Genomic DNA, 123,849 nt, shown 5'->3' on the forward strand with positions numbered 1-123,849 from the left:
CACACTGGTATTTTATACAAGTTATACAGCAAAGGTGACGACCTGGTTGGGCACCGTATACAAAACACACTGTCACATCCTGCTCTGTTCTGTGGAGATGTCTGGCCTTGGCTTCTGGTATCCAGTACTCTTTTTACTATCCTTGCTTAGTTTTTCTTGTTTTTTTCTGGTTTTCTATTCCATGTCTGGTTTTCCTTATGCTGGGTTTTCGGGGTTCATTCCATTATTCCATCCCTGGAATTCCCAGTCTCCTGGATTCATTTATATGTTTCTTTTATGTTGCCACACCCGTTTGTTTTTCATTTTCCTTTTGTTTCAGTTTGGACCTGCAGCAGTGTTTCAAGTCTCTGCCCTTTCTTGCAGGTAAATGCTATTGTGGTTTAGTATGGTTCTTTTAGCGAACATTAGGCAGTGTAGGACCTGCCGAATATGGGGTACATTGGGGTTGTGGCAGGCTTATGCAATGTATGATTATATAATGTAACTAAATCCCCATACTTTTCATATATAGTGCTTAGTTATGTCTCCTCTTGTTATGCCTATTATAGCTTGTCCTGTTTTATTTTGTAATCCCAGTCCATGTACAGTCCTATCCTGCCCCTGTTTAGTCAATGTTCCCTTATGTATTGTGTACATGTTTTGGGTTTAGCTTTCTGTCCTCTGGTTCTGGGTTCTACTAGCTCTGTCTTGTTTTCATGTTTGGTGCCTCTCCTAGTCTTGCCTTGCTTTCTGTACTGGATACATTCTTGCTGTAGGGCCTCCCTATTCAGCTCCTGGGAGGTCTGCATATTTCCTAGCTCTTGTGATCCGCAGTAGCTGTATCAGGGACCTGGTATGAGGCTGCACAAACGCTGGTGTTCAACACCAGAGGGCGTGTGGTTACCCTGCACCAGGCCCTGATAAATCCACTCTCACATTGAAGACTCCCACTTATCATCAGGCACTCATGGGACCTGGTCCTCGCACCGCCGCCCGGACAGTGTCTGGGTCCTGGGCATCGGACTGCCACCCGTGACACACACAAGCCAATAAAAACAGAGGTTTACATTCAGACACTCCGATACAGTGTACACAATCCCTCCCCTCTGCCTGTGATACAATTAATGAAGAAAATGGACTAACTCAATTAACTTTAAGCAGAAAAAAACATACAGTTTTACAAAGTCTGGAAAACACCCCAAAACATAACATATCCCTCACATCTCCTAATAGCCCTGATCTGGGTGAACAATATATCCAAAAATCAAGCAGATCGGTTCAAGGGATCAGGAATTTCCTGGAAGTCTTATTTTTGCCCCACTCTGCACATGGTCCTATGCCCAAAACAGTTCCATACACTCAACAACAAAACACTGCTGGACAATTTAAGATGGCCGCCGCCACATGTATGAATCTGTTCCAGTTAAAAGTCCAAGGGGCAGAAACAGTACTTTTGAACATGGGTTATCACAAGGCCCATAGTCCCAAGATAGGAGGCTGGCAAACAGGCCCCTTTCAAAAAACAGTGGCGAAGTTGCTTTCGTCACAACTACTAATCGAACGTAGGGCATTGGATGTATCCCCAGTAGGTGCAGCAGTTTCCGAACACAATTTCAAGATGGGTACGACCCGGATCACCACCCGCACCCAGAGCAGCCATCAACTGCTTTAAGGCTGCTTCCGCTTACACACCAACTGTGTGTTTTCTGGGGTTTTCTGCATAAGGCTGACCCTGTTCAAGCCGTGGCAGTTAATCGAAGTTACCACAGGCAGTCAGTGAAGTTGAACGGGCGCACTGTATAACATCTGCAAGACACAGGTGCCACACTGACCCTGGTCCTGCACCAGTTGATCACCGATGCAGAGAAAATCGGAGGAACTGTGGCAGTCCGGCTAGCAGGGGGAGCAGTGTACCGCCTACCAACTGCTAATGTTCACTTAGACTGGGGCACCGAAAATGGGATTTGGGGCAGCTAACCTCCATTAACATGCCCCAAGCTGCTACCGAGGACATATATCTGGTGATGACCAGACATCAGGCCGCACCGTCTAAGACCGCTTGCACTCTGAGGCTCAGGAAGGCACACGATACCTACCCCTTGCCCCGGTTCTCCTTCCCTGGGATACCCCTGCAGAGTTCGAAAAGGAGGTATCCTCTGATCCTTCCCTGCAGAAATATAGGGACAAAGTAGCCACTAGCCAGGCAGGCAGGAGTGTGAACAGTTTATGTGGGAAAAGGGTTTAGTTCGGATAGTGGAGCGGATCGGTTCAGGGATCACTCAGACCACTACCAAATAGCAAGTAGTACCCAGAAAATATAGACACGAGCTGTTAAAGATAGCTCATAATATTCCCCTAGCGGGACATTTGTGAGTAAGCCATACGAAACATCAGCTCACCCAAATTTTCTTCTGGCCAGGCATCTCTAAGGATGTGTGACATTATTGTCAGTCCTGTGATGTATGTCAGAAGGTAGGGAAACAAGGAGACAGATACAAAGCAAAGCTTCATCACCTACCCGTTATTGAAGATCCGTTTGGCCAGGTAGCGATCGACATCATAGGTCCCCTCGCTAAGCCTAGTCCCTCTAAAAATAAATCTATTCTGACCATTGTAGACTACGCTACCAGGTACCCAGAGGCAGTGGCTCTGATCAATATTCAAGCCCAGACCGTAGCTGAGGCGCTGATGCAAGTATTTTCCCGCATGGGTTTCCCACAGGAGATTGTCTCAGATCAGGGCCAGTTTACTGCTGAAATGACCCACCAACTGTGGAGGTTATCTGGCATTAAACCCATTCTGAGTTCCTGCTATCACCCGCAGACTAATGGCCTGTGCGAGCGCACATTAAAGAAGATGCTTCATACGTTTGCAGTGACTCGCAAGAACAGAGAAAGATTCCTTGCCTATTGGGAAGTGCCACAGGAATCTACAGGCTTCTCTCCATTCTAATTATTCGGGCGCAGGGTAAGATGACCTCTAGGCCTGGTGAGAGAACACTGGGAGGAAGAAGTAGACCAGGAAAGGACCCATCATGTTGGAGCTTCGGGACCGACTGGCGAAACTCACCCTATTAGTACGTGGGAACCTCCGGGCAGCCCAAGAGTGCCAGCGCACGTGGTATGATCGAGGAGCCATAGCTTTCAAGTCGGTCAGAAGGGTTGGTTTTGATACCCGTCCGACATGACAGGCTGCATGGCAGGGCCCATATCGGGTAGTGGAACAGAAATATTATCGGTCCATGCTCGGGGGAAGGAGTCTGACACATGTTACATGTGAACATGCTGAAGCCCTACCATGAGTGGACGGAGGGTGTAGCCGCTATCTGTGCTCCAGCCTCAGAAGATTTTGATAATCTTCTCCTGCCTGAACACCTAAAGGAGTTCAGGCAGGGTCGATAGCTGAGCTCCAATTATAGGGGCCGACTAACCAGTGATGAACGCAGACAAGCACAACAGATGCTGTCTGCCAAGAAGGAAATGTTCTCTAACTTGCCCAGATTCACCCCGCTAACCACCCATAGGGTAGAAACTCCCGACCAACAAGCTCTGCGGCAAACTCCGTATAGAATACCAGAGGCGATTTGGGAGAATATGAGGCAGGAGATCACGACTAGAGCTTCACTACAGGGGTGGATATGAAAGAAGCTTGTGCGTTGAGATGAGGGTAGAGACTTGTCGGGTGAGATGGAAAAATATGATTCCCCTCAACCCACCACTTTTTATAGTTTTTGTAATTTTGTGATAGACATAGAAGCCATATTCATTATTTATTATGTATAGCTGCACTATGTAATTTAAAATGGTTACTCTAACCCTTTTTTTGCTGTAGTGTTACCCTATCGGGGTATGATGATGATGCCGCATGATGATGGGGAAGCCAGGTATAGAATTGTGGAGAACTTGGCCCCCCTGCACAAAATGACAGATTTCTCTGTTTAGCTAGCATTTCAAATTGAAATGCTGCACATACAGATTGCTTGCACTATAACCACTTCTAAACCTGGTTAGAGTATCCCTTTAACGTAGATAAAATGTATAAGGAAGGTACTACAGTTTTTCTAGTCACTAGCTAGCACATAACACAAGGGTAAACCACAATTAATGACCTTCCTTGGTAAGCTTTCTATCTATGGATAATGTCACATGGCCCTTTAAAAATAAGGCGGAGACCGGGAAGGGGTTGGCTTCCCATAACAGTCCTTCAGGTTTTGATTAATGTGCTAATACTATAGTTCATATTTCATAGACATTCTAGAACGGTAGAGATGATGATCCGAAGTGTCCTTGTAACTGGATCGAACAGAGGCATTGGACTGGAGATAATAAAGACATTTCTAAACAGATCCCCGCCACCTGAGAAGCTCTTTGCTACATGCAGAGACCCGGATGGACCGCGTTCAGAGGTAAACTCGGAGACTCCATAAACTAGTTTGTATCATTCATTTGATTAGGTTTTGTCCTGACACGGTGGAAGGTGCATTATGCATTATAGTAAGTCATCTGCCCATAAAGACAGCAGGGAAATGTGTGCCTTACCACTTATGAACTTGACCCACGTTCTTTTAAGACGACGCACTTGCATTCTGCAGTGGGGGAGGGAAGAAGAAACTGCATGCTATTACTTCAAATTATCAAACTAAACTACATGTCGAAACTAAACCGATTAAAAAAAAAAAAAAAAAAAAGTTCAGGTTAGCCCTTAAGTGTTTTTTAGTGTTTTAAAAAAAAAAAGAAAAAAGTTTTTATAAATAAATTACATTGGTATAGCTTTAGATCTGACATTATTTAGATCTGACATTATTTATTCATATTCTTTTATACAGATACGGCACTTGGTAATATTTTGGGTCCGTGTTCTATTATCTCCTAACTGATCTATTGCTACACCACTGTCTATTGACGTCTTAATTATTTGATCACTTTACCCTATTTATGAATATTACTTTGATCACTTCTCCCTATACATACTAAACTTAGAGGAGCACTGTATGCTACATTAAAGTATCTAAGGCTGTGTGCACTGTCTCTAAAGCTGTGTTTGAAAAAAATAAAAAATGGGGCTCAACTTCGCTTTCTTTGCCAATAGTCTTTCCAGCCACCTTGATTATTTCACATTACCAGTGTTAAAGGAACATATGAAGCGCCATAGTCCCATCAACGGAATTGTGGTTTTGGTGCTTGGAGTCCAAGGGCGCTTTGCCCCATATCACTGGTAACTGATGTATTCATTGTTTACCAGAGATGATTATTTTTTGGAAAACTGATTAATAATTTCGGATTTCTTTATGGCAGAGGAGTGGTGTCAAGAGCCCTCATTCTGCCCCTGGTAAGGTGTAAATTGGAGAGTTTTGCACTTCTACCAATGAATCATTGGGTGGCAGGGCTGCAGGCTACTAGGGAACAAGCGCATCTCTGCTTAACAATTATTAAATTGTTTAAAATTGGTTTGGGATCTGACACACACAGGCTTCAAACACCATAACCACTTAAATCATAGCGTGTATCAGCCCTGCACTCTCAGCCTTGCTCTGCTGTCTAGGATTATCAAAGGGTCGTGCTGATCATCTTGGTGGGTAGTACATTAAAATGTGCCACAGTTAGTTGCACAGTCAATTAACTAATCAGTGCAGTAGCTTTTTAAAAAGAGACTTTTAAAAGGTACTGATGTAGTGTGCTGGCAGATTCATAAATATATAAAAATATGTATTTGAGAAAATGTAAAAGTAGGAGCAACAACCGTGCTGAAGTGTGGCATTATCCCATGCAGTTCAGACGGCAGTGTTAAAATTCTACATACTAGACTAGAGGGCAGTTTTATGTTCTGCCCATATGTAATATATGTCAAGGGAGACATAGGGGATCTGACTACCATTTTGTAATTGAGTTTTCATTATTCTCTTTTTAGAGTTTTTAATTCATTCAATATTCTCACATGTAATGAACTGCATAACATTTCTAGTTGGCTCAATCAATTTATCCCCTTTCTCAAAACTTTTCCTGAAAGAGAGGCTGGATTGACAGAGGTGATATTATTCTCTCTCTCCCCATCTTCTCCTTCAGCATACCACTAAAGGCAGAGGGGTATTCAATTAAAGGAACACTTTACATACAAATATGTATTCCTGACACTATAGGTCTAAGTGCGCCATTAGAAAGGTGATTTACCAAGCTTTTTTAGAGTTCCTCCTTGGCTAAGATCATCATTGTCGGGTCCCGTGCGCCGCTCGCGTAGTTTCTTCCTCCTCCTCCCAGCTCACGGCGGCGACTCCTTGCCGTCCAGCGCGAGTGGCGGTCTCTGACTTCTCCCGGCCGTCCGCGGCTGTTTACAATCCCACAGGCAGGGATTCTAACGCTGCACGCTGGCGTGCTGCGTATTTAAATAGGCACCTGAGTCAGCCTCCTGACTCGGCGCACAATAGTGATGTCACAGCCCATAATGGAAAGATTAAATACCTTACACGTGTTGTAATCAATTCTGATTGGAAATTAGCCAATCAGAATTGTCCTAAGCATATATAAACTTGCCTTTCCCATGTGCCTTAATGTGGTCTTTTGATAGCCCAATAGTGCGTATACTCTGTCTATTTGTCTGATTTTCTGGTTATCGAATCTTGGCTTGTCTTACCGTTTATCCTGCTTTCTCTAACCCCTGACCTTGGCTTGGCTTATCGATTACTTTGTCTCTCTGGTTCCCTCTGACTGACTCTCTGTTTGCACAGCCCAGCCACTCTAAGGACTGGTACTGCACTTCCTGTGTCTGTGTTCTGTCAGCGTGTTTGGTTCGAGAGTTCGTGACAATCATCAGATTTGATTTCAGCCAATCCAATGCTTCCCCATAGGAAAGCTTTGGAAGGCTATTGGCATGCGTGGCAATGAATCAATGCATCTCTATGAGGAGCGTTCTGTGCCTCCATGCAAAGCTTTTCTTTGAAAATGCAGTGATTGCATTAAAAAGTCTGCAGAGACAGGGTGTAGACACCAGAACAACTACAATAAGATGTAGTTGTTCTGGGTACTAAAGTGTCCCTTTAACCCCTTAGTGACCGTGGACGTACAGGGTACTTCAGACAAAAAGCGGTCCTTAACTACCGCTGACGTACCCTGTACGTCCACGCCCAATATGAGCGCTGGAAGAGATCATTATCGCTTCCAGCTGCTCTAAGGGTATTGCCTCGATGTCGAGGCATCCTGCAATACCCAGTGTATATACTGTCATACTTAGTGTATTTTTTTTTTATTAATATATGGAAATGCATATAGTGATATAAAAATACTTAGAGTAAAATTACACGTGTGTGTGTGTGTATATATATATATATATATATATATATATATATATAATGTTCTAACTGTATTTTGATTATATATATATGTGTGTGTGTGTGTGTGTGTGTGTGTGTGTGTGTGTGTATATATATCTATCAAAATACACTTAGTATGAAATTATATATATATATATATATATATATATATATATACACACAAATAAAAATAATATGAAATATACATATGTCCTTATACATAATTACATACCGTATTTTTCGCTCCATAAGACGCACTTTTTTTCCCCTCAAAAGTGAGGGGAAATGTCTGTGCGTCTTATGGAGCGAATATGAAGTTTTACTTACCTGTCTTGCAGCGTTGGCCGGCAGCACAGGGCGCACCGCGGTAGTGGAACTTGAATTTCATGTTCCGGTTTCCGGCGGGACTGAAAGGAAGTGTGCACAAGCTGAGTGCGCACTTCCTTTCAGTCCCGCCGGAAACCGGAACATGAAATTCAAGTTCCACTACCGCGGTGCGCCCTGTGCTGCCGGCCAACGCTACAAGACAGGTAAGTAATTATGGGACAAGGGGAGGGGGACAGTATGGGAGAGAAGAATATGGGGAGGGGGATGAAGTCTATGGGGAGGGGGGGGGGGAATGAAGTCTATGGGGAGGGGGGGGGATGAAGTCTATGGGGAGGGGGGGGGATGAAGTCTATGGGGAGGGGGGGGATGAAGTCTATGGGGAGGGGGGGGATGAAGTCTATGGGGAGGGGGGGGATGAAGTCTATGGGGAGGGGGGGGATGAAGTCTATGGGGAGGGGGGGGATGAAGTCTATGGGGAGGGGGGGGATGAAGTCTATGGGGAGGGGGGGGATGAAGTCTATGGGGAGGGGGGGGGATGAAGTCTATGGGGAGGGGGGGGGGATGAAGTCTATGGGGAGGGGGGGGATGAAGTCTATGGGGAGGGGGGGGATGAAGTCTATGGGGAGGGGGGGGATGAAGTCTATGGGGAGGGGGGGGATGAAGTCTATGGGGAGGGGGGGGATGAAGTCTATGGGGAGGGGGTGGGTGAAGTCTATGGGGAGGGGGTGGGTGAAGTCTATGGGGAGGGGGTGGATGAAGTCTATGGGGAGGGGGTGGGTGAAGTCTATGGGGAGGGGGTGGGTGAAGTCTATGGGGAGGGGGTGGGTGAAGTCTATGGGGAGGGGGTGGGTGAAGTCTATGGGGAGGGGGTGGGTGAAGTCTATGGGGAGGGGGTGGGTGAAGTCTATGGGGAGGGGGTGGGTGAAGACTATGGGGAGGGGGTGGGTGAAGACTATGGGGAGGGGGTGGGTGAAGACTATGGGGAGGGGGTGGGTGAAGACTATGGGGAGGGGGTGGGTGAAGACTATGGGGAGGGGGTGGGTGAAGACTATGGGGAGGGGGTGGGTGAAGACTATGGGGAGGGGGTGGGTGAAGACTATGGGGAGGGGGTGGGTGAAGACTATGGGGAGGGGGTGAGTGAAGACTATGGGAGAGAGGAGAAGACTATGGGAGGGGGAGACACTATGGGACAGGGGAGAAAAAAAATATTCTGTACAAACTGTCCCATAGTAAGAAACACTATGGGACAGTTTGTTCAGAATATTTTTTTTCTGGGTTTCTTCCTCTAAAAACTAGGTGCGTCTTATGGTGAGGTGCGTCTTATGGAGCGAAAAATACGGTAAATGACTTCAAATATATAAATATGTATATATATTTAAATTCTACGTGCATATTTATGTAATATGTTTACATAATTAAGTAATTTTATTGTTTGCAATTTGGGGGACCTGCCTGACAACCCAGGCCAAAAGTCCAGAGAATTTTTTATTTGCTATAACTATATTTAACCCTGTAACCTTCCAAGACGTCCTAAAACCTGTACATGGGGGTACTGTTTTATTCGGTAGATTTTGCTGAACACAAATATTAGTGTTTTAAAACCGTAAAACATATCACAGTGAAGTTTTTTACCCAAGGTATTGCATATGGAGTATGTTCAGTCTTTTTTAGTAGCCACTTAGTCACAAACACTGGCCAAAGTTAGCATTCATAATTGGCTTTTGCATTTTTAACACACAAACAAATATAAATGCTAACTTTGGCCAGTGTTTGTGACTAAGTGGCTACTAAAAAAGACTGGACATACCCCATATTGAATACCCTGGTTTGTCTACTTTAAAAATAAAAAAATAAAAATATATGGTTTGATGGGGGTAAATTACTTTGGCCAGCTTTAAAAATGTCCCAAATAGGACATGGGTGCCTGATGACCAGCTGGAATGTGCACCCTCCAAATAAGGTCTTTTAGCCCCCAGAGAACCCGACAAACCTATACATGGGTATCACTGTACTCAACAGATGTTGCTGAACACATATTGGGGTGTTCTTTGGAAGTAACATTTAAAGTTCTCAGTACATGTATTCTTAAATTGCAGTGTGTGTATAATCACCAATTATGTATTTATTTATATAAATTTGGCATAGATTGGTGGTAAAATGTGTTACATGAAAAGAGTCAAAATACCCCAAGTTTAATACCTTAGGTTGGCTTCTATTAAAAAATATATACATGTGAAGGGTTATTCAGGGATTCATACATATTTGTATATCACCGTTACAATGTTACATAGTTACCGTATTTATTCGAGTATAACGCGCAAAATTTTGTACCGATTTTTAATTTAAAATTAGGGGTGCGCGTTATACTCGAATAAATATTCGAGTGGGTGCTCCGATTATACCTCCCAGGACCGCCGGGCTCATTACAAGCCCGGCGGTCCGGGGGGGGGGCAGGCAGCAAGCGTTTACTCACCTCCGTGCAGCTCCTCCAGCTTCCCAGTGTAAATCTCGCGAGACCCGCGGCCGTCAGAGCTGGCCGCGGGTCTCGCGAGATTTACACTGGGAAGCTGGAGGAGCTGCACGGAGGTGAGTAAACGCTTGCTGCCCGCCCCCCCCCAGGACCGCCGGGCTTGTAATGAGCCCGGCGGTCGGTATTATCGGAGCATATTTATTCGAGTATAACAAGCACCCTAATTTTACATTAAAAATCGGTATAAAATTTTATACCGATTTTTTTATTTTTTTTTTTAATCGAAAATTAGGGGTGCGTGTTATACTCGAATAAATACGGGTACATAGCTGAAAAGAGACTTGCGTCCATCAAGTTCAGCCTTCCTCACATATGTTTTTTGCTGTTGATCCAAAAGTAGGCAAAAAAACCCAGTTTGAAGCACTTCCAATTTTGCAACAAGCTAGGAAAAAAAATCCTTCTTGACCCCAGAATGGCAGTCAGATTTATCCTTGGATGATTTTTGCTGATAACCATGTTCTTCTCAAGGAATTCTTGAATATTATCCCTTAAAGGACCACTCTAGGCACCCAGACCACTTCAGCTTAATGAGGCGGTCTGGGTGCCAGGTCCCTCTAGGATTAACCCTTTTTTTTTATAAACATAGCAGTTTCAGAGAAACTGCTATGTTTATACTTAGGGTTAATCCAGCCTCCAAAACCTCTAGTGGCTGTCTCATTGACAGCCGCTAGAGGCGCTTGCGTGCTTCTCACTGTGAAAATCACAGTGAGAGCACGCAAGCGTCCATAGGAAAGCATTGTAAATGCTTTCCTATGCGACCGGCTGAATGCGAGCGTGGCTCCTGCCGCGCATGCACATTCAGCCGATGACGTTGCAAGGAAGAAGGAGAGGAGGAGGAAAGCTCCCCGCCCGGCGCTGGAGAAAGAGGTAAGTTTGACCCCTTCCTCCCCCCAGAGCCCGGCGGGAGTGGGTCCCTGAGCACCATCAGGGCACTATAGTGCCAGGAAAACGAGTATGTTTGTTTTCCTGGCACTATAGTGGTCCTTTAATAACCTTTCAAATATTTTACCAGCCACAGAAGTTAAGCTCACAGGTCTATAATTTCCAGGCAAGGATTTTGAACCCTTTTTGAATATAGGAACCACATCTGCCTTCCTCCAATCCTCCGGAACACTTCCTGAAAGAAAAGCATCTTGAAAGATTAAAAACAGAGGTTCACTTATTTCTACACTTAGTTTCTTAAGTACACGTGGATGGATACCGTCAGGCCCTGGAGCTTTGTTTATATTAACTTTCTTTAGTTGCTGCAGCACCTTGTCTTGAGTTAACCAATTACAATTATTCTGCAAGTTTTTAGTAGCAATCATTTGCACATCTATTGCCATGGGTTCTTCCTTAATATATACAGAGGAGAAATAGTTATTTAAAATTCTTGCCTTTTCCTGGTCTTCATTGACTAACACCCACGTTTCAGTTTTTAGTGTACCTACACTTTCATTTTTGGGTTTTTTAGAATTTATGTACCGTATATACTCGAGTATAAGCCGACCCGAATATAAGCCGAGGCCCCTAATTTTTCCCCAAAAAACTGGGAAAACTTATTGACTCGAGTATAAGACTAGGGTGGGAAATGCAGCAGCTACTGGTAAATTTCTAAATAAAATTAGATCCTAAAAAAAATATATTAATTGAATATTTATTTACAGTGTGTGTATAATGAATGCAGTGTGTGTGTATGAGTGCAGCGTGTGTGTATGAGTGCAGCGTGTGTGTATGAGTGCAGCGTGTGTGTATGAGTGCAGCGTGTGTATGAGTGCAGCGTGTGTATGAGTGCAGCGTGTGTATGAGTGCAGCGTGTGTGTGTATGAGTGCAGCGTGTGTGTGTATGAGTGCAGCGTGTGTGTGTATGAGTGCAGCGTGTGTGTGTATGAGTGCAGCGTGTGTGTGTATGAGTGCAGTGTGTGTATGAATGCAGTGTATGAATGCAGTGTGTGCAGGGCCGGTGCAAGGATATTTGCCCCCCCCATATGTCCTGACCTCCCCTCCTCCTCCCTCAGTGGTCCTTACCTCCCCACCCCCGTGTTCCTTCACCCCCCTCCCCCAGTGGTCCTGACTCACCCCTCCCCTAGTGGTCCTTACCCTCCCCTCCCCTAGTGGTCCTTACTTCCCCCTCCCCTCCCCTAGTGGTCCTTACTTCCCCCTCCCCTCCCCTAGTGGTCCTTACTTCCCCCTCCCCTCCCCTAGTGGTCCTTATCCCCCCTCCCTCCCCTAGTGGTCCTTATCCCCCCCTCCCTCCCATAGTGGTCCTTATCCCCCCCTCCCTCCCATAGTGGTCCTTATCCCCCCCTCCCATAGTAGTCCTTATCCCCCTCCCTCCCATAGTGGTCCTTATCCCCCCCCTCCTCCCTCCCATAGTGGTCCTTATCCCCCCCTCCCTCCCATAGTGTTCCTTTTCTCCCCCCCTCCCTCCCATAGTGGTCCTTATCCCACCCCCCTCCCTCCGATAGTGGTCCTTATCCCCCCCCTCCCTCCCATAGTGGTTCTTATCCCCCTCCTCCCTCCCATAGTGGTCCTTATCCCCCCCCTCCCTCCCATAGCGGTCCTTATACCCCCCCTCCCTCCCATAGTGGTCCTTATCCCACCCCCTCCCTCCCATAGTGGTCCTTATACCCCCCCCCCTCCCACAGTGGTCCTTATACCCCCTTTTTTTTTATTATTATTTTTTTATTATTATTTCTTATTTTATTTATATTTATTTTTCGTCCCCCCTCCCTGCTTGATACATGGCAGGGAGGGGGGCTCTCCTTCCCTGGTGGTCCAGTGGCAGTTCAGTGGGGGGGAGAGGGGGGCTGGCAGAGCTGTAACTTACCTGTTCTGCAGCTCCTGTCAGCTCTCTCCTCCTCTGCACTGTCCGTGCAGCTCCTATCAGCTCACACTGTAAGGCTCTCGCAAGATTTACACTGGGAGCTGACCGAGGTGCTGAACGGACGGCGCGGAGGAGGAGAGAGCTGACAGGAGCTGCAGAACAGGTAAGTTACAGCTCTGCCAGCCCCCCTCTCCCCCAGTCTGTATTATGGCAATGTAAATTGCCATAATACAGACCTTGACTCGAGTATAAGCCGAGTTGGGGTTTTTCAGCCCAAAAAATGGGCTGAAAAACTCGGCTTATACTCGAGTATATACGGTAACTTGGGTTAAGAACTTGCTAACATTGGGTATTTCTAAACTCAAGACAAAATTTAGAAACTATTTAGCACAGTGTTTTTTGGCGGTTGTAGATGCGTAACAGAATTTGGGGGTCAAAGTTAGAAAAAGGTTTGTTTTTTTTTTGTTTTTTTTATCATCATATTTTGTAATTCTTTTTATAGTAAATTATGTGATATAATGAAAATAATGGTGTCTTTAGTAAGACCATTTAAAGGAACACTATAGTCACCTAAATTACTTTAGCTAAATAAAGCAGTTTTAGTGTATAGATCATTCCCCTACAATTTCACTGCTCAATTCACTGTCATTTAGGAGTTAAATCACTTTGTTCCTGTTTATGTAGCCCTAGCCACACCTCCCCTGGCTATGATTGACAGAGCCTGCATGAAAAATAAACTGGTTTCACTTTCAAACAGATGTAATTTACCTTAAATAATTGTATCTCAATCTCTCAATTGAACTTTAATCACATACAGGAGGCTCTTGCAGGGTCTAGCAAGCTATTAACATAGCAGGGGATAAGAAAATCTTAATTAAACAGAACTTGCAATAAAGAAAGCCTAAATGGGGCTCTCTTTACAGGAAGTGTTTATGGAAGGCTGTGCAAGTCACATGCAGGGAGGTGTGACTAGGGTTCATAAACAAAGGGATTTAACTCCTAAATGGCAGAGGATTGAGCAGTGAGGCTGCGGGGGCATGTTCTATACACCAAAACTGCTTCATTGAGCTAAAGTTGTTCAGGTGACTATAGTGTCCCTTTAATGGCAAGAAAAACGGTGTATAATATGTGTGGGTACAGTAAATGAGTAAGAGGAAAATTACAGCTAAACACAAACACCGTAGAAATGTAAAAACAGCCCTGGTCCCAAACAGTAAGAAATTTGAAAAGTGGTCTGCTCACTAAGGGGTTAAATACAACAGCTGCTACCCATTGTCATGATAAGCTTATGAGGTGTACTGTATCTGGGGAGTGATGAGTTAAATCTTGTTGATTTTATATATGGAAAAATTGCTGAAATGTACAGCAATTAAGAAATAACTTATTGTGTTGTGTGTAAACCAAATGATTTGGAGACATTTACAGCAGGTATCTAATTCTAAGGTTGGGTGCTTGTTACAGTGAGGGAAAAAATAATTTGATCCACTGCTGATTTTGAATGTTTGCCCATTGACAAAGAAATTATCAGCCTATAATTTTAATAGGTGTATTTTAACAGACAGAATAACAAAAAACAAAAAATCCAGAAAAACGAATGTCAAAAAAGATATACCGTATCTACTCGAGTATAAGCTGAGTTTTTTACACATTTTTTGTGCTAAAAAACCCCAACTCGGCTTATACTCGAGTCAATAGTCTGTATTATGGCAATTTGCATTGCCATAACACAGACTGGGGGAGAGGGGGGCTGGCAGAGCTGTAACTTACCTGTCCTGCAGCTCCTGTCAGCTCTCTCCTCCTCCGCGCCGTCCGTTCAGCACCTCGGTCAGCTCCCAGTGTAAATCTCGCGAGAGCCGCGGCTCTCGCGAGACTTACACTGGGAGCTGACAGAGGGAGCTGCACGGACGGCGCAGAGGAGGAGAGAGCTGACAGGAGCTGCATGACAGGTAAGTTACAGCTCTGCCAGCCCCCCTCTCCCCCCCACTGAACTACCAATGCTGGACCACCAGGGAAGGAGAGCCCCCCTCCCTGCCATGTATCAAGCAGGGAGGGGGGACGAAAAAAAAAAAATAGTAATAATAAAAAAATAATAATAATTAAATAATAAATAATAATACAAAAATAATAATAATTAAATTAAATAAATAACAATAATAATAAATAATAATACATTTTTTTTTTTAAATAATAAAAAAAAAAATTCCCACCCCCCACCAAGGCTCTGCAACACACACACACACACACACACACACACACACACCACTCATACACACACACTGCATTCATACACACACACTGCACTCATACACACACACACACACACACACTGCACTCATACACACACACACACACACTGCACTAATACACACACACACTGCACTCATACCCACACGCTGCACTCATACACACGCTACATTCATACACTCACACTGCATTCATACACTCACACTGCATTCATACACTCACACTGCATTCATACACACACACTGCACTCATACACACACACACACACACACACTGCACTCATACACACACACACACACTGCACTCATACACACGCTGCACTCATACACACACGCTGCACTCATACACACACGCTGCACTCATACACACACACGCTGCACTCATACACACACACGCTGCACTCATACACACACACGCTGCACTCATACACACACACACACTGCACTCATATACACACACACACTGCACTCATACACACACACTGCACTCATACACACACACTGCACTCATACCCACACGCTGCACTCATACACTCACGCTGCACTCATACACTCACACTGCATTCATACACTCACACTGCATTCATACACACACTGCATTCATACACTCACACTGCATTCATACACTCACACTGCATTCATACACTCACACTGCATTCATACACACACACTGCATTCATTATACACACACTGTAAATAAATATTCAATTAATATATTTTTTTTAGGATCTAATTTTATTTAGAAATTTACCAGTAGCTGCTGCATTTCTCACCCTAGTCTTATACTCGAGTCAATACGTTTTCCCAGTTTTTTTGGGTAAAATTAGGGGCCTCGGCTTATATTCGGGTCGGCTTATACTCGAGTATATACGGTAAATTGATTTGCATGTCAATGAGTGAAATAAGTATTTGACCCCTTCGACTTAGTACTTGGTGGCAAAACCCTTGTTGGCAATCACAGAGGTCAGACGTTTCTTGTGGTTGGCCACCAGGTTTGCACACATCTCAGGAGGGATTTTGTTCCACTCCTCTTTGCAGATCCTCACCAAGTCATTAAGATTTCGAGGCTGACATTTGGCAACTCGAACCTTCAGCTCCCTCCACAGATTTTCTATGGGAGTAAGGTCTGGAGACTGACTAGGCCACTCCAGACCTTAAAGCGGCACTGTCATGCCGAATCCCGTTTTTTTTTTGTTGTTTTTTTTAAACCCGCCTCCACTACATCCAATTGACCCCTTAGTCACCCCCCAAATGCCCCTAAGCCCCCAATATTACCTTTTTAATCTTTATTTTCTGCCCTGATCTTTATTCAAGGCGCTGCCATCTTTGTGTGGGTAGATGAAGTCCCTATGGGACACGTCATCTGCCCACACTAGATAGCACTGAGATTCCCGCACATGCCCAGTGAAACACTTGGACATGCGAACGGGAATTTTATCTATTCATTCATTCATCAGACAGACGAATGAATTAATAGAAAAATCAGACGAACAACCAAACACTGTGTATCAGTGTTCGTTTGTTCGTTCAGTTTATTACAAGGAGGGAGCTATCGGTGCACAGCTCCCTCCTTGTAATATGTAAAGATAGAAGCGGCAGGGAGCAGTGCTCCCCACCACTTCCTAAGCCCTCCATGTCCTCCCTCACTCTATGGGGGTCAATATGACCCCCATAATAGCATAAAGGATAATAAAATCTCCCGAATGCCCCTACTCGCTATACCGCTTGAAATCCATCCAATCACAGTGCTCTGTGTCATTTTACACAGCGTGGGAAAGTTCTTTGGAATTTTAAACCCACCAATCAAAGTGTTCTTGGCCTAATTGCAGGGCGGGGGAAGGCTTTATAAGCCTTCCCCCGCCCTGCGGAGCTCAGTCTGTGCGGAGCCCTCCATGGGTGAAGATGGATTATTTTTTTTGCGCTCAGGTTTTTTATTTTATTTTAAGTTCGACGGGTATGATTTTTTTTTATTTGGCCTTTTTTGGGGCTGAAAAATGAAGATTTTAGAAAAATGAAGACGTCGAATGGTAAGTTTAATTTTACTTTACAGGTTAGTTATTTTATTCCCCCCTCACTATTTTTTAGGGTAAGGGGGATAGGTAGGGGCCTTTTTATTTGGGTGGGGGGGTAGATTACTAGGGGCTTAAGGACCCCTAGTCACCTTTGATGGGGATGGGGGGGGGGGGGAGAATTTGACTTAGTGCCCCCACCCGCCGCCCATGGGTGGAGGCCGGAGAGGGGGAGGACAGTAGGTCCCCCCTCATTATCATTATGGCCGCCGCCCAGGGGTGGGGGGAGGACAGTAGGTCGCCCCCCCCCATTGTAATTTATGGCCCCCACCCACCGGGGTGGGGACCAATAGGTTTTTTTTTCACTGTTTACTAGACATGCCCCTATCGCAGTATAGCGAGTAGGGGCATAATTTACTAACACTAAGTAATCTTTACTTAGTATTAGTAAATGTGGCTGAAAAACCAATTTAGGTCTTTCAGCCTTTTAGTGGTTAGCTCCCTAATACCGTGGGAATTAGGGAGTTATCTACTAAGCGGCTGCAAGATGCAGCTGTGGCACAAATGGAATCGGAGTTTCATTCATTCGAATGAAATTCCGCCACGAACAAAGTGCCGAATTGCATTCTAAAACAAACGAACATACTGTTCTCATTCAGTTAGAACGCAATTCGGTAGTTTCGGCTAAAATGACAGGAAGCATCGCAAGATCACAGAGGAAAGGTAAGAATTATGGGAAAATTGCTCTGACCAGCGGAAATGAAGCACACTTTGCTCCTCCGCTGGTCAAAGCTGGGCAAGCGGAGGAAACCTCCATAAGACAAAGAGTCCCTACTTTGTCTTATGATTTTAAAGAAAACAAAAGAAGAACAGATCCTGAGAGAGGGGGAGAAGAGGAAGAGATTGAGGAAAGGAAAGTTCGGCATGACAGTGCAGCTTTAATGTCCTTCTTCTTGAGCCACTCCTTTGTTGCATTGCCTGTGTGTTTTGGGTAATTGTCCTGCTGGAATACCCATCCACAACCCATATTCAATGCCCTGGCTGAGGGAGATTTGATGGTACATGGCCCTGTCCATCGTCCCTTTAATGCGGTGCAGTTGTCCTGTCCCTTAACAGAAAAACACCCCCCAAAGCATAATGTTTCTACCTCCATATTTGACGGTGGGCATGCTGTTCTTGGGGTCATAGGCAGCATTCCTCCTCCCAAACACGGCAATTTGAGTTGATACCAAAGAATTTTTCTCATCTGACCACAACACTTTAACCCAGTTCTCCTCTGACTCATTCAGATGTTTATTGGAAAACTTCAGACGGGCCTGTACATGTGCTTTCTTGAGCAGGAGGCCCTCGCTGCAGGATTTCAGTCCTTCATGGCGTAGTGTGTTACCAATTGCTTTCTTGGTGACTATGGTCCCAGCTGCCATGAGATCATTAACAAGAACCTCACCGTTCTCATGATCATTGAAACTCCATGAGTTAAGATCTCGCATGGAGCACCAGACCGAGGGAGACTGACAGTTATTTTGTGTTTCTTCCATTTTCGAATAATCGCATCAACTGTTGTCACCTTCTCACCAAGCTGCTTGGCGGTGGTCTTGTAGCCCATTTCAGCTTTGTGTACAATCTTTTTCCTGACATCCTTGGACAGCTCTTTGGTCTTGGCCATGGTGGAGAGTTTGGAATCTGATTGCTTCTGTGGACAGGTGTCTTGTATAGGTAACGAGCTGAGATTAGGAGCACTCCCTTTAAGAGAGTGCTTCTAATCTCAACTTGTTACCTGTATAAAAGACACCTGTGAGCCAGAAATCTTGCTGATTGATAGGGTATCAAATACTTATTTCATTCATTGACATGCAAATCAATGTATAACTTTTTTGACATGGATTTTAGTTTTTTGTTATTCTGTCTCTCACTGTTAAAATACACCTACCATTTAAAATTATTGACTGATCATTTCTTTTTCAGTGGGCAAGCTTTCCAAATCAGCAGGGGATCAAATACTTGTTTCCCCCTCACTGTATTACTGAGTCATTATCAGATAAAACCCAAGCTGTCAGAGGGAGCTTGAGAAACAACACAATGCTTGCATTGTTTATTTTAAGTTCAATGAAGAGTCATACACTTAAAACGTTACTCCAACCACCATGACAACTTCAGTGATTTATCTTAAACACAATATAAAAGCTAACAATATAGAAATGAATGAAACTATAGAAATGTCTAAATCTCTTAAGTTAGTGATCATGGTGGTAGGAATCGGTATGTGCAGCATTTCTACTTGACACACATGGCTTAAGCAGCCCAGTACTCTGTCTTGGACTGTCTAATGTCAATTCTGTGCAATAAATGTGTCCAATATCCGCATGCACTGCATGCTTGCAACAAGCGTAATGAGTGTCTCCCCTGCATGCAGTGCCTGCAATAAAAAGCGAAGATATCTCCTACCTCCCCTCAATTTTTGGAGCCGTCCCCACCTCCCTATCAGCTCAATCTCGCAGTTATATCTTATTGTTTCCCTACCTCCTCTAACTGGCTCCATTTGTGTGCAAGTGGTTTGAGTAAGTTAACTGGCCCAATCACAGGTTCTCTAGGAGAAGCCTGTAAATGCAACGCACAAGGCACCTTGATGAAATCAGTTGGAACTGTGGAAGGCAGCGCCAGGATTTTTGTCTTGTGTCTTTTTTTTTTCACACATGGTTTCTTCATTTTGTCTTAAAGGGACACTATAGGCACCCAGACCACATCAGCTCTTTGAAGTAGTCTGGGTAGAGTGTACCTATTGCACTTGGTGTTGCAATGTTAAACAATGCAGCTCCAGAGAAACAGCCACTGGAGGTGCTTCCTGGATACCAACGGACGGGGAAATCCAGATTTAGATTTTTCTCCTTAGGAAAGCATTGACTATTCCTATGGGAAGGTCTAATGCGCGCTACATTTACTGTGCATGCACACTAGCGCCCGCTCATCACGAGACGTCGGGCAAGGCTGAGCCGTGAACCAGCCCAGAGGGACATCGGCACTGGGATCAGGTAAGTAAATACAGTGGTTTTAATGTTTTATTCACATTGGTAGTGGGTGTGAGCTATGCTGCACTTAGGGCACTAGGACCCCGCAAAAGAGCACTGACATAGTGCTCTCTGCAAGTCCTCCCCACAGTGGGCTGACCTGCTTGATTCGCAGAAAGCCTGGCGTGCATTCACTCCAGGCTCACTTGCTAGTGGACCCCCACAACTTGCCCCTTTCCAGGCCGTTCCATTTACACAATCGTGTCACATTCCCACCCTGCATTTACCCATCACCATTCCTCTTCTCTGGACTCCAGTGTGTGTGGTTTCTGATGTTTTTTTTTTTCATGATTTTGAGTCTAGTGCAGACAAATTATAATTCTGTTTTTTTTTTTTCTTTCTGAATGACACGTCTTGGCAATGATACGGTTGGCCCCTAGTTAAGTTATGGCAACGCAAAGATTACAGACATTCTTCTGGCTATGCCAATTCACACCAGTAATGGGTGCTACAATAGGCTATAAGCAATCAGCGGACACTCTCAGCCAGTTATTATTATTATTATTATTATTATTGTCGCCATTTATGTAGCGCTGTACAATATTATTAGAGGGGGGATATAATAATAAATAGGACAATTACAAGAAAACCTACAGGAACGATAGATTGAAGAGGGCCCTGTTTAAACGAGCTTACAGTCTATAGGAGGTGTGGTATAAAACACATTAGGACAGGAAATCGCAAACAAATAAGGAGAGAGTAGAGTGCTGCCCTTTAGGAGAGGGTAGAGGTTAGTCTGGGAGGTCATAAGCTTTCCTAAAGAGATGGGTTTTAAGGCACTTCTTAAACGATTGAAGACTAGGGGAGCATCTGATGGCAGTAGGCAGGCTATTCCACAGGAAGGGAGCCGTCCGCGAGTAGTCTTGCAAGCGTGAGTTGGCCGTACGTGTGCGAGCAGCGGACAGGAGAAGGTCATGGGCAGAGCGTTACAGCACCCATTATGGCTTATATAATACACTAATAGCTAATGCTTTCTAACTAGCCCAAGCAGCACAAATGGGAGGGACTCAGGTTCAGCTTTAAAATGTTAAAATAGTTCAACACCAAATTGATGGCCTTCCCCAAAGGACTCCAGTCACTATAAGCACTTCAATGAGATGGAGAAGTTACAGTACCTCCAGTGTCCCTATATACTTTTACATACTGAAGCAAGTTAAGTACACGACTAGAGTGGCACCCATTACTGTAATTTCTCTTTCCAGGAAGACCAGCACTTGTATGTCTTGGTGCTGCTAAAGAATTTACAAAATAATGCAATTTAAAATATACCCAACACATTGGGAAACAACAATGAGTTTGTGGATTTTCGAAAACGTGATCTTTGGTTTTAAACCCGTTCAATATAGCTTTGGATACAGATTACCTTAAAGCGACATACGCAGCTGCTTAGACAGTTGCGGCTTGATTTCTGGCTGTTATGGGGCCCTCCGGAATCCAGCGGGTGGATTAAAAGATCTCCCTGCTCAGCCCTGTCCCCCCCCCCCCCCCCCACTACCTCAAAAGGAGCTGAGTGTTCTACACCTCTATTGGGTGCAGTTCACTTTAAGAGCTTATTCGCGACTGAGGCGCTCTGACTTATTGAGATGTGCCAGGGGGACGTGTTCATCCAGAAGAAGAACTTGAACGTGGATCCGTAGATGAACCATTAAACTGAAACGAGATAAACAGAATCGAAAGATTCGGTTAACAAATTAAATGTACTGTGAAAAACATGAAGCCCCCATAATAATATAGACCAGGGCTTCCCAAACTTTTATGGGCCGAGACCCACTTTTCAAAACGGTAATTTTTCGAGACCCACTTGCTTTTAATGCATATTTTAAAAGTGAACACCATGGCAATCCGGTTAAGAGGCACACGATTGGCACACCATGACAAACAGCTTTAGAGGCATACGATTGTTACACACTAGCAATCCGCTATAGATGCACACGATTGGCACACCATGACAATTACTTTTGGAGGCATAAAATTGTCACACCATGGCAAACCGCTTTAGAGGCCTACAATTGGCACACCATAGCAATCTGCTTAAGATGCACACAATTGGCACACATTGACAATTACTTTTAGAGGCATACAATTAGCACACCATGGCAAACCACTTTAGATGCATACAATTGGCACATAATAGCAAGCCGCTTCAAATGCATACAATTGGCACACCATGGCAATCAGTTTTAGATGCATAAAATTGCACATCATGGAAACTTTAGATGCATAAAATTGGCACTCCATGGCAGTCAGTTTTAGAGGCTTACAATTGGCACACCATAGTAACCACTGTTAAAGGCATAACATTGGAACATCATGGAAATCAGTTTTAGAGGCATACAGTTGGAACATCATGGCAGCTTTAAATACATAAAATTGGCACACCATGGCAATCCGTTTTAAAAGCATAAAATTGGCACACCATGGCAATCCTCTTTTAGATGCATATAATTGGCACACCTTGGTAATCAACATGGCAGTTTTAGAGGCATAATTCTAGGATATCATGGCAGTTTTAGAGGCAGAAACATTGCACATCATGGTAATCAGTTTTAGAGACATACAACCGCTTACTCACAGACTCAGAATCAGAAGTGCTGTTGTCCTGCTCTTTCATCCAGGCACCTCAGGTTGATTATCCCAGTGGTGGAACTAATGTAGAGAGGGCCCTGGTGCAAGTATGTTTTCTGGGCCCCCCTCTAGTGCAAGTGTGGCCAAAAGGTAGATCTCCATCTGTTGGAGAACTTCAACAATGCTATGCCAGATGGGGATCTACCATTTGCCCATCATTGCAGGGTTATATTTGTGAGCAGTGTTTGAGCGTTTGAATGTAAGCATGTTTTTGTATTGTGTGCATGAATGTAGTGCTGTACTTGTTTGTAATGTTTGTGTCTGAATGCATGGGTGTTTGTATGTAGTGTAGGACTTTAAATGCAGGTGTGCTTTTTGTGTGTAGTGTTGGTGTTTGAATGGATGGGTGTTTGTAGATAATTTTAGTGTTTTAATGCAGGGGTGTGTTTGTATGTAATGTTTGATTGCAGTGTGTGTGTGTGTGTGTGTGTAGTGGATGCAGTGTGCGTATATTGTGTTTATAAATATACATATACACAATGTGTGTTTGAATGTAAGCATGTAATTTGTATGGAGTATGTGTGCAGTGTATGTGCACACACACACACACTGACACAGATACACACAGAAACACAATGACACCTAGTTTCCCAGACACAGACACTCATGTACACAGATACACTGACACAAATACACACACTGACACAACAGTGTGTTACAGTGGGGGGGCAGGGAGAGACGGGGTTACAGTGGGGGGGCAAGGAGAGACGGGGTTACAGTGGGGGGGCAAGGAGAGACGGGGTTACAGTGGGGGGGCAAGGAGAGAAGGGGTTACAGTTTGGGTTAGATAGAGAAGGGGTTACAGTGGGGTTACAGTGTGGGGTCAAGGAGTGAAGGGGTTACAGTGTGGGGTCAAGGAGTGAAGGGGTTACAGTGTGGGGTCAAGGAGTGAAGGGGTTACAGTGGGGGGGCAGAGAGAGAAGGGGTTACAGTGGAGGAGGGGGCAGGGAGAGAAGGGGTTACAGTGGAGGACAGGGCAGGGAGAGAAGGGGTTACAGTGGGGGAGGGGGCAGGGAGAGAAGGGGTTACAGTGGGGAGGGGGCAGGGAGAGAAGGGGTTACAGTGTGGGTGGGCAAGGAGTGAAGGGGTTACAGTGTGGGTGGGCAAGGAGTAGAGGGGTTACAGTGGGGGAGGGGGCAGGGAGAGAAGGGGTTACAGTGGGGGGGCAGAGAGTGAAGGGGTTACAGTGGGGGGGCAGAGAGTGAAGGGGTTACAGTGGGGGGGCAGAGAGTGAAGGGGTTACAGTGTGGGAGGCAAGGAGTGTGGGGGGTGGCAGGGTCTGGGGGCTGTGTCCTACCTTTAATACAATGGTGGTCCAGTGTCTCTCCCTGGTGGTCCGGTGGGTCTCCGGTCTGCAGCTCCGCCGGGTGCAGAGCTGCCGACCATGTAATCAAAGTCTTGCGAGCTCCCATAGTGTTGCCATGGTAACGCTCTGTGTGCTCGCGAGATTTCTATCATACGCTCTGCACACGGTCACGGACCTAGAGCCCGACTAATCAGTCTGCCTGCCTAAGTCCCCGGTAGTCCTGGATGTGTGGGTCAGCGCGACCCACTGGGAAATGCCCTGCGACCCACACTTTGGGAACTGCTGATATAGACCGTACAACATCAATAGAAATCTCACCCCAACCTTTCCAGCAAAAAGGAAAATAAACATGTGGCATACCTAATCGAAAGCCTGAAGCACAATCTATCAACCAGAGGCAGCCAAATTTAATGACCAAAAAAGAACAAGGGTAGGGTGAAACTGGAAGGGAAATATTCAACCTCTGTCATTAATAAAATTAAGATTATAGTTACACTAAAGCCAGTATAATCTACAATTTTATAACATGACAGGAGGCTTCATATTTGCTGTTTTAACGCTCAGACAACAAGGCAAAAGAAGCATGAGCCGCTGGCCTGAAATTAAATCGTCGGAAGGTGTCTTCCCGGGACCAGTCTGCCGAACATAGGATGTGCTGGAGGGAAGCGGTCCGAAGGTCGAATCCACCCCCGCCAAGGAGAACAACCATCTAATCCATCGTGCCAGGGCAGGAGAAGAGACCGGCTTGAGAGGTTTTACATAAGAGATCAATAATCCACCAGAACTGGAAGGTCGAAGTGGAGAAGAAAGCGTCCCGTAACGAGACAGAGCCGACACAATGCAGAGTTTAGGCGAGTCGCGGAAATACGGGTAGAAGGTAGCCGTCGAGTCCGACTTAGTTCGTCTAGACACAGAGAAGGTCACCCTGTCCGGAGAAAAGGAAAAATTATTGACATCAAAAGCCTGGATGTTGGAGACCCGTTGAAAAGAAATCTGGCATAGTAGGAGAGCGAATTTAGCCGAAAGCTGACGGAGGGAGAGGTCCTTATTATTAGGCCAGTCCTGGAGGTACGACAAGACCCTGCACACGTCTCAGAGGGAGGAGTACTTAGGCATCGGAGGCCTAGACAGTCTCATGCACGTAGAAGTCTGCAAACAAACCGGTCCTGACCAATGGGGAAACCTCGGAGAGGTACGTGAGCCGCCAAGATCTCCGACCTTGTCGCGTTAACTGAACAATATGATAGATCCGGGAACCAGCCCTGACTCTGCCCCGTCAGAGTAGGACCTGGGCCGTGGGGAGAGGTCAGGAGTAGACCGGGAACACCCTGTAAACAAATATAATCATATAAATATCAAATTAACAACAAGAAATAATAAATAAAAAAGTCCACAGCCACCCACTAGGAATAGGAGGCAGTGGTACTCTGACCTGTGCTTGATGTGGAGCAGCAAAGAAAGAGGAAGTAGTTGGTTGGGAGGGAACTTTTATTGTACTTTACTTTTTTCTGATTGGTTGTTTCCTTTTTTTAATGTGCTGCTGTGGAGTTCTAGTAAAGATAGACTTAAGCAAATATGAAGCCTCCTGTCATGTTATAAAATTATCCTTACAGCACACACAACACACTCGGACTCCTCTAGACTCACACACACACAAAACACTGATTCCACACACAGAATGTAGACAAAAGCTAATGAATACCGGACCTTAGAATGGCCGGACTAACGTTAGAAGAACAAAGAGTAGTCGGAGTCAAGCCGAGGTCAAAGAGTACAGAAATCAGGGTAAACGAGAATACTAAAGCCGGGTCAAAGGAGTATGGAATGGAGAGTAGTCAAAATGGAGCCAAAGTCAATAACCAGAATACAGATAAAGCACTGTTGGGAACAATAATGAACCACAACAGGGCAATGAAACTTGCCCTCTGAGTCATTTTTATACTGTGGCTCGTTAGGATGGTAGCCATGCCCCCAAAATGTCCGAATCCGAACATTTCGTGTCATAAAAGGGGTGGAACTATCACGGCCGGCGTGAAAACCGATGGAGAATGAAGAAGGATTATTCTCTTCCTGTAAGAGGTGAGTACCATGGGGGGACATCCCTGGTCATCACAGAAGGCACCCTGACAGTACCCCCCTTTCTAGAACCGCCTACCGGACGAGAAGGGAAATGGAAATGAAAAGAACAGAGAAGATAAGGAGCATGGATATCGGAACCATCAACGCAAGACCTGTCTTTAAGACCATAGCCTTTCCAATCCACCAGCTATTGCAATTTACCACGAGAAATGAGAATCAAGAAGAGATCGGATCTCATATTCCTCCCGAACCTCCACTTGCACTGATGAAAGGCGAACAATATGACTGGTAAACCTATTACAGGTCAAAGTTTTTAATAAAGAGACATGAAATACCTTAGGAATTCGCAAGGTCGGGGGTAAATCAAGACGATAAGCAACAGGGTTAACACGGGCTACTACCTTAAAAACATCAATAAACCTAGGTGCCAGTTTCATAGAAGGTACCTTCAGGCGGATATGTTTAGTGCTTAATCAGACCTCATCACCCGGTTGAAATACAGGGGCAGCACGTCTTTGCTTTTCAGCATGTTTTTTATCGAAGGTTGGATTTGCTAGAGAATAGATATTGAGTTTGCTCCCAGGCCTGCCTTAGGTTTTCAAGGTGTACATCAACCATCGGCATTCCCTGCGATAAAAACGGAAATGGAAGAACTGGATGAAAACCATAATTTAAGAAGAATGGGCTGTGTTGAGTAGCATCGGGAACTAAGCTGTTATGTGCAAACTCAGCCCAAGGAAGCAAGCCAACCCAGTCATCCTGATGAGCAGATACAGAACATTGAAGGTATTGCTCGATCTTCTGATTAGTACGTTCTGCTGCCCCGTTAGATTGGGGACGATAAGCTGAAGAAGAACTGCGGGTTCTACCCAATTGTTTACAGAAATCCCTCCATGGATCCGAAATATTTCCTTGGCAAAGATCTTTGCCTATTCTGGTGAAGTGGTTAACTTCGCCAGAAGTACGAAATGCGCCATTTTGGTGAACCTGTCAATGACAGTCGAGATAACCGTTTTCTGTTCAGAAGTAGGAAAGTCGACAATGAAGTCCATGGCTATAGTGACCCAGGGTTTGTTGTGAATATCTAAGGATTGAAGCAGGCCACATGGGAGAGCATGAGACAGTTTCGTTCTCGCGCAAACAGTACAAGTCTTAACATATTCCCTACTATCCTTTGAAGGCCAGAATAATTATTTCACAATTACGGAATTTGTCTTGCGAATACCTGGATGACCTGTGACTTTACTGTCATGAAAATGGACGAGTACTGCATTCTGGTGTTCAGGAGGAACATATAGACATCCTTCTGGGATAACCCCAGGTGCCTGTGACTGTTTATCAACAATATCCGTCACCAGGGGAGACTGTATCTTTATACTAGTATTAGCTATGATGTGTTGTTTGGGTACCACAGAAGATACCTCAAAAGTAGAATCGACGAGGTTCATATTGAGGTTCATATTCGAACTAGGTCTATACGTTAACACAAAGTTAAATCTTGCTAAAAAAAAGGGACCATTGGGTTTGCCTAGCAAAAAGATGTTTGGTTTCTTCAATATAGGAAAGGATTTTATCATCTGTTCAGATAGTCACTGGAAGTAATGTACCTTCTAACAGGTGTCGACATTCTTTTAATGCTAGGATTATAGCAAGGAGTTCTCTGTCTCCTATGTCGTAATGTTTTTCTGTATCCGATAATTCTCTAGAATAGAACCCGCAAGAGTGTAGTGGTAGGTCAGGACTTTGTCATTGGGACAACACAGCTCTTACACCAGTCTCTGAAGCATCTACCTCTAACAGAAGAGGTAGACTAGGATTAGGATGCACTAAAACAGTGCCGGATGCAAACGATGTTTTAAGCGCCGCAAAAGCCTTTAACGCATTGGAATCCCATCTCCTTGGATTCATCCTTTTTTTTTTTTGTCATGTTAGTTATTGGAGAAACTATAGACGAAAAACCCTTTATGAAGCATCTGTAATAGTTTGCGAATCCTATAAATCTTTGAATAGCCTTTAGCCCATTAGGTAGTGGCCATTGGAGTATGGAGTCCAATTTCTTGTGATCGATAGCAAACTCTTTTCCTGAAATCACATATCCAAGACAGCTGATTTGGTGTTGGTCAAAAAGGAATTATTCAAGTTTACAGTACAATCAGTTTTCTAACAATTTAGTCAATACCTTTTTAACTTGTCTGTGATGTGTCTCCCTATCTTTTGAATAAATCAGAATATCATCTAGGTATACTATTATTACACAATCTTGAATGAAGTTGATGAGGTCCTTCAAGACAGCCGGGGCATTGTATAGCCCATATGGCATAACAGTGTATTCATAATGCCCATAACGAGTGTTAAAAACTGTCTTCCACTCATTCCCCTCACAAATCCTGACAAGATTATACGCCTCTCTAAGATCCAGCTTACTAAACATTTTGGCTTCTTTGAGTCTATCAAACAATTCCGTAATTAGAGGTATAGGATAAGCATTACGTATAGTAATTTTATTCAATCCTCTATAATCTATACAGGGTCTAAGATCACCTTTCTTGGATACAACAAAAAACCCAGCCCCTGCTGGAGAAGAAGACCTTCTAATAAAACCCTTCCATTTCTTCAAAATGAGTATCGTATGGACCCCCCTTGAGAGCCTACACCTGCTGGATCCATCAAGGCCCTGTTGTAATGTCAGGAATGGAATGGGATCTGATACGCAGTATGTAGACAAAATGTAATGTATACCGGACCAGAGTCAAGCCAAGGTCAAGGAGTACAGAGATCAGGGTAAACAAGAATACTGAAGCCGGGTCAAAGGAGTATAGAATGAGAGTAGTCAAAACGGAGCCGAAGTGAATAACCAGAATACAGATAAAGCACTATTCGAAACATCCTGCGGTCAATTTCCTGTTACCGTGTATGCAAACACACGCACTACATTCCCTAAACACACACTCTCTACAGCCCCTACATGCACTACATCACTACCATCAATTTAAAAAAAAAAAAAAAGGCAAATTTAACATGGGTATATGGGATATTTTAGTAGAAACAGAAAGAGCTTAAGGTGCTGGACTAGCCAGCATCAAACTCTTGGATATGGTTACCGGAGGTATAAAGGGGCTTAACCCCAATAAGTGATATTTTAGTAACTTACATATTGAACTATTACATAAATGCATACTGTTTGCACCATGTGGGCACCATGAGGACTATCACATGTTATATTTTTAGCCTTCTTAAAGTGCAATTTTTTTCTTCTTCAAAGTTTGTAGTATTTATTTTTTATTGTTTACATATACATTGTATTTTTTTTTTTTTTTTAATCTTGTGTGTCCCATGGTAATAAAATTATCTTAACTATACTCGGCAACATCTCCTGAGTATAACTAAACCCCATTTGTATTCCTTTTCAAACTAACACTCTTAATCCAAGTCTAAATGCTTAATCCTTAACCAAACCCAAATTCTTATTCCAAATCGCTACCTCAATTTAGTAGCACACGGTTCGCATCCTATGATCCTTCCGGTGGTCTTTGGATAAGGAAATGCCTGCTTTGGATGACACCGGCATATTGCTGCCTTGAGGAAGATATTGGAGCAGGTTCAGCATCTCTTGACTACACATCTTGTTTGTGTCATGCTAACACACACTTGTTGTCAACTAAGAATATTCATCTTCGAGTCCCTTCTCCAAAACTGTCTACTCATTGCATCCATACCAGGTACTCTGTAGGGCTAATTTTTAACTGGCATTCCTAATGCTGTTCACGTGTCTTTGTTGAAACCCTTGACTTGCAACCTCCTCTCCTGTTCCTGTGCAGGTTCATAGTCAAGAGGAACATGAGCTGCAATCTATCTTGGATTCATGTTTGTCCAGGAGTAGATTGCAGTATATGGTTCATTGGAAGACGTACTGTCTGGAAGAGTGAGTCTTCTTAAATACATGCTCTTCGGCTGCTGCGTTCCTTTCACACCAAGCTCTTCAATTACTTTGTCCCTGCCCCAAGGATTGTGTGACGAAGTGCCCTTCGCCACTTGTGTCTGGAGAGGACTAATTACCAGCCTCCTGCCCTGTGACTATGGCCCCTAGATGTATTGCCCTTTTAACCCCTTAAGGACACATGACATGTGTGACATGTCATGATTCCCTTTTATTCCCGAAGTTTGGTCCTTAAGGGGTTAAAACACTATTTTGGCATATTTAATTTTATTTACACTTTTACTGCCCTTTAAATCCTATGGGAAAGGATCTGTGCATTTGAAATAGCACTTCGGATACAGCCAAAGTAGTCGAAGTGGTCGACATTCGAACACGTGGTGGTGGCGGCGGCCATTTTAATTCAGCTGAAGTTTTACCTTCCCTGGAACTAACTCATTCGACAATTGGTACGGTTGCCGTTCGCCTATTTGAACTATAGTTAACAGAGGAATAGACCAGTCGCACAGCCTAATTCTCTGGAACTGTTTTGGGCATGAAAATGTGCGGTCGGTCAAAATATGACTTTCAGCTATCTCCCGAACCACTGGACCAATTCTCACAAATTTTGGATATGTTGTTCCCATAGTTATGCTGGTTATAAAAATATAAGTTATTAATATTGGATGTATATTTTTAAAGTTATAAAAACTGTATTTTCCTGCCTGTGATTACATTAGCCCATTGTGTACAGTTCTATCACAGGCAGAGGGGAGGATTTTGCTGGAATGAATGGGAGTGTTTAACTGTATTGTACGTTGTTGATTGGCTGTTCCACAAGACCACGTGGGTGGTAACCTGGTGAAAAACCTGCATAAAAGCAAATCTTTTGGTATTCATTAAACAGATCTTCTTGACCCTCAATCTAGAGTCCTGTCTCTTATTGGGGGAATTGCTATATCACTACAATGGATTGCTATGCTCTGCATGCTCCCTTGGCTAATAACTACTAAGCTCTTGTAAGAGCTTGTTCCTGCTTCGCTTTCTTGGAAGAGAGGTTCACCCACTGGAACCTGGAGCATTGTCGTAGGTCCAGGGTGGGAAGGAGACAGCGAGACCCCAACCCAGCTGCGGCGGTTCGTGCGGTCTCCGGTGGTTGTGGTGTCTGCTGGAGTGCTTGGAGCCCTCAGGAAGTGCTAGGAGCATCCTTCAACGGAGCTACCCAGTCGGGGAGCCAGGTGATCCGTTACAGATAGTTCTCAAGAGTAGGTAATTTTAAGGATGCATACATACCCTTACCTTACACCACTCACATGGTGCCACACCAGTTTCACTATGTCAGACACCTTTCACAGCATTTCTGATGCCTAACACTGTAGTTCTGCCCCTTTTAATGCTGTCACGAAGCCACACCCACTTAAAGGAATACTATAGTGCCAGGAATACAAAGCACTATAGCTCCCCCTGCCTCTCCCCTCACTTGCACGCCCCCTCCCCGGTAAATAAAGGTTTGAAAAAAAGGTAAAAAAAAACTTTATTTACTTTCCTGAACCCAGCGCTGATGTCCCTCGGCACTGGGTCTAAGCTCCTCCTCCGTCCCGCCATGAGCAGAATCCAATGCGCATTGGAAAGCATTGAATCAATCTATCAATCTATGCAGAGTGTGAGGTCGCCCAGCGTCAGATACCAGGAAGACCTCTAGTGGCTGTCTGATAGCCACTAGAGGCTGACTTAGTGCTACAATGTAAACATGGCAATTTCTCTGGACACTAAGGGCAATAGAAAAATTGTACCCGGAGCTCTTCAATGAGCTGAAGGGGTCTGGGTGTCTACAGGATCCCTTTAACAGAGTCATCGCCGTAGAATCGCGTCATTGTTAATGCCCACTCACATTTTGGGGGAGAGACTTTTAAGGAAACACACCAGGCCATAAATACTTAAAGGACCACTATAGTGACAGGAAAACACAAATTTTCCTGGCACTATAGGGTCTTTGGGTCCCCCCCACCCTCAGGGTCCCCTCCCGCCGGGCTCTAGGGGGAGGAAGGGGTTCAATTATTTTCTCCAGCGCCGGGCTCCCTCTTCCGGCGTCATCCGACGAATGCGCGCATTCAATGCTTCTCAATGCTTTCCTATGGACGCTGGCGTCTTCTCACTGTGAAAATCACAGTGAGAAGCGCGGAAGCGCCTCTAGCGGCTGTCAATGAGACAGCCACTAGAGGCTGGATCAACCCCATTGTAAACATAGCAGTTTCTCTGAAACTGCTATGTTTACAGCTGCAGGGTTAACCTTAGATGGACCTGGCACCCAGACCACTTCATTGAGCTGAAGTGGTCTGGGTGCCTATAGTAGTCCTTTAAGCTTTACATCTGTTTAGTGCCCAGTTGTGGTTTCCTTTTTGGTTATCCAGGGGTGTGTTCCTTTATGACCTTTGGCTCGTACCTTGACATTTCTTATTCTCTGTACTTTGTAGGTTAAGCCCAACAACTTCTCTAAGGTTCTATAATGTGCATCTGTCTATTTTTCTTTGTTTTGTGTGACTATTCTGCTTGCTGGTTGATGACCTATCCTGAGAGGTAGCCATCCCCTAGCATCAGAGCTGGCCTCGGTTTCTGTTAAACATTTTCTAAGCTGTTTGGTATGAAAATAGAGAACAGCACCCAGAGGCTCTTTGCAACCTAACCACTACTTTTGAACCACTAGATTCCAAAGTACTGCAAACACTCTGTTATATGAAGAAGGCTGTGTGGGAAACATTACAGAACTTGCTGGAGAAAAGAGCCTGACAATTTTGCCGGTCAGGCAGCCCTTTTTCATAGCACTTGGAGTGATTGCAGTACTTTGGGATGAGGCTATCCTATATCTCTGCTTCTGCATTGCCGCTCCCTGTTGCATGAATGTACAGACTCATTCCACATAACTAATCCATTACTTAATGCTGAATAACCTTTGTACTGCAATATGTCTGTTATGTATCTTAAATAGAACACCACCTATTTTTTACCTAAATGAAAATTAGAAAGGTGCAACTATTGATTAATTTATTTAAATAAAAGTTAAAAAGGCTTGCTTAAAATCCACATGAGATGATACATAGCCTATTCTCACACTACTCTGGTTAAGAAGTTGGTGGAAAATTAGGAAAAATGGATTGAGCAAATGTTACATACAGCATTATCCTTTAAGTTAGCTAAAAGGCTATGAATACTTTTGTGTTTTTTGAAATACCGTATATACTCGAGTATAAGCCGACCCGAATATAAGCCGAGGCCCCTAATTTTATCCCAAAAAACTGGGAAAACTTATTGACTCGAGTATAAGACTAGGGTGGGAAATGCAGCAGCTACTGGTAAATTTCTAAATAAAATTAGATCCTAAAAAAAATATATTAATTGAATATTTATTTACAGTGTGTGTATAATGAATGCAGTGTGTGCGTATGTGTGTGTGTATGAGTGCAGCGTGTGTGTATGAGTGCAGCGTGTGTGTATGAGTGCAGTGTGTGTGTGCATGAATGCAGTGTGTGAATGCAGTGTGTGCAGGGCCGGTGCAAGGATATTTGCCGCCGTAGGCAAAAAAAATTTTGCCGCCCCCTCCCCCCCATATGTCCTGACTTCCCCTCCTCCTCCCTCAGTGGTCCTTCCCTCCCCACCCCCGTGTTCCTTCACCCCCCCCCCCCCCAGTGGTCCTGACTCACCCCTCCCCTAGTGGTCCTTACCCTTCCCTCCCCTAGTGGTCCTTACTTCCCCCTCCCCTCCCATAGTGGTCCTTATCCCACCCCCTCCCTCTCATAGTGGTCCTTATCCCCCTTCTCCCTCCCATAGTGTTCCTTATCCCCCCCATCCCTCCCATAGTGGTCCTTATACCCCCATCCCTCCCATAGTGGTCCTTATCCCACCCCCTCCCATAGTGGTCCTTATACCCCCCCTCCCTCCCATAGTGGTCCTTATCCCCCCCCTCCCTCCAATAGTGGTCCTTATCCCCCCCCTCCCTCCCATAGTGGTCCTTATCCCCCTCCCCTCCCTCCCATAGTGGTCCTTATCCCTCCCCTCCCTCCCATAGTGGTCCTTATACCCCCCTCCCTCCCATAGTGGTCCTTATCCCCCCCCTCCCTCCCATAGTGGTCCTTATACCCCCCTCCCTCCCATAGTGGTCCTTATACCCCCCCCCCCTCCCCTCCCATAGTGGTCCTTATACCCCCTTTTTTTGTTATTAATTTTTTTTTATTATTTATTATTTTTTTATTATTATTTATTATTTTATTTTATTTTTTCGTCCCCCCTCCCTGCTTGCTAGCTGGCCAGGGAGGGGGGCTCCTTCCCTGGTGGTCCAGTGGGGTTGGTAGTTCAGTGTGGGGGCTGCAGAGATGTTACTTACCTTTCCTGCAGCTCCTGTCAGCTCTCTCCTCCTCTGCGCCGTCCGGTCAGCTCTTCTGTCAGCTTACACTGTAAGCGGCTCTCGCGAGATTTACACTGGGAGCTGACCGAGGTGCTGACCGGACGGCGCAGAGGAGGAGAGAGCTGACAGGAGCTGCAGGAAAGGTAAGTTACAGCTCTGCCAGCCCCCCTCTCCCCCGGTCTGTATTATGGCAATGCAAATTGCCATAATACAGACCTTGACTCGAGTATAAGCCGAGTTGGGGTTTTTCAGCCCAAAAAATGGGCTGAAAAACTCGGTTTATACTCGAGTATATACGGTACTTACAAATAAACTGCAACATTTCTCTGTAGTAACTACTGCATTTTTCAATATAACGCCAAGTAGTGTAGTACATTTTTGGATAATATGAGAAACAACACGAAAGTAACAGTGTAAATTATATATTTTTTAAAGGGACACTATAGGCATCCAAATAATTGACATAGTAGAGAGGAGACTCAATGCCTATCGATCACAAATAAAGGGGAGGATACCACAGGGACCCGCCTTATGAATATAACCTATACAAAGCTCCCTAGCAGGGGTTAACCCTAAATTAGGGAATGAGAAAAAAAATATATATATTTTTAAATACTAATATAAATATAAAAAGACACAAAACAGCTCATCATAAAATGATTACCCAATTAAGTCTGATGGAGAAAGAAATAAAGGAAAATACAAAAAATGGACAATATCCAGCTATAGACAAATGTCTATATAAAAACTTAGAGGTTCAGGATAAATACAAAGGGTATCTTCATAAAAGTGTATCAATTAAACTGTTAATAGCTCCCGACTGATTCCTCTCTTGCTACTGTCATTAGTCTAATACTATCCTTCCCTTTTGTGTCACTTTACCCCACTCCCTCTAGCATGAAAGCTCATTGAGCAGGGTCCTCAACCCCTCTGTTCCTGTGTGTCCAACTTGTCTGGTTACCACTACATGTCTGTTCGTCCACCCACTGTAAAGCGCTACAGAATTTGTTGGCGCTATATAAATATTAACATAATAATGAGTACATCAAGCAAACATCTTATGTTACCCACTCAAGCAGTGCTTAATCAGATAAAGTAGCTGGAACACTAGTAGGTATATGCATGACCTGCAATGCCAAAATATAGAAAAAAAGCCAGAGTCCTGCATACTAAAGAGAAAAAAAAGGGGGATAAAAAGAATACCACACTTAGCACAGGTGCTGACCAGAGATAAATGAAAGGCTGCAAGAGAGAGAACCTATAGCAGTGTGTAACTCTTGAAGTAACAAGAGTACTAATTGTCAGGCATATAAGGATCCAAAAAGCCGACCCAAAAAATAATTTAAAAAATGCCTCTAATAACCCTGTTACCGCGGCACCACAGAGGGCAAAAAGAGATATCATAACAAAATTCAACATGGATACATCACATTAACATGTTCCGGAATGCTTGTCATACCTCTTGTGTAGGTTGAGGTATGTATCTAGTGTAAGGCAAAAACAATATATCAGAAAAACAGGGCGTCACAATCTTTAATAATTCAATTTGGAGATTCCCATAAAAAGGAAACAATCAGATATATAACTTCCAATTTATTAAAAATCAAATCAAAAACAGGCAATAGCACATCTAAATCTGTTTTTTATACACAAGATCAGGCGAAATTGCTCCGACATAGAGGATTTTAAGATAAGAGCCAATGAGTTACGTGCGATGTTTAGAGCTAAGGGATACCCCCACAAATGTTTAAAAAGGGCGTATCATAGAGCTCTATTAACTGATCGAGAGGGCCTTATCAAAGGAAATTTGTCCCCCAAAATCCAAACCAACTTTGACTTTAAACAACTGAGATGTATTGTTACATACGACGCAGGCTGGGAGCACGTTAAGACCATCCTGAGTAGATATTGGCCTCTGCTCAGACAGGATGAACATCTCAAAGAGGTGATCTCCCCAAATGCAGTTTTAGTGGCATGAAGGGGTAAAAATATTACAGATGTCTTAGTACATAGCCACTTTAACCCCTTAATTACACAACTTCGGGAATAAAAGGGAATCATGACGGAATATTTTTGTGTCCTTAAGGGGTTAAACGATAGCCAACAATTTCCACACACTGGCTATCAAATAAACTTTTGGGGACCTATAAATGTGGTCGCTGTAAAGCGTGTAATTATATTTGCTAGGACTCAAAAAGCTTTCAAAACAGCCTACAGAGCGATGTTTTTTACCCAAACTTGTTTTTCAACTGCAACACTAAGGGCTTGGTTTATTTAATAATATGCCAATGCAACAAACTGTATGTAGGCAAGACATTCAGGCCTTTTAAAAGACTGATTTTAGAACACATAAATTCCATTAAATCTACCAGACATATTGAAACCTGAGTATCCAGACATGTCAAAAATTTCCATCAAAATGACCCCTCGGTACTCAAATTTTTGGGTATTGAACTGGTCAAACTTGATCAAAGGAAAGGAAATCTGGACAAACTTCTGAGGAGAAGAGCGTTTTGGATATACCGCCTCAATACATTGTCACCGATAGGGCTGAATGAAGGGTTTACTTACTCTCCCTTCATTAGTGATCTCTAATATTATATTATAACACTAACCACAAGTTTAGAGGGATTCTCACTAATTACTGTGACCCAAGAAATAGTACTTTCACTTCACACTTGTATCTTTTTATTCCCTTTTTTAATCATTATATATTATATGAGATACCTGGAACATTTTATAATCCCTATTAAACCCACGTGATCTACTTTGCACGGAGTCCTCAATTGTCATATTCATACTAAATTATGACCATTATATGGACCGTCATAATATTTGGGATGGATTACCCTTTTATATATCAAGTTTATCTATACCCAGCTGACCATTAGGCTTTAATTCCTAGGCCCCTGGGTACTTACTTCAACTTGTTTTTGTATCCGTTCCATCAATATCCTATAGGTGACATACCCTTTAGATGCAGCTTTCCTTTCAATTCACTTTGTTACAGCCTGCAAGATTTACCTATGTAGAATCAGATATACGCAGAGGACCTCTATATTGTCAGCATTTGGCCACCCAGGAACTATGAATTATTATTATATGTTCCATTAACATCCCTTTGGTGATGTACCTTTTAGATGCTGCATTTTGGGAAAATGCTATGTTACAGCCTGCAAGATTTATCTATGCAATATTAGAAACACGCAGAGTACCTGTATATGGTCAGCATCTGGCCACCTAAAAGTTACGATTCATTACTATATGTCTATATTACATCGCTTGAGCTGGGAGGAGCTGTTACCATACTGTAGGACAGCCCCTCCCGCCCAGACTCCGCCCTCACCCCTTAGGGCAGTAAGGCAATGGACTAGTTCCCATCCCTAATGGGAGGGTTATTCCTCAGGATGGGACGTCCCTGCCCGCCTTTGACCCGCCCTCTACCGTCAACCTACTTGATGTGTGAGTGACGATGGGAAAAGGGGAGGGGCCACCACCCTATGATGGAAGTGTCAGCACGAGTGACGTTGTGAAAAGGGGAGGAGCCATCCCCCCACGGTAGATGTGCCGGCTCTCTTCCTTCTGTCACTGCTACCCACATACCTGTAAATGGTCATCTAGGTGAGTCAAAGACAATGCTGATTGGGCAAGGGTGGCTTTATATTCACCGCAGAAACCGAGGTATTCTTATTCCCTGATGAAGGTGCAATTACATGCACCGAAACGCGCATCGGGTTCGTTTTGTTTTCTTGTTTTTTTGTTCACTATGGGAGCACTAGGTGTTTAACACCCACATTTATTTTTAACTTGTAGCTCAGTCTTCTTTTTGATTTTAAGGCTTTAAGGGGTTAACTGGGATTTCTCAGCCTTAATATTTAGGGACAGCATAGAACACCCTAGAAGGTGTTTATGTAGGAGCCATAGGGTCTAACAGTGTAGCATTCCTCTCTGGTCTATTGATAGCATAGATAAAGCATAGAACACCCTCGAAGGTGTCAGTCCTTAGGAGCTACAGGTTCTAACAGCGCAGCATCCCTTCCTTGTCCATTGATCTCTAGCTTACCTGCTATATCCAACGTGATTGTTGATTGCTGAGGACTTTAGTAATTTTTAACTAGGGGCTCTTTAAGGACCTCTGTGCATATTAGCCATTGTTAGATTCTAAATATAGACCCTTGGTTTATAAGGATTGCTGTCCCTACTTTTGCCAATAGTTGGCTTCTGTGCACGACTTTCAGACCTCCTAATCGGTTCGCTGATTAGTTTAATTTTGGCATGAGCCCAGGTAGCATTAATTAACCACGTATTATTCTTTGAATTTTTTCCTTATTTGGTTTTCCCTACAGTGAGTTTAGTTCTCACAAACCTGGACATATGTAGTAGTTGAAAGGTCTGCGCTGCATTACTGAGACCTCCCAGATGACTTATATACCCCTTGCCACAAAGTAATTGTCCCTCACGTATAGTGCCTTTTATTTATTTTTTTATATATATATATATTAATAAAGCATTTATTTTATTTTTTGGGCAATTTGTAACAATTTGTAACAATTTGGGCTATTCCATTATTTATATTCCGAGCTTATTTCCTGATGAGTCACCATTTGTATTTTGTAATGTTGCTCACTTTCCCTGATCTTGTGTATAAAAAACAGATTTAGAGTCCCATATCTATTGGAGACTCTATTATTTGTTTATTGTTTTCTTTTTACATGTAAAAAAAAAAGACTGCTGATACCAAAATGCAGGTTTCTTGATTGTGCTCTACGCGTTTCCGACTTCCTCAGGCGCTTCTTTCTTCTTCCCGGTCTTCTCTCTTATAAATCCGACGGTCCATATATCCACTTCCGTGATCATGCATGCGCAAAGCATGTTGCGCGCATCGTCATGTGTAATGACGTGCGTGCGACCGATATGCGCATGCGCGACCACGCTGGCTGCTTTCTGATATTATATTCAGTTTTTCCCTTTGTTTTAGTTGAGGTTGGAAGTGACCTCTAGACAGTGGCTTGCCTGCACTTGGTTTCCTTATCACTTTCTCCACCCACCTATCTATTGTTTGTTTATGTATCTAGTGTAGGCAGTGGATTTCTAACTATCTAAGGTTTTGATGTGTACGGGAATATTTATTTTGTAAGCCGTGGTGGCGCCCCGATACGGAATGAATGACCTGAGTAATTAGCCGGGTTAACACCCAACCGTACCAGTAACATTCTAACAAACAGCATGAACCTGCTAGTGGTGAGTGTTTTCCCATGCAAAGCCAGACGTGGTAATTAGGGGTATTTTGAATGTAGGAAAGGTAATGTGTGGCGAAACCGACCTCGCCATGTGTCCCTGGAGGGGGCTGCTTGCCCGCCTCTTACCTGCTGACTATGGCCCCTGGTAAATTCCTACTGTGGATGCAATATTTGGGCATGTGATATTCTATATTGCTACTGCTGGCCCTTTTAAAATCATCCGTGGACATATTGGGACTTTTGGGAATAATGTCCCTTTAAGACTTTGTAGCATATTGCAGTATTACTGTCTTAAATATTATGTATGTATTTATGTGTTCGGTTAAACTGGGTTATATGTATGCAGCACTCTCTGATTGTTCGGTAGAATCACTCCATTCATTATATTGAGTGAAACTACAGAACAGCCAGACCACCCAGGAATAAGTGTGCCTCCAATTACCGTTTGCAACAATGTTGCAAACGGGTAATTGGCAATCAGTGCAATGTGTTCTTTGTCCTCTGGGTGGCCGCCATTCGGGAAACGAATACGTGGCGGCGGCCATCTTAAACTCCCGAACAGTGGTCTTTTGCCGTCGAGTGTCTGGAACTAAAATCGGATACTCGACTAGGCAAACACCGCTGAGACCTCCAGACTTCCAGTAATTCGTGTAGAAACTACCGAACGACCCGCCGTTCGGTAGAAAGAACCCCACGAACAAGGGGATTCATTCGAACCCTCCCCAGGCTCCATAACCTAGGCAATTCGTGTGTTTTATTCCCTTTTCTGTGACCGACCGCAGGGCCAAAATACATGGAACTATTTTCGGATACTTTACCCATGCGGTCGGTCAAATCTTTGCCTGCCCATAACTCCCGAACCCCTGGTCCGATCTGGGTGATTTTTGAGTATGTTTCTCCCCCAGATCATTTTTAGAGGTGTATCATATATATTTGTGGTACATCCAAGAATTGGGGAAAAGTGTGTACTGTATAATTATGTTAAGTGTTAATCTAAGGGGAGGAGATGTGTGGGAGGTAACCTATATGGGATTGGCTATTGTAATAATTATTGTAAATCCCTCCCTTGCATGGGAGAATGTCTTAAAAAAGAGGTTGTGTGAATAAATCTTGAGTTCCTGTTTTAACCCTCAAAGTGAAGTGTCGTCTCATTCTTGGGGGAGGATTTATTGCATGCTGTGGCATGCCTATTGCAGCGGTGGCATGCCAATCCAGCGCGATGAGGGAGGAATCCGACCGGAAATGGAAGAAAAGAAGAAAAGACAAAAGTAATCTTGATATGAATGCACGCCACTGTGGTATGATCTTCATTGCAAATTTGAGGGAACCCAACAATGATTGGAGTTTCTATTGCAAGAACCTGCTTCGTACTGGTCAATACACCGCCAGCTTGCGGTCAATCTTTTCCGAGGGGAGGATGGCTTGCATAAGAACAGAGTCCCCCCCCAGAAAATGAATGATAGTGTCAGTTTTAGTTGGTGAAACAGGGACACCCAAGCATTCAAACAATTGTATAGTAGCTTGGAGGCTACTGGGTGGAAATAAGTTGCTTTCTACAGTCAAAAAGTCATCAAGATAGCGAATTACTGTAGGGCATCTACAGATGTTAAGCAGCATCCAACACAACGTCTCAGCGAACATATCAAAGATCCTTGGACTGCTTTTGAACTGAACGTGAGACGTGTGAAGAAATAGTATGATCCCCGCCACTTGACACCATGTAGATGCCACAGGGAAGGGTGAATAGGGAGGAGTTTGAAAACTTTGACTATGTCTGTCTTACTAAGCCAGGCTCCCACTCCTGCTGACAGGATGGCCTCTATAACATTGTCGACAGTAGTGTATTGTAGCGAAAATTCCTCAGATGGAATGAGCGAGTTAAGACTAGGTGTTGTTGTAGCGTGAGAAGCAGAGAGGTCAAAGATGAGCCTTTGTTTGAGGTCTTACCAGTAACTATACCTATGAGATTGTTTTGAATATTTTTATTGGTTTCACAACATTTATGCAGTCAGCGATCTTGTTCGTGATAAAACAGTTATCTGCCCACGCAGGGGCGGTAGCTATCATATATAAGCAGGTTTGCATTATGTCGCCTACGCAGAGGCATTGTTATAGCACAGTTTACCTTGTTTATTTGTTTGCTTTTGTGTAGAGTATGTTCATTGGGTTTACTATATATAGTGTGGACGTATTAGTGGTTGTGCGGGTAGGTGTCTGCGCAGAGGCTTATTTATCTACACATGTGCAGATATACATGTCATTGCCTGCGCAGAGGCGTTTTAGTCCAGTTGTTTGAGTTATATCATTCAATATCACAATTGGATGCCCATGCTATGTAACTTTTGCCATGGTGATGGTCTGACTCTGTGTTTATACCATCTTTTGTGGTTTTAAGCGACTGTACCTGTGTATATGTTGGGAGAGGCCTACTGCGTGGTAGTTTTGGGTGATGCATTATGTTTGTCGGTTTGGTGGCTGGTGCATCTAGGTTTTGGTGGTTGTTTGGTAGTTTTGTCTGAGCTATGTTATGTGTTACGTGTCCGTGTGTATATGTGTGTTGTGTGTGTATGTGGAGTATCGGGTGGCTGCGGCAGCGCCTCCGGAGGGGTTTTTCCACTCTTGCCCTAATCTTTGCGTCGCTCTCCTGGGCTTCGCGCTGTGTCGTGTTCATGTAGTTTGTCTGGCTTGTGGGCTCTGTTATATACTGTACTGTCTCGGCCATCTTGTGTCGAGACGTCTGTGTTCCGTCGTTGTATGTCCCTGCTTTGTGGTTTGTGTGGTCTGTTGCTATGTGTAGTGTGTCCTTGTGTGTGTCTGCGGGAGGATTGCAGAATCCGTGTCGTGGTGTGTTACTCGGCGTGGCTCGACAGTGGCGTCATCTGCGGTTCGGTGTCTTGTTTGGGCCTTTCTTGTCTCGGTGCGTTTAGTCGTTTTCATGTGCGCGCCTAAAGGTCGGTTGGGTCGGGGTTTCGGTCCGGGGTGTAGTTGTATGTAGTTTTAGGTAGTCGTCATGTCTCGGGGTGGGGGCTGCCTCTGAGTGTGGTCTTAGTGGGTGTGTGGCATGTGTGTTTCGTCGTGCCTAGTGGTGTCGCGGCTATCTCCAGTGTCTGCTTGGCGTGATATTGTGGACGGGTTAGGGATGGGGTGAGAAGGGTTAGGTGGTAAGCATCCTTGACCCCCGTCGTCGGCCCGGCTCGCCATGCCTCGTCCGCCAGGGTTCTTTGTCCTCCTTTTCACCTGTCTCCGACTATTGCGTGGCCAGATGGCGTCTGAAGGAATCGGATGTGGTTAGTCTTATCCAGTGGAACTAGCGTTTAATGTAGCGTTCCCTGTGGCTCGGTGCGTTTGCCTTCAGATCCTCGAACGTCCTTGTGGCTTCCACTTATTCCACGCAGCGTGTTATCGAGGGTATGTTGGTCTGCTTCCAGTAGATGGGGATGGTCGCCTTGGCTGCGTTTAGGAGTCGAGGGATGACTGATCTCGAGTATGATTGTGTCGTCATGGTGGTGTGATGGAGAAGGAAGGTGGCTGGGGACCTTGATAGAAGCTCGTCTGTGACCTCGTGTGTTATTTTCCGGATCTTTTCCCAAAACGGTCGGATTCGGGTACATGTCCACCAAACATGTAGAAATGTGCCGGTTTCTGCCCCGCACCTCCAGCATGTGTCTTGGATTTCTGGGTTCCTGGCGTGGAGCGCCGTCGGTGCCAGATACCACCTGGTAAATATCTTGTACAAATTTTCTTTCAGGCGAGCCGAGCTCGGTGTTTTTTGTATCAGGGTGATGCTTTTGTCCCAGTCTGCGTCCGTCATGGTTTCATCCAGGTCTTCTTCCCAGTTTCTGATGCATGGGGGTGCTAACAGGTATCTGCTCGTGGCTAGGGTGTTGTATATCTGCGAGATGGCTCGGGGTGGGTCTGCGTCTTGCGTGTAGAGGTGTTCAAACTGTGTTAGGTCTCTCAATAGGGAGGGTGCTTGTGGGATGGATCTGGCATATTTGGAGATCTGCGCTCTTGCGAGAGCGTGTGCGAATGTGTGTGGTCTGCCCGGGAAGAGTTCGTCCATTTGTCGGATGGAAAAGGGGCGTTGAAGGGCATCCTTCATGCGGGGTATCGTTTTGTGTCCCTCAGGGCCCGGCGAGGGGCTGTAGTCCCCTGCTGGGTAGTCTGGGTTGTGCCTGAGGGGCAGGAGTGGGCTTGGGTCTGTTGTCAAATATTGTTTCGTGCCCTGTCTATGCCAGACCTGCATGGTCGCCGCCATGAACGGGTTGGTAACTTGTTTACCTATTCGATTGGTTCTCCATACCGAGATGGGTGGAGAGCTGAAAGGACCTAGTGTGTATATGTGTATATACACACACACAACCACAGACACGTATTGTGTGTGTATATGTATGTATGTATGTATGTATGTATGTATGTATATGTGTGTGTATATATGTATATATATATATATATATATATATACATATACATATACATATACATATACATACATACATACACAATACCAAAAGATTCTGCACTCCTGCTTCTACCTTCTGTACTGCAAGTCATTGACAATGTTAGCATTAGCAAGAACAGTCTGTAAGTTCTTGCCTTCGACTATCCCTGATGGCATATAAATGATACCCGTGTGAAATCCTTCTGTAAACCCAGCCACCAGAAATTCTACCAGAAGTGGTGAGGGTGGTTGTACAACAATTCCTGTAGCAGTGAGATATAGACAGTCGATAGGTAAGGCTTTGAGTATAATTTAATAGGGCACATAGTCTTGGCATGGGCCCGGAAACACTGTGAGGTGCCTGCATTAAAATTGTTACAAATTTGAGACCTGCCTAAAAACACGATATTCCGTCCTCACTTGTCTTTTTGAACCTTGTCTTGTCTAAATGTTGTAGTCAGGATGCGGTTGGTTTAGAAGGCACTTGCTTCCGGAGTGTTTGGGAATAAGTTTGCTGTGTGGGGAGCAGATGAGCAGAACAAGCTGGTGTATTGAGGCCCGCAAGGTGTCTGCAAACCAGTTCTGCATCCAGGATGCTCCAGTCTGCTTGGTAGTTGAACTGTGCAAGTGATGCAGACGCCCTTGCAGAGAAAGAACGGTGGTAGTCATGGAATGGCGTGCCACCGTACTTGTGCCCCACGTCCACCAGCTTGTGGAGGTAAAGGTCAAATTATTCCATTCTGTCAGGGTAGACTGAACACACCACATCCCTATAAATCCCAAATGCTAGCACAAACTCAGGGATAGACTATTTATGATTCAGTCTGGGATCCCTAGATTTTAAAACTACCGATACGTCGACATGTGTGTATATCTTGTTTTCCAGGACATATTGTGAGGCAATAAGGAGCGAGACCAGGTTCACGTCCTTTCCCTTCAAGATGTCCTTTTTAATATTGGCCAGCACCATGTGTGCTGGATTAATAATGTGTGTTTTTTCCAGGCCAATTGGGGTGTTACCAGATGGGGTGCTGGGAGAATCGCCGATTCAGGGGTAACTGGAGCTGATGGAGAACTTGTTTGGTGTCCTAAGTCCATCCTATCCAGTTTGTCATTAATCCGACCTAAAGAGGAAAGAACTGATGACAAAACAGCCTGTAGGTCGGAAGACTGGCCACTACTAGATCCCTCTCCAACCCACTCATTGTCAGGCTTTAAAGGACCACTATAGTAGGTATCGACCGATTATCGGTTTACCGATATCGGCCGATATTCAGTATCTTCGGCAATATCAGTATCGGCCAATATAGATACAGATATTGCCGATAATACATACCAGGCTCATTACAAGCCCGGTGGTCCGGGAGGGGCCCACAGCAAGTGCTTACTTACCTTCCCAGCAGCTCCTTCAGCTCCCTGTGTAAATCTCGTGAGTCCCTCGGCCGTCAGAACGTTGCCACGGGTTACCATGGCAACGCTCCGCGTGGCACGCAGGCCGCGATATTTACACGGGGGCTGAAGGGAGCTGGTGGGAAGGTAAGCACTTGCTGCGGGCCCCCCCACTGCTCAGTACATGCCACTGGACCACCAGGGAATGCCATAGCCCCCCTCCTTGGCCAGGTAAGAAGCAGGGAGAGGGGAAAGGTAGGGATCTGAGCTTTGTCGTTTGCATGCCTTTTACTGTGTGTTCTGCATTGTCGGTTGGTTTCCATGCCAGCTCATTTTGACTTTTTTCTGACCGGATTAATTGGTTTTCAATGCATCCCTATGGGACACCGCGTTTCGGTTTACAAATTTTTCGCAATAAGAAATGTCCCGGAGAACGCATTAAATGCGTAAACCGAGGTCCCACTGTATATTCTAAAATGATTTAATTATACATATATAGGAAATAAAAAGTGTGCGTGTGTGTGTGTATATATATATATATATAAATATATATATAAAACATGGGGGATGGTTGCACTCACCTGAACATGCTTAAATGGGGTGCTGCTGGGGGCCATATTATACAATAAACAATACACAAGATCCAGCGCACTCTCCTATCTACTAAACAGCAACTTCAATGTTGACAGATTTTATTCGTTTTTAAAAGTTTTTTTAAAAAACACCTAATCTAGGCAAAAAAATTATAATAATGGGGATTTAGTTACATTATATGATCATACATTGCATAAGCCTGCCACAACGTCAATGTACCCCATCTTTGGCAGGTCCTACTCTCACAGTCTAATGTCTGCTCTTATGAGATTAACCCACTTACTTGGGAAAAAATTCCATCTGAGACTCTCTGCAGTACAAGGCTAAATAGGGACCTGAGATGAGGCACCTGTAACAGGGAGGGGTGCAAAACCAAGGAGTTGGCTAGACTCCCAAATATATATATATATGAAACATGGGGGATGGTTGCACTCACCTGAACATGCTTAAATGGGGTTCTGCTGGGGGCCATATTATACAATAAACAATACACAAGATCCAGCGCACTCTCCTATCTACTAAACAGCAACTTCAATGTTGACAGATTTTATTAGTTTTTAAAAGTTTTTTTTAAAAAACACCTAATCTAGGCAAAAAAAATAATAATAATGGGGATTTAGTTACATTATATGATCATACATTGCATAAGCCTGCCACAACGTCAATGTACCCCATCTTTGGACCTGCCAAAGATGGGGTACATTGACGTTGTGGCAGGCTTATGCTTATTGACCCTGTAACTTTCCAAAACACCATAAAACCTGTACATGGAGGGTATTGTTATCATTTGTGCCTAAGTGGCTACTACAAAAGATTGGACATACCCCATTTTGAATACCCTGGGTTGTCTACTTTTACAAATGGTATGCTTTGATGGGGTTAATTTTAATTCCTGGGTTGCTATATATCTCAAAGGCAACTTAGGCCCAGCAAACCAATCTGGCAAATTTTAATGTGCAAACATGGAAAAGCCCTACATTTGAACCCTGTAAGTTTGCAAAAGCCCATAAAACCTGTACATTTGGGGGCACTGTTGTACTCGGGAGATGTTGCTGAACACATATTTGGAGGTTTCTTTGTCAGTAACACATAAACAGAACTAAAAACCCATGCCTAAAGTACAATGTGAGAGAAAAATAACGACTATCCAAAAGTTTGACAAAGGCTGGTGGTAGAATTAGTGCATGGAAAGTATTAAAATACCACCATTTGAAATACCTTAGGGTGTCTACTTTTCAAAAATATATGGTTTGATGGGGTAAATTATATTGTCCGGCTTAAAAAATGTCCCAAATGGGCCATGGGTGCTTGATGACTAACTGTGAAAATTCTAAGTTGGAAAACCGGAATACGCAACCTCCAAATATGGTCTTTTAGCCCCCAGAGAACCCAACACACCTATACATGAGTGGTATCGCTATACTCAGGAGATGTTGCTGAACACATATTGGGGTGTTCTTTGGCAGTAACCCCTAATAGGAGCTGATAATATATGCCTAAAGTAGAATGTGTGTGAAAAATAACACAAAAAAAATTAATACCTAAATGTTAGACAGAGACTGGTGGTAGAATTAGTGCATGGAAAGTGTTAAAATACCACCATTTGAAATACCCTAGGGTGTCTACTTTTCAAAAATATATGGTTTGATGGGGGTAAATTACCGTATATACTCGAGTATAAGACGAGTTTTTCAGCACATTTTTTGTGCTGAAAAACACTCACTCGTCTTATACTCGAGTCAGTTGTCTGTATTATGGCAATTTTCATTGCCATAATACAGACAAGGACCGGAGGCTGTCAGGAAGCTGTAACTTACCTTCACCGCAGCTCCTGTCAGCTCCCTTCTCTCTCCTCCGTCCGTGCAGCTCCCAGGTCAGCTTCCTCTGCAACTCTCGCGAGAGCCGCGGGGTCAGAGCGTTGCCACGGGTTACCGTGGCAACGCTCCGCGCGGCCTGCGAGAGTTGCAGAGGGAGCTGACCTGGGAGCTGCACGGACGGAGGAGAGAGAAGGGAGCTGACAGGAGCTGCGGTGAAGGTAAGTTACAGCTTCCTGACAGCCCCCCTCCTACAGCCCATCCACTGGACCACCAGGGAGTGAGAGCCCCCCTCCCTGGCCAGCTAACAAGCAGGGAGGGGGGACGAAAAAATAAATTAAAAAAAAATAATAATAAAATAAAAAAATAATATAAAAAATATATATATATTACAATAATAATTAAATAATAATAATTAATAAAATGCCCACCCCCACCAATGCTCTGCACTCACACACACACACTGCACACACACACACACACTGCACACACACACACACACTGCACTCACACACACTGCATTCATACACACACTCATACACACACTGCACTGCATTCATTATATACACACTGCATTCATACACACACTGCATACACACTGCATTAATTCATACATACACACTGCACTCATACATACACACTGCACTCATACATACACACTGCATTCACATTGCACTCATACACACACATTCATTATATATACACTCACACACTGCACTCATATACACGCACTGCATTCATTATATACACACTGCACTCATACACACACACTGCACTCATACACACACACACACTGCACTCATATACACACACTGCACTCATATACACACACTGCACTCCATTCATTATACACACACTGCATTCATACACACACTGCACTCATACATACACACTGCACTCATACATACACACTGCATTCACACTGCACTGAATTCATTATATACACACTGCACTCACACACTGCATTCATTATATACACACTGCATACACACTGCACTCATACACACTGCACTGCATTCATTATACACACACTGCACTCATACACACACACTGCACTCCATTCATTATATACACACTGCATTCATACACACACTGCATATACACACACTGCACTCATATACACACTGCATTCATACACACACACACACACACACACACACACACTGCATTCATTATATACACACACTGTAAATAAATATTCAGTTAATATAACTTTTTTAGGATCTAATTTTATTTAGAAATTTACCAGTAGCTGCTGCATTTTCCACCCTAGTCTTATACTCGAGTCAATAAGTTTTCCCAGTTTTTTGGGGTAAAATTAGGGGCCTCGGCTTATATTCGGGTCGACTTATACTCGAGTATATACGGTATATTGTCCGGCTTCAAAAATGTCCCAAATGGGACATGGGTGCATGATGACCAGCTGTGAAAATTCCAAGTTGGAAAACTCAAATGCGCACCCTCCAAATAAGGTCTTTTAGCCCCCAGAAAACCCAACACACCTATACATGGGTGGTACCCCTGTACTCGGGAGATGATGCTGAACACATATTGGGGTGTTCTTTGGCAGTAACCCTTAAAGTTCTCAGTACATATATTCTTAAATTGCTATGTGTCCAAAAAAAAATCACCAATTATTTTTTTATTTGGCATAGATTGGTGGTAAAATGGCTGCATGAAAAGATTCAAAATACCCCATGTTTATTACCTTAGGTTGTCTTCTTTTAAAACATATATACATGTGAAGGGTTATTCGGGGATTCCTGACAGATATCAGTGTTTTGAAAAAAAAATGGTTTGGAAATAGCAAAGTGCTACTTGTGCTTATAGCCCTATAACTTTCCAAAAAAAGCTAAGAACATGCTAACATTGGGCATTTCTAAACTCAGGACAAAATTTAGAAACTATTTAGCACGGGTGTTTTTTGGCAGTTATAGATGTGTAACAGAAAATAAATGAAATTAATGGCATCTTCAGAAAGACCATTTAATGGCGAGAAAAACAGTATATAATATGTGTGGGTACAGTAAATGAGTAAGAGGAAAATTACAGCTAAACACAAACACCACAGAAATGTAAAAAGAGCCTTGGTCCCAGCGGCAAGAATTTTGAAAAACTGCTTGGTCACTAAGGGGTTAACCAATTTAACATGGTGACAAAACTTAACTCTATCTGTGCATTATCAAAATTAACCACCAGAGGTTGATATTGCCTAAACACTATAGAGAAACAACCATTCGTATGAAAATTGTGTGTATTAATGCTAACATTGGCCATTCGGTTGAAATACCTTAGAATCTGGAGGAGTAATACCGTGTCCATTGAAATATGGGAATCTGCCAGACACATGAGACCTACGAGGGCTAAGGAAATAGCTGTAAACTTGTAAGTGACAACCAATATATACCTTGTGACCACTTGAAGAGTAACACGAGTGACTTAGCCTAAACCAGGTGGCCTAAATGTGAAAACACCAGCCTGTGATGTCAGACTTAAACTGACTAGTATTAAGGCTTATGGCCAATTATACTAATGCAGAAACTCTGGAAAGTAAGTGAATCGTGAACCTGTCACATGTATAAGCCCCTGTGGCTGAAAATAATGGAATAGCCAGGAGACAGATGAACATAGTGATGTAGATGAACGTAGATAAGTGCTTAATATAGCGAGGGCCAAGTTGACCACCCAACGTATATAGGGGAATTAATGGAGTAGAAAGGGTTGAGAAGCGGCCAAAGATCACTACTGTAGAAAACCTCCTTAGCTTAAGCCCCTATTGTCGGTATCAATAAGGATATACAAATAAAATATCTACAAGGACCATGACAAGTCAAGCTAACACGTGTATGAGGAGCCAATCAACCCATAATACATGTAACTAAACCATAGTAAAACTAAGCCCTTTAGGTATATAGTGAACCCTGTGTGTGGGTCCCAGTTGGGCTTGACATGACTGATCCAGTCAATAGCGACACTTAACCGTGTAGGGGGCCATTTCCTAAAATGTGAGTCGATATGATTCCATAAGGGGCATTATACCAGAAGCTGAAGTAGGCCTCACCATGAAGATACATATTACTGACTATGATAGTTGTTAACCCTGAGAGAACAAATATACCGTTAGTAGCCATGATTAATTCAGCTATGACAGGCCATGGTGACTTCTATGAGTATGAGGTAAGGCCGGCTCAACTTAAAGATGATATTTTTCGTATAATGATGAGGTCACAATGGGTCTGATAGGTGTGGCGTCACATCTTATCTATACCGGCCTGTGGAAAGCCACCGGACAAAATATCTGCAGACAGGAACTGTCTTTAACCATGCAATCAGGGAAATCACTAAATATGATTAGACATTACACATAAATATGTTTGTTAGTAAACCGTAGACTGTGCAGAAATGCATGTGTAAATATAGACATAGTGGCCCAAGGCCTATGTTCTATCGTAACTCCTCTAATATGACGTATTGAAGGTCATACCTGTCTGTAGTATTGTGATAATCAATGGAAATATGCCATTTCATAACTATAAGTGTACTACCCAGACCCTAAAACAAGACCTATTATTAATCCAAAATCTATAACTAGCTTAATGACATGCCCCACGAGGTGCTGAATCAGCCTGTGGTGGGTTGCCCATTACAGGGCATATGAAACCGTTGTAACGGCATAGTGGTGCTGGGAGTAGGAAATCTGCGTATCCCAATTTGTGCCCCGAATTTCAGGGTGGCTGTGCGCGCTGTGTTGGGATTAAATGCGGGTGAAGGTAGGATGTGAATCGATAAAGGTTGTGGAGTTGTGCATGTAGCTAAGACATGTGGGTTATGAGATGGTAGACAACCTGATAGTTACAAATAATCATCCGGTTTATTAGATATACATATGTACTCAGCCCCAGTCACCGAGGTATTGGAAGACCATATCAAAACGTGAACCGAGGCCTCTAGAATTTCCCGGTGGCTGAACAAACTAGAGGCCATGATGGGCGTACATAATACCTAAGAAAAGACAGGAGATATAAGACATACATTAAAAAAGACCTACACCTGGAATGCTTAGGAGGCTGATAAATACACAGCTTGCATAGAAGATTAGAGTTGAAAGTAACTGGAAATGCTAGAAAAATGTTAGAATATCTCCGTAATATCAGCATCAGATATAAAACTTCATTGCTAACTGCACATGACTGACTGATGCTCCTAAAGCGTGTAGCCGTACAAAGAAAGTCTGGTGGTGTTAGAAAGTGAGGGAATGCAAAAACAGCAGACACGAGAACCTTATGTCTAGCCAGCTGTATAAAATTATACCCCAATAATAATTACACAATTTAACTATGCAAGCTGTCCCTTGGAGCATATCTACTAACCAGTAAATTTCTGACCAAATTTGGCCAGATGAGTACCTGAATAACCAGAGAGCAGTCAACATAAAGTGTAGTTGACTAACTGAAATGCCTATAATACTGTTCATATTTGAGGTCATTTAGTAAGAAAATTTTAAGCAGATATTTAGCAGATATTCCCTCTTTACAGAACTAGGGGATTTACATTTACTGCAATCTACTCAGCAGCCGATAGAGGGCAGCTATGCCAAGTATGAGAGAAAAAAAATAGACTGAAGTTTGCTTTACTAGAAAAATTGCCATATCAGCATGGCTGAACATTTACAACAATTAGCTTAAAGGGAAACTCCTTTAAAGGGAAACTCCTCCTTAAAGGAAAACTCCGCACTGGAGGGACCCTCTCCCTCCCACCCACCAATCCCCGGTTACTGAAGGGGTGAAAACGGGGTGAAAAGGGGAGTCCCTTTTGAAGGTCCATACGCTCCTCCCACAACTTCAGGCCAAGCCTTCCAATATATAAATATATATATATAAATATATATAAGAGACTTGAAAATCCCCCGCACTCACGCTTTATTGTATATCCAATTCGCCGGGTGCCATGGCATGAACTCCATTCAAAATATTGTTGCAAAAATCTGCCGCTCACCGGTGTGATATATATATATATATATATATATATATATACACACACACACACACACTTTATAAAGTACTAAATTAAATTACTATAACTGAATCAATCAGTAACATTATCACTGAATTTAAAAAGTAACATAAAAATAATAAATTATATCACCGGTATCCCGGTGGGCCAGTCCGGCCCTGGTGCAGTGTCCCTGTTTCCTTAACCCTCCAATGTAAAACATTGCAGTTTTAGAGAAACAACTGCATTGTTAAGACTGTCTCTAGTGGCTGTCTATCTGCAGTTTCACGGAGTTTGACGTTGTGAAATGACGCTGGGCGTCCTCACGCTTTGCATGAGGATGTCTAGCGTGTTGAAGAACCCCATAGGAAAACAATGAGTCAATGCTTTCCTATGGGGAAAACCTAATGCATGTACGGCGTTCCCCTTCCACGCGCATGAGGTTCCCCTCCATCGTAGACTTCGGCAGAGGAGGAGCCTGAGGGTCGTAGGAGCTTGAATCAGATAAGTGTTTAACCCCTTAAGGACACATGACATGTGTGACATGTCATGATTCCCTTTTTTTCCTGAAGTTTGGTCCTTAAGGGGTTAAAGAGGTAGAGGGTTGTTTATTGTATATAAAATTTGAATAACTGCTTTCTATTCATAACACTATTGTGTTCCTTTAAAGGAACACTATAGTCACCTAAATTACTTTAGCTAAATAAAGCAGTTTTAGTGTATAGATCATTCCCCTGCAATTTCACTGCTCAATTCAGTCATTTAGGAGTTAAATCACTTTGTTTCTGTTTATGCAGCCCTAGCCACACATCACCTGGCTATGATTGACAGAGCCTGCATGAAAAAAAAAAACTGGTTTCACTTTCAAACAGATGTAATTTACCTTAAATAATTGTATCTCAATCTCTAAATTGAACTTTAATCACATACAGGAGGCTCTTGCAGAGTCTAGCAAGCTATTAACATAGCAGGGGATAAGAAAATCTTAATTAAACAGAACTTGCAATTAAAGAAAGCCTAAATAGGGCTCTCTTTACAGGAAGTGTTTATGGAAGGCTGTGCAAGTCACATGCAGGGAGGTGTGACTAGGGTTCATAAACAAAGGGATTTAACTCCTAAATGGCAGAGGATTGAGCAGTGAGGCTGCATGGGCATGTTCTATACACCAAAACTGCTTCATTAAGCTACAGTTGTTCAGGTGACTATAGTGTCCCTTTAACCCCTTAAGGACCAAACTTCTGGAATAAAAGGGAATCATGACATGTCACACATGTCATGTGTCCTTAAGGGGTTAAGTTGACATTGGTATGCTATACTTCTGTTTTATACAGTCACACAAGGTTGTAGCTGCTATTTAAATGGCTATAGGAAATCACCGTGGGTTATTTTTGAGAGAATTAGGAAATTTGCCAGTATTGTGCATTTTTTCCCCCACAAACAAATATTGCTATCAGCACAGAGTAATTCCAATCCTTAGCAGATCATTTAAATATATTCACTTTGTGCAAAGGAACACAACAGTGAGCTAAAACCTCTGATAAAATACTAGTGTTATTGGGAAGGATAATGTGCTTTGTAATCTATATAATGGGGTTTTGTACATTGTCATTGCAGCATTTTGTATATTTTAAATATTTCATCTGTTTTCAGGAATTAAAAAATTTGGCTTCCAAGCATAACAATCTTGTGATACTTCAACTTGGTAAGTCAGAACAACTCATTGCATTTTCCATTTTCTGTTAAATTAAAACATGATTTTTACAAATCCTATAATTGCTTAAGTTTATTTTTCCAGGGTTAGAGAAATTCTATAAATGCTTTGGCAACTGAAATTCAACGTAATAACCAAAAAGGGTTGTTTATATGTATTGCATTGATTGGTGATATTGATGCAAGTAAATATTGCTCTAATCCAAGAGTTTAAATGAATCCTTGTACTTGGATTGAGGTGTGAGTTATAACTAGAACAACATTATATAAGCAGTAACATATCTAATCAGAGGAATTCCTTTATTCGTAATTCTCTCCTTGCAGCAACAACCTTGAATAGATCAGGCACAAGCACTTTGTATGCAATATATTTCTTAGAATGCAAGCTCGTTTGAGCAGGATCCTCAACACAGACCTCTGTTCCTATGCATCCACCTAGTCTTGTTGCAAATACATGTTTGTTGCTCCACCTACTGTAAAGTGCTGCAGAATTTGTTGGTGCTTTATAAATAATATCAGGTGAATTTCATATAGCTCTGGGTTGCTACATATTTCTTTATATGATTTTAGAAAAATTCTATTTAATATAAATTATAAAGGTTTGGGATGTCATGGCTGGTGTGGGAAATAGTACAAGAATAACACTATAAGGGGATCAGTGTGTCTCCCAAAACACTGGAATGAGAGAAGCCATAAGGATTTTGTGCCATTTAGGATTTTGCTTTAAGCAGTGCTTGACAAATTTGCTTTGAATCTAGGAACCAGCCAGAAAGTTATGAGACATGTTTTTTTTTTTAAACTTACTAAGCTTTATTTTCACTGACACAATTGCAATTCTTAAAGAGACAGCTTAGTGTAGTGGTTCTGGTGTCTATAGCCTGTCCCTGCAGGCTTTTCAATGTAAATACTGACTTTTCAGAGAAAAAGCATTCAGCTCCTCCATGTTCTGCATTGAGGCGCTGAACATTCCCCATAGAGATGCATTGATTTAATGCATCTCTATGAGGAGATGCTGATTGGCGGAGCATTTTGCAGTGCATGCGCAATAGCTTCTCAGTGCTTTCCTATGGGAAAGCATTAAATTGGCAGAAATCAGCAAGCGTAATTATCTCTGCCATAGAGGCGGGTCCAGCCGTGGGAAGAGTGGTACAATGTGGAGGGGAAAAAAAGGAGAGTATGAGCACTTCCCACTTTATCGGAGGGAGGGGGGGGCTGGTCACCTAAACACACACGCATACACTAAGAATCACATTGACAGACAGAAACACACACTGAGACAGACACACAAGCACACATACCCTGACAGACCGACACAGACAAACTCACATATGTACAGATACATTATAATTTGTTTTCATGCAGTTCTATTCCACCCTACATTTGGGAGAGCTGGAGTGGATCTGTTTTCCCTTGGTTCCAGTGGGCGGTCGGCTGGGGGACAGTGGAGGCGGGTAGCACGCTGCGCATTGTGTAGGCAGGCGGCGAGTGAGCTGTGATCTCCCTGGTCTCCTCCCTTGCGTGCTGCTTAGTGATGCCAGTGCCAGAGTTCCTACTCAGCTCCCTCTCCGTCAGCATTCAGAAAGCGCAGCCGGCAGCCCGCCCGCCCACCTCGGAGGGAGCGGGCTCCCAAATCCCAGGGATTTGTCAAGCCTTGGCTTAAAGGAAAACTCCAGGAATGATAAAAACTTCACCAAAATAAAGTTGTTATGATGCCAGGAGGCCCCCAGGCACTTTCTTACTTGACAGAAAAAAACAGAAAAAAGAAAAAAAATGCCCTAGGATCAAATATAGTTTTTAATCGAAGGTATAAACTTAATTTTAAATAATAATTATTTTTGGTTCAAAGATGGTTTTTACTTGCAGAAGAGAGGCACAGCTATGGGCACCAGTTTTGCGCCCAGCTATGCCAATCTCTATATGGCCGAATGGGAGGATAGATATATATGGAGTGGACATGGCTGGGCAAAAAACCTGGTGTCCTACTCGAGATACATAGATGACCTTCTATTCATATGGAGGGGATCTATAGAAGAAGCACAAAGTTTTATTTCTTTTTTAAATACCAACCAAGAAGGAATCTTTTTAACTTCAGAAATAAGTGAGACCCAAATCACTTATTTGGATCTTAATATTTATATTAAAGACAACATAATTAACACCAAAACACATTTTAAAGACGTACATGTAAACAATTATATAGACACCAATAGTTGTCATAATAAAGTCTGGCTAGACAGTATACAAAAAAGCCAAATGCTAAGACTTAGGAGAAACTGTTCAGAAACAACTATTTTTAAACAACAAGCAGAAACAATGAAAAATAGCTTCTTACAAAAAGGATATGATAACAAAATCATTCAATCCACATTAGAACAAGCATTAACTATTAACCAAAAGGATTTATTATCTTAAAAATAAGAGTTCAAAAACAAAACATATCTCTCCCAATAGTACTAAACTACAATAATAAAAATAAAGAACTTAGAAAAATTATAAACAAACATTGGCACTTATTAAAAGAGGACAATATCCTCAAAGATCTAATCCCAACAAAACCAAAAATAGTATTTAGGGGAGCACCTAACTTAAAGATGCACCTCACAAAAAACTATACCAAGATAGAAAATAAAGCAAGAGACATTTTTTTAAATAATACCAAAGGTTTTTAGAAATGCAATACATGCGCAGCATGCAAAAAGACAAAACAAACATCCAGATTAACAACTACTTTCAAATCAAACAATACTGGTAAAATATATAATATCAAAGAGACCACCACATGCAACAGCAAAAATGTAATATATTTATTAGAGTGCCCGTGTGGCCTCCAATATATTGGACGAACTATTAGGCCCCTAAAAGTAAGGGTGGCTGAACACTGCAGAAATATAGAAAAGGGATATAAGAACCATTCTGTTTCCTCCCACTTCTGCACTCATAATAATAACCCCAAAGATCTCACTTTTATGGGGATCACCACCGTAAAAAATCACTGGAGAGGAGGTGATCACATTAAAAAAAATAGGACAGATAGAGATGGAATGGGTTTATTATTTAGATAAAAAGTGGTTTTCTGGTATGCCTATTGCAACACACAGGGATGAGGGAGTCTGACTTTCGGTAAATTGCTCAAAACTGGGAAAAAAACAGGAGTTCACCAAAACCTGTCTAAAAGTGCAATAGTAAAACTGACCACCTGAATTGGTGTATGTATTCCAGGAGCTAATCCACCTAAAATGGCTTTTGATGTATCACCAATAGGAAATTAATAGTTAGAAATAGACCAAGACGTAATTCAATATTTCAGGGAAAAACAGTGCAGCAGTAATGTGTGGTGTGTACACCTTTAAATCTGCTACAGGCAGAATGATTGGAGTACACACCAAATGTTATACTTCATAGGTGAAGTTGTAAACCATATAAAATAGAGATATAGTATGTAGAACTATTCTCTATAATGTGATGGAATTTAAGTCACCTGATTGTGTGAAAAATACAACCATATAAGGTGTGTACGTCTTCTAATCTGTTATATACAGACAGAGTGAAGTGTACACCTCTATGATATACTTTATAGTAAAAAGATGTAAACCATATGTAATATAGGGATGCAGTATAAGGAACTGCTTCCTATTTTGCAATAAAGTGAGGTATCGCTTTAAAATAGAAACCACTTATGCTCTAAAACAGTGTTCCCTAACCCCCGGGCCGCGGACCGGTACCGGTCCGTGGATCAAACGGTACCGGGCCGCCCAGGGGTGTGCGAGCCTGCCGGCTAATGCGGGGCTGGCATTGCCCAAGTGCCAGCCCTGCAATGTGCCTGCGGACCGGAGGGGAGATCAGAGATCTCCCTCCCCGGTATGCAGGCACTGTGCTGGCAGCCGGCAGGGGAGGGAGTGAGAGAGGACCCGGGAGCTCTTAACTACAGCTCCTCCGGGTCCTCCTCTTGCGAGATTTGGAGCGTTGCCGCGGTAACCACGTCAACGCTCCAAATCTCGCGAGAGTGAACTCTAGCCCTGTAACTGGGCTAGAGTTCATCTCACCTCCACTGGGACCACCAGGGAATCCCCACCGGACCACCAGGGACTAAGAAATGTCCCCCCTCCTCCCAGTAAAGGTAAGAGGGGGGAGAGGAGGGAGGGGGGACATGAATATATTAAGTTTAATTAATTAAATAAATAAAAAAAAGCCTCCTTACCCCCCATACACACACTGCCCCACAAACACTGCCCCATACACACACTACACACACTGCCCCACAAACACTGCCCCATACACACACTACACACACTGCCCCACAAACACTGCCCCCATACACACACTACACACACTGCCCCATACACACACTGCCCCACAAACACTACTCACACTGCCCCACAAACACTGCCCTATACACACACTACACACATTGCCCCATAAACACACTACACACACTGCCCCACAAACACTGCCCCATAGACACACTGCACACACTGCCCCACACACACACTGCCCCACAAACACTGCCCCATACACACACTACACACATTGCCCCATACACACACTGCCCCACAAACACTGCCCCCATACACACACCGCCCCGAACACACACACACTGCAACTCTCACACACACTGCCACCCTCACATACACACTGCACCGCTCACACACACATACACACAATTTTGAGTCTATGTCTTTATGTGACTGTGTTTGTGATTTTCTGACTATGTATGTGTCTGCGTGTTTTTTTAATATATGTGACTGTTTTTTGTTTTTTTTTGTCTTATTAAATCAAAACAAGCGGGCCACGGAAAAATTATCAAACGTTTACCGGTCCGCGGCGATAAAAAGGTTGGGGAGCACTGCTCTAAAAGACTAGATGTAAAAATATATAATTTAAATGTCAAAAAGTTTATTATAACAAATATACATTAAAATGTTAAAATATATATAAAAAAAACAGCCAGGAACGATGTGCAAGAATGTTACCAGCAAAAATGTAGTCCTTGTTTGAGCCTTGCCACAGGGACCGGCTAGGATGGATATATGGATACTTTGTGTTGCAGTTGTAATTTCTAGCGGTCGGCTGTCAGTGAGGTTGGCGTGCGTCTCAGACCTCACTCTGAGAGATGAGCGCCAAATGCCGATCGGTCCCCAATTCGTGGAAGGTACTTCTGGCACAGGCAATGTTCTTACTGCTGGATCTGCATACTGCACGCGTATCCTGCTTGGCTTGTTTCAATCTGACGCGTTTCGTGGGAGAGGTGGTGACATGGAAAGAAATCTGGACCAGACCGAAGCGAAGTGGATATTCCACTTAGAGACTCTGGTTCCCAAAGGTCTAAATATAGATTTTGAACTTAATGCTTTTTTATAGGACACTCCCCTCTGTTCCAAATATTTTTTTTTTTTTCAAATCATTTATTGCAACTTTTTGCAGGAATCCTTACATTCACTTTTTTATATATATTAATCACTAATCTACACTTTTTTGACCTATACAGAGTCGCAATCCCTACACCACATACAACACATCTACAACCATTCTATTATATTAATTTGTCTTTTATATATCCTACACACCTGTTAATATGGGCTACTCTCTTATATATATACCCTCACTTCCTCTTTTCTTTTTTCTTACACACTTTACATATATTATGAATTCATGATAATAATAATTTCTGGGTGGATTATATGTGTTTAGTCATATCATATATATATATATATATATATATATATATATATATATATATATATATATATATATATATATATATATATATATATATATCAATATAGTATATAAACTGATTAGAAATACAAGCCTTAATGAAGTTACCACTATTAATTATTTTTATTATTATTATTTTTATATTTCCTCTCTATTCATTACCCATTCTGCAATTCATTCACTTCTAATCTATTTCTTTCTCTTTTATTCATATTTTGAGACTGTTCAAATATGCTCTATATAACGATCTTTCTGATCATTAATTATATTGGAATCAATTTAGGGCTAATAGACAACTAAATTTCATATTACCATTTTTTTATGTGACTAAGGATATACTGTATAACAAGTTCAACAATAACACTGTTACTGTGTAAATAAATTAAATCTATTTTGACGACAACACAGGCATCACGTATTCAGCAGACAATATATCATAATACCATGACACAGATGAATTTGCATTATTTATTGAAAGATTCAGTTATATACATGTACACATAAAGATGTAAAATGTATTTATAGCTATATCCATATTTATCAATGTATAATTGACTACATCAGGTTATAATATAAATACACAGTTGTATATTCCGAATTAAGTGTGTACATACTATAGCACTAGATTATTCTGCCACTTAGCAACAAATATCTATATATATGTGTGCTTCATCAACCGTTTTTCTAAAGTGCTCTTTGGATCATTTCTAATCGTTTTCATTTCTCTCTTCACTTTTATATGCATCTCGCACGGCACTCAAATCAATCAAGCAATGGAATTTACCAGTTTTTATTTCTGTTTCTATATTTATATTTACACATATATTTTAAATGCAATCGTTTTGTATAATTATATGTATCATACTTGTTATATATATTTGATTTTTATTCTCAATATAATACAAGAATTACCGTTTTAACAAGCCATCATAAAGTGTAAAAATATGTTCTTCTATACATGTGAATTATAACTGTTACACAACTCCAAACAATCAAGTTTTTTATTATAAATATTAATTTTTATTAATTCCTATTTAATGTTAAATATATGCCATATCTTTATATAACATGTTAAACTTCTTGAAACCACCATGACTAGATCTAACACTGCTACAATGTATAATTTGACTTTACAATGATCTGTTACATTTGCAACACATCATTAACTAATTGGATGCCTATTTAAACCACTACTGAACTATGAAGCTTCATTCCATCTCTGAAGAAGTGGGGCTGACACCCACGAAACGCGTCAGATTGAAACAAGCCAAGCAGGATACGCGTGCAGTATGCAGATCCAGCAGTAAGAACATTGCATGTGCCAGAAGTACCTTCCACGAATTGGGGACCGATCGGCATTTGGCGCTCATCTCTCAGAGTGAGGTCTGAGACGCACGCCAACCTCACTGACAGCCGACCGCTAGAAAGAACAACTGCAACACAAAGTATCCATATATCCATCCTAGCCGGTCCCTGTGGCAAGGCTCAAACAAGGACTACATTTTTGCTGGTAATATTGCCGTGTGGTTTCTCCCGAAATGGAATGCACACGGTCCCAATATGGCCGCTGATGCGTTCCAAACCTCTTACTCATTATGTCCACAAGACGTTGCGTCATTTCCGGTATGACGTAGACGTTCCATATACGGCCACGGATGCGTTCCACACTGGAACGCATAATACTATTCCATGTGATGACCCCGCGTCATTTCCGGTATGACGCGTGCGTCTCACTCAGCGAACACACCAGGAAGTCATTGTTTTATCATATTACCTATAAAAAGGACACCCATGAAGACCCTCTTTTACACCTCTGAAGAAGCCTGACGGGCGAAACGCGTTAAGTGGGACTCTCTTACTTTATATATAGCCATTTTATTTTATATATGTGTTATTACAATTATATTTTAAAGCTATATATATCCTTTTCATATTTTGCTTCCTGGTTACCATATCCTTGGTGGTGATTGTACCACCCAAGCTGATTACACTAGAGCAGGGGTAGGCAACCTTTTAGCAGCACTGTGCCGATATAGGATTGTGATGTCCCGTAGCGTGCCGGTCCTATTTTTTTTAAAATGAGTTGTGTATGCTGCCGTATCCTGCTTGTGTTATTTTTACTGTAATTGCTTTGTATCGTTGTATTTGTGCATATATGCAGGGCCGTCTTTAATATTGACTGGACCCTGTCCCCACTCCCCAGGCGTGCAATCACGTCCTCCCCCTCAACGCAGTGGCGGACCTAAAGTAGAGAGGTGCAAGAATTGTTTTGGGCCTCCATGTTGCACGAGTGATTAAAAGGTAGATCCACATCTGCCGTGCAACTCCAGTAATGCATTGACAACTGGGGCTCTACCATTTACCCATGTTTCCAGGTCTTAGAACTAAGCGGTTTTTGTGTGTTCGAATGTAAACAGGTTTTTGTATGGAATATGTTTGTATGTGGTGTTGGCGTGACTGCAAGCATGTATTTGTGTAGTGTTGGTTTTTGAATTCAGGGGTGTATTTACATATAATTTTGGTGTGTAACACAGACATGTGTTTGTACGTAGTGTTGAAATTTGAATGTAGGGGTGTATTTGTGTGTAGTGTTAGTGTGTGAATGCTGAGATGTATGCACATATACACGCACTCAGAGATATATACACACTGAAACACACACACAGACATACAAACATACTGACATACTGACACACACACACACACAGATATACCGACACAGACATACTGACACACACAGACATACTAACACACACACTGACAGACATACACACAGATATACTGACACACACAAAAATTACACTTTTAAACCCACCCTCCAGTTTCCTACCTTTCCTGCTGGTGGCTGAAGGTGTTGGGAGTTGGGGTCTGGCTCTCTCGGCCAGCCCCCCTCCACTCTGCCTACTCTTCTTTCCCGCGCGCTCCTTTCTTTGTGGGAGGAAGTGATGCACGGCCGTCACTTCCTCCCAGCCTGTTGCCAAAAAGCAAGGGGCCTGCTTGCGCTGTTAAAGCCCCTCAGTGCGCCACCGGGACCCTGCTGACAGAAGCCCACCGGGTGGCCCTTTGTGTACGGGCCACCCGGTGGGCCTCCTTAGTGTGCGGATTACCGGCCGGGGGTTAGAAATAGTTGGGGCCAGCGGGGCTCACGGTGCAGCTGCCCAGTTTGCCCCACGTTAAAGACGGCCCTGCGTATATTAGCTATTATATTGTATATGTTCAAGAGTAGTTTATAGTATTGTGTATGATACATATGAATATGAGTTGTGTATGGGGGCTGCTTGTGGAATTGTGTGAATGGATATGTCACATTGTGTGTTTGGTAGTGTGTGTGGGGGCTGTTTGAGGTATTGCATGTGAGAGACTGCATGTGGGGTTGTGTGCATGTATGTGGATTGTTAGTGATGTTGCGTTTGTGCAGATTATGTGTATGTTTGTGTGTGGGCTGTCCGTACTATTTGTATGAGGGATTACACAGGAATGCAGCATTCTGAATTCCTGTGTATATCTAGCAGTGTGGGTGGCTTCCCTGGGTTCCAGTGGGGACCAGACCGGCCAGGTACATGCAAGCTGCTCTACTACAGTGTGGATTCCTATTGACAAGTGCTGGGAGGAAGTGATCTGAGATCACTTCCTCTACGTGCTGCAATGCATAAATTGAGGATTGTCCTTCACCACCTTTTCGGATTAGCAGATATCTGAAGTTTTACTGGGACTCCTGATAGGCCAGAGCCTATTTGTCTCTAGCAGCCTTGAGTGCCGTGCAAAGACACCTAGAGTGCCGTGCATGGCACTAGTGCCGTAGGTTGCCTACCTCTGCACTAGAGCAAGTTTCTGCTCTAGGAAATGTGAGTACTATACCCTCCATTTTTATTTCTACACATTTTATCAGTATATACTATACCATTGGAGCTTTTTCTCTATTTCTTTTATAAACACCACCAATATTGAAAGTTTGGAAGTATCCGCTGTGACACAGATCCTTAGACGGGGATAATTCCGTCCAAGCCATATTAAGGTAGAGCTCCTGGAAAGCTCTACTAAATGTGAGTGCAAACTACTTCAACTTACTCCACAATTTTTTCCTTATTTTAATATACTACACTATGATGTCTTTTCTTTGTTTTTATGTTTGAGGAAAAACAAGAATTGTTCATAATTTCTATGTACGTAAATTTTATATATTAATCACTATTTGGGGCGCGGTTCCTTTCCTTCTTTTTTGTTACTTTCTTACTTGAAGAGGTTAAACCTTTCTTGATCAGTTTAACCATAAAGGTAGCTTCCAGTGCCAGATCTCCAATTCCCACAGTAGCATACTGTGACAAACGCTCCTTCCCACAAACTTTTGCCACAAACTCCTGGAGGAGTGTGGAAGCAGGCCTCCTGCCCACCGACTATGGTCCAGGTCTGAGACCTGTTCGGGAGTTACCCTGCCCTGCCGCTTTTAATAGCTTTTCCTCAGTGCCCCTTGTTCGGCACTTTCTCTTCTCACGAATGGAACCGAATGCTAGCTCTGTGGCGGCCGTTTGCATGAACAAATCCATGAATGGTCCTCAGCGGTACTTAGCCGCAACCGCTTTGGAACTAATTTTGGAATGAGGACTTTGTGGTTCCTGGTCACCTCAGCGGTATGGAACTGTTTGGCATTAGGGGACTTTGCGGTTCTCGGACAACTTGATCCGGGGTTTTAAACCACTTTTCGACCCACCAGGAGAGTGCTTTTTGGAGTCAAGGTGTCTGAGACTATGGGGAACAAATGCTCCCTGAGAGCCAGGTGGAGCACCCTGTATTTTGGACGCCGGAGCTCACGAAAGTTGACCAGCAAAAGCACCAAACACCCTGGAACTATTTTGGGCTAGGACCACGTGTGTGGCCGGTCAGAACATTGCCCCAGTGGCGTTTCCCCTACACTGCATGGATCAGAGTTCCAGTTACTACAGATCCAGCAGAGGAAAGTCCTGGTCAGCACTAGCGCTCTGCTACACATACAGCTTCTGAAATTAAGTTTCAGGTAGCACAGAATGGCATAGAGCGGCGACAAAGCTGATTTGCTAGAGTCCGCTGACACTCTAAGCCAATCAGTAGCTCCCCATTCATAAAACAAATATGTACCACCAATCAGAAGAAAGAAGAAATTAATGGACAATCCCCAGTGTTCCAGTAATGGTGATAGCAAGCTAGGTAACTGGTTAATCCAGAAAGCCGAGTATTAATTTTAAGTGCCAGTATCTGTGAATGCATGCCTAAAAGGATTTATTCAAAAAGCTCCAAATCCAAGTTTGTAATCTTAATAAGCAGTTTATAAAGAGGGTAAACCAGTAGGCTGTTAAAGGGACACTCCAGGCACCCAGATCACCTTTGCCCATTGGAGTGGTCTGGGTTCCAACTCCCACTACCCTTAACCCTGCAACTGTAAATATTGCAGTTTTCATAAACTGCAATATTTACATTGCAGGGTTAACTCCTCCTCTAGTGGCTCCGAGAGGAACTGAGGCTAGTGGTGTTGTGGAGAGAGGCACTGAGGCTAGTGGTGTTGTGGAGAGAGGCACTGAGGCTAGTGATGTTGTGGAGAGAGGCTTGGAGACTATGGTGAGGCCCAATAGAAAGCAGTTGTTGTTGGGGGATTCCATCATAAGAGGTGTGGAGATGGACAATGGTGGTCTTGTGAGGTGTCTTCCCGGAGCTACTGCTCACAGAGACAGGAGGCGTATCTGTAATATTGTTAAGCGAGCAAAGCAGGAAGGGGAATTGGATGTACTTGTCCATCTAGGGACAAATGACTTGGCTTGCAATGAGGTTTCAGAGGTTAAGGAAGTTTTTAGTGTTTTTGCCAATGATATACGGCAGGTTGCTTCCACACTGTCATTCTCTGAAGTTCTGCCTGTGCATAACACTCAGAATGACAGGCGGATGCGTATTAGGGACTTTAACTTGTGGCTTGGTGAATGGTGTCGGGAGCAAGGATTTGGCTTTATTTCTCATGGTAGCTCTGTTTGGAATGGAAATAAACTGTACAAAAAAGATGGTTCTCAGTGAGCAGTTCAGAGGTTTTGCTAGGATGTATTTAAACTAGGAGGGGGGGGAGGGGGGGCAAAAGGGTGATAAAACATTAATCCAATTGTCCCCCGAAACAAGGGCAGAAGGTGCCTGTAGCAAGTGTGTTAAAAAATAAGCTTAGAGTCATGTCTACATATGCTCGCAGTTTAGGGAATAAGATCCATGAACTTGTGGCAATAATGGTAACTGATAGTGTATATTTAGTCGCTGTTACTGAGACATGGTATAATGAGAAAAATGACTGGGACATAGCAATACCAGGGTACTCTTTATATAGAAAAGACAGGGAAGGCAGAAAAGGGGGAGGGGTGGCCCTGTATGTGAAGGATAGCATAAAATCTAGCCTAATAAAAGTTAGTGAGGTGAACATAGTCCGTTTGGGTTACGTTAGAATTTGGTAATCACACAGTAATTTGTGTAGTAATTTGTTTATAGGCCCCCAGGACAAATCGAAGAGTTAGATAATCTACTAGTTGAGGAAATGGCTAAAATGACAATGAAGGGGGAAGTTATCATCATGGGTGACTTTAATCTTCCTGATGTGAATTGGAAAACAAAAATAGCTGCTTGTGCCAGGAGCACACATATTCTAAACTCCCTACTGGGATTGTCTCTTAAACAAGTCGTTGAGGAGGCAACTCGTAAAGAGGCCATACTAGATTTAGTGTTAACAAATGTAGATTTGGTATCAGATATTACTGTAGGTGAAAGTTTAGGATCCAGTGATCATCAGTCAGTGTGGTTTAATATAAGAACAGTGACTGAGTCACACCACACACTTTAGAAAAACAGACTTTTCTAAAATTAGAATATGTGTAAAGGAGTCATTATCAGACTGGAGCAATTTAAATGGCGTCCAAGAGAAATGGGATTATTTAAAAGTTGCACTACTGAAGGCAACAGAAAATTGCATTAGGCTTGTCAGTAAAAGCAAAAAATTCAAGAAACCACTGTGGTACTCCCCAGATGTGGCCAAAATAGTAAACAAAAAGTTAGCATTTAGTAATTATAAAAAAAAACAGAGTGAGGAAGACATAATGATCTATAAGATTAGGCAGAAAGAGGCTAAGCAAGTTATAAGAGCTTCCAAATCACACACAGAAGAGAAAATAGCACAGTCAGTAAAAAAGGGGGACAAAACCTTTTTTAGATACATAAATGAGAAAAGAAAAGTAAAACAAGGATTAGTTAGATTAAAAACAAAAGAAGGAAGGTATGTAGATGAGGATAAAGGTCTAGCTGACTGCCTCAATGAATATTTTTGTTCGGTATTTACAGATGAAAATGAAGGAGAGGGACCTCAGTTAAGAAAAAGGATAAATGAGTTATTTATTACACGTGAGTTTACAGAGGAAGAGGTTCTATTTCAACTGTCAAAAGTAAAGACAAATAAGTCAATGGGACCTGATGGAATACACCCAAAGCTATTAAAAGAGCTTAGTGGTGTACTAGCAAAACCATTAACAGATTTATTTAACCAATCATTGATAACAGGAGTACTCCCAGAAGATTGGAAGTTGGCGAATGTTGTGCCCATTCACAAGAAAGGTAATAGGGAGGAGTCGGGCAACTATAGGCCAGTAAGCCTTACTTCAGTAGTGGGGAAAGTGATGGAAACCATGTTAAAGGATAGGATTGTTGAACATCTAAAAAAACATGGATTTCAAGATCAGAGACAACATGGGTTTACTTCAGGGAGATCATGCCAAACTAATCTTATTGATTTTTTTGATTGGGTAACTAAAATTATAGATCAGGGTGGTGCAGTAGACATTGCTTACCTAGATTTCAGTAAGGCTTTTGACACTGTTGCACATAGAAGGCTTATCAATAAACTGCAATCTTTAAGTTTGGATTCCAATATTGTTGAATGGGTGAGGCAGTGGCTGAGTGACAGGCAACAGAGGGTTGTAGTCAATGGAGTATATTCGAAGCTTGGGCTTGTCACCAGCGGGGTACCTCAGGGATCTGCACTTGGACCCATTCTCTTTAATATTTTTATTAGTGATATTGCAGAAGGTCTTGATGGTAAGGTATGTCTTTTTGCTGATGATACTAAAATATGTAACAGGGTTGATGTTCCAGGAGGGATAAGCCAAATGGCTAATGATTTAGGTAAACTAGAAAAATGGTCAGAGTTGTGGCAACTGACATTTAATGTGGATAAGTGCAGGATAATGCATCTTGGACGTAAAACCCCAAGGGCAGAGTACAGAATATTTGATAGAGTCCTAACCTCAACATCTGAGGAAATGGATTTAAGGGTGATTATTTCTGATGACTTAAAGGTAGGCAGACAATGTAATAGAGCAGCAGGAAATGCTAGCAGAATGCTTGGTTGTATAGGGAGAGGTATTAGCAGTAGAAAGAGGGAAGTGCTCATGCCATTGTACAGAACACTGGTGAGACCTGACTTGGAGTATTGTACGCAGTACTGGAGACCGTATCTTCAGAAGGATATTGATACCTTAGAGAGAGTTCAGAGAAGGGCTACTAAACTGGTTCATGGATTGCAGGATAAAACTTACCAGGAAAGGTTAAAGGATCTTAAAATGTATAGCTTGGAGGAAAGACGAAACAGGGGGGATATGATAGAAACATTTAAATACATAAAGGGAATCAACACAGTAAAGGAGGAGACTATATTTAAAAGAAGAAAAACTACCACAACAAGAGGACATAGTCTTAAATTAGAGGGACAAAGGTTTAAACATAATATCAGGAAGTATTACTTTACTGAGAGGGTAGTGGATGCATGGAGTAGCCTTCCAGCTGAAGTGGTAGAGGTTAACACAGTAAAGGAGTTTAAGCATGCGTGGGATAGGCATAAGGCTATCCTAACTATAAGATAAGGCCAGGGACTAATGGCAATTGGGCAGACTAGATGGGCCGAATGGTTCTTATCTACCGTCACATTCTATGTTTCTATGTTTCTGTCTGCTAGACAGCCACTAGAGGGCACTTCCAGGTTTATAGCACACATTTCGTGTGCTATAGCGTCGATGGACGTCCTCACGCTATTTGAGGACCTCCAGCGTCGCTGAAATCCCCATAGGAAAGCATTGAAAGTATTTTTCAATGCTATCCTTTAGGGGTGTCTAGTGCGCGTGCGCGGCATTGCTGCACATGCGCAATAGGTCTCCCCCCGCCAGCTGACATTGGCGAGGGAGGAGCGTAGGCGGAGCCTTACCCAGCGCCGAGGGATACAGGTAAGTCACTGAAGAGGTATTAACCCCTTCAGCAACATGGGATGGGAGAGGGGACCTACAGTGCGAGGAAAACGGTTTGTTTTCCTGGCACTGGAGAGTCCCTTTAAATAACAGCTGCTGGGTTGGTAAACAAATAAACAACCAGGATTCCAGAGCTTTAGGAGCTGGCACATGAATTTCTGGTTTGTCCTGTTTTGCGTCTATGGCACAAGTCCTACGATCCTTTTATTTCCTTCTGAAACAGCAAGCTGTCAGACATCCTCATAATTATATATTTATGGTAACTTTGTTTCCCTATATTTAAAGTATTCTTATTAAGAAAATTTCCTTTATTTTAAGTAAATATAGTGAAATATATATTTTCTTAATATGATATATGAATAAATGTCATATTCATGTCCATAACCAAGATGGTACACGCATACCTCACTGTGAAGGGTGTAAATGAGTTTATTGAGACAAAACATAGGAATTTATATACAGACCTCAACATCAGGTCTCCATTCAAACTAACACAAGCCCGCCCAGGTGCCTCTGTGTCTGGGAGATAATGGAGTCAGCTCTCTTTTAAACCAATTATCTCCTGGACACAGAAACTGCAATACAGTCCCCCAAAACACGTCATCTAATGAAGCTCACAGAAAGTGCTGTATTTGTAGGTGACTGGGGAACTCTACCCAGCACCCAGGGACCGCTGAACTTTGGACTTTCACCTAATTTGGCCTAGCCACCCACATGCAACCTGGGCACTTTTTGGACAGAATGGACGCTGCAAAGAGACATTACCGGAAATAATTGAGGCCCCTTTCCTTCATTTTCATCTGTACATACTGAAAAAAATATTCATTGAGGCAGTCAGCTAGACCTTTATCCTCTTCTACATACCTACCTTCCTTTTGTTTTTATGTAAATCTTTCTTTTATTATGGCATATGCGTTATGGGGTACAAAAGAGAAAGAGGAGGCATTGTGGGGTAACATGAGACAATAATATCAAGATTTTGTGCAATGCACCTCAAAGAAAGATTGTCATGTTTTGTTTTTTTTTGAGTATACGGTACTTGAAAAACAGGCTTTGCTAAACGTTAAAACAGGTTAGTTACACATGAATAACAAGATAAGATCTCGATAACAAATTTAAATCTGTAGCCCTACAGCGTACAGTGTGGTTTCGCTTGTCTGGTGCGTGGGTCGTAGTAGGGTTAACGAAACTTATCGCGCTGAACACAGCAGGGGTCCACTATGTGTATCGGCTAACAAACTGCTGGGACTAGGCCTATGAATAAATTGAGAGTCTACGGATATAGACTCGCGTGAGCGTTTGGTTTGCCATGCTAAGTCCGAGACGCTATCACATTAAGTGTTGAATTCTGTAGAATTAGTGTATGATTGTTAATTATGCTTGTTTCCTTAGGTTTAGTATATCGCTAGTGTCAGTGGACTGTTAGAAAACCTTATGATGGCCCTGCGAGATGTAGAACAGTTCAAGTTCAAATGGCTATTGGACAGGTAAATAAGTACATTTTTAAAACATGCTTAGTATTTACGTAGCCTGGTATGCGCGGTTAGTGAGCAGTGGGGAACATGTCATAGCAATCGACTGGCCTACAACGCTTAAGGATAGAGCTGGTTATGCAGCAACAGGCTGATCTACAGGTAGGTTAATTATTAGGGAGCACTAGTACCTCTGGGTATGAGACATGCAAAAATGACAATATAAGCACTCAAGTCCCGTTCTGTTATCTAATACGGCCACTGGCAGAAGAGGAGCTGTAACCCCCACCCTATACCAGTAATGCGCTTGTACAGGCAGTCCAAACCTTCGCCCGGCACGGTGGGAGTTGCGCACTGGAACCCAGGGCCCGGTTCGGCATATCTGTGACTGTAAAGTCCCTGGAAGTGATAAAGTCCCGCAGTTGTGCCAGGATTAATGGCCTCTCCGGAAAAACGTAATAGGTAAAAGTGTCAGTCGTTGTGGTGAAGTTAATGTCTCGCCTGCGGTCTGGTCTGCATAATGATGGTCAGTTCCTAGGTGAGGTTGATTTTTTCAGCCGATGCCGGTCCTGGGTGATGGGTTGGAGGGCTGTGTTGCCGAGCAGGTCGAACGCCCTGACTTGGCTGTGCTTACTAGGTGGGGTATATGTCCCGACGAGGTTCCCTCACCGGTGGGTCGTGGGAGGGTTGCCGTTGGTTGTAGGGGGCTGCCTCCTTGATCTGTTGCTCCCTTAGGGCCTGGGTCTGTTGCTCTAGAACGGGTGTATTGACCCAGTGGGTGCCTGGCCTTCTGAGTCGTGTTGCTCCCGGTGCGACCCCTAGTGCATTGCCGCTTGAGTGTCCCATGTCCTCGGCCCGAGGCCTTAGCGGGGGCCCTTGCCACAGTTCCATTGACCCCTTCTCCAGGGTCGTGGGCCCAAGGTTTTGCCGGAATCCGGTTGTTCCCCTGGGCGTATGGGTGGCGATGAGAGATAACCCTCAGGTGGGCTCTTCCTTTTGTTTTTAATCTAACTAATCCTTGTTTTATTTTCCTTTTCTCATTTATTTATCTGAAAAATTTGTCCCCTTTTTAACTGACTGTGCTATTTTCTCTACTGTGTGTGATTTGGAAGCGCTTATAACTTGCTTTGCCTCTTTCTGTCTAATCTTGTATATCTGTCTATCTTCCTCACTCTGGATTTTTTTTTTATAATTACTAAATGCAATTTTTTTAGTTTTTTTACTATTTTGGCCACTTCTGCAGTGTACCACAGTGGTTTCTTATTTTTTTTGCTTTTACTGACAAGGCTAATACAATTTTCTGTTGCCTTTAGCAGTGCAACTTTTAAATAGTCCCATTTCTCTTGGACTCCATTTAAACTGCTCCAGTCTGATAATGACTCCTTTACACATATTCTAATTTTAGAAAAGTCTGTTTTTCTAAAGTGTGTGGTGTGACTCAGTCACTGTTCTTATATTAAACCACACTGACTGATGATCACTGGATCCTAAACTTTCACCTACAGTAATATCTGATACCAAATCTACATTTGTTAACACTAAATCTAGTATGGCCTCTTTACGAGTTGCCTCCTCAACGACTTGTTTTAGAGACAATCCCAGTAGGGAGTTTAGAATATGTGTGCTCCTGGCACAAGCAGCTATTTTTGTTTTCCAATTCACATCAGGAAGATTAAAGTCACCCATGATGATAACTTCCCCCTTCATTGTCATTTTAGCTATATCCTCAACTAGTAGAGTATCTAACTATTTTATTTGCCCTGGGGGCCTATAAATCACACCTACACGAATTACTGTGTGATTACCAAATTCTAACGTAACCCAAACTTACTCTATGTTCGCCTCACTAACTTTTATTAGGCTAGATTTTATGCTACCCTTCACATACTTGGCCACCTCTCCCCCTTTATTGCCTTTCCTGTCTTTTCTATATAAAGAGTACCCTGGTATTGCTATGTCCCAGTCATTTGTTTCATTATACCATGTCTCAGTAACAGTGACTAAATCTACATTATCAGTTGCCATTATTGCCACAAGTTCATGGATCTTATTCCCTAAACTGCGAGCATTTGTAGACATGACTCTAAGCTTATAATTTTTTAACACACTTGCTACAGGGGGCAATTGGATTGATGTTTTATCACCCTTTTGCCCTTTAATAATATTAAATAAAAAATACTTGGTATTCATAAATAAATCATCCCTCATGCCCCTACCTGCTGTGCCACTAGCAGGGACATATCTACTGTACAGGACAGAGTTTTTAAACTCCCTTATACCAATATGATGGTCATGATGACCACTATGGACCAAGGGTGAGGTGGGGGCATGGGGAGATATAAGAAGCCACTGCTATTTTTAAATATTACAAGTAGGAAGCTGCTAGTTCCCTCCTTGTAATTTTAACAAAAGAATGTAATTTTATCCAACAAGCAATTTGTGCATCCTTTAATTCATTGTAATCCGTATTCCTCCATTTATCTTTTGGACTAAAGGACTAATAAAATCTACCTAGTACATAGACTAGGTACACCTGTGTGTCGCGGGGTTATTCGGGGGTCAAGTTCGGCGCGAATAGCTGTGGCCGCGAGGGCATTCAGCAACGGCCGTGTATATTTAAACATGGAGCATTTGATTGAGGAAGAGGGCATTCAGCAGTGGAGGTGCTGAATGGCTCATGCAGTGCTTTTTGACTGCCCCTTCCTCTCAAATGGATTTACGCCCACAGGATTCTTCATTGGATATTATAGAACCTGAGGAGGAGGAAGCTGCAAAAGGGGAGGCCTCTGAGGAGGAGAATCAAATGTCTGTTTGCCTGAGTGACAGAAGTTTACTTCATGGAAGAAAGAAGAGGATTTGTAAGTCAAGAGTGATTTATTCCCCTTTATCCACCAGAGGGAGCAAAAGTCTAAAGCTGTTAGGAAAAAGAAGAAGAAATCTGGTCAAGCTGCTGAAATGGGGCAAGTACCGGTCTTAAAAGTCGGTGAGCAAGCTGGCACCTCGCATACTACGCCTGCGGAGGTTTTGGACAATTCGACTGGTGAGTTATGCTCTGGGATTTCTCCTGAAGCCAACCTGGGGGAAGCCCTGGGGTTTAACTTCAAACTATGCAAGGTAAAGCTGGTAGTCTAGCTATGGCTTCGTTACAAGATAGTTTAAAGTTACCAAATGCACCTGCACCTGTCAGTTTAGTTAATAGGTCTCACAGGAGCAGTATGCCTATTAGTCAGTCTTGTTTGAAGGAAGCTTTGGCGTGCGAAGCTTCACCCCTTGGTTATCACTTAACTAATTGCATAAAAGAAAAAAATTGGAATGATGAATATGTTGATATTCTTTCATTATTGCCAACCTCTAAGGAATTTTTGTTAAGGCATGAAAAAGATGAGGATAGGAAACGACCTGTACCCAGTTCTTTTAATAATTTCCTTCATATTTTTGCTAGTGTCTACTGTGAGCGTCATCCAGATAAAGCTAGCGGTCTCTTTCAACATTTAGACGCTATATTAGAGGCTTTCAAAAATGTTGGTAGTCTAGCTTGGTTTAACTATGATGATATATTTCTTCAGAAATTATCAGTGCATAAGAGTTTGAAATGGGATATGAAGGATGTTGGCTCCTGGTTAAGCATTATGCTACCAAGCAGGATTCCTCAGAATCGGTATAGACCGCAGACTCAGGCGAGTGGGTTACAATTACGCCCTAAAGGTGTTTGTTGGTCTTTCAATGAGTCACAGTGAAAATGGCCGAATTCTTGCAGGTTTAGGCATGAATTCTTTAATTGTGCTGGGAATCATCCGTCCTTTCGGTGCTTTAAGAGGCAGGGTGCTACCACCAGGGAACAGGTTTCTAAAGGCTTGGACCCCAGTGAGAATACAAAATCTGCTCCCCTATTTAAAATGCTATCCAAACAAGCAGATAGCATAGCTAATTAAAGAAAAAAAAATTATTTGGTTTTAGAGTTCCTGTTTGCAGTTCATCTGTTAAGTTTGTTGAAAATCTTAGTTCAGTTAAGTTAAATAGTAGTTTAGTTAGAGATACAATTGATAGAGAAATAGCTTTAGGGAGAGTTGAAGGCCCGTTTTCTGTTCCGCCTTTCCCTTATTTTCGGGTGTCTCCGCTTGGTTTAGTCCCTAAGAAAGAAAAAGGTACATATAGACTAATTCACCACCTATCTTACCCAGAGGGGATCTCATTGAATGATGAGGTTGATGCCTCCATTATTTCTGTGTCTTATACTTTCTTTGGCGATGCGCTGCAGTGGATTAGGAAGTGTGGGAAAAATTCCCTTATGTCAAAGGTCGACATAGTGTCAGCATTTAGGCTACTTTCTATACACCCTGACTGTTTTGGTTCTTTGGGTTTTCAATTTGAAGGAGGATTTTATTTGGATAAATGTATGCCTACTGGTTGTTCTGCTTCTCCTTTTTATTTTGAAAGTTTTTAAAGTTTTCTGGAATGGATTCTTAAATGGATGTTCGGGTCTGGCGGGTTCGGCCAAACTTTAGAAAAAAAAGTCCGGGTTCCTGATTGAACTTGACCCCGAACCCCATTGAAGTCTATGGGGACCCGAACTTTTGGCCACAAAAATGCCTCTAAAAAAGTCCTGGGAAGGGCTAGAGGGCTGCAAAAAGAAGTAAAATGGAGGTAAGAGTAGGAAAAGTGCCCTGCAAACAAATGTGGATATGGAAATCACTTAAAATAACATAAAAATGAAAAATACAGCTGAGCCATAAAATAGCACTAGATGGAATGTTTGATTTAGCTTTGGAAGAACATAAATCAAAATCTAAAGCATGGCTGTCAGGAGGATCTCCAGAATTATCCATTTGAGAGAGGGTTGGAGTGCAGGGTATTTTCTTTCATTGTTCAAACTGAGCTCATTCCTGATGCATGGAGAAAAGGCCTTCACAAGCCTCTGCTATTGTGTACATAGTTTTGTCAGGGTACCTGAGGTCTCTACCTCTAAGGGAGGTAGAGACTTGGTGGTTTATCCGTCCAGGCGAGCTGTTTCCTCCGTTCCTCGCGGTCAATCCAGCCACTTAAACACCGGCCGCGAGGAATCCACATCCTTTTCTAGCAGGACGCTCAATACGTGACGTCATGACGCTATCACGAGCGACCTGTCACTCAAGTGTCCGATATCCAATCGGCACTTGTCAGAGGCGTGATTACCATCCAGAGCCAGGGTATTTAAGCTTACTTCTCTCTTCAGCTCATTGCCCTGTCGTGGTTCTAGCTTGTCTAGTCACTCAGTGCTCTGGTATTCTAGTTTGCTCTATTTGGTTTTGACTCGGCTTGTTGTACTTCCCTGCTTCTCTGTTCTCCCTTGACCCGGCTTGTCTCTCGCTTATCTGTCTTCCCGTTCCCTCGACCTCGGCTTGTCTCTGACTATTCTCTATTACTCTCGGTACGTTAGTCCGGCCATTCTAAGGCCCGGTATACGTACCTTTCCACTCTTTGTACTCTGCGTGTTGGATCCCTGTCCCGATCCTGACATTACGACAGGGCCAATGGATCCTGCAGGTACAAACAGTCAGCTTGGTTCTTCTGATCCCAGGTTTGACGCCATGGAGCATAGGATGGATCAGATGGCTCTAGCACTACAGGCACTTTTGTCTCGTGCTAGTAACCCACCTGAGGAGACACGTACTCCTTCTATTTCTCCTGCAGTCTCAGGTCTAGAGGTAGCCACTGTAGGTGCTTCTTCCCGTATTACCCCACCAGTACGTTATGGCGGGTCACCGGAGAAGTGCCGTGGTTTTCTGAACCAGATTAGCATTCATTTCGAATTACAACCCCGCTCTTATCCTACAGATAGAGCGAAGGTTGGATTTGTTATTACTTTACTCATTGAGAAAGCTCTGAGATGGGCCAATCCTTTATGGGAGAATGATAATCCACTAGTCTATAATTATAATGCCTTTGTAGCTGCGTTTAGAAGAACTTTTGACCCTCCTGGTAGAAAGGTCAATGCAGCTAGATTACTGTTGCGCCTTAGACAGGACAATCGAACACTTGTGGACTATGCACTAGAGTTCAGGTCCTTGGCGGCAGAAGTTAAGTGGAACGAACAGGCTTATATAGATGTGTTTCTGAATGGGTTATCAGATGTAATTCTTGACGAGGTCGCTACTAGAGAACTCCCTGAGAATTTGGAGGATTTAATTTCTTTTATATCTCGTATTGATGAACGCATAAGAGAGAGGCAGAACACTCGAGATAGGACCCGTAGACCCTCCTTTAAACTAGCGCCTACCTTTCAAAATTCTGAGTTCGAGGACTTACGTATTTCTGAACCTATGCAGATAGGCAGTACTCATCTCACAGAGAGAGAGAGACAGTACAGAAGAAGGGAGGGTTTATGTATGTATTGTGGAGTCAGAGGACATTTACGCCTAAATTGTCCCAATCGTTCGGGAAACGCTCGCACCTAAGTTTCTCTAGAGGACAGGCCTTGGGTGTTTCTACTTTGTCCTCTATTCACAATTACAAAGAGTTCAGGCTTCTGTTACCCGTTTCTTTGAGGTGGGAGAAGGGAGTAGTAAAGACTATGGCACTAATCGATTCTGGAGCTGCTGAGAGCTTTATAGATCAGGGTTTTGTTGCCAAGCATGCCATCCCATCCCAGTTAAAAGAGACACCACTGGCTGTTGAGGCCATCGATGGTAGACCGTTACTTGAGCCTGTTATTTTCCATGAGACCATACCGATTAACTTAACTGTTGGCATCCTACATAAAGAGGATATATCCTTAATGCTCATTTCTTCTCCGTCTATTCCCATAGTCCTGGGGTACTCCTGGTTGAGGAGACACAACCCTATTATTAATTGGGAGTCAGGGGAGATAGTTTCGTGGGGAGAGAATTGTCAAGAGAAATGCTTGCGGAAGGTCTTACCTCTCGGATTAACTAATACATCGACTACCTCTGACAATCCTACAGAGACACAAATTCCGCCTCAGTATCTAGATTTAAAGGCAGTATTTGACAAAAAGAAAGCCGATACCTTACCCCCACACAGGTCCTTTGATTGCAAAATTAACCTACTCCCTGGTACCATGCCTCCCAGAGGTCATGTATACCCATTATCTACAAAAGAGAACTCAGTTCTAGAGGAGTATATTCACGAGAATTTAGACAAGGGATTCATCAGGAGGTCCTCCTCCCCTGCCGGGGCTGGATTTTTTTTTGTTAAAAAGAAAGATGGTTCTTTGAGACCTTGTATTGATTATCGAGGCTTGAATAAGATAACCATTAAAAATGCCTACCCGATTCCCTTGATCACCGAACTCTTCGATCGTTTGAAGGGCTCTACAATTTTCACCAAGTTAGACCTCAGAGGGGCATATAACTTGGTGAGAATCCAGCAGGGACATGAGTGGATGACGGCATTCAATACTCGATATGGTCACTATGAATATACTGTTATGCCTTTTGGGTTATGCAATGCGCCAGCTGTATTCCAGGATCTGATAAATGAGGTTCTTAGGGAATTTCAGCAAGATTGCGTCATTGTATACCTAGATGATATACTCATTCATTCTAGTGAGATTGAGACTCATCACAAGCAAGTCAGGAGGGTTTTGCACAAGCTTCTCCAGCATGGCTTGTACTGCAAGTTGGAGAAATGTAGCTTTGATCAAACCCAGGTAACCTTTCTCGGCTATGTGATCTCTGGGGAGGGATTTAAGATGGATCCGGATAAGCTCCAATCCATTCTAGAGTGGCCTTTACCCAAAGGTCTTAAAGCCATACAGAGATTTATTGGTTTTTCTAATTATTACAGGCGCTTTATTAAGGGCTATTCTTCCATTATCGCACCTATCACTAATATGACCAAACAGGGGGCTGATACTAAGAATTGGACTACTGAAGCTCTCCTTGCGTTCAAAACTCTCAAGGAGCTTTTCGCTTCCGCTCCAATTTTAGTTCACCCCGACACTTCTCTGCCTTTTCTACTTGAGGTAGACGCATCAGAGACTGGTTTAGGTGCTGTCCTATCTCAAAGGTTGGGGGTTGATAAACCATTACATCCATGTGGATTTTTCTCTAAAAAATTGACCGGTACTGAAAGCAGATATGACATTGGTGACAGAGAATTACTAGCGGTTATCAAGGCTTTGAAAGAGTGGAGACATTTATTGGAAGGTACATTACATCCTGTTACCATTCTAACTGACCACAAAAATTTGTCTTATATCGGAGAGGCTAAGCGGTTGTCCTCCAGGCAGGCTCGTTGGTCGTTGTTTCTTACCCATTTCAATTACGTTCTGACTTACAGACCTGGGTCAAAGAATTCTAAAGCCGATGCGCTATCTCGCCAATATGAGCCCTCTGCTTCAGTTGAACCACTTATGTCCTCCATTGTACCCAAATGCAATATTATTGCTAATACCAGTCTCAAAATTCATTCTCCGCTACTTGACCAGATCTTGAAGTCACAACATCTAGCTCCCGGAAACACTCCTGAGGGAAGAAACTTTGTTCCTCCTGAACTTCAACTGGAGCTCTTACAGTGTTTTCACGAAAGTAAAATAGCTGGTCATCCTGGTATTCGCAAGACATACTCTTTGATATCCAAGGATTTCTGGTGGCCTTCACTTCGAAAAGATATTGAGGAGTTCGTCGCAGCTTGTGAAACTTGTGCCAAGACTAAACTACCTCATGCATCTCCATGTGGCCTGTTACACCCCTTGGACATTCCTGAGAAACCTTGGTCCTGTTTGTCCATAGACTTTATCGTTGATTTGCCTGCTTCCAAGAGACAGACTGTTATTCTCACGGTAGTGGATAGATTTACTAAGATGGCCCATTTCGTGCCATTACCTAAACTTCCGACTTCTCCTGAATTGGCGGAGATTTTTGCAAGAGAGGTTTTTCGCCTACATGGGATTCCTTCGGAGATTGTTTCTGATAGAGGCTCTCAATTTGTCTCACGTTTCTGGAGATCCTTTTGTTCTCAAATGGGCATCAAATTGAACTTCTCCTCGGCCTATCACCCTCAGTCTAACGGAGCTGCTGAACGTACCAATCAAAAGATCGAACAGTATCTGCGTTGCTTTGTTTCCGAACACCAGGACGATTGGGTCGGTCTGATTCCTTGGGCGGAGTTCGCACACAATAACCTTGTTTGCGATTCAACTCGCTCTAGCCCTTTCTTCATGAACTATGGCTTTCATCCCTCGATTTTTCCTTCGGTTTCCTCTTCTCAGGGGATACCGTCGGTTGATGATCATGTCGCCAACCTGAAGAAATTATGGGATCAGACTCGGCAAATTCTGTTACATAGTTCCTCGTTGTTCAAGAAACACGCTGACAAGCATAGAAGAGCGGCTCCTGTTTTTGTTCCTGGGGATAGGGTATGGCTAAGTACTAAGAATATTCGACTAAAAGTTCCATCTATGAAATTTGCTCCTCGCTACATAGGCCCTTACAGGGTTCTCACTCGTATCAATCCGGTTGCGTATCGCCTTGCTCTGCCACCTGCCTTACGCATTCCTAACTCTTTTCATGTCTCCTTGTTGAAACCTCTTATTTGCAACAAATTCTCCTCTAAAGTCTCCTCGCCTCGTCCTGTTCAGGTGGAGGGTCGGGAGGAGTACGAGGTAAGCTCCATCGTTGATTCCAGAATTTCAAGGGGAAAATTGCAATATCTGGTCAACTGGAGGGGATATGGTCCTGAGGAGAGGAGTTGGGTACCTCAGGAGGACGTTCATGCTTCTCGCCTTCGCAGAGCATTTCACCTCCGCTTCCCATCTCGCCCCGGTTCCTTCCGCCCGGTGGGCGTATCTGAGAGGGGGGGTACTGTCAGGGTACCTGAGGTCTCTACCTCTAAGGGAGGTAGAGACTTGGTGGTTTATCCGTCCAGGCGAGCTGTTTCCTCCGTTCCTCGCGGTCCATCCAGCCACTTAAACACCGGCCGCGAGGAATCCACATCCTTTTCTAGCAGGACGCTCAATACGTGACGTCATGACGCTATCACGAGCGACCTGTCACTCAAGTGTCCGATATCCAATCGGCACTTGTCAGAGGCGTGATTACCATCCAGAGCCAGGGTATTTAAGCTTACTTCTCTCTTCAGCTCATTGCCCTGTCGTGGTTCTAGCTTGTCTAGTCACTCAGTGCTCTGGTATTCTAGTTTGCTCTATTTGGTTTTGACTCGGCTTGTTGTACTTCCCTGCTTCTCTGTTCTCCCTTGACCCGGCTTGTCTCTCGCTTATCTGTCTTCCCGTTCCCTCGACCTCGGCTTGTCTCTGACTATTCTCTATTACTCTCGGTACGTTAGTCCGGCCATTCTAAGGCCCGGTATACGTACCTTTCCACTCTTTGTACTCTGCGTGTTGGATCCCTGTCCCGATCCTGACAAGTTTATACTAAGTGACCCATAGGTTGAGGAGGCAGTAACCGTGGTGGTGTAGGTGGAAGCAGCGGTGGAGGAGGTAGCCAACACGGATATATATATATATATATATATATATATTTTTTTTTTTTTGTTTTTTTAATTGGGGTAGCCCCCAAAATATTCGGGCATACAAAAAGAAACATTTGCGGCCTGCGGTGCATTTCTTACAGTCCTGATGCATGGAGAAATGCTCAACTACTGATGCATGAAGAAAAGGCCTTCACAGGATAGGCGTCATGATGCGCTGAAGACGGACGTGACGGAGGAGGAGGGGCGGTCTCTGAGGTCTCTGCGGAACATGGCGATTTACACCACGCCGTTTTGAACGCCTGTGCTCCACCACGAGGCACTCCGACCTAAAACTGCAGGGACACAACTTAAATCAATAGCTGTGCCAGCGGGTCTTTTCTCTCAATAAACCAGGAGGTAGGAGCTTCGTCCGATTACTTCGCTGGGCTAACATAATACCCGCGATAACGGGAAAACGCTAGGGTGTTTGGCATATTTGGCATATCTCTTGTACTCTGGCGTATATCTTTTCAACTTGGATGGAGATGAAAATATCTATTCTCTGATATCTACAATAAACTGCAAACTATAATCCCACAAGAACAAAGTGTCAGGGGTACGCGGGCGGCTAGTAGGGGAGGCTGCTCGCAACTCGCAGCACTCACCCTCAGTCCATCGCCGCCCGCGGTCTCCCCTCCTCCTACCTGTCGGCGAGCGGCGTCTCCTCTCCGCCGCTCGCCGCTCGCATCCGTCACGCCTCCCAGCGGCAGCATGTATAACGCTGCACGCTGGAAGGTCGTTGATTTATGCAAACGCCAGGGTCACGTAACTGACCCGGCGTTAAAGCAACAGTACCACAATCACAGTGGGAGGCGTAGATATCTCCCACGTGTGATTGTTAATTCTGATTGGAAGTTATCCAATCAGAATTTAACCTAGGGTATTTATACTCACCTTTCCTGTTCCTCCCTGCCCTGTTGTGGTCTTTGCTGTATAGTATTGATTCTGAACTTGTGATTTCTGGTTACGTACTCTCTGGCTTGTTAATCTGACTTTGTGACTTTCTCCTACCCTTTGACCTCGGCTTGTTTATCGTTATCCTGTTTTCTGGTTCCCCTGACTCGGCTTGTCTCCTGACTATTCTGTGTGTGCTTAGCCCGGCCACTCTAAGGTCCGGTACGGCACCTTTTCTGTATGTGTGTGTGTCTGTTAGCGTGTTGGGTTCCCGGAATCGTGACATTACAACAGGGCCATTATGGAACCTGCTGACATTCCACAGCTCCTAGTTAATCAGGAGGCTAGAATGGATGGTTTAGTATGGATCAGTTTGCCCAGGCTTTACAAACCATACTGGCTCGTACTGCCCACTTGCAACCTGCCGTTAAAGAAGTTGTTGCTGCTGGGCCAGAACCCAGTCCTGATCCGGTAACCGCTCCTGCTCTCGTGGTTCACATGACGCCACCTCAGCGCTATAGCGGTGATCCAGCATCGTGCCGTGGTTTCCTCAACCAAATTGATATTCATTTGGTGATGAATCCGCGCTCATACCCCACTGACAGAGCCAATTGCTTTTCTGATCAACCATTTGTCAGGAAAAGCTCTAGCATGGGCCAACCCCATGTGGGAGAACACGTCCCCAATGTCCTTTGCAGACTTTCTAACAGCTTTCAAACGTACGTTTGATCAGCCCGGCCGGGTTGCTTCTGCTGCCAAAGCTCTGCTCAGGATCCGACAGGGCAGTAGATCAGTAGCGGATTATACCATTGAATTCCGCACTCTGGCAGCTGAAGTGGTTTGGAATAACGACTCTCTCGTAACAGCTTTTCAGGAGGGTTTGGCCGCTTACATATTAGACGAAATAGCATCCAGGGAATTGCCTATTCTTCTGGATGATCTAATAGATTATATCATTCTATTTGACAACCGTATAAGAGAGAGGCATAGTCAAAGAAGAATGAATACACAGGGGTTACCTCCCCCTACTCAACCACCTCCCGAACCCATGCAATTAGGTGCTGTAGGCTTATCTGAAGCTGAAAGAACATACCGCAGAAGGGAGGGCTTGTGCCTTTATTGTGGTAAGAGGGGGCATCTCCGAAGTAACTGTCCTAGTTTGCAGGGAAACTACAGCACCTAAGGCCTAGAGAGGGGTCGGCCTCGGGTGTTATGGTTTTTTCCCCTCCTGTATCCATCTCCAGACCATTCATTACGGTTACTCTTTTGGTCAATCAAACCACGATTACAACTAAAGCCTTGATCGATTCAGGTGCTGCAGATAACTTTATCGATGAAAACTTTGCTAAAACCGCAGCCTTGAATCTGATCCAAAAGGCCACACCCTTGGCCGTTGAGGCCATAGATGGTAGACCACTTGAGAAACCCCTGGTGACCCATGAGACCCAAGAAATGGTTATGGCCGTGGGTGCCTTACACAAAGAAAGGATAACCTTCAAAATAATTGACTCCCCTACAGCTTCCATCATACTGGGCTTCCCCTGGTTAGTTAAGCATAACCCGGTACTTGATTGGGGTTGTTTGGATATACTCTCCTGGGGGGTATCCTGTCAACAAGACTGTATGGTCCGTTTATGTCCCGTTTGTTTACTTAATGTGCCTACAGCTAAACCACTTTCTGTTTCTGTCCCCCCTGTCTATGCAGACCTCGCATTGGTCTTTGAAAAAAGGGAGGCTGATAGACTACCCCCACATCGGGATTATGATTGTGCCATAAACTTGTTACCTGCAACGATGACTCCTAGGGGCAAGGTCTACCCGCTTTCTGAGAAAGAAAACCAGGTCATGGAGGAGTACATACAGGAATCCTTACATAAAGGTTTTATCAGAAGGTCCTCCTCTCCGGCTGGTGCTGGTTTCTTTTTTGTTGCCAAGAAAGAGGGCGATTTAAGGCCATGTATAGACTATAGAGGCCTGAATAATATAACAGTTAAAAATGCTTATCCTATCCCTCTCATTACTGAGTTGTTTGACCGTGTCAAAGGTTCTAGATTTTTTACCAAACTAGACCTCAGGGGGGCTTATAACTTGGTTCGTATAAAAGAAAACGATGAATGGAAGACAGCGTTCAATACACGCAGTGGGCATTACGAGTATCTAGTTATGCCTTTCGGACTGTGTAATGCTCCTGCTGTCTTTCAGGACCTCATAAATGATGTCCTTAGAGATTTACTACATGTCTGTGCCGTGGTCTATCTCGATGATATACTTGTGTTTTCTCCTGATCTGGAGTCTCATCATGCCCATGTGAGGAAGGTACTTAAGAGATTGCTACAAAATGGTCTTTATTGTAAATTGGAGAAATGTTTATTCGACCAAACATCAGTACAATTCCTAGGGTACATCATTTCTGAACAGGGGTTCAGCATGGATCCTTCAAAATTTTGGTTGCTAATGGGTTCCAACCCTCTGTCCTTCCCGGCGTATTCTCCGACAAGGGAATGCCCGCTTTGGACGAGCACCTAACCTCCTTACGGAAGATGTGGGATCAGGTACTCTTTCTCGAGTGGCTGTTGCTCAGAAGAGATTTGCTGATCGCCGTAGAGGTGCTGCTCCTTCTTATGTTCCGGGTGATAGGGTTTGGTTGTCCTCTAAGAATCTCCGCCTTCAGGGTCCCCTCGATGAAATTCGCACCCAGGTTCCTTGGCCCCTACAAGGTATTGCGTAGGGTCAATCCTGTGGCCTACTCCCTGGCCTTACCTCCTTCCATGCGTATTCCTAACACCTTTCACACCTCCCTTTTGAAGCCCCTGCTCTGTAATCGATTCTCTGGTCCTCTCAGGCGTCCGGATTCCATCCGCGCAGTCTCTAGTGACGTGTACGACGTGGCTGCCCTGCTTGATTCTCGTTTTTCTCGGGGTCGCTTGCAGTATCTGGTTGACTGGAAGGGATACGGCCCTGAGGAGCGGTCCTGGGTTTCTGCCTCTGACGTAAACGCGCCCTCTTTGGTCCGCTCCTTTCATGCGCGGTTTCCTTTGAAGCCTTCTGCTTCCCGCCCGTTGGGCGTTCCTCGAGGGGGGGCTTATGTCAGGGGTCCGCGGGCGGCTAGTAGGAGAGGCTGCTCGCAACTCGCAGCACACTCGCGGTCTCCCCTCCTCCTACCTGTCGGCGAGCGGCGTCTCCTCTCCGCCGCTCGCATCCGTCACGCCTCCCAGCGGCAGCATGTATAACGCTGCACGCTGGAAGGTCGTTGATTTATGCAAACGCCAGGGTCACGTGAGTGACCCGCCGTTAAAGCAACAGTACCACAATCACAGTGGGAGGCTTAGATATCTCCCACGTGTGATTGTTAATTCTGATTGGAAGTTATCCAATCAGAATTTAACCTAGGGTATTTATACTCACCTTTCCTGTTCCTCCCTGCCCTGTTGTGGTCTTTGCTGTATAGTATTGATTCTGAACTTGTGATTTCTGGTTACGTACTCTCTGGCTTGTTAATCTGACTTTGTGACTTTCTCCTACCCTTTGACCTCGGCTTGTTTATCGTTATCCTGTTTTCTGGTTCCCCTGACTCGGCTTGTCTCCTGACTATTCTGTGTGTGCTTAGCCCGGCCACTCTAAGGTCCGGTACGGCACCTTTTCTGTGTGTGTGTGTGTCTGTTAGCGTGTTGGGTTCCCGGAATTGTGACACAAAGGATGAAAAATAAAAGATAAGTGGATCATTTCATATTATTCATGTCTGCAATAATAGACCTAAATGTTATATTCTTTGTCGATGACATGTAAGAGTCTATACAATTCATGAAAACTTAAACTTGTGATACATCTATATTCAGCGAAATTCTGTTATCTTGCCAACTCTTTTCAACCGATATAACAAACAGCATATAACGATAAAATCGCTAAATGCTCAATAGATACCCTCAATAACCTTAAAATCTGAAATTTTATACAACCAATTAAGAGGGCTGTATTAACTAAGCAGCAATTTCAATATGGCTACAAGAAAGAACCATGAAGCCAAAATTTCCTCCAAAGAAGGATAAAAAAGATCCCATCCAAGATAAATCCATGTCCACATATTTCTCTCCACAACAACAGAAAGACAAGATTAAAGACCACAAATTAACTATGGAAGAATCACTGATATCTGAGGGAAGTACCCTGAGTGAAGAGAATACTAAAGATTGGATTACTGTCTTTCAATTTCAAGAAAGTTTGAAGAAGAATTTGGTTGAAATTAAAAACATCTTAATGATAAATACTGCAGAAATTAAATCTGAAATTAAACTTGAAATACAAACACTTGTGATCAGATTTCAAAATTTTGAGGATAAAATTGCTACAATTGACCTACACATATAGGTCACATAAATATTCTCAAAGAAGATAATCAAAAAATGCAACAGAAGATCCAAGAATTTGAGTTCAAATTAAATGAAATTGAAGATAGAAGTAGCCGCAATAATTTACGAATTCGAAATTTTCCGGAAACAGGTTCACAGGAAAATTTAAAACAGGATTTATACCAATACTTCCAAGCATTGAATATTCACTTTAATGAACAAGATCACTTTATAAACCGTTGCTATCGGCTTAATAAACCGAAAGCACTACAATCAGATATACCAAGTGACATTATTGTCTCTTTTTTTTCCTCTGAATTCAAAGATAAAGTATTGCGTCAATCAAGATCTAATATGATAACAACGGGACAATTTCAAAGAATCCAGGTTTTTCAAGACTTATCATATGCCACAAGATTGAAAAGCAAATCCTTTTCAGCTTCTACTCAAATCCTTAGAAATAAAGACATTAGATATAAATGGTTATTGCCAGTAAAAATTGCCCTTACTTTTGAAGGCATTAGAGAGACATTTGACTCCAACACAAATCTTCTACAATGGTTAAAACTAAAGAAACTGACAACTGATTAGGTTAAAGAGTGCCTCAAATGGGGCCTGGGTAATTTTTTTTTTTTTTTTTTTTTTTTATGGTTATATAATTCCAATTTCTACTTCTTATTGCTCTTCAGTGCTATTTAAATCTAAAACATAGATACTAGGGATACATCTTATCTATGGCTATATACTATATCCATCACTCATTAAATAATTAGGATTAATTGTACCGCACACTATACTAATAGAATGACAAATATATGCACTCCTTATAGTGTAAGTTCTGTTTCTACACTGTTAAATTTGATAAACAAGCATGTAAGGGTTTATACTATATTGACACTTAAAAATAATTACTTAGTTCACTTTATATTTTTCTAATCTTTTTCTTCAAATTTCCGGTTGAATTTTGGAATTATTCTCCTTTATACAGGATGAGCACTGGTAGTCACAAGAGAATATATATATATTCTCTTTAATATGTTTACTAATACAAATATAACTTACAATTGAAATTATAGATATATCTTATGCACGGCTACACATTCTATAATGCACACACTTAGTAACTAGTATTATATACACTCTATAATACACCAATTGAAGTACAGATAAACACATTTTACATATAGCAAGTGTTGTCTTTACAACAATTGATTCGAAAATATGCATGCAAGGCTATATATTATGGCGATATTTATGATAATAATTAGTTTATTTTATATTTTTAATGCCTTTTGAATTTTCTGTTAAATTCTGGTATAATTCTATATACAGGAGGCTGCGCACTAAAGGCCTTAAGAGCATATGTATATAAATATATATATATATATATATATATATATATTTTTTTTTCTCCTTTCTGCATAACCTTCCCCTCTTTATGTAGTTTTTCTACATTTATTCCAGTGAGCATCATGAGCTCAAACGGATATGTTGGAATTTTTTTCCGAAGGAATGAGGTATTTTTGGGAGGTGTCAGACCTGAATTGGCCTGCCCCTCCCGAAAAGTATGTGTGATTTGTTGTGTGACTGTTTATCAGATTGAGAAAAGAGGCCATTTAAATTTTGAAATATACATATGTTAAGAATACTGTCCTCTAATGTTCAGGGTTTAAACACGAACAGTAAGAGGAATAGATTGTACCATTCTTTAATCCAAGATAAAATTCAAATTGCATTTATTCAAGAATCTCATTGGCTTAGAAACTCTCAACAAAAGTGGGGAGGCACTATATATCCAAAAATTATCCACGCTTCTATGGCTGATAAAAAAAAAGGGGTGTTGCAATTATATTAAGGAATGATCTTGGACTGGAAATAGTTCACTGTGAATTGGATAAAGAAGCTAGATATATTATTCTAATTTGTAATATTAACAATAAGATATATACCTTGGTGAATTTGTTTTTGCCTAATGTTAACCCAATGACTACTTTCTCACAGATTATGGCTAAGGTAGTTACAATCTCCAAAGGAATTCTGATCATTGCCGGAGATTTTAATTGTGTATTAAATCCTAACTTAGATAAACATTCCCAAACATCGACCGGTATAGATAAAAGAATATATAAACCAGCTAAAAGATTTAAGAATATATGTAAACTATACAATCTTTTCGATGTGTGGCGTACTTATAATCCCCTGGAGAGAGATTACACTCATTACTCTAATACCCATAGTTCTTATTCTAGGATTGATCTATGTTTAACTAACGCAAATTCCTTAAAAACTGTTCAAACAGTCAAAATTAAGGAACATTTATGGGCCGATCATAGTTTTTTTAATATTGGAATTAGGGGGTATAACCCACCCAGGAATTTCCACCTGGCGATTTAATAATTTACTAATTGAAAATGAAAAGCATAGAATAGATTTGACGTCTTTAATAACTTACTTCCTCGAAGAAAATCCTTCTCAGGATACTTCTTGTGCGACTAATTGGTGCACACAAAAAGTTGTGACAAGAGGTTACTTGATTAAAATGGGGCATATTTTCAAGAGAAATAATGGAGAGTCTCTGGCAGATTTATATATAGAATTTTATAGACTCTCCAATATAAATAAAAAACAAACTACTGCTGAATCAAGAGCTTTATTAAAACAAATGAAAAATTTAATAAATTCTAAAGAAGAACAGAGAATTAAAATAAATATTAACAAATTCAAATTAAACCATTATCATACGGGAAATAGAGCCTCTAAAAATCTTACAAAAAGATTACAATTGCACCAGGCGAAAAATAGAGTGGAAAAATTAATTGATGGAGATAATATATACTCAACACCAACACAAATAGGTGAAAAATTCAACTTATACTACGAACAACTATATAATCTTAAGGATAGTCCCTCTTACACAGAAGTTCAAAAATATCTTGAAAATATCCCAATTCCAAAAATTTCTCTGCAAGAATTAACGTTTTTAAACGCCCCAGTTACATATGATGAAGTTCAACATCAAATTGAAAAATTACCCTGGAATAAAAACCCCGGCCTGGATGGTTTTACAAATGCATTTTATAAACATATGATCTCTGTATTGGTCAATCCTCTAAAGGACATGTTTAATGAGATTACTGAAAACAATTCAATCCCCGGTGAACTACTCCAGTCTAATATAGTTCCTACCTTAAAGCCCAATAAAGATCCTAACGACCCAAAAATCTATAGACCCATAGCTTTAATAAATATGGACATGAAGATTTATTCTGCAATTATTGCCTCCAGAATTAAAGTTGTTATTGATAAACTGATCCACCAAGATCAAATTGAGTTTGTACCTGGCCGTACGTCTACTAATAATACTAGAAGACTTATAAATATATTGGATATGGCCCATAGACATGATATCCCCCTCCTGGCCCTGTCTTTGGATGCCGAGAAAGCGTTCGACAGGGTCGGGTGGGGATATCTTAACGAGGTGTTGAGGGCTTTTGGTTTCAAAATCAGAATTAGCAATGCAATCATGGCACTATACTCTAACACTTCTGCTAGGACAGTAGGACCGAATATTCTAGCAGGATGGTTCCCCCTGGGAAATGGTACTAGACAGGGGTGTCCATTATCTCCTCTTTTTTAATATTCTTACCTTGGAACCCCTGGCTATTAGTATAAGGAATAACCCTAACATCAAAGGATTTCCTATTAGACATACAGAAACAAAAATATATCTTTATGCGGATGACGCTTTGCTTACACTTGCTTCTCCAGAGTTATCTTTGCCCTTCCTTATGCAGGAAATTGAATCTTATAGTTTGGTTTCTAATTTTAAGTTAAATATCTCGAAATCTGTTGCCATGTATATTAATCTATCAGATAACTCGGTTAAGATATTATCGGATTCATACAATTTTATCTGGACTAATAAGGAAATAGAATATTTAGGGATTGTTATACCTGTATGTATAGATAATATAATGGAGATAAATCTTCTTAGATTGATTAAAGATACGAATTACAAATTACAAAAATGGAAAAATCTGGAGACCACTTGGATAGGCTGGATTAATATCATAAACTCATATATATTACCTCAGTGGTCCTATTTTTTTTCTATGGTGCCTTTAAAGGCATCAAAGATCTGGTTAAATATGATTCAGTCCTCTTTCTCTAAGTTTATATGGAAAAACAAAAAAACGAGAATTAGTACTAAAATACTGACAAGAAGACTGACGAATGGGGGTTTAAACTTCCCTAATATAATTAATACTTACTATGCAAATATTATAAGACACATTTATCTCCTTCAAGATCCACAATTTATTGATGAACCTTGGTATATACTAGAATCTCAGGCCGCTATGCCTAACAAATTGCAATTTTTGATGTGGAAAGAACTTCAGGTCAAATCTAAATTTTTTACCCAGATTGAATCAACTGTACTTAGCCAATTATTAACAACTTGGCAAGAAATTAAAAAAAATCCTGGGCTATGCAAACAAGATTCCAAAGACTTGTTCTTGGGCTGTAATTGAACAAAATGTAATGGATCTATCATTAAACAGTTGGACTAACCATGGTATAGATATTATATCTGATATTATACTCGATAATAGATTAATGTCTTTTCAACAGATTGTAGATATTTACAAATTACCACCTAGAGAAATCTTTACATATCTACGAATTAAACAGTATATATACCATTCTTCTATTATTGATGATCTATCTTCAATTTCTAAACATTTAGAAACAATGTTTTGTTATAGATCTATAAAAAAAGTTACATCACAATCGAACTCTATGTTAAAAGAATCACTTAATATACCCATTAAAATAATAGAGTTCTGGGAACAAGAACTAGATATAGAAATATCAGAAAGGGAATGGTGCTCTTCAATTTCACATTTGACAAAATGCGTGCATGGCCTAAACTTGGTTGAATGTCAATTTAAATTGGTATATAAATGGTATTATACTCCTTCTAGAATAGCTAAGATGTTTCCACATCTGCAGAATACATGTTGGAGATGCGGCTCTTATGTAGGGTCATATATACATATATGGTGGAAATGTCCGATTGTGAAAACATTGTTTGATATTTTGTATAAATTAGATCCAAATCCAGCCTTAGCTCTGTAACATTACAAATTGAATCATCAATCACTAGAGTTTAGATGTATAGCATCACATTGCTTTTTGTTGCCAAAATTTTAATTGCCAGAAACTGGAAATCATCTATTCCCTTTCAAAAAAAGCATCTTATTAACGAAATCAAATTCCAACTTTCGATGGAAAGTAATCTTATAAATAACACTTCAAGTTTAATGCATAAGAAAGGTATATATAAAATATGACTAGACAAATTTACATCAATATATGGATGAAAATAGATAGAAAAGATAAGAGCATTTGAAGTATACAATCAATATATGAGATGCATTCACTGTTGATGTCATTTTGGAAAGCCACATAACGCTTTATATTTAGTAATGTGACCATTTTAGACGATTACTATTGTTAACAATACTACTTAGGATCTAGAGTGATTAAAAGACAATATGATGCTTATTTTTTCGATTGCTTATTGCCTATACCATTTTAGGATTATATGTATGTTTCTATAATACCTTTGATTTGCAATGTTGTACAGATTTATCTATTTCTCAATCTGAATGTATGAATGCTTGTATGATTGCTGGTATATTTCTTGGAAGGTTGTTTATTGGACGATTTTTTATGACTAATTGTGATATGATTATCATTTGATATAAATATATATGAAGACTGATTAGACTGTCAATCATAATGCCATTTCGATATACTCTTTATCTTTGTCTTTTTAAATGCCTCTCAACATAATGTATGTTTGTAACTATTAAAAAATGTTTTTGTGTAATAAACATGATTAAAAAAAAAAAAAGAAAAGGCCTTCACAGACCTCTGCTATTGTGTACATAGTTTATACTAAGTGACCCATAGGTTGAGGAGGTGGTGACCATGGTGGTGTAGGTGGAAGTGGACCTTGCCACTGATGGAGTTGCGCAGTGCACACCTGATTTTGTCCGCCAATTGGTTGTGCAGGGAAGGGATGGCTCGCCTGGAAAAGTAGCGGCGGCTGGGAACCTCGTACTGTGGGACAGCCACCGCCATCAGGATTTTAAAACTGTCCGTCTCCACCAGACGGAATGACAGCATTTCAAAGGCCATGAATTTTGAAATGCTGGCATTCAGGGCCATGGATCGCGGGTGGGTCGGGGCGTACTTCCTCTTTCTCTCCAGTGTTTGGGAGATGGACAGCTGAACGCTTCCATGGGACAGTGTGGAGATGCTTGGGGACGGTGGCGGACGTGGTGGCGTTCCTGCCACATCCTCTGTTTGCGGGGTGGCAGGTGCCACTGTCACTCCAGAGGTGGAGGAAGAGGCTGAGACAGCAGAAGAGGAAGCGGGAGGAGCCTGAGACCTTTCTTGGTTTTTGATGTGCTTACTCCACTGCAGCTCGTGCTTTGCATGTAGATGCCTGGTCATGCAGGTTGTGCTCAGGTTTAGCACGTGTATGCCTCGCTTCAGGCTCTGATTGCACAGCGTGCAAACCACTTGTCTTTTATTGGGGTTGAGGTCACCTGCCTAATTTTTTTAATTTTTTTGACAATCTTTATTTTTCATTTTATCATTTTGTCATAAGGTAGCGTGAATGTAATAATACAACAGTTGTAACTTCGTAATTCAGAAAATCTTAACAATATGCTTGATCTTATCTTTTACCGCTATTGTCTAATCAAGATTCTTCAACAGTATTACAAGAATATCGAGTAAATGCTATAGATCGCGTAACGTATAACCGGATTACGCGGTGGGTGGCTTCTCTTGCCTGTCTAGTGCCCATTGAAGCACTTATGGCGTGCGTTCTGGGATTAGGGGTGACCTAGTGTCCGTTCTAATAGTTTTAGGGGGTCTTGACCCTGTTTCGAGTGGGTCGCTATAATTCCAGGTCCACTACTGGTCGTCTCCCCGTTAGGGGACCAGGTTCGCACCGAGCTATGCCAACCTTTTTATGGCCTTTTGGGAACGTACTTTTATTTATCAAGAGCATGGCTTTGGTGCGAACCTGGTCCTATACAAAAGATATATCGACGATATTTTTATAATTTGGAAGGGGTCTGGTGACCTTTTTAGCACTTTTTTTAATTCTCTCAATCAAAATGATTGGGGGATTCGTTTAACGAAAAGTGTGAGTAACACAAGCATTGACTTTTTAGATCTTAATATTTATGTTTGTGATGGTGTTTTAACCACTCGCACTTTTTTTAAACAAGTCGATATTAACAGCTATATTGAGGTCGACAGCTGTCACCACAAACCATGACTGTCAAATATCCCCAGGGGACAATTCCTTAGGCTGCGCAGGAACTGCACAAAGCAACAAGACTTTGCAGACCAGGCATGCCTGCTAAAGAAACAATTTATACAAAAAGGATACGATAAGAAAGTTCTAGATACTCAGATCCAAGAAATATCTGCATTAAACAGGTCCCCCCTTCTGAAGTATAAGAAAAAACCTGATGTGCCAACTGATAGAAGGGAACAGATCCCTTTTATTTTTGACTACTCCAGCAATGTTGGGGTGATCAAAAAGATTATTAACAAAAATTGGAACATCCTATGTCAGGATGAGGAAATACATGATTTTTTAGGTCCAAAACCCAGATTTATTTTTAGAGGAGCAAGGAATTTTAAGCAAATTTTAACTAGAAGCTTTTTAGAACCTACACCTCAAAATTATAGTAATTTTTTAACTACCGTATATACTCGAGTATAAGCCGAGTTTTTCAGCCCATTTTTTGGGCTGAAAAACCCCAACTCGGCTTATACTCGAGTCAAGGTCTGTATTATGGCAATTTACATTGCCATAATACAGACCGGGGGAGAGGGGGGCTGGCAGAGCTGTACTTACCTTTCCTGCAGCTCCTGTCAGCTCTCTCCTCCTCCGCGCCGTCCGTTCAGCACCTCGGTCAGCTCCCAGTGTAAATCTCGCGAGAGCCGCGGCTCTCGCGAGACTTACAGTGTGAGCTGATAGAAGGAGCTGCACGGACGGCGCAGAGGAGGAGAGAGCTGACAGGAGCTGCAGGAAAGGTAAGTACAGCTCTGCCAGCCCCCCTCTCCCCCCCACTGAACTGCCACTGGACCACCAGGGAAGGAGAGCCCCCCTCCCTTCCATGTATCAAGCAGGGAGGGGGACGAAAAATAAATAAAATAAGAAATAATAATAAAAAAAAATAATAATAAAAAAAAAGGGGGTATAAGGACCACTGTGGGAGGGGGGGGGGGTATAAGGACCACTATGGGAGGGAGGGGGTGGGATAAGGACCACTATACCACTATGGAAGGGAGGGGGGGATAAGGACCACTATCGGAGGGGGGGGGTGGGATAAGGACCACTATGGGAGGGAGGGGGGGAGAAAAGGAACACTATGGGAGGGAGGGGGGATAAGGACCACTATGGGAGGAAGGGAGGGGGGGATAAGGACCACTATGGGAGGGAGGGGGGGGATAAGGACCACTAGGGGAGGGAGGGGGGGATAAGGACCACTAGGGGAGGGGAGGGGGAAGTAAGGACCACTAGGGGAGGGGAGGGGGAAGTAAGGACCACTAGGGGAGGGGTGAGTCAGGACCACTGGGGGAGGGGGGTGAAGGAACACGGGGGTGGGGAGGTAAGGACCACTGAGGGAGGAGGAGGGGAGGTCAGGACATATGGGGGGGGCAAATATCCTTGCACCGGCCCTGCACACACTGCATTCATACACTGCATTCATACACACACTGCACTCATACACACACACTGCATTCATACACACACACGCTGCACTCATACACACACTGCACTCATACACACACTGCACTCATACACACACGCTGCACTCATACACACACGCTGCACTCATACACACACACGCTGCACTCATACACACACACGCTGCACTCATACGCACACACTGCATTCATTATACACACACTGTAAATAAATATTCAATTAATATATTTTTTTTAGGATCTAATTTTATTTAGAAATTTACCAGTAGCTGCTGCATTTCCCACCCTAGTCTTATACTCGAGTCAATAAGTTTTCCCAGTTTTTTGGGGAAAAATTAGGGGCCTCGGCTTATATTCGGGTCGGCTTATACTCGAGTATATACGGTAATTGGTCAAAAACGCAACATGGCTTTTATCACTGTGGGATGTGCAATGCGTGCAAGAGCACAGATAAAAAAGAGAAAAATGTAATGGCTTCTAAATCTTTTAGTACTAAAAAAGAATTTAAAATTAAACCTATGATCACATGTCACTCAAAAAATTTAATATATCTACTAAATTGCACATGTGGCCTTCAATTCGTGGGTAAAACATCGAGGCCACTAAAAGTACGGATAAGTGAACATGTTAGAAATATTAAAAAAGGTTTTATAAGCCACAGTGTGTCTAAGCACTTTTTAGAAAAACACAGCTCAGACATTAGCTTTTTAAATTTCTTTGCTATAGATAAAATAGATTCCCATTGGAGATGAGGGGATCTCCCCAAAAATTAAGTACCCAAGAAGTAAAGTGGATTTTTGAAATACGCACCTTATCTCCTTTGGGTCTCAACATTGATTTTGAGATCAATAACATTTTATGATAGAGAATATTTGTACACATATTTTGTATATATATCTTTTTAGAAATGGTACTTTTAGATAGAGGGGGTAATATTCCTTTAATGGTGGTATTTTTTACTATTAAGAATCTCCTTGGGATATGTTTATTCATCCTGTTGTTTATTTTCTAAATGTTACACTGATGCCCAATATGAATACCTTCCCTTTTTTTTCCAACTCTAATATATCTTTTCCCCTTCCTTTTGATGTTTGTCTTTTTTACTGTTGTGCAATATGAACTATTGGCAATTTGCCCTTCTTAATGATGGACATTCACACGCCGAAATTGACTGAAAGATCACGATAGACCGGAAAAACTATAACCGGAAATGACGTATCGGACTGCACCACGACGTCACTAAAGGAAATGACGTGACGAAAAGAGGACCGAAGAGATGACCAATTGGAGCTACACGGACCGATATGGCTGAATGTAATATCGGACATGTGGGGGAGGGCTGGAGATAGAGGTACACAGACGGAAGTGTAGCCATATTGAGTGTGGCATAACACTTCCGGCTGTGACCATATTTGGACATGCATATTCACAGATGTTTATTATTATTAAGGTAATTATTGAATTGTTTGGTATATATTAGGACTTTTGAGCCCATTGTAAAACCATATGCACTTGAGAAAGACCTATTGAAAGGTTGAAACGCGTTATATATATATTTTGTATTTTAAATACTTTTGGAATAAAATACTTATACATGTATACATTTTTCCTATATTGGATATCTCAAGAGTGAGATGAAAAGCGCTATAAGTCTAGAGCCAACTTTAAATGGGCTCTGAAAATTGTGAGTTTGATGATATACACTGCTTTTAAAACAATATTTGGTTTTTTACAGTTTACACTATGTGTATTTTATTTACCTGTATATAGGTGATACATACTGTGTGTAGTGTGAACATACAAGAATACCCTATGTAAAAGGTAAAACTCACACTTGCTTTTTCTGTGTGCGCATATCACTTTATTTCTCAGTCTCCCCGTTAGTGTCTGGGTTCCAGGGCTCAGTGTCAAAAGTTGTCGCGTTCAGGTTGTCATGTCCGTTGCCCCCGTCCCCCCCCCCCCACCCGCGGTGCGTCCCGTCTAAGTCATCTGTTGGCCGAGTGTCAGTCTGGGGAGCAGCAAGACCCATTGTGCCTCCTGTTTCCCTATCTAGTCTCGGGGTGTGTGCCATCTGTGGCGCCCCCATATGCCTGGTGATCTTCCTTTAGCGAGCCCAGCACCCGATTCGGGTCCAGGTGTGTTCCTGTTGTCCCTGCGTCCGCGCAGTTGCCAGGAATCGAGATCTGTTTTTGACTGTGTGAGGTTACTGGCTAGGAGGGCTATGTACTGGTTGTGCATCAGTAATAGGGCAAGTGTGGAGGGCGGCCAAGAAGTTGGGGTTGAAAAGGAGGTGGGGTAAGATGGGTGTGTGGAGGGAAGGGTGTGTGTGTGTGTGTGTGTGTGTCCCCAGGAGCCCACCCGGGCAGAGGCGCGCGGCCCCACGTGCCACCCGCGGCTGTCCACGTCCTTCCTCTTCATGCGTCCCATTCACCACCTTCGGGGCCTAGGTAGAGCCGGTCGTCCTGGTTTCCGTCTGTCAAGTGCACTGGGTAGTGGTCCTAGTTCCCTCTTCGGGAGATGAAGTCGATCCACGGTGTCCATGTCTGCAGGTATCGTTCAGTGGTTCCCTTCAGGGATGCTGTGAGTGTCTCCATCCCATGGATCTCTTCCACCTTGTCCATCCACTGTTGGCGGTTAGGGGCCTGTGTGGTGCGCCATCTGGCTGGGATGAGCAGTTTGGCTGCGTTTAGTAGGTGTTTCGTGAGTGATTGATTTGTTTTGTATCTCGATATGGGCATCTCTGTATGATGGAGGAGCATCTGAAGTGGCTGTAGCTGGAGGTCGGTATCCAGGATTTCCTTGATCTGTGTGTGGACCTGGGTCCAATACGGAACTATTTTTCTACAGGACCACCAAATGTGTAGGTCCATCCATACTGCCTCCTCGCATCTCCAGCATAGATCGGAGGCGTCACGGTTCATCCGGTGAAGCCGCTCAGGGGTTCTATACCATCCAGTCACCAATTTGTAGTTGAGCTCCTGGTGTTTTGAGCTCATAGAGCTTTGGTGCGTAAGTATGTGGATTTTCGTCCACTGTTGTTCCGTAAGCGTGACTCCTGTCGCTTCCTCCCAGCGTGCCATTTATCTCGCGGGTTCAGGGCGGACTGCCGTTTGTTGCAGAGCGCATAGTGTGGAGACACCCCTGCTCAGGTGCGTGTGGGCCCTGCAGAGTTCCTCGAACTCAGTCAGGCTCCTGTGAAACAGGCATCGTCCGCTATGTGAGGTGTAGTATGCCTTTATTTGGAAGTAGCGGAATCTCTCTAGACCCGTCAGGGCTCTATCTGGTATGAGGTCTGGGAGTTGTTTGAGGGCGTCTGCCGTACACCATTGTTGCATGTGCGTGAAATCCGTTGCTCCAAGCGTCTTGATATCCTGTGGCTTGAGGCCCCCAGCTACATGGGTATTGTGGGTGATTGGGGTCAGCGGCCCTGGTGTCGTGGTTAGCAAGAGTTTGGTTCTTATGGAGTACCAGGTCTGCAGTGTCGCCCCTATGAAGGGGTGGGTCCGTGTCTGCCGCCAGGAGTGTCTCCTCCGTCTGCACCAGCTCCATGCGTATCCATATTTTGTCTGTCTTCAGTGCATGCCAGTCCACTATGCGGTGTAAGTGTGTTGCCCTGTAGTAGGTTAAAATTGAGGGGAGTCCCACTCCTCCTTGCGCTTTTGTCTGCTGCAGTTGAGCTCTCTTTAGTCTGGGAGGCTTAGATTGCCATATGAATCCGGAGATGGCTGTGTCAATGGTGCGGAAGAACAACGTCGGGATTCGTATCGGAAGTGTCTGGAAGAGGTACAGCAGGCGCGGTAGGAGGTTCATTTTAATAGCGTTCATTCTGCCAAACCACGACACACATAGGCCAGCCCAACGTGTTAGGTCGTGTTTCAGCGTGAGTAGCATTGGGGCAAAGTTGTGTGTGTAGAGCTGTGTCAAGTCCGTAGAGAGCCATATCCCCAAGTATTTAAGTTTCGTACTGGAGCGGAGAGAGCGCCGTTGACCTGCACCCTTGCGGTTGGGGTCGTGTAAAGGGAGAGAATCCAGGTCATCAGGTGCGGTCCGAAACCCATAGCCTGTAGCGTGGCCTCCATATACCTCCAGTCCACCCGAGCAAAAGCCTTCTCCGCGTCGGTGGAGAGAAACACGAGCTTCTGTGCGGAGCTTCCGGCGGCGTGAATGATGTTTAATGCACGTATGGTGTTGTCCCTAGCCTCTCGGCCAGGGATGAAGCCAACCTGGTCGGGGTCCACCAGTTCCGGGAGCGCCTACCGATGCGGGTGGCCAGTATCTTCATGAAGAGCTTTAGATCCGCATTTAAAAGCGAGATCGGTCTATAGCTGGAGCAGCTGGCTGGGTCTTTGCCTTCCTTTGGGATGACAGCTATCATCGCTGCGTCCTTCCTTCCAGTAGGGAGTTAATGCCAGTAAGGAATCTGGGCAGCAGCACATCCCCAAACTCCTTGAGATATTTGACCGGCAATCCGTCCGGACCTGGGGCTTTGTTAAGCTTTGATCCTTTCAGTGCCGCCTGTAGCTCCTCCAGCGAAATGGGCGTTCCCAGCTCCTCTGCCGCCTCCTGGCTTAGCGTCTTAGTGACATGCTCCCGCAAGTATTAATAGTGGAATCCTTCCGGGATTTCTATGAGACCTTATACAACCTACCCACCGTGACTACCCCAGAATCGATACCCTACGGTGTATCGATTCTGGGGTAGTCACGGTGGGTAGGTTGTATAAGGTCTCATAGAAATCCCGGAAGGATTCCACTATTTTATCCGGCATCTGGGTTGTTGTCTGTTCTTTAGTACTGATTTTGGTGATGTGACACATGTACCTCCTCCTTTGGAGCATTCTGGCAAGTAGGCGGCAGCATTTATCCGAGTATTCATAAAAGAAGCGGTGGGACCGGCGGATAGTATATTGCAGTTTCCTCTTTCGCGTAATGTCTTCCTGACGTCCAGTAGGGCCTTGTAGTCCTTTTCTTGCCAACAATATTGCGACTCCAGCTTTTTTGGCTGTTTGGTGGTTTGCGAAGAAGCCCTGGGCGTATCTGGTGTCTCTCAAGTTCGGGTCCCGGTCCCCACGGAAGTGGGTTTCCTGTAGGAACGCGATTGATACCTGTTCCGTCCACAGGGTGCGTAGCAGGTGTGACCTCCGTTCAGGAGCGTTCAGACCTCGGACGTTGTTGGACCACAGCCGGAGAGGCACAGGGGCGAACCCCGATCCCATGACGGGCGCTGGGATGGGGGAGGGAAAGAACGGTGTCAGGTCAACACTGGGAGGGGGCTGGGTTTGGCCGTGAGTGTAGACCCGTTAAGGGGTTTACGTAGACTTGACACCTGTGGTGGGGGCGTCGTGCAGGGTCCCGTCCAGGGGTTGTTCCGCACTCCCTCTACCAGTTCGGGGAGGATGTCCGTCTGTGGGTGCCTGACCTAGACTGCACCTGTGCAGGAACTGCTGTGTTTATTGTTTACCCTGCTGCCAGGTGATAAGCAGGTTTATGGTGTGTTCTCAGTGAGAGCGGGTCTACAGTTTTCGTGTATGTAGTGTGGTTCCCTGTCCCACCCCCCTGGCCGAAAAGTAGTTATGGCTAAGGAGGCAAAAAATGTCCGGAAGCTGAACATTGGTACGGGGTGTCAGTATCGACTTGTGGTCCGTCGTTGGTATGGAGAGCTGGAAGTCGTTAGGGTGGGGTCTACGGTCTCCTTCGGGCCCTTTCCAAGTTACCCCAGGTGGGGATCTCCTGGTCCTGTGGCTCTCTTTATCGTAGGTAGGGTGGGCATGGGTCCCTATTCTCAGTCGTTGGGGTGCAATGAAGGGGGTCGGGGCCCGGTCCTCCGGTGCAGGGCGACCTTTGGGTTGTGGTGACTACCTACTGCTTAGTGCACTTGCTCAGGATGGGTCACTCGCTTCAGTGTCTGCTATCGTAGGTCTGTGCGGCCTACAGTGCCCCCAGTCGCTCCCTCCTCCAGGCCTCGTAACTACTCTGTCGTGGCTGGCAGGGCTCCCTTGGTTCCCCCCCTCCCTTGCGGGGACAGGGCCCCCGGGGTCCCCGTCGGGCGGCTCCTTGCATGGTTGCCTACCAAACCCTCAATCCTAGCTAACAATATCACTCCGTCCCATGCTTAGGTACTCCCGGGTCCCGACCTTTCCCCCCCCCCCGCACACCTCCTACAATCCCTAATTAAGCCCTTCAGGCCCGGTTGAGGGAGCTGATCGCAGCCCAGGGAAAATAGATGCGTCCTGAAAGTAGCAGTAATCCATCTTCTCTGCTACCGGCAAGCAGGCCAGGTCCCGCCCCGCTCCAGGCCGCCCATATGCCTCTGCGTCTCCTACCGCTTTGCAAGTGGGGGGAGGGCACGTCAAGATGGCTGTTCATTGCATCGCCCTCTGCTTGGGCCATTGTCCCTTCCCGCCAAAGACCCTGCACCCCTCCCCAACGTGGATCACATTCCCTCCCCTCAGTGGTGCAGATAAGTGCATGTGCCCCATGCCGGGCTTGTTTATATATGTCTGACTTTGTGACAGCCCAAATGCGGGGGGGGGGGTGCCCGCCCGCTGTGACCTGCGTTCCCCCGGTGTGCAGGGCCTTCCCAGTTAAGCAATGCGGGAAGAGAAAAAAAAAATAATAATAATCATTGTTTGTTTTGCGGGCTTGTTTGTCACCCTTCCACCCCCTTGTCAGTGCTTCCCTTCCATATCCCACCCCAAGAGTCCAGGTGTGCCCAGAGCTACCTGGGTGGTCCGGTAGGCCCTAGTGTCCCCACGTCCCCTGTGTGTATATTGACTCACCAGTCTCCCTGTAATCCGACTCGGCTTGAACCGAGCTATTCTTCTGGGCCGTCTGGCCCTCCCTATCTCCTCGGGGGAGCTCTCCCACTGATAGATGCGTCCGTGTTTCGGATGGGGGCCTTGGGATCCCACCGTGCCGCTATCGCTTCCTCCAGGATCCGGTTGCGGACACAGGGCTGCGGTAGGTTGAGTGCCCTCTTCAGGCCAGCGAGCTGTCAGCCATGTGTGGGCGTGTTTTACCTGCAGGCTGAACGGAAATCCCCAGCGGTATGGGATCCTTTTTTCTCGGAGGGTGCTGGTGACTGGTCGCAGCGCTCACCTGGCGTCCACAGTCAGGCTAGAGAGGTTGTGGTATAAGGACACGTCGGAGCCACGGAACTGGATGGTGGCCGTACCCCTGGCGGTTGCCATGATCTTCTCTTTCAGGTTGCAGAGGTGCAGGCAGCACACCACATCTCTGGGGCTTCCATCCTGCTGCATCGGCCCAAGTGCTCTGTGCACGCGCTCCAGCTTAAGCTCATCGGGTGCCTCTTCTCCCAGTATTTGCCGAAATAGCGCTATCAGTGTGGCTTGTAGCGGTTCTGCCTACGCCTCTGGCAGCCCGCGGATGTTGTTGCGTTGGCTTCTGTTTTCAAGGTCTTCGACTTGCCTGCGGAGGGTAAGAAGCATATTCCCCTGTCTGGTCGCAGCCACCTCCGCCGCCCTGTGTTGCTGCTCGCTTCCGCGGGCCGCCACCTCCACTTCCTCCACCCTTTGTTCCAATGCGCTCAGGTCTTTGCGTAGGCCTGCTAATTCCTCCCACAGGGCCGCTCGCATTTCCCGTACCAGGGTGCCCGTGTCTGCCTTGGTCAGCATTCTCTCGGAGATCTGCGTGAGCTCCGCTCGGATCAGCGTTAGGGCTTCCGCTTGTTCGCTGCTCGGCAGGGATTCCCCTGTACTCTCTGAGCTCGGAGAGGCCGGCGCCATTTTGTCGGCGTGTGAGCGGCCTCGCAGGTCCGATAACGTTGCGATGTATTCATCCATCGGTCCCGTGTTTTGCCTTGGGGAGCTGACTGCCGCCGTCCCCGAGACTGATCGCTTCTTATTCCGGACCATCACCTCTCGTTTTAGGGCTGTTGGTTGCTATTTTATCGGCCAGGGGTGCGGAGCTCCTTTACCGAGCGTCCTGTACCATGCTCGTCCAGGCCACGCCCCCGTCACCTGCCTAATTTAAAGGGGGGGTGGACTAGCTGAGTTTCGTTATCATTTGGTTTAAGTTCTGGCTAATAGGGCGGAACTCTGGTGAGTTATGTGTTAAATCTCTGGGGGTTTAAAGACCGGATATGTTTGGTTAATTCTCTGGGGGCTAAAAAAACAGAGATGTTTGGTTATAAAGTTAATACGTGATGCTTGTATTATTTGTAAACTAAATAAAAGACCACTGCCTTTTCAGCACACTTCTGAGTCTGTGTTTTATTTATTGTGTTTCTGTGCCTTGTTATGCTATGTGTCAGTCTGACTTAACCCCTGCTGAGCACATGCCGAAGATTCTAACTAAACCAGTGTTTGTCCAAAAACGAATGCCCAAGTCTAATGTCTAGTAGTCTGACTTTATTAGATTGTAACACCATGTTATCTAGTAATTGCAGCTGAATGGTCAAAAACAGTAGTCAATGTGATTTTAATCCTTTAACTTTCATTTAATGTAAACAAGAAGTGAAAATTCGGTGAAATGTAATTTATTTTAACATGACATACAAAGTTTTTTTTTTTTTCTCTAATTTGTCTTTCTTTTTTTTTTCTCTGTCTGAGCAGCCATGTTGGGTCAGACTCTACTGTTCTCGGACCGTTGCTGCTGCGATTGCTCTGTGTAACACTGCAGCAGCAAACAAATTAGGTTGAGCAGCAGTTATTTAGAGAACAGTAGAGTCTGACCCAACATGGCTGCTCACTTTCCTGTATGTTACATGCTAGTAGTGAAGCAATATAAGAAAAATACACAATTTGTGTTCTACCATATGTAGCAATGATTCTTGACCGCTGTGTCAAGCCCCTGAAATGATTCTCTGTGTCATTTTAGTGTGTCCAAATAGGTAGACAAACTAATTATGAGGGCCACAAGGGCATGCCCATACATGAACTGTACCAGCACTGCTTATCCCAGTGCAACATATATGATCAAGGATATAATTTTTTAATTGTAGGGTAATACCTTCTTGGTCCAAGGATAAATCTGACTGCCATTCTGTGGTCAAAATTTATTTTTTTTCCTAGTTTGTTGCAAAATTGGGAGTGTTTAAAACTGTGTTTTTGCTTTCTTTTGGCTCAACAGAAAAAAAACGATGTGAGGAAGGCTGAACTAGATGGATACATGTCTCTTTTCAGCCTGTGTAACTATATAAACCGAGAGAGTTCTGCTTCAATTTATCTAACATTTATTTTAATGTTAATAGTATTACATTTGAAGAATGGGTCACCGTGTCACATTCATAATTTGGGTCCCAAGAACAAAAGAACCACTGGCACGTGGCCTGATTTGACCATTTAGTTGAAGGACACTCTAAAATTCATTCATCTTGATATTGACCCATTCAAGGATTCTTGTGTATGTCAACTTGGTAAATATATTTTTTTCTAGCAAATACGGGTACCTATAATTTTTAAGTGGTAAATGTATTTATTTTGAATCACTCAAAGAGCAACAGGTTAATGATCTGGCTAAACCAACAAAAATACATTTTTAAATTTCTCAAAAAACATGTTCGTTCTTACAGATGCCACAAACCCGGACAGCATTAAGAAAGCTGTGAAGAATGTGGAAGAGCATCTGGAGGGCTCTGGGTTGAATCTTTTGCTGAACAATGCTGGCATCATGTCGCACGTCAATCTTGATAATGTGGACTCTGAGGACATGATAAATGTATTCAAAACTAATGTAGTTGGTCCCATGCAAGTGAGCCAGGTAGGGGACACTTTGTTAAATTTTTTATGTACTCCTTACTATTTAACTCCGCATTTCTAAAATATGATATGTGCCACTGTGATCAAACACCTCGAATTTTGCTTAGCAAACTCTTCTGAAGAAATCAATACCCCCGATGCTTGTGGCAATAATTTGTGAGGTTACAGTGCCATACAAGAGACATGACTAAGTTTTTACAATAAGAAAAAAAAAATTAGATGAATTTAATGGCCCTATTCTGCATAAACTGAAATGCTAAACCTACTATTTATTCTAAACATGATCTTAATCCCTAAAGAATCACTATAGGGTCAGGAATATAAACGTATTCCTGACCCTATAGTGAAAACACACAATTTATGTGGCTTGCCCCCTTAACCCCCTCAGAATGTGTTAAAACATTATTATTAACTTATTTTCAGCTCTCAATGGGTTTGTCGGCGCTGGTCCCGCCCCCTTGGTGACATCATCAAAACTGCCCATTCTAGCCAATCCAATGTTTTCCCATGGGGATAGAATTGAAACGGCTAAAATCGGCAAGGGGGGAGAGGGGCGTGCAGGCACAAACACTGTTTTGGCCAATCAGCACCTCCTCATAGAGATGCATTGAATCAGTGCCTCTCTATGAGGAAAATTCAGCGTCCTTATGCAAAGCGTGGGGAAGCTGAACGGCAGGGCTGCTTACTGTGCAGCCCTGAGCCAGGAAGCCCCCCCAGTGGCCATCTAAGGAGTGGCTTCTTGGAGGTGTCCCTAGAGGCAATGTAAACACTACCTTTTCTCTGAAGGACATAGACACTTTTCTCTGAAAAGGCAGTGTTTACGTGAAAATTCCTGAAGGGAGCTATTATACTCACCAGAGCAACTACATTAAGCTGTAGTTGTTCTGGTGACTATATTGTCCCTTTAAACCTAATCCCAAAGGTTTCCCTTGATATTGGAAGGGTATTTGAAGCTAAAAGTTTTGTGTTGCTTCCATCTACTGGCTACACCCTGTTCCAAATTATTATGCAAATTCTATTTAAGTGTCACAAAGATTAAATATTTTGTTTTTCAGTTTAACTCATGGATGGCATTGTGTCTCAGGGCTCATTTGATCACTGAAAACAATCACGGATGCCTGTGATAATTAGAGTGCCAGGTGAGCCCAATTTAAGGAAAAACTGCTAAAGGAGGGTGTTCCACATTATTACGCAGAGCACCATTTTCATGCAATATGGGGAAGAAAAAGGATCTCTCTGCTGCCGAAAAGAGTGAAATAGTTCAATGCCTTGGATGAGGTATGAAAACATTAGATATTTCACGAAAACTTAAGCGTGATCATATCTCACTATTAAGAGATTTGTGGCTGATTCAGAGCACAGACGGGTTCGTGCAGATAAAAGCACATTGAGGAAGATTTCTGCCAGATCCATGCATCGGATCAAGAGAGCAGCTGTTAAAATACCATTACATAGGAGCAAACAGATATTTGAAGCTGCTGGTGCCTCTGGAGTCCCACGGATATCAAGGTGTAGAGTCCTCCAGAGTCTTGCAACTGTGCATAAACCTTCTATTTGGCCACCACTAACCACTGCTCACAAGCAGAAACGGCTGCATTGGGCAGAAAAATACATGAAGACTAATTTTCAAACAGTCCTGTTCACTGATGAGTGGACGGCCACCCTGTTCCAACAAGGCTGCGACGTCAGCAAGGCGGTGGTGGAGTCATGTTTTGGGCCGGAATCATGGAAAGAGAGCTGGTCGGCCCCTTTAGGGTCCCCGAAGGTGTAAAGATGACCTCTGCAAAGTATGTGTAGTTTCTGACTGACCACTTTCTTCCCTGGTACAGAAGGAAGAACTATGCTTTCCGTAATAAAATCATCTTCATGCATGACAATGCACCATCTCATGCTGCAAAGAATACATCTGCATCAATGGCTGCTATGGGGATAAAAGGAGAGAAAGTCATGGTGTGGCCTTCATCCTCCACTGACCTCAATCCTATTAAGAACCCTTGGAGCATCCTCAAGCAAAAGATCTAGGAGGGTGGGAGGCAGTTTACATCCAAACAGCGGCTCTGGGAGGCTATTCTGACATCTTGCAAACAAATTCAAGCAGAAACTGTCCAAAAACTCACAAATCTAATGGATGCAAGACTTGTGAAGCTGCTATCAAATAAGGGGTCCTATGTTAAAATGTAACATGACCTGTTAAAATGTTTAAAAAGTTAAAATGTTGTTATAAGTTTGATTGAAATAGCTTTTGATTTCAGTAAATATGCTGCAAACACAACAAATGACAATTTGCAGTTCTTTACAACCTTTAAAAGTGCTTTGAAACTTACTGTGCGTATAATAATAATTTGGAACAGTGCATTGTAAGTTTTTGATGTTTAAAAAAAATACTGTTATCATTAGGAGGTTTGTTCAATAAAATTTGAATTGTACTCTTAATAGTTGATAACATGAAAATTATGCTGACTGTTATTCACATCAATTATTTAGGAAAATTAGAAAAATATAATTTGCATAATAATTTGGAACAGGGTGTATTTTCAGCATGACAGCCTTATAACTTTAACATTGAATACAGTATGCCCAATCCATTGCAATCAGTGCAACTGACCAAGCCCAGCACTGATCAAAATGCCATTGAGGTATTGAGGAGGACACACCAGGGTTGTTCAGACCCTGGAGTCTCCCAATCACCAGATCCAGTGAGAGAATCACTGTACTTCTGCTTGATCACTCAGATGCAGTGTTCTTATGGATTTAAAGGGCTATATGCAGGGCTGACTTTCATGCAGCTAATCAAAAAGTCTAGGGCCACTGCAAATGGCCACAGCTGGCAGAGGGGAGCCCTGTTTATCTATTGATACCTGGGTTTTCTGGTATGAGCATGGATTTAACCCTGTTCACACCACATTGTAACAATGGGGATTTAAATCCCTAATTGCAGCGCTCACTTTGAGCTCTGCTAACAAAGAATAGGTCAGTCTTCTTCCAATAAATCTGGCCCCAGCTGATAGTCGAGTCCCAGGCATAAAAAGATAACTGGCTTTCTTTGGTACCAGCAGGGATTTAACCCTTGCGGGTACTTTTACTGCCGTCACTATGCATTAAAGCCCTGAACTGCATGATGGCATAGACCATCATGTGGTTAAAATAAGTTCAGTAATGGATTCAGACCTGAGAAAAATAAGTAAGCAATAAAATGCAGATGTGCCTGTAGCGGAGTGTAATAGTAGAATCCACGATCTCCGCTGGTATCACAGGTAAATCCACAGTCAGCGCTGAAAAGTAAGGCAATATCCCAATCCTCCCAATAACCGGACGAAACACAGTTTGGGAGTCAACTCACTGGCTTTATTCACAGGCTTGTATATTTATACAGTTCCCCATGCAAGGGGTTTCCTGACAGAAGTTTCAGGGGATTTCTCCCATAATGCAGTGTAATTCTCCCAGGGTGCATTGCTACACGAGAGGGATACTCCCACCAAAATGGACGATTAAGTGGATTATCCCCTCATGTAGCAAAACTGACAATTCACATTAAAATCCTTTTTATAAGCTTTATACGGTACATTTAAATAACCGAACGTTCGGTAGATAGCTGGGGTCTGAGCGCATCTTTGGTGTGAATACCTCTCAGATCCCAGCTGAAATGACCGAACGCCGCAACAAATACAGTTTACATCGAAGTTCCCCTCAAACTGTCGATTATACTTGGGGGAACGATTCTACCGAATACCGGGCTCCAGAATGGTCTGGAAGTCCAGCGGTGTTTGTGTCGTCGAGTAGCCGTTTTCAGTTCCAGGCGCTCGACGACCAAACACCGCTGAAGAAAAGCTAATCCAAGATGGCCGACCGCCGCATGGTCGGTAGCCGAACGACGGCCACCTAGGAGAGCTTCTATTTACCGATTGCAACATTGTTGCAATCGGTTAACGAGTGCCACATGCTCCTAAGTGTGTGGTCTATCAGGGGAGCCCGCATTCGTCCCATGAACGGCCCGGATAGCCGCTGTTCGTCGAACGAAGTACTTGCATGCTGGTAGCTTACGGCTGCCAGCATGCGAATTACCATAGCATAGATACACAGTACATTTACATATACCACACAGTATACATAGCAAAATACACACAGCACATAGTACAGACAACCTTTCTATATTACAGTCCAGAAGTGGCTATGTTTGCCACAGTGCCAACCCTCCAAGTGAAGTGAGGTAGAATGCTACACATACATACTTAAAGCATCATGACCACTTCAAATCACTGAAGTGGTCACAGTGCTTGAAGTAACCTTTTAACCCCTTAAGGCCGCAGCCAAATGTACAAGTTGTGATCCAAAAAAAACGTAAACAAAACCTGGCATTTGCGCTACATGTCTGTCCAACCGTAATTCACCTCTTTCATATTAAATGCACCCACACTTATTATATTTCATTTTATTCAGGGGAAACAGGGCTTTCGTTTAACATCAAATATTTAGGTATGGAAAATAATTTAATATGAAAAAAATATTACAAAAATGAGAGAAAATAAGATTTTTTTAGTTCTACGTGACATTCTAACTGTGAATGTCATAATACTGTTTGCTTTTACTGCAATACAATACACATATTTGTATTCAGCGATGTCTCACGTGTAAAACAGTACCCCCTATGTACAGGTTTTATGGTGTTTTGGGAAGTTACAGGGTCAAATATAGCATGTTACATATTTCAGTTTTTTCACATTGAAATTCGCCAGATTGGTTACGTTGCCTTTGAGACCATATGGTAGCCCAGAAATAAGAATTACCCCCATGATGGCATACCATTTGCAAAAGTAGACAACCCAAGGTATTGCAAATGGAGTATGTCCAGTCTTTTTTAGTAGCCACTTGGTCACAAACACTGGCCAAAGTTAGTGTTAATATTTGAAAATGCAAAAAACTAATTTGAACGCAAATTTTGGCCAGTGTTTGTGACTAAGTGGCTACTAAAAAAAAAAAACATACCCTATTTGCAATACCCTGGGTTGTCTACTATTGCAAATGGTATGCCATCATGGAGATCATTTTCATTCCTGGGCTACCATACGGTCTCAAAGGCAACCTGGCGAATTTTAATGTGAAAAAACTGAAACACAAACCTTATATTTGACTCTGTAACTTTTGAAAACAACATAAAACCTGTACATGAGGGGTACTGTTATACTCAGGTGACTTCGCTGAAGACAAATATTAGTGTTTCAAAACAGTAAAACGTATCACAACAATTATATCGTCAGTGTAAGTGCCATTTGTGTGTGAAAAATTCAAAAAATGTCACTGTCACTGACGATATCGTCGTTGTAATATATTTTACTGTTTTGAAACACTAATATTTGTGTTCAGCGAAGTCTTCCGAGTAAAACAGTACCCCCCATGTACAGGTTTTATGGTGTCTTGGAAAGTTACAGGGTTAAATATAGTGCTAGCAAATTAAATTCCCTATAGTTTCAGCATGGGTTGTCAGGCAATTGTAATTAATAAAATGACCTAATTATGTAAAATTATTACATAAATATATGCGTACAATTATTATATATATATAGGTGTGTGTATATATATATATATATATATATATATGTGTGTATATATATATATGTGTGCATATATATGTATATAATTTTTTTTATTTTTATTTATATATAGGTATATATTTAGTGATATATACGTATATACTTATGTATATAGATATATATATTATTTCGTTCTACATGTATTTTGATATCAATATATATATATTGATTTTAAAATACAGTTAGAACGAAATTTCGCATGTTTATATATTTTTTATCTATTTATTTTGTATTATTTTTTTTAACGTATTTATATATTTATTTATTTTTTATTATATATAAATATATATATAATAAAAATTATATATATACTTAATCAATATCATTGTACGTGTATTTTGATATTAATATATATATATAATTATGTATATATTAATATTAAAATACATGTAGACAGTGTATGTATATTTATGTGTATATGTGTATATATATACTTAGATCATATATAATAAATATATATGATCTAAGTATATATAATCTTATTTTTACACTGTTTTAACGGATTTTATTTGAATTTCAGACAGCAGGGGGAGTACCTGTCATTACAGGCACTCCCCCTGCTGGCACTGCCTTGGACGGCTATGCCGTCCATGTGATCGCGGGGTCCTCGCAAGTAGGGATCGACCGATATTGATTTTTTAGAGCCGATACCGATACCGATATTCTGTGAACTTTTAGGCCGATAGCCGATATAATTTGCTGATATTCTGTACATTTACCATTTTGGAAAATAAAAACTATTTCTAAAGGTAAATGCACAAAATATACATGCCACGTGTAGTGGATGCAGTGTGTTTAGACAGGGGAGCTGTGTATGTTTGTGTAGTGTATGTAGTGTTTGTGTAGTGGATACAGTGTGTATTTGTGTAGTGGATACAGTGTGTATTTGTCTAGTGTGTGTAGTGGATGCAGTGTGTATTGTGTATTTGTCTAGTGTGTATATAATGAAAGCAGAGTGTTTGTGTAGTGTGTAGGTAGTGTGCGTAAAGTGAATGCAGTGTGTGTGTAAAGTGAATGCTGTATATACTAAATGCAAAGTGTGCGTGTTTGTGTAGTGTGTGTGTATATAAGGAATGCAGAGTGTGTGTATTTGTGTAGTGTGTGTATAGTGAATGTAGTGTGTTTATATAATGCAGAGTGTGTGTGTTTGTATAGTGTATGTATATAATGCAGAGTGTGTGTAGTGTGCATTATATAAACACACTACACAAACACACACTGAATTATATAAACACACTACACAAACACACTGTGTATATAATGCAGTGTTTATATAATGCAGTGTGTTTGTATAGTGTGTGTGTATAATGCAGTGTGTTTGTATAATGTGTGTATATAATGCAGTGTGTTTGTAGTGTGTTTGTATAGTGTGTGTGTGTATATAATGCAGTGTGTGTTTGTATAGTGTGTGTGTATATAATGCAGCGTGTGTTTGTATAGTGTGTGTGTGTGTATAATGCAGCGTGTGTTTGTATAGTGTGTGTGTGTGTATAATGCAGTGTGTGTTTGTATAGTGTGTGCGTGTATATAATGCAGTGTGTTTGTATAGTGTGTGTGTGTATCTAATGCAGTGTGTTTGTATAGTGTGTGTGTGTGTGTGTGTGTTTATAATGCAGTGTGTTTGTGTAGTGTGCATTATACACACACACTATACAAACACACACTGCATTATTATACACACACACTATACAAACACACTGAATTATATATACACACACTATACAAACACACTGAATTATATACACAGTGTGTTTGTGTAGTGCATGTGTATAATAAGAGTGTATGTGTGAGGGGGCATTTTTATTAAATAATTTTTTTATTTTTATATTAATTTTTTATATATATATATATATATATATATATTTAATTATTATTATTAGGTTTTTGTTGTCCCCCTCCCTGCTTGTTGCCTTGCCAGGGAGGGGGGATATGTTAATCCCTGGTGGTCCAGTGGCATTAGCTTAGCTGTGGGAGGGGGGACAGCAAGCGTTTACTCACCTCCCAGCAGCTCCTCCAGCTCCCCAGTGTAAATCTCGCGAGACCCGCGACCGTCAGAGCTGGCCACGAGTCTCGCGAGATTTACACTGGGGAGCTGGAGGAGCTGCTGGGAGGTGAGTAAACGCTTGCTGCCCGCCCCCACCAGGACCGCCGGGCTTGTAATGAGCTTGGCGGTCCTGGGAGGTATTATCGGCAATATCGGTATCCCTATTGGCCGATACCGATATTGCCGAAAATACCGAATATCGGCCGATTATATCGGTAAAACCGATAATCGGTCGATCCCTACTCGCAAGGACCTCGCGATCACATGGCCCTGGGGGGCCGAAGAGGACGGAGGGGGACTCCCTGGGCTCCCAGGTAAGTCCCCCATACCGCGATCGCCGGCGTGGGATCGCCGGCGACCGGGTAAGTACATAAGACGGCAGGACGTTCTATGCCGCCCTGCGGATTTTAGAGCCATCTAAATAAGGACGGCATAGAACGTCCTGCGGTCTTAAGGGGTTAAATACTCTTTGTATTTTACTTTGTTTATTCACTATTATTTTTATTTGTAAACATAAAATGTTTTTATTAAATTTAACAAATAATTGTGTTGCATGTCCTGTCCTCAGCAGCTAAAAGGAGTTTATCCACCTTCACAACTTTCATCAAAATAAAGTGGTTATGGTGCCAGGAAGTCCCTGGTGCTGACTCTCCTTTCACGAATGGTTTAACCCCAAAATCCATGTCCTTCTGTTTGCAAATTATTTTTAAAATGGAAGATTATCGCTGCCACTGATTGGCTGAGAGCAATCAGCTGACTCGTCCAATCAATGGCTTCCCATTTACAAAAAAAGCTTGAGAAATATACACAAATTTCTCAAGCTGTTTTGTGAATGAGAAACAACTGATTGTCCGAGAGCGTCAGCTAACCACTCTCAGCCAATGTGAAACTTTTCATCAAGTGGATAGATAGGGGGCAGAAAGAGCCAGCACTGGAACACAGGGTTAGGGTTTAAGTTGTTCATGAATTGTTTAACCCCTAAAGTTAGGTCAATACCAGGGACCTCTTGGTACCATAAACAACTTAATTTCAATGAAGTTATTATGGTGCCCTGAGTGTTCCTTTAAGAAGAATAACGTGAAAATCTGCAAATAACCCAAAATCTTTATAAATACTCACATCAGTGACCATTATAAGAGAGGCTCAACTGACATCATAGTCTAGTGTGTATCCTTGGTGTCTATAGTAGGTGCTTGTTATCAGTATGGTGCATGATGTCGCCTATATTTGAACCCTTTATACATTTAAAATTACTGTATTTGATCTCCTAAACATGTAGTGCAACCAGTTTAACACATTTAACCCTGAGATAAAACTTTTTACAATTCTTTTCAAAGGCATTTTATCCTTTGCTGAAAGAATCAGCAGATGCTCGTTCACAGGAGCCATTGAGTTGCAAGAAAGCAGCAGTGGTGAACATTTCTTCTGTGCTGGGATCAATTGAAATAACTTCTGTTACATATGACCCAGCCAAGCAAGTAGTCTCTTACAGAATCAGTAAGGTATAAAAGGAAAAGTGTATGTTTGCAAAAATGTTAAAAGATGGGCAATGTGGTTAAAAATGTTATTCAATGCTTAGTGTAAAAAAAAATATGTCACAGGGCACTGGGAGTAAGGTACCCACTGTAAATACTCACTGGGATGCCCAACATCCTGCACACGCCTTGTGGGAGGGTTTTTGGACATGTGCAAAGCAGGGAAGTCACCACTGTTAAAATAACCTCCAGATTTCTCCTCAATGGGAGAGTCACTCGTCCCCTTCCCCTAAATCAACCCTGACTGCCCCAGATCACACTGCTCAGATGTTTTGTGAGCTTTTAAAGTTACCAGTCATTATTGTCTACAGTTTCTGCATATCCATGTATCGACCCCTGCCTGTCTTTGACTTTGAACCTATGTTGTTTGAACTGACCTCTTGCCTACCTAACCATTTGGATTTCCCTCCTATTTGGCGCATTAGAAATAAAGATACATTTTCCTATTAACATGACCGTTCTCCTTGCAAGTTCATGCTTATTGAGCCCATTCACCACAAACTGATAAATTCTAGATATATCTAGTGGAATTAAATGAAAGCCATTTACCCTGGAATTTCACCCTGATCTGTATTCTTCTACTTAAGGATGATAAAGTGGGTAATATAGATTGTGCTGATAAAGAGGATTACAAGATAAAAAAAAAAAAAAAAAACTCACAAATTAACCATGATTTATGGGGGGAGGGGGGAACTCCACCATTTGCTTGTTCCTTAGTTAAGTTAAAATGTTGAACTTTTCCAAACACCATAATCACAACAGAGCTATGTAGTGCTTATGATGCAATTTTAAGTACCTGGGGTTTGCCAGGCACCACTCCATGCACCCCTGGACTTTGCAGTCCTGCTGTGTTTGGCTCAGGCAGAGAGCTTTCTGCTGTAGCGGAGGCGGAAAAAAGCACCCAGCGGATCCCATTTTAGAAGTCAAACCGTTCTAAAACATTTTAACTACTAAAAATGTGGGGTGCCAGGACCTTTTTGGCACTAAAACCACTGCATTAAATATGTTCCTTTAAGGAATGAGAAAGGTAAAGGCCTATGCATTACTACTCTAACAGTGTAATTCATTATTCTAATTGTGACCGCTTAGAAAAGGATGGTCATTCAGTTACGAAGAATTGAAAATCGTAATTACACTGTAACATCTTCCGCTAAAAGTAAATGTTGTGGCTAGATTTTATGGACCTATTTTAATCTTCAATGGTATTATTTTTTTGTGGAAGGACTGTTAACTTCCATTTTATATAATTGTAGGCTGCGTTGAACATGTTGACAAAATGTCAAGCTGAAGGTTACAGAACTGATGGTATTCTGTGCACAGCAGTTCACCCAGGATGGGTTAAAACTGACATGGGAACAGAAAGAGTGAGTTGGTCATTTTTACTAATTTTGCACACAAATTGTTATGTATGTATGTTTTTTTTTTTTTTTTTTTTTTTCTTCAGTAAAGCTATATTATACCTTTTTTGAGATTATGATACTTAAATACATAGAGTTTAACCCCTTAAGAACACATGACATGTGTGACATGTCATGATTCCCTTTTATTCCAGAAGTTTGGTCATTAAGGGTCTAAAGATGATTATCTTTGTATATATGACTTTGTACACTGTTCAGCCACAACATTAAAACCAATGACAGACGTAGTTAATAACATTGGTTATATTGTTACAATAGCACCTGTCAAGCGATGGGATATATTGGGTAGCAAGTAAACAGCCAGTTCTTGAATTTCATATGTTGGAAGCAGGAAAAATTGACAAGTGAAAAGATACGAGTGACTTTGACAAGGGCCAAATAGTGATGGACGACTGGGCCACATCATCTCTAAAACATCAAGTCTTGTTGGGTGTATGCAGTGGTTAGTACCTAGCAAAGGTGGTGCAAGGAAGGAAAACTGATGAGCCTGGTTTCAGGATCATGGGCACCCAAAGCTCAATGATGTCAGTGAGAAGCGAAGGCTAGCCAGTCTGGTTTGATTACACACAAGAGCTTCTGTAGATCAAATTCCTGAAAAACTTGCTGGTCATGATAGAAAGGTGGTAGAACACACAGTGCATCACAGTTTGCGTATGGGGCAGTGTAGCCACAAACCGCTCAGTGTGAAAATGATTAACTCTGTGCACCGCCGAAAGCTCCTTCAGTAGAGACATGAGCTTCAAAAGTAGACCACGGAGTAATGGAAGAAGGTTGCGTGGTATGATTAATCACATTTTCTTTTAGATCAGGTGGATGGCCATATGCGTGTTCGGCGTTTTCCTGGGGAAGATATGGCAGCAAGATGCACTATGGGAAGATGGCAGGCGGACGGAGGCAGTGTTATGCTCTTGGCAATGTTCCACTGGGAAACCTTGGGCAACTACAAAATGGTGAAACACTAGGTTCCAAAAAGTGGTTAATGTTATATACAGCATAAAAAAAAAGTATCAATTAGTGTACCGGGGAAGCTAAGGGAGGGCTAAGGCTAAAATCAGGAAATGTGTATCTAATCTGGCTTTGAGTTGTGCCAAAGAAATACTAACTGAAATAGGGGATAGCAGATAAGGGTGATTGGATCTCAGAGTACAGTGGCAATGGTGGAAACTGGTACTAATATTGCAGGGAGCAATCATATGGCCAAAGGTAACAAGGTACTAGTGCTGTATGTTTCTCCATTTGTACACCCTTGTTACAAGGTAAATTTTAGGTACACTTGTTAAATTTTAACCTGTAAACATCTACAGCAAATTAAGATAAATGCAGTGATTGTATATTTTGCATGGTTTTTGACCCAAAGGAGACTATAAATAGGGTCAGCTAGCCAATACCTTGGCTGTTTTAGGGAAAACAACAGCCTACTATCAGTACGGGACAGAAAATGAATACCTGCCATAAAGCATCTCTCAGTTCCTGTGCTAAGTCAACAACTTAGATCTTATCCCTTATCTGCTATCTCTTATTTTGTCTATTTCAGTTAGTGTATCTGAGGCACAACTCAATAAAGCCTAATTAGATACACATTTACCTGATTTTAGTCTGAGCCCTCCCTTAGCTTCTCCGGCACACTATTTGATACTTTATATCCTGCTGTATACAACATTTACCAGTTTTCGGAACCTAGTGTTCCACCATTAGTTGTCTAATCTTCAGGGTTCATACCCAGGATAGACTGGTACTATCCTCTCAGATTCTTTTTCACCGGACCTGGTGACCGAGTGAAAAAGCTGTTTAGTTTATTGTGAACCTTGGGTCCTGGTATTCATGTGGATGTACACATACCACCTACCTAGAGATTGTTGCAGACCACATATCCCATTCATTGCAATGATGTCATTCTCTGATGTCTGTGGCCCCTTTCAGCAAGATAATACACCCTGCTGAACTTTAAGAAATGTTCAAAAATGCTTTGAGGAACATGGAAAAAAGGTGTTGCCTTGCCTCCAAATTTCCCAGATCTCAATCTAATTGCGCACCTGTGGGATGTGCTGGAACAACAAATCCAATCCATGATCCAATTTTGTTTTTTAATTTTTCTCTTTATTCATTTTATATTTTTCTTTGATAGGAGTTCCAAAATAATATATGGTATGGTATATGGGCTTCCAAATTTTTGCAACACAAGAATGCATACAATAATGAGATAAGCCTTGTTCCTTCTTTTACCCATCCAACTGGCCCTTTGTGATGTAAAAATCTCTCTTGTTTCTATTTGTAATGTAGATGTAGAATTTTTACCTCACTAAGAACTATTCTTTTGGAGAGCAGTATATCCAATAAGGTTTGTTTGAAACATTTTCCTCCAGTTGTCAAGTAACCAGATGCATCCTGCTATCCCTAGGGATTTAGTAACACTTAGATACTTCGTAAAATTGGTCAGTGGCTTCATCCATAATGACTGGACTGCAGACCTGTTATTGACATTCAAACTATTCAATTATACTGCTAAAGAACTAACTAATCACAATAGGTTCCTTAGTATCAACTGTCACCAGGGGTGATAAGAGTGTCTTCATTCTCTATGATTCGCTGTCCTGATTGAACTATTTTAGGTACATTTGTTAGATTTTAACTGGTAAATTAAGATAAATACAGTGATTGTATATTTTGCATGGTTTATTGTTGATTGTATGTAAGGTAAAGTTTTCTAAAATTTAAAATATTTAATTTTTTTATTTTTGTTTTACAGGCATTGCTCACCACGGAAGAAAGTGCAAATGGAATTTTGAAAGTCCTTGGCTCTCTCACTGAGAAAGAAAATGGGATTCTAATGGCATGGGATGGAAAGGTCATCCCTTGGTGAACAGAGCCATTATTAAAATATTCAACTTTGTTGTATCTATCTCTGCTCTAAATATATCACAGACATTCCACAACATTTCATTGCTGAATAGCAATGAAGATAAGGATACTGTGGTGGGGGGTGGTGTGTTAATGATTCTCAGCCTTACATGTTAGAAAATAGTAATCTATATTTACTCTACCTCTTTAATCATTGACATAATGATTTACTAACCTGTTTGGGCCTAGTGAAATTTTAATCTTTTGCTTACTGGTCCTCCTGCAGTTCATTTTTGACTATTTGTGAAATCCAATGTAAAAAATAATCTTCTATTTATTCCTAGTGGGATACGGGACTGGTATACCAGTTTTATCTATCTTTATAGTTTTTAAATTTCTCTCTGTGTCTATGACAAGGACATATTTTAACATAAAAATCATGCAAATTGGTTAACTCTGCAGTGCTGAATGCATGATACATGAATACAGCACTATTGGGAAAAACTATTTCGGAGTTGGTTTGTTGAAACCAAGAACATCTGAGGCATTATGGGGATGCAAAGTTGTCCTGAACTTGAAACTTATGTGACATTAAAGGTACACTGTAGGCACTGCGTCTGCTTTATCGTATTAAACTGGTTTTAGTGTCTGGAGGTTCCCTGGTACCATCATTTCATTCATCAATAAACATTTTTTTTTATATTTTTATGGTTTAAGCAGGGGTTTCCAATTAATTTTTCCAGTGGAACTCTTTGACATAGTGTATCAACATTGCGAGTCAAGGTGTGTGTATCTGTGTTTGTATGTGCCAGTGTGTATATCTCTGTCAATGTTTGTGTGTGTGTGTATGTATCTGGCATACAGATACACACACTGGCACACAGATACACACACAGTATATATATATGTATGTATCTGTCTGTGTGTTTCTGTGTGTCAAAGTGTGTGTGTTTGTGTGTGTCAAGGTGTGTGAATCTGACACAGATACACACTGACACAGATATACACACCTTGACAAACAGTGTGTATCTGTGTGTATGTATGTATCTTTGTGTCAAGATGTGTGTATCTGTGTCAAATTGTGTGCATCTGTGTTTGTATGTGTGTGTGTATATATGTATCTGACACTCAGATACACATACACACACTATAATGCACTCAGTGACAAATACACACAGTGACATACACACACTTGCACCTACAGATACACAAAGTGGCACATACACACATTGACACACACAGTGTCAGATGCACACACTAATACACTCAGATACACAGACACTGACACACACACACATAGGCACATACAAATACACTGATATACACTGGCACATACACACACACACACACACTCATATACACACAGTGACACATACACAAACCTTGGCACACAGATACACACACTGACAAACATACTCTTTGCCAGACACACACATACACACTCATACACTCACTGACAAGCACATATAAACTCTCACGGACAAAAACACATACTCTCTAAAACACACACAAACTCCCTAACAGACACACATACAATTTATGTATTTTTTTAAATGTTACTCCACCCAGCCTCCCTATCTTTGGCATGGAGTCTCTATGTCCCTGTGATCCAGTGGGGCTGCTGGGCTGAGTGTACGGTCCCTGGGGTCCAGTGGGGCTGCTGAGCGGCTGGCGTGTGGTCCAGTGGAACTGCTGAGCAGTTGTCGTGCGTGCGGCGAGGGAGCAGTGATCTCCCTGCTCAGCTCCCTCGTGTGCCTCTTAGTGGAGCCGGAGTGATGTCATATTCCGGCTCCGGCATCACTGATGTGCTCGCAAGGGAACTGAGCAGGAAGATCACTGCGGCCAGCGGCCATTTTGTTTTCAGAAATTTTGGCGGAACCTCATTGGGAAACACTCTTTAACCCCTTAAGGACCAAACTTCTGGAATAAAAGGGAATCATGACGTGTCAGACACGTCATGTGTCCTTAAGGGGTTAAAAGGAACACTATAGGGTCAGGAACACAAATGTGTTCCTGACCCTATAGTGTTAAAACCACCCTCTTGACCCCCTCTTGCCTCCCTAAATATAGTAACATCTTACTTGTATTCAAGTCTGGAGCTGCTGGCTCTGCCTCTGACATCATCAGAGATGGTGGTGTGATAAGCTTTTCAACTAAAGCATATATAAAAAATCTTTTAATGGGCAATTGAAAGTTGTAACAAACCAAAACTGTCAGCAACACTTTTTTTTTTTTTTTTTTCCTAACTGACGTAAATGATAAGCAGTGGCTAAAATATCTTAAGCCTAATTGAGCTTACAGAGCCGTGGCTAAAACAATTCAAACCTAATTGAGCTTGCTGAGCTGATTGAGCCAGTACAATCAACTAACAAAAAATAAGGGCAGGACGAAGAAGTTTAAATACTAAAAAAAAAAATATATATATATTAAGGAGTGATATGATATAATAATATCGATTTTGTTACTCAACCGTTATATTTATTGGAACGGGCCGACATATTTCCATAAGTTGAAAAAAAGAAAGCGGACAGAAAGTAAGGGAAAAAAAAAAAAAAAAAACTTCGAGAAGGTGTTTGCAATCAGCTGCCATACTGTGGGATATTACTTGGACATATTTTCACGAATTTAAACAAAATGCTGAGATTCAAAATACATAATTAAATAAATAACTAAATAAACTAAATAAAGCCAGAAAACTAAGGGAAGGAAAAGGAAAGAAAAGAAGAAAAAAAAAAAGAAACAGAGAAACTAAAGATTAAGAAAACAGGTACTGACACTTGTTATCAACAGATTGATTCCACAAGCTGGCTTAAGCTGGAGGGAAAAAAGGGAAAATAAACGACAAGCATCGACTTTAATGCAGGAAAGAAAAATAATAAAAAAAAGGGAAAGCAAAATGACAACTAGAAAAACCAATATGGAGAAAAAGAAAGAAAACAAGCAAGTACATCTAACAGAAAAAAGAATGTCAGGTTTTTTCTCGACTCCCTCCAAAGACACACAAGACCGTAAAAGCGAAAATGAAATAAACTCAGTGAATATTTCCAATACTAATACGGACCTTCCAATGACCCAAGGACCACCATCAGTTTCTGATTTAACGAAAGACAACCTACAAGACCAGCTCAAATCATTTTTAGAGGCCCAATTCCATATGCTAAAACAAGATATGCTAAAAAGTCTTGAAGACATTAAACAAGATACTAACAGAATTGCTACATCAGTGCAAGCTTTGGAAAAAATAATTGCAATACATGACAGCCAATTAGGCACAGTTAAACAAACAGTGCAGTCTCTGACGAATAAAACCGTAATTTTGGAACAAAAAATAGCAACGCTAGAGGACAGATCAAGACAACTTAACTTAAGACTCAGAGGCATACCTGAAGATATAACAATGGAGAAACTAAAAGTATATCTATGCAGCCTATTTAAAGAAGTCTCCCCTGAGTTAACTGACTATCAAATAGAAAAATTCCACCGGATCCGAAAACCCAATACAATTGCAGCTCATCTTCCAAGGGATGTTATAGTGAGTTTCTGTTCACTTTCAGCCAAAAACAATTTGATCAAGGCCAGACGCATTAATCCCCTAGAAAACTCTGCTTATAAAGACATATACTTTTTGCAAGACCTATCTTATGTCACTCGAACCTGGAGAAAGTCTTTCTCGAATCTTACGGATTTTTTGAGGAAAAATGATATTAGATTTCAATGGAATACTCCGGCCTCTTTGAAATTTTTTTGGAGACAAGAGAGACTTTCTTTTACAGATGCAGACGAAGCAAAGAGTTGGTTAGCAACAATTAATATATGAATACAACAAGATTGCAAAAACTGAAGGACTTTTTTTTTTTTCTGTTTGTTTGTTAATAAGTAGAAGAATTTACTCTTAAGTCTATGAAATATGTAATTTACAAATAATAACTCAATATAAGAATATGTTCTTCAACAAGGTCATAAGTAAAGCTCATATAAGTGATAATAGGAAAATAACTGCTTAGCAATTACGACCTAGGAAATAAGTAGATGTGGTTAAAGAGGACAATAAGTCATTATAAATACTTGCACGTATATTAGCTAGGAAAAATATTTTGTTAATGTGTGTATTTAGGTTAATAATAGAAGAATTCACTTATAGTTAACGATATATGTAATAAATCACAAATAATAGTACAAAGAAAAGGAGAAGGTATAATAATGATAAATACTTGCACGTCTATTAGTAAAAATATGTCACAAAGGGGTTCATTAAGGTCAATAATAGAAAACTTCACTTACAATCGATTATTTAATTAATTTTCAAATAATATTATAAAGAAAATGAGATGGCTCAATAAGGACAAACTTGGAAGACACTTATATATATATATATATATATATATAATTTTTTTTTTTTTCTCACACTTGAGTTAGAATAGCTGTCCAGATAATACACAAAGGGAAGGGAAGGGGGAAAGGAGAAAGGAAGAAAAGGGAAAGAGAAAAGAGAAATAAAAGGGAAAAAAAGATATATGGAACTAATATGACAGATCACTTTTGATAAAAAGGTTGTTAGAAATATTCTTCTTTTTTCACTATTTTCACACTTATATATATTACAGATCAATTGTATTCAATTTTTTATTAGGGCTTTCTACTTTATGTTCATAATAGAGGAATATGCCAAAAAAAAAGGAAAGATAAAGAGAAATGTGCGATAAAGATACATGCTGAACATTGAGATGGGGTTCTTAAGACATATTTATATTTTAATGCATATAGGCTAAAAGAACTGGAGGTGTGTTTTTTTTTTTGTTTTTTTTAATATAGTTTAAGGGGTTCTATTAGGTAGTATCACCTCAATCCGGACAGACCTACTTAGTGTCCTTTATTTGGACACAGTAATAGACGGACTCCCCATTTGGTGAGTTAAAAGTCTATGTGCTTAAGGAGGACATCCTCCTATAATT

General features: G+C 42.5%; 1 protein-coding gene across 1 annotated transcript; it reads left to right on the forward strand.

Moving 5' to 3' along the window:
- Positions 1–4,150: 4,150 nt before the first annotated feature.
- On the forward strand, positions 4,151–118,958 carry LOC134578665 (C-signal-like). The gene is made up of 6 exons (XM_063437649.1): positions 4,151–4,384; positions 54,705–54,756; positions 105,288–105,475; positions 114,444–114,608; positions 115,895–116,005; positions 118,806–118,958. The coding sequence occupies exons 1-6, from the start codon at positions 4,247–4,249 to the stop codon at positions 118,917–118,919; spliced, it is 768 nt and encodes a 255-aa protein (XP_063293719.1). The 5' UTR covers positions 4,151–4,246; the 3' UTR covers positions 118,920–118,958.
- Positions 118,959–123,849: the final 4,891 nt, after the last annotated feature.

The sequence above is a fragment of the Pelobates fuscus genome, chromosome 12 (assembly GCF_036172605.1).
Source record: "Pelobates fuscus isolate aPelFus1 chromosome 12, aPelFus1.pri, whole genome shotgun sequence".
Classification (NCBI taxonomy): domain Eukaryota; kingdom Metazoa; phylum Chordata; class Amphibia; order Anura; family Pelobatidae; genus Pelobates; species Pelobates fuscus.

Bases quoted from the DNA above. Each gene is read 5' to 3' on its own strand.
- LOC134578665 (XM_063437649.1), top strand. From the start codon at position 4,247: ATGATGATCCGAAGTGTCCTTGTAACTGGATCGAACAGAGGCATTGGA. The intron at 54,757-105,287 runs GTAAGTCAGAAC...TCGTTCTTACAG, and splicing joins TCTTGTGATACTTCAACTTG to ATGCCACAAACCCGGACAGC. The intron at 105,476-114,443 runs GTAGGGGACACT...TTCTTTTCAAAG, and splicing joins GTCCCATGCAAGTGAGCCAG to GCATTTTATCCTTTGCTGAA.